Here is a 144,179-nt window from a genome sequence, read left to right on the forward strand (position 1 = left end):
CTTACACACACACACACACACACACACAAAAACAAAACAAAAAAACCACAATCATTTATTACTGCACAGTTCTGTAGGTCAGCAATTTGGCTGAACTCAGCTGGGCTGGGCTTTATCAAGACTCACTCTTGAAGCGGCACTCAGCTGGCAAGTCAGCCAGAGGCTGGTTATTTCAGAGTGGCTTCATTTACATCACTCACATGTCTGGCAGTTGGTTCTAGCTAGTGGTTAATTCTGTCTGTCAGCTGGAATGATGGGTTTGCTATGTCTCCAGTAAGCGAGGCTGCGCTTGGCTACATGGTGGTAGTCTCAGAGTTTCCAGATCAACAAGAGAAAGTGAAGCCCCACTGCATAAGTGCTTTCCAAGGCTCCACTTGCATGTTTGCTGATGGCCAAGTTCAGAGTCAACACTGGAGGGGATTACCCAAAGGCATGGATGGAGGATCCATGCATCATTAGGGGCCAATACTGCACAAATCTTTTACAATCACCATATATGCATCCTCAATATGTTCTTAAATCACTCCTTTCTTTTCTATTTTCACTGCCATTGGCCCAGTCCAAGCCTTTGTTTTATCGCCTGGTCTTCCTAACTTTGCTAACTTCCTAACTTTCCTACATTTCTTAGCTTGAACAAGACCCCTCAAGATCTGACCTCAACTCATGATCCTCCACGTTCCATGATGCTTCTTATCCTCCAACTACATCCAACTACTGACTCTTCCAACCAGCCATGTTCTTTCTTGCCTTTGTGCCTTTGCACCATCTGTTCTGTTTTCCACCTGTTAATGCATATCAATCCTTCAAGACTTATTCAAGTGTTACATTCTCTCTGAAGCCTTCTGCCTGTCCTCCTTGGACCAAAGCTGCCTTTGCCTGAGCTGCTCACTCTTGCCTTTGTGCTCCCAGAGCACTTTGTGCATATCACTATTGTAGATTTTATCATGTTGTATTCTAGCATATCTGCCTCCTCCACTTCACTGAGAGTACTGAAAGGAGAGAAATTATGTCTTATTTATTTTTGAATCCCCAGGTCATGACAAATTATTTTTAGTTGAATGAAGAAGAGGATGGAGGGCTGCCACCACTTTCCATTCATTTTTGTAACAAATATTTAGTAGGTATCTACTATGTACCAGCTGTGGTTTAACATATACATCTAATATTTAATTTGATTTGCAAGTTATATTTTTGCTACTTACTATATGTATTTATTAAAACACTGTATAAGAAGCAGTTCTCAAAAACACATAAAGCAGGACATTATTTACTTTTGTACAAAACCTAATCTACTTTCTTTCTTCACTATTGCAAACATACAATTAATTATATATTAATCTAAAAAAGACCATTAGACTGTCTTTTATTAGAAATGGAAAGAGAGGTAAGTGGTTATTTATATGGGAAGGACAAAGGTTACTAGAGACATTGAATGTTAAGGTTGAACAAAGTAACTTTCAATCAAAAGTAGACTGACTTTAATTTAACAAAAGAAGTGAATATTAAAATATTTTAAATGTACTATCGCTCCATTTTTAACAGTAACATAGTAATAAAAAATATATTCTCAAGCTTTAACATATTTTATGTGTACATATACATCCCTAGAATTAGGTAAATATCTTCTATTTACAAACCACCACAGGTCAACTTTTACTAAAGATAAATAACTTTGTTTTTTAAACAATTTTAATCTAGAGAAGAGTAAAGAGAGTAATGAGCATCCATGTACCCTTTATCCTGCAGGGCATTTCTAAACAACATATTGAATGAGAAATAAATATATTAGCATATCACCCAGTAGGGTTTATAGTATGGAGAGTTACAAGGCAAGAAGAGTGTCTCATCACAACCCTAAGGAAAATCTAATGAAATGTCTAGACATCTGAGAGGGTTTCAGCAGCACTCTCTCAATAGACATACTTCTGGTTCAGGGCTGAGTTATTAGCTCTGGACCCAATTCAAGCTTAACTCTGTCTATCTTTGGAATGATGGTGGTAGAAGAGGTAACTGTTGTTCATGAAATTGTCTGGTACCTGTGTTTAGAAACCACCATAAATGAGTTCTGGCACGGGGTCCAACAATGAGCTGAACAATTATTTTACATAGAAAGTACTTCTTATTTTCCTTGAGAGTTCCTAAAGAGTGAAATCTGGGAAATAACTTTTCTTTTCCATGCAACACCTGTCCTTTTGTCACCAGGCAATGCTGATTCTTCCTTTACATAACATTAGTACCTGGCACTCACCCCATTTCCAACAGCATACTCCCTTTCCTGGCCCTGATCACTGCCCAGAGGGAATCCCGCTATAGCTTCTTAGAAAACCCCTTTCCTGGATTTTCACTGAATTAATTGACCTTTTACACTGACTTGCAGTTATGAAAAAAAGAAAGGTTCTGCCCACATGGAGACTTGAGCTGTCAACTTGGTCTCTTAAGCTCTAACCAACTGGACACACTTTATCTTTCTCTCTTTTTTTTTATTATTGACTCCTTCAATCCTCTCAGCCATTTCTTAACTCTTCCTTTTCTTTATTTCTATCTTCTTTGTTCTCCGTTTCCCATTACTTCTCTCTCATCCTACATGCAATAAGGACCCAAAAAAGAAAGAAAAAGCTAACATGGCACAACCAAAATTGAAGGAGGAAGAAATTAGATTTGAAGAAGGAATGGAGACATAATTAGTTGAAATTTACACAACAATAGAAAAACTGATAATTCATATTTTAAGAATAAGTCTGGGAAGTTTGTCCAAACTTTGTAAATCTCCTTTACAGCAAAGTCTTGGACTAAGTGGTATGTCTTATCTGGTAAGAATGCAGCAGATTTTTAAGTCATTTCTTTATAACCTGACTTTGCCTGTTTAAAAATTTTTTTCTTTATTGAGATAAAAGTCACCATTTTAAAGTGTACAATTCAGTGGTTTTTAACATATTCACAATGTTGTGCAACCATCACCACTAATTCCAGAACACTTTCATTACCCAAAAAAGAAATCTCATATTCATTAAGTGGTCACTCTCTATACCCTCTACTTCCAGCCTCTGGCAATCACTAATCTACTTTCTGTCTGTATGGATTTGCTTTTTCTGGACATTTCATATAAATGAAATCATACAAGACATGGTCTTTTATATTTGGCTTCATTTGCTTAGCACAATGTTTTCAAAGTTCATCCATATTGTAGCATATATCAGTGCTTCATTATTTTTTATGGATGAATAATATTCCTTTTTATAGATATACCACATTGTATTTATCTATTCAACAGCTGATGGACATTTGGGTTATATCTACTTTAACTATTATGCATAATGCTGCTATAAACATTTGTGTACACGTTTTTGTGTGAACATATGTTTTCAGTTCCCTTGGGTATACACCTAGGAATGGAATTACCAGGTCATGTGGTAGCTCTATGTTTCACTTTTTCAGGAACTGCCAAACTGTTTTCCACAACGGCTGCATCATTTTGCATTCCCACCAGCAGTGTATGAGGCTTCTAATTTCTCCACATCTTATTTTCTTTTTCCTTTTTAAAAATTATAGCCATCCTAGTGGGAGTGAAGTACTATCTCATTGTGGTTTTGATTTACATTTCCCTAGTACAAATGATGTTGAGCACCTTTCATGTGCTTATTGGCCATTTGTTTATCTTTTTTGGAGAAATGTCTATTCAAATCTTTGGCCCATTGTCAAGTTGGACTATTGTCTTTTGACTGTTGAATTATAAGAATTCTTTATATATTCTGGGTACTAGACCCTTATCAGAAAGGTGATTTCAAATTTTCTACCATTCTGTGTGTGGTCTTTTCAGTTTCTTGATAGTGTCTTCTGATGCACATATTTTAATGGAGTTCAATTTATCCATTTTTTTTGTTTGTTGCTTGTGCTTTTAGTGTTGTATTTAAGAAATATTTGCCTAATCGAAGGTCATGAGGATTTACACCTAAGTTTCCTTCTAAGAGTTGCACAGCTTTAGCTCTTATATTCAGGTCTTTCTTTGATGCATTTTGAGTTAATTTTTGTATATAGTGTAAAGGAGAGTTTCAAATTCATGTGGAAAGTGGTCTATTTTGCATGTGGAAATACAATTGTTTCAGCAACATTTGTTGAAAAGGCTATTCTTTCTCCATTGATGGTCTTTTGTCAAAATCAGTGTTTGCTTCATGTATTTTGGGGTTCTGTTGTTAGGTTCATAACTGACCTTATTTTTAAGTGAAAGCAGCAACAACAACATAAAATTTCTTCCCTGAAGGCAGAATAAGAAGTACTTTCCACATTTAAAAAGTAATCTTGGGTCTGGCCCATTGATGTAGTGGTTAAGTTAGCGTGTTCCGCTTCAGCGGCCCGGGGTTCGCCTTTTCCGATCCTGGGCGCGGACCTACTCACTGCTCATCAAGCCATGCTGAGGCGGCATCCCATAGAAGAGCTACAACTCTACAACTATGATACAAAACTATGTGCTGAGGCTTTGGGGAGAAAAAAGAAAAAGAGCAAGATTGGCAACAGATGTTAGTGTGGGGCCAATCTCCCCCCCCCCCAAAAAAAGTAATCTTGGTGAACAAAAAAAAAACTAGGTGAAACATGAGCCTTCACACAAGAAAGTTTCATAGTATATGATCAATACAGGTCATACTAAACCCTTGTCCTAGTCTAGAGAAGGAGCAAGCTGTTTCTCAGAATCATTCTGCAATGAAAAAAGAGAAAATTTCTTTCCTTGCCTATGAGCACTAGAAGGGATCTAAAGTTTCAGAATAAAGATATTAGGTACCATTTATTGAGAACTTACTGTTCCAGGCACTCTATTAGGTTCTTTTTTAATCATGTTTCATTTAATTCTTACATCAACCCTACAATGTGTTGTCTTACATCAGTAGAACTTGAATCAAGCAGTAATCTATAAAAGTGATTTTTAAGGAAATGTTTCTAGGAGAAACAGGTAAGGGAGTAGGATTAGCAGGACAGAGAAGGGGAAGAAGCCAAACAATGATGAGGTTTCAGGAATTGTCCAGCAGAGGATGCCTCAGCCTGATCCCACAGAGGAGCTCTGGATTGTAAACTGCAACTCAGAGTTATCCATCATGAAGTCAATGAGCGAGGCTTCTGTTCTCCCTAAACATCAGTCATTGGCTAAGGGCTATGGGGTGGGGGTGGGGGGTGGACATATAAACACTGAGGCGCTTGGCTTTCTCTGACTATGGGCAATGGTGGTCTGGTAGCCAAGGGCAGTTCCCGCAAACGAGAGTCTCAGGTGGTGGTGGTGGAGCTGGTTACTGGAAACAAAAGGAGGCAGAAGCCAGGAAACGGTGCTCAGAAAATGTGAGAGGGATCCAGGGGGATCTGGGCAGAGCAGCCACGAAGTCTGACACAGATAGGTACTATCTGTTCCAATTTAGAGAGAAGGAAACAGAAAGGTTACGTGATCAGAATCACAAAGAGAATGAGTGCAAATGTTGCTGATTCCAGATTCCTTTTCCTTTCCCCTTTAATGTGATGCCTCTGGTCATGAAGACACTGTCATTTGCGAACTTCTAAGAATCTTCTCTGTCAGATATCACTGTGCTTTTTTCTTAAAACAGAATAAACTTTTTCAGATATTCTTTACTTGAGATCCGTCCAACTGCATGCAAAATTTTGTATGTATGTATGTGAGTATATTCACGTGCTTTTATCCCCTTGGGGAGTCAGTCTATGGCTTACATAAATTTCTTATAGTGAATATAAAAAACAAAATGTGAAGAATCACTATTTTTAAGATCACTGTCCATATTTACCCTTTTTCCTGCCAAGGATCTTATGACTTGTTTATCATGATTACGTCTCTAAAACAGTGATATCATGAGGTCAAATTAATTATAACAATCACAAAGGGCAGTTTAGGATGATGACAGTTTTTTCCTTCCTTTTGAACGCTGCTACCCAAAAGTTTGAGAAGGATTGGCATTAATTATTCTTTAAATATTTGGTATAATTCACCAGTGAAGCCTCTTGTGCTGGGCTTTTTTATGTTGGAAGTTTTTTTGATTACTGGTTCAATTTCTTTACTTGTTATAGGTCTATTTAATTTCTATTTGTGACCAGTAGCACAAAGAACTTACACGTTATTTTGTTAGGCAGACGGTTGACTTAAAATCAAGGCAAAAAGTTCACTTAGGGCCTTAAATGACCTTGGGTTGTGTTTCCATTGATCAATTCAACTGAATAATTGCCAGATATTCACTTAGTGTCTGTATGACTTACACACACACGCACGTGCGTGCACACACACAACATCAACCTGGATATCAAGTGATCACTATTTTAAAAATGCAAAAAGGATTCCCATTTTTTTTCCTTCTGATTATGTGATATAAACTGGCAGAGTCTTTTTGTATTCACATAGTTAATCACTAGAACTTCCTTTGCAGAATGAGTCTGAGGGTGTCTCTGTAAAGGGGAAGCATTCTAAATTTTAGCACTGCAGAGCTAAGCTCCATGTACTGAGACAGCTCAGAGGCTTTGGGGGTACAGGGTAGAGGAGATTGATATGCAAAGTTGTCCCTGGGCAGAGTATAGCCTCGGAGCTTTGGGTGCATGGATGGGTGTGTGGCCCCAGCCTGGACCCAGCTGCTAAGGTACCAGGTAAGGAGTAAACCTTTGACGGAGAGATGATGCCTTTCCCAACAACTGGTGCTAAAAAAATGGGAAAGGCTCAAAAACACTGGTAACCTTGGCTGCTTAGGCAAGGTAATGCTCTTAGGCTTATTACTCCTCCCCATAATTCACCCTTCAGCCATCCCCCACCTTGGGTTCCATTTTGTTTTTTCTCGGTTAAATTTTGATGTAATGTAGTTTAATATTAAATTCAAGTTCAGGGGTGATTTCTCTTTCTAATCCTCCCCAAGAAGATGACAAGTTGTAGGTCGTGGTGAGGCAATGCGAACCAAAGCAGGATCCTTGCTTTTTCTGCAGAGTGGTGGGCATATAGCAAGCACAGGACATTTGTGTCAAAAGAACAGAAGATGGAAGGAATGAAAGCTTATGTGGCAGTCGGGCAACACCGACCCAAGTGTCTCCTGACTTCTCCTTCTTATAGAGAGCACACGCTATCATTTCCCACCACACGCGGCACTCCTGCCATTTTGGATTGGAAATGAAATATGGCGATTTCCTTTTTTGTCCGTTGCATTACCCCTAGGTATAAGAAATGAATCATCAGGGACGCGTTTAAACCACAAAATACTGCAGGGAGCGAATGCATCTTTTCCTCCAAGCTCAGGGCCAGATCCTCGAAGGCAGCGAAGCCCAGGATTCTGAGCCCTGCCTGTGAGCGATGGCATCTGTCCCCAACTCACTGAGAAGAGCCCTCACCAACTCCTAGGATTACTCCGGGAATAAATAAACCTGACCCAGCTTGTACAAAAACTGAGCTGTGCTCTGGAGTCCTCCTCTCCCTGGCCCGGGAGTGCAGAGTCAAGGCTGCCCGCAGGCGCATGGTTTACGTCTGCTGAGAGAAAGGATGCGGCCAGTTGCAGCTGCTTTTCCCTGGGAGATGAGAGTGGAGCCTTCTCGGAAATTTCTGGGATCTTTGGGTGTGAAAAGTCCTGGGCCCCAGCGCAGGATGAGAGAAAGGGAGGAGAGAGACGGAAGATGTGGGGAATGGGACTCCATTGCTGGGCGCGAGATCGGCGCAGGTGAGTTCCGAGTTGAGTGTCTGCCGGGACAGCAGACAGGTGGAGAAAGGCAGGGCCGCCTCGGCCCACCCCGTTCCCAGGGCGGTCTGGGCTGTCCCTGCGCACGGCCTTCCTTCCGCGCGACGCCCCGGGGCTCCGGAGCCTGCGGCCCCCGCCCCCGCCCGCGCGGCCCCGGGTCCCCAGCCCCGCCCAGCGCCGCCCCGCCCCGGGCTTGGGGCTCCGCCGGGAGCCGGCCGAGCGGCGGGTGCCCACGTCTCCGCGGCCAGGAAGATGGCCAAGGTCCCGGAGCTGGAAGACGCCTTCTTGCACGCGCAGCCTTCTCCCCAAGTTTCCCCTGAGGTCCAGGAGGAGTGTTGTGTGCAGCTCCTGGGCAAGGGCTTGCTCGTTTACCCCGAGGAAAGGGTGTACCTGGAGGCTGAAGCGCAGCCCGGGGGCGCGCTGGGCAGCGAGGAGAAGGAGGAAGACCCGGAGCTGCCGGTGGGAGTTAAATCAGGTGAGTGCTCTGCCCGCTCCGGGGATGTGATTGGACGCGGATGAATTCTAAGAAGGGCATCCAATAATAATAAACACACCGCAAATATACATGTATGTGGCATATTCTGTCCAGATCTTTGTATTTCCCGCAGGAAAGTGTTTGTCAATTAGAAATTAACTCTAAGGGATTTTGGATAGCTCTCCTCCCGTACTCCCATAGGCCACCCCGTTTGACGCTCAGGTACATTTAGAGGCTACTTAATCGATTTTATGTTCTGATTTTCTTTACCATCTTTTCAACTTGCAAACAGAAATGCGTTTAAGCAATGGTAACTTTTCCTCTGAAGAAGAAGATGCGGACGCTCACGACAGGAAAACCAAAGCAGCAGATCCACACCTTTCTCAGAAGAAAACCATCACGCAGATAATGAAGGATAAAAAGAGGCAGACTCAGCTCACCCTGCAGTGGTAAGACTCGCCCCCAGGGGTACCCGTAAGCACCTGTTGAGTTTTAAAAGTCTGTATCTGCAGAATCTTTTGCTTTTCACAATTTGCTTCTTCCTCAGGCTTTTTTTTTTTTGCGGGAAAGTTTAAAAGACCAATTACAAGTTTATCCGATTTTTTTTTTTTACTGAAATTTATATAGAGGCATATTCTGGTACTGATGAAAAATGATCTGCAGTACAAATAAAAACCACATCACTGTTCATTATTGACTAAAACTATAATTTATTTCTTCAAATGTAAGCAATAATGAATGTTTTTATGGCTTATTTGCTTAACGTGCAATCAGTTCGGTCCTTATCTATTTGCTATTTGGTAGTTTTGTGTTTATAAAACATGATTCTTAAAAACAATTTAAAAGGAGGAAGGACTTTAATATTGCCTTTATCCTTAAGAGGGCAAATTAAAAGTCGTGTATTGGCCATAAGATGAAATGCGTTTGAACTAGCAGACGTAGAAATATCAGTTAAGATATAACTATTAGCTTAAATAAATGTTCAACTATTTTTATAGCACCTGTCATATATGATTTATTATTGTGATATCTCACGAATTGGATTTTGTGGAAAATCTTTTAAAACCAAGAGTTTATCAGTAGGCTCTCTACATATAGTAGGCTCTCAACATTTTATAATATTGATCTAAAGTAAAAATATAATATTAAACTTCCCCACATTGTATGAAGAAATAAGAATATAAATTTCCTCCCAAATTCCAAATAATAAGCAAATAAGTAAAAAGGTCTATCTATTTACTGATTACTTACATAATCTGTTTACGTGACAAGTATGATCTAAACCTTAGAAAAGTACAATAGAAAAAAATAGTATATAAGAAACCAATAAATTTTATTTTTATTTATTTAAACATTGAATTATAATTTCCATATACTAAATTTTTGATATTGTACACTTGAACCTTTTCACATGTTTGAAATATAAACCAAATAATCTTCTAAAGTTATGGCTTAGCTCTTGAAGTTGATGTCACATTTACTGGTGGTAAATAATTGAGCTAACTATCTGGAATATTTAGGATACATCTATTTTCATTAAGGTAGTTGGGGCCGAAGTGTTTTGATTTCAGATATTTTATGGAGGTCTTCTGAATGATCACTTTCATTTTTTTCAGTTCAAATTGAGTGAATGGAAACAAACTTGGGTTTTTATTTTATAAATATGAATGCATTACAATTAAAAAAAATTTCATACCCAAAATGGACATTCTACTTATGTCTAGGATTATTCTGTATTTTGAAGACAGAGACAATGCCCATAACAACATCAAAATAGCCAGGTAAAAAGTGGGCGTTATATGCATGTCATTAAAATACAATTTTTAAATGGTTGAATGTTTCTCAGTGATTTTCTTATTTTTTGAAACTATAAAACGCTGTCATTTTTATTTGAATTTTTCATACCCTCTCCTAAAAGAGAATGTTATATATATATATATATATTTTTTTTTAAACCTAAGTGAGTTTTATGTATTTTGAGAATTTTTCCTTAAGGTAATAGATTATGTTGGGGATGTTAAAAGTTAGAAATGAAAATGAAAGTGAAAAATCTGGCTAACTCCAATTTTTACTGTCAACTAGGTGTTTGTTTTGTGTATGCAAATCTTACTGGATTTTGGTTCTTTTTTTTCCTTCTTCATAGAAGAATGAATGTCTGGTGCTTTACCTGCTTAGGGAATGTCTTTAGCTTTTATCTCATGCACCTTGGGAATATGTTAAATCAGAGATCTTGAAGAGGTTCACCCAACTTTAATCTGAATGCATACTCTATATTGCATTGTTCCTGTATAGTAATAATAATGATTTTACTATACATAAAGTGGGTATAGATTTTAGCCAAAATCATCTACTGAATTGTTAGAAAAACCGAGAATAGAATCTACAAGTTCTGGTTTCTTGATTGCTGTTAGATATTTGTTAGATTTAATTATATATTATTACATTTATATAAATTGTGTTTGATTGCAGTTGCAGACATCCAAATTAAGTAGAATTATCTCTAAAATTTCAGTTTATATAACTATATAATATAGAGTTGAATTTATATATGTCATGTTTTGAGGCATCTGTAGAGAATTACATTATTGTATTAAGTGTACAGGATGTCTTAGGTAATTATAGTACTGATCAAAGCAAAAAGGTGTAAGGATAGAAATAGGTCAGTAACATTTTGGACTTAAATGAAGTGAGTTTACTCTTATGTATTTTGCAGATAAATGCATCACCACACTTCCCTGACTATTCAGGGTTCAGAACTAGTTTGTGAATGAAAGTAAGAGATTGTAGGCATTTGCCAACCTGAAGCCTGGAAGCCCTTTAGTGTTAAGAATGTTCTTTTAAAAAACCATCGTCTTCAATTTCACCATTAGTATTCATATATCACAGAGCAAACCATGATGAACCGTGAGGGTCTACATAGAACTAAGACCTATTCTTTGGGATTTGAACCAGGCAGGAGTGGTTCACATGGTATTTTAACTGCACTAGTAAGTGCTCATTGGGGTTCTTGCTCTTCTAACATTAATCTTTGTGATCTGATGTTTGATAATATCCAGAATAAAGCAAATCTACTCACGTCTGCTCACGAACTTGTTTGTATAGAGTCTCTATTCAAAACAGGCACTAAATCAATGTGAAAGGGGAAAGGAAAGGAGAAATAAAAGATTTGACCTAGTTTTTTGCCTTTTTTCTTAGGCTTGAAGAGAATTACATTGTATGTGAAGGAGTTTGCTTACCACGGTGCATCCTTTATGCTCATTATTTGGATTTCTGCAGGAAAGAGAAATTGGAGCCAGCCTGTGCGGCCACCTTTGGAAAGGTAAATGACACATATTGGCTATTTTACCTTATAACTAAAGTCGTGTCAGGCAGACAGTATGGAAACAAATTCACCTGAGAGAGTTTTCTCACAGAATATTAGGAAATTTGTTTCACAAGCATAAATGAAATCTCTTAAGGGTTATATTTGGAACTGCTATGTTTTACCTTGAACTGTTGTGTATTTTGAATATTAGAACCCGGGCTATCAGAAGATTTAATGTGACCTTCAAGGAAGCTTCATTTGAGCAGTGACATTTCCTTCACAGAGGACTACATTAAAGAGTGTTGTATGGCCTGTATCGAGAAGCAAAATTAAATGCAGATGACAAGTATCTGGTTAATGCAATTGGTGATTATGTTTATTATTTAGCTAGTCCAAGCATATGAGTTTTTAATGGATTTTTAGTCTATTACCTAAACAGTTCTCCTCATTCTCCATTTCACTCTGGGTATGTTTACATCCCAAATTCCAAGATGTTGTGATGGGATTGGTTAAATTTCTCTTATTGAAAAACATTCCTTTCTACCCAACCTGTATGGTTAGGATGGGAATCTGTAGAACTGACATTACTATACTTATATATGTTGATCTCATTTTGAGAATCAGGAAACAATACCAATCTCTTGGGAAAGCCTTGTTTTTTGAGGTTCTTGTCATGCTCTACTGTCTAAGAACCTGGGCTATCCCAGAAAAACTATAGGAAGCTTAGGTCTCAAATATTGCCTCTCACATAAACTGAAATCCAAATCCCAACCTGTAGAGGGACTCATTGTCCAGAAAATAATGAGTACCATGGTCCAGCTTCTCAGTCTTTTGAAATAAAATAATTTATTAATTTATTTTGAAAACCTGTCTGTTTATGGTAGACAGTGTGATATGGTGCATGGCAATCCAGTGATTTAGGTTCTAGCCTAGACTGTAACTGATCTGTTGTGAGACCTTCTGAAAAGCGCTTGACCTCTTCAAAACTCAGTTCACTCATGCTATAAAATGAGGAGGTTGGATAAGACAACTTCTAATGTCCATTTTAGCATTACTATTTTATAAGTCTACCTTATGGCAGTAATTCTTAACTATTTCAGGAGTCATGAAACACCTTGAGAATGTGAGAAAAACTACAGAACCAGTCCCCAAGAAATGAACACATACCTAAAGTTTGCCATGGAACCCTTGGGAAATCATGTATAAATATCCTATGATCCAGGTTAAAACCCCTGTTTTAAGTAGAAGACATTTTTGTTCTTTAATCAGATGCTAATTTTAGCAAATTTAGAGAAAGAAACATAGAAAAGTTTTAAAACACTGCTGTGGAGATCCAGTAAGGCAGAGGAAGTTTCATGTGTCCGTTCAGGGTTAGAGATGGATATTTAATTGTGGATAAATCTCTGGATAGAATTACTATAAAGAAACTCAAATTTTCCCACTAAGTACATAAAATAGAATTGCTTTGTTAGTAACATCAAGCAGAAGCAGATATTGGCATGATCTGCTTTGGAAATTGAAACAAGGACAGGGGAAGGATCTCATCAAAAAAGTACCTCTCTGCCTCTGCTGATGTATTATTGCTTATCACTATATGTCTGATATTAATATCAGACTAAATATTTACTCGAAGTTCAACATTTACTTTCTAGAGTTAATTAGTTATGAGTGGCTTGCAATAGAACCACACACTTTCTAAAGACTAAAGAATTGACTTTCTTTTTAGACAATTCGCCAGAAATTTCCCCTCTTAACGACACGGCGGCTTGGAACAAGAGGCCATTCAAAGTAAGACACCTCGATGAGCACATATCAGATCTGTACATATGACACCTTGTACATGAGGATTGATACAATGAAAAATAATTATTGTCTTTATCAGTGAAGAGAACCAGGCATTCTCTTCTTGATCAAGCAGGCTGTTACCAACTGTAAGAACTAAAAAGAAAAATAAGTGGATTTTAGAATAATGTTTAAAAAGCAAAATTTACACAGAAAAATCATAATATGTTATTTTTTCTGATGAAATGATTTAAAATAATCATTTTCATAGTCTTAAACTGAAGGCACCAGTTTCATGAAATGAAATGTACACGGCTAAATAAGTGACCACACGGAATCCACAACTTTCTCCCAAAGAGCAGAGCCAAAGCCAGGAGTTGAAGCCTGGTTCAGGTTCTTCCTCTGGTTTATTTCCCTGATAGTAATTTCTTAATATCCCCTTCTTTTCCCTTCAAGACAAATGACATACACAAATAACCTCTTCGGTCATTTTGTAATGTAAATATAAACATAAAATAAGCTGTCACATATTCCCTCTCTTGGTAACTTGAGCTTTTCTTTTCTCTTATGGCGATCTCTGTAGAATCCCCAGTTACAAGTTCTTGTTCATCCATTATTTCCTCTGTCCACTGTGTTTTCAGTTTTTCCTTTCCTTCTGCCTACAAACATATCGAGACCTCTTTTATGTTGATAAAAATAAAATAATCTCAAATCTGCTCTGCTCTTCACAATTGCTCTATCATTTTCCTTCTCCTTGCTATTTCTTGAAGAATTAGCTCTCTGTTCACTTCCCTTAACACTGATCACATCTCTGTCCTAGTCCATTTCTTTACCTGGGCAAAAACTCAATGGCTCATTTTTACAGTTACTCATCTTCCTTAGCACCTATTTAGCATTTGAACCTGCTGATAATGTCCTCTTAAAATAAATAAATCCATAAAACTTCCCCTATGGTTTCTCTGTCACAGCGCTGTCAATTCCTCTTCTCTCTTATATCACTCATTTTCTAGCTTATCCAGTGTCTTTTTCTGTCCTAACATTGAGTTCAGCACTGTCCAATGAAATATAATGCAGCCACATATTTAATTCAAAAATTTCTAGTAGCCACATTAGAAAAGTTAAAAGGAACAGATGAAATTGATTTTAATGTTTTATTTAACCCAACATATCCAATACCCAAAACATTATAATATGACATGTGATCAAAATAAAAATTATTGAGATATTTTAAGTTCTTTTTTTTCCTACTAACTTTCTGAGATCCAGTGTGTTTTACACTTACAGTACATCTCAACTCAGACTAGTCACATTTCAAGAGGTCAATACCCACATGTCACTAATGGCTACCCTATTGTCTAGCTCAGTCTTCGTTACTTGCCAAAAAATATGTTCTACTTTTGGAATTCTCTTGAATTTGTCTCTCTGCATTCTCACTTTCATAACCTGGCCTTGAGTCTGTCTTTCTAGTTTATTCAATACAATTCTTTCCAAATTGACCTTCTAAAGTTCAAATTCAATCATATCTCTCTCATGCTCAGAAACTTTCACTGGCTCATAATTTCTGCTATTAAAGATGAACTTTTTTCACCTCGGCATTCAAGGTCCATTATGATTTAGTCCCAACCCATTTTCCTATCTTATTATCTGCTTCTCACTTCTCAGCATGTAGCCTATGCTCTCACCAAGTTGTTGCCCAGTACCCATTGCTTCACCTTCAACTGTCGCTCTTGTTTATGCTGCCTTCCTCCATTGAAAATGATCTTTCCCTATAGGTCTGTTGAAATCTTATCCATTTAAAAGACTGTCCCATGAACTTCCTCTTCTTCTGAATCTTTTTTTAGCCTCCTGATTTATTGTAGGCTTTCCTTGCACCCTCATAGCAATTTGTTGAGTACCTATCTTAATGTGAAATTAACTTATCTCTTCCTCTCAACAGAGAGTGACTGTTTTGAGGATAGAGACTGTCTCATTCATACTCATATCCTTTCTGTTGTCTGATACATAATAGATTATCAATTAGTATTTATTTAATTGGTTCCAATTAATGTTAACAGTGTTGTGGCCTGAGGAGAAATGAAATGCCTGATTGGAAAGGACAAAATTGGCCCTTTCCTTTTAACCAAGTCAACTTTCCTTCAAAGTTGATTGAGTTTAACTGGCTGATTTCTACTGAATTTGATTCCTACTGAATTGTGTAGGGGGAGGAAAGATCAGATAGTGTTTGAAGTAGGTAGATAGTAGAAAAAGAGGCAAAGCAATGCAGAGAAATGCTCTTCACAGGATCTACAAGAGGGCCGGCAGACAGGCTGCAGAGAAAGTCAATTAATCCTAGAAGGAGCCTTTAGGATTAGGGATGAATCATTAACCCTGTGCTTTGTGACACAGTGAGGCTCCAGTGTTTAGGTTTATGTAGCAATATGTAGTGACTTCAGGCAATTTATTTGCTATCTAAGAGCGGGCATGCCCAAAAACAAAGCATTAACAATTGGAATTTTATTCTACCTTACTGATATACCATTTGCTTTTTCTAACTTGCCTATTATACTTTTGGAATTTTGATATTGTGAGGAAAAGCAGATTTTCCATATGTAAACTAAGAATGTTGACAGATATGGCAAGATGTAGGGTTTGTGTGTTTTGTAATTAGTAATATTTTGATGCAGTTATTCTTAGCCGGGTAGTTTTCCTGTCTTTATTTATTTCCAAGAAATATCCTTAAATTTTTATTTTGGAACATAGTATATCAAAAGGCAGCATTGCCTGGTGGTTAGGAGCATGAGGTTTAAAGTTGGACAATCTAAACTTTAATCCCATGCTTCCATATATAGCTGTATGACATTGGATGAATTATTCAGCTTTTCATCAGTGGAATGGTTATACAATATCTATCTCATAGGTTTGTTGTGAGAATTAAATGAAATAAAGTATAGGAATGGATGGATAAAATGAACATGCTTTCAATTTCACTATCCTTTACAATGTGAAATTAATCAATGCATCCAAAAGTCAGCAGTACAATTAAAAGTTATTATTTATTGAGCACCACACACACACACACACACACACACACACACACACTCACTCTCTCTCTCTCTCTTTCTCTAATCCTTACAATGACTATACAAGATTGGAATGACTGTTTTACAAATGAGGAAACTTCGGTTCAAAGATTATTGACTTGCCCAAGGCCACACAGATACTATAAAATAACAATGTTGGCATGTTATTCAAGTGTGCTTTGTCACCTAGTAAAGCCTACTTCTTTCAGTCATATCAAATAAACAATTGTTTAATTGAATTTTTGGTATTTTGAGGATAAATTTTATTTTTTTCTGATCTAACAGTTTAAAAAATTTATTAATATATTATATTCTTCTTCAAAGAGCTAACAACATTTTCTCAAGCCTCAATCATAAGGCATGTTAAATTACTTTATATTTATTTAGATATATTTGTTTTATCTAAAAGCAAATTTGTAGCACAAACACAATTTTGCTTTCTCCTTTTAATTTTTGTCCTAAACATTTCTCTATGTTGGTATATTATCTTCACAATCAGCATTTCTAATGGCTGTTTAATATTTCAAAAGTTTACATTTTATGAAAAATATTTTTATGTCTATATGTCTATAGAAATATGAGCAATTGATGTAACACAGAAATATAAATGAAGAAGTAAGCATATTTTGGAGAAAGAGGAATTTATAATTTCTCTCGATTTTACTAGAATTTTGCAAAACTTATTTTATTGTCACAGTATTTAGTATAGTGCCCTAAACGTACTATCACTAAATATTTATTGAATTATTTCAAAAATATAAATAAATTTGCTGTTAATTTATTTTAACTTCTGTGGATTGCATATTAAAATATATTAATATTATGAAACTAATGATGGTTAGTTAAAAAAATAAGTTCTCAACTTTTGCCAAATTCTCATAGAATGGCTAGAGTATTTCTAATCATTTCATTTGGGTCTTTCAGACAGAATTTATTTTATAATTTTTATAATTTTATTTATTTATTTTTTCCCCCAAAGCCCAGTAGATAGTTGTATGTCATAGCTGCACATCCTTCTAGTTGCTGTATGTGGGACGTGGCCTCAGCATGGCTGGAGAAGCGGTGCGTCGCTGCACGCCCGGGATCCGAACCCGGGCCGCCAGCAGTGGAGCACGCGCACTTAACCACTAAGCCACGGGGCCGGCCCCAGACAGAATTTATTTTAGATCATGATAACTCAAAAGATTCTTCTGCATTCTGGGCACAAGGTAGCACCACTGTTTCTAAAACTGTCCTTAGATGCCTTTGGGGTTCATGGGACAATGTCACTCTCCTAATTTTACTATTCCATATATGAAATCCAAAAGTTTGGGAAACACTGATCTATGTGACAAAGAGACGGTTAGTAGAGTCTAAAAAATAGGAGTGAATTCTGTGTCTATTTTCAATCTCTGTTTCTCTAAGTGCTGACATTACTGGGTATTAAAATGGGCAGTCCTCACAACTCACCTTTGTGCAGGTATTACTTCTTTCCCTCATCAAAAAGTGAAAGATGAAAAAAGTTTAACTTGCATAACAAAAATATAATAAAATGAGCCAAAAATTTATTCAACCAAAAGGAAGAGGTAAAATATGTAAAGCAAACAGATAGAGTACATTAAAAACAACACCACCAAAAAATCCAAACGGACAGAATCACTGTATAGGGCCAGATGTCACCCACTGTCAAAATTAGAAACAATTAAAAATTGAATAATTTGTTTCCAGTGGGAAGTCCGGTGTTCCACATAGGAAGCCACTGCCGTCCATGGTTATGGAAAAAGTTTTCTAAAGATTAACGCTTGGGATCAGAAAGCCTCACTAGAGCATCTAGCCTAAGTGTGATTTTGGGACAAAGCCAGTCAACTTGCAGGGGCGTTAGCAGCTCAGCTCCATCCCTTCCCTCACTCTTACCATCCCCCCCCTGCCACGAAAAACAGCAACCCCAATGGTAGATTCTGCACATTCTCAACACCAGCACAAAAACGGACTTTGCTTTTGTGTGTTTTTTTTTCCTTCTCTTTGATTTACCAACAATGCTAAAAGTATACACCTGACTTTTTTTGTGCAATATTTGTGTGTGTGTGTGTGAGGAGGACCATCCCTGAGCTAACATCCATTGCCAATCCTCCTCTTTTTTTGCTGAGGAAGATTGGCCCTGGGCTAATATCCGTGCCCATCTTCCTCTACTTTGTATGGGACGCCGCCACAGCATGGCTTGATAAGCGGGTGAATCGGTCTGCGCCCGAGATCCGAACCTGCGACCCCCGGGCCGCTGAAGCAGAGTGCGCAAACTTAACTGCTACGCCACCAGGCTGGCCCCAGAATAGTTTTAAATTTAGATTTTGAATAAAGAAAAATGAAACAAAATTCTGTAGGTACCAAGAGTATCTAATGAAAAGTAATTCTTGCATATTTTATGTTATGAATGTATTATATCAGGAATAATCAATCCACTCATATATATATTGATGTACAAAGCATGGTGCTAAAGAGTTTTTGAGATGCAAAGAGTAGCAAGAGTATGTGCTGTCAAAATATTTTCACTATTAATATTCATTTATTTAATGAGCATTTTACTGAGCGTCCTGGTGCTAAATATACCCTACAGATACACTGAGCAAAAAGAGCCTGTATCCCGCCATTGCTCGGAATAGCTCAGCAGAGTAAGGGAGAACACAGTTGAGCCCACCCAATAGATTTCATGCACATGGTAGACTGTTTAATTTGAAGTTACATTTTAATTTTTTGTAAACTTTGATCAGTTGAATCTTGGTTTTCAGACATGATGGACAAAAGCTATTATCTTATTTATTAGTAGTGATTTAGTGGGTTAATAAAACTGATATGGCAGCTGCTCTTATCATAGTAGGTTATTGCAAGTCCCTGAACAGCTTAATCCCATCATTTCCTTATCAGTTATCGTTCGTGTAGTGTAAACTAACATCAGGGCTACTAGCTCAGTGGGAACATATGTTTCAGGAATTCTATATAATGACTGAAATGGAAAAGAAGAAATATAGGTGCAGGGTTAAATTGATCAGCAAATGAAGAAAAGTATTAGACACAATATAAATATTTTAGTAGTAAAAAATAGAGGCAACAATTTCATTTGTCCTGTTAAAAATCTCTTGTATTTTATAACATGTTCACTTTAAAATGTGGACATAAAAATTAACTAATAATTCTTTTGATTCCAAAAATGTAAATGATATCTGTCACTTGATATAAGGCTAAGGACAGTCGATGCTAATGAATGAACACAATTGTGTTCAATAATCATGAAGACTGCTGTATTATGCAAACATTTTCTTAGAGAAATTAACTAACCATACTCAGAATTTTTAAGCATTTATCATATATCTTTTTAAATAAAAATCATAAAGGGAGAAAGAACTTTGAAATATCTGGGAATCTTTATTCGGAGTAACCCACAGGATAGGCATCAGGTAGTGGTATATAAGTTATAGCAGCTAGGTATCCCACAGTGAAGCAAACTTCCCTTTTTATGTAGCATGCACCAGCATATGTTCTTGTTATGCTAGAATATTTCTGGCAAATATTTCCTAGCAATATTTATTTTAGGGAAATACATTAACGACAAAATAATGCTATAAAATGTTGCAAGTGAGATGAAAAATCCATGTATACTTTGTATGAAATTACTCTCTCTAGTTTTATGAGGTTTATCTTTAGCTGTTAGGAAGACAGAGAGCTGTTCATTTCTTATCTCTTCTGTGTTCTCAAAGACACTAAATCATGACTCAGATGATAACATGTACCTGGTTAGACTAAAAAAAAATTAAAGGGGAAAGATTATTTTATCAGTTCTAGAAGAAACTGGATATGAAATGTGCTAAAGCATTACAATAGTCATTGCAAATTACTGAGAGATATATTCCTGGCAACAGTCTTTCTACCTAAATATACTGATTTCATGCCCTTTATGTACACTGTTTAGATATACAACTTTTGTTCAATCCCAATATTTTACTGGTAACCTGGAAATGCACAGTGCTAGGTGGCAGTTATTGAAAACTATTGACTTTAAGAGAATTTGTGTTTTATCGGTTTCCAAATTCCTAGCAGGACACATTGACTCTTCCAATAAGTGAGGATTTTTCTTTGCAGTAATTTCTAAGGGGGACGACAATGAAGGAAAAGATACAATTCCCTTCCTCTAAATCTTATAGTTTAGCAGAGGAGGTAAGCCATGCATACTCATACCAATGGTTCAAGATATAAAGATACGTGAGATAAGTAACTAAGAGAGTGGTTCAAAGGACAGAGAGATTACTTTTGCCTGAGAGACCAGGCAAAGCTTCATGCATTAAAGCTATGCTTTAAAGTATGGGTAAGAGATGAGGCCATGAAGGAAGAAGGGCAATCCCAATGGAGAGCTCAACAAAGTCAAGGCACCAAAATGGGAAAGCACAAGTTATTTATGGAGAGCAAGTAATTCTAATAGTAATGGATAAGTTTATGCAGTACTTGTGGTAGGGTTAAAGGAGTTAGTAGATTTGTTTATGCCATGTTAGACAAGAGATTCTTTACTTTATACCAAATTTAAAATTGTGCTGATATACTTAAGTATATGATGCTGTACACATGCTCTTTATTGACAAATTCCTCTTTGTAAAGTTTTCATTATGACACTGTTATTTTTAACTTTCTTCATGTTATTAGTTTATTTATTCAACAAATGTTTATTGATTTCCTAATATAGGGAGCTTACATTCTAGAAGGAGTCTTTGTTTATATATGGAATGTCAAATATGAAAAATCTAGATCAATGGTGTAGGTCTTAATGATTCTTGTTAGTTATCAATGCTTAACATGGTTCATGCTGACCTACTAAGAGGGAGTGTGTATGCTGAGTGTAAGCATATTTGAACCATATTTCATTTAAGAATTTCTAATTATAAATAAAATTGAGATATAAAATTATATATATATATCTTTTGCATTTTGAGTGTGGAGGCAACATGGGCTATTGAAGCAAAGAGTGCTCTGTAGAGCTATGGGTTTGAATTTTGTCTTCAAATCCATAACCTTTTCACACAACCTTTTCGAACAAATCACATAACCTTTTTGAATCTCTTCTTTTAAATGGGGATAATACTTTATGTGCAGCCTGCTGTGGAAATTTGAGAGGGAGCATACATAAAGTTCTTTGCATATAATAGGTGCTTAATAAATGGTAACTATTTCTATTATTACCTACTATCACCTCCTTTAATTTTAGCACATATTAATTTAGTATTGCAGTTCTTTCTTTGCATGCTTTTCTCTCTCACAAGACTGTCAACTCCTCCTCTTCTGCCTGTCTGAATCCTCAGCACCTAGCACATAGTAAGCACTGAGTACATGTTTGAAGAAAAGAGAGTTCCCTCTTTTACCAGTTCTCTAATAGCCCGCATGTTTACTAGATTGTATTGCTAGAACACGCTCAGCTATGTCAACATATCTCAATTATGAGCCATTGCTAATGAGAAAAGGACATGCTGTTTCTCATTTGTAGAGTGACCTGTAGCTGACCAAGTCACCTTCCTCAAGTGTCAGTGTGTGTGTGGGTTGACAGTGTCATTTACATTTGACCTCCGAATAAAATACCTACATTACTTTAAAAGGACTTTTTTTTTTTTGGTAGATATAAAATCTTGACTCTGAAGGTAGTTGGATGGATTAAATACTTCTATTTTTAAAAATATTCTGCCCTAATGATTGGAAGGGAAGGGGCAAAAAAATACAGTCATTTTATATAAGGAAGAATTGAATTGTGTAAGGAAAATGTCTTTTCCTTAAAAGTCCTAAGTAAGAAAAAAGTAACATATCTATATTAGTCAGCATTTATTGGGCCCTAAGGCATGTTGCAACTTTTTAAAATATGATCATCAGGTGATTTTATAAAATGGAAGTAAATTGTGCCTCAGTACGGGGCAATGGGGTCACTGTTCCATGACTGGCAGGTGGTCTGGCTCAGGAAGCCATGGACTAGGGTGGAATTCAGAATCACACATGGAGGCTGGCCCAGTGGTGTAGTGGTTAAGTTCGCATGCTCTGCTTCTCTAGCAGCCTGGGGTTTGCCGGTTTGGATCCTAGGCACAGACCTACACACGTCTTATCAAGCCATGCTGAGGCGGCGTCCCACATAGAGAAACTAGAAGGATGTACGACTATGACATACAACTATCGACTGGGGCTTTGTGAAGAAAAAGGGAAAAAAAGAAGGATGATTGGCAACAGATGTTAGCTCAGGGCCAATCTTCCTCAAAAAAGAAAAAAAAAGAAACCTTTAAAAAACAAAAGCAAATCACACATGTTCTTGCCCTGATTTTCCATATCTGTGTCTTCATCACTGTATTGATATCTAGCACAGTGGTCAGGACACAGTATGTCCTCCAATGTTTGTTGAATTCATAGTCATCCCTTTGACTTGTCTTTGGAATTTTGTCTACCACCTGTGAATGCAATGTATTTTCTTCTCAATCTGCATGGCAAACCACTTCACCATGGTATAATAATATTTACGTGTTGAAAAAAGGATTATAGATGAGAAACAAGAAGATCAAAGTTATAGTAAAAGAAAATTGTCAACTTTTTTTTTTTTTTGTGAGGAAGATCAGCCCTGAGCTAACATCCATGCTAATTCTCCTCTTTTTGCTGAGGAAGACTGGCTCTGAGCTAACATCTATTGCCAATCCTCCTCCTTTTTTTGCCCCAAAGCCCCAGTAGATAGTTGTATGTCATAGTTGCACATCCTTCTAGTTGCGATATGTGGGACGCGGCCTCAGCATGGCTGGAGAAGCGGTGTGTCAGTGTGCGCCGGGGATCCCAACCCGGGCCGCCAGCAGCGGAGCGCGCACTTAACCGCTAAGCCACGGGGCTGGCCCAGAAGATTGTCAACTTTTAAAGCAATGCTTAACATATATTGCTTCAGCGAGTGGCTAAAATACAGTTATTTAAACTATAGCATCTATAGAACAAACAGCAAGCTTTGCAAAAGAATATGAAATTACAGTATATTTCCATTGTAATAGATCTCTTTGTTCTCAGACATCACTTGCTTTCTTTCTTCTAATATAAAGACATTGCCTTTCTTATCTTTTTCTAAAATCTAATAAAGGAAATATTAACGCTTATTTCACACCCATAGGTTTATTAACTAATTCTAATTTGCTTGGCTGAATATCATCTAAATCTATTCATTTGTTCATGGTTTTTAGGTGTTTCCCATGTCTATTTCCATTAATATAGCTGCTTTTGGTAAGGTCTTTATGACTTAAGTAAGCTTCCTTCTTTTCATTTCTAATTGGAGACATAAATTAGTTCAATATTTTTAGTTTTCCTAAGTTTTATATTTCTTCATTTCTCCTTTTGTTCCAATATGCCTTAGAGGCCCTTTCATCCTCATCTACCACAGGGTTAATCTCTGTACTGTAGCAATGGAGCAGTTGCGAGCCTCCTCTGTTCAGGTTAACAGACAACTATTGTCCTTCTACCAAAACTGAGGACTTGAAAACTTGTTCCCAGTCTGACACAATCATAAAATATCTTCATTTACCTTGAACACTCCCTATTACTGTTTCTCAACTATAATAGCTCTTTCTGGAAACATTTCTTATATATGTTATATAATATGTGTAATGTTTTTTTCATATTTAAAAACTCTTTCCTCTGCATCTCAAATGGCCCAGGGTCATTAGAGGCAACTTCTCTCCCCTAGTACTGCCCTTAGAACCTAACAGGAGAGAACCCGTCTCTGTGCCTCATACTTTTGAGGGCTCTATTCTGGCCTTCCTCCAGCTGTTCCCCTCCCCAGGAGACCAGGACTCCATTGTCTGAGTGAATGTGTCCACCCAAAGACCACATCACCCCTCAGGACCACATTCTAGGTCTCTGGGGACCTGAAATTCCTTGTCCAAGTAGCCCCAGTCCTGCCTTCTGTGCCTATGTGGGGCTCCTCCGCCATTCATCCTCAGGAGGGTGCTCTGTTCCGCCAGTGTACATAGATTTGAGGGGTGGCCGGGGGCAGCTCTTTGGGAGAGGGGATGTGGATGGATCTTGGAAGTGGAGGCTGCATGTTCACTAGAGGCCCCTCACAGTAAACAAAGAAGAAGGGGCTGGGAAGAAAAGAGGTGGCTCTTCTCTTCACCATATTCCCACATGGAACTCCAAGATCTAACAATTCTAAATTCATACTTGCCTACCAGATCATTGTGGAGGTAAACTGACAAGACAAAATGATAGGGATATTTTATTTAGCAGTTTGCTGGCTTGATTTATGTATTTTAAATATTTAGATATATGGTATGTGGTTCTCCATTTGTACTCTCATCCTGAGCCTTGAAAACATTTAGGGGTGGAATTGCTCTGTCAAGTCCTTTGTTTATTGCTGAGGTCAGAAAAAGGGTCTTGAAACTTAGATCCTTCGTTGTCCTGTCCACTTTGGACTCAGATGATCAAGCTAAGTAATGAAATTTTAAATATGGCTACACTGGAGTCCACTGGAAAGCGCCTACTCTCTTTTATTTCGTTCCTTCCCTGATCTTAGATAAATGCAGATTGAAACTACAGCTAACCAAGTTGGTAGTGCTGCCTCATGGGAGAGGGATGGGGGCAAGGAGAGTGAAAGCAGAAGTTAGCAGGCTTTGGCCACCCTTGCTAAATACCCACTGTTTGACTAGCTTTTGTATAACATTTGTAGCAGTTGTACCTGGGTGTGTAATATATCAGGAGTCTGCAGCAAAGGAGAATGAGCTACAACTTGAGAATGGATGAGATGTTCTACTTGCCTCTGGCTCAGGATCCATAGACACATTTATAACAAATTATTTATAGCACTGTTTTATTCCATATGTCATATGTCTATTGATTCATAATATAAATAGTTTTCCCCCATTGTTGCACAAACGTTTGAACTGAAAAATGACAGTGAATTGGGCTTCTGAAAATACGTTTTAAAAGATCACATGCTTCATACGTATTTCTACACGTGACATTCATATCTTCACATAAAACGTCATACTCTTTTCTCCATCCAACAGAGGTACTACAAAGAAAACCTATCATTTTCTTTTTCAATTGATTAAATTTAAATTTAACAAGTAATTTGCAAATAGCTGCATTTGATATACTTAGAGCCAATGCCTATATTTACAAATTAAAATGCCTACATTTAAATGCCTACATTTATATATTTTTTTGGTTTTTGAAACTTAATATTTTAGAGGTTAGAAGGAGACTGGCAGTGGGTGATTCTCCTCTCTTTTTCAAGCCTAGAGCCAGAAATGCAACCGTAAGTAGGATTAGTGAGCATCCAAGACAGATTTAACACATTAAGATGTTACTTGAAAAAATCAGGAAAGAAAGGAAGATGATAAAGGCGTTGCAGTTCATAGCTGTGGTTAACTTCGATTAAACTTTAGTCTCTTTTTCTCCTTCAGAAAAGCCCTTCATTAACTCAGAGCTGGTTCCTGTCCTTGCTCTAGGTATCATTATTATGGGATTGGCATCAAAGAGAGCAGTGCATATTACCACTCTGTTTATTCTGGAAAAGGCCTGACAAGGTAGAGTTCTACTATCTTCAAGACAAGTGCTCTGCATTTCTTTAAATATGCATAATATCTGTTGAATAAAGTCACTTACTAATTTTGCTTATTGAAATGTCTTCTTTTAAGCATCACACCTTAATTTCAACTTTGTATGGACATTTACAATGATATGGTCTAGATTACTGGGCAGTTTATATGATTTGCCATCATTAATGAGAAATTAATGGTGAACCAGGTGTCCCAGAGAGATGAAAAGGAGAAATCAGGGAAGCAGAATTGCTTTGAAGTTAGTATTTACTCATAAGGCTGACTGAGTCTGTTTTCAGGCTGGATTTAATAAAATAAAGGCAGAAAATGTAAATTTTTTTCCTAAGAGATAATCTGTTTTAAAGATCTATGTGCTTGACCAGTACCTTACAAAGAAGAAAAGTTTATTATAATCACCTCTGATCACATATGCTTTGAATACCAGCTTACCTTAGTAAGATAAAGCTGCTGACCTGTTTGAGTCTCTGTGAAAGGAAAAACACGAAGGAATATAAAGAACACATTTCTCTAATCTGCCGTTACCTACCAGGAGGAGGTCATTGACAAGTGAGGTGGCATCCAATGAAACCAATGATAATATACAATTACTATTTTTTAAATATTGTAGCTCTGAATAATTGAATCTGCATCTGAGATCGCCTAATGGTATGATTTATTAAGAACTGCTCTTAGCTCTTAAAAGAATGAATTATTTTTAAAGGTAATGTGGAAAAAAATAATTTTAGTCACCTGAGTCATACTGAGATGAACTCAGATATTGTGAAGACGATAATGGCAGCTTACTAGCCACTACTCACTGTAAAGTGAAAATATAGGCCAGAACACACACAAATATTTAGTATCAAGTGTTCTTTGCTTGCCTCAAATCTTATCTGACTTCCCTAAATAGTCTTCATTTTATTTTCTCTTAAAGGACTTAGTTTTTTTTTAGTAAGTTGAGAAAGATGCTTGGGTTTCTTTGAAAAATCAAACAAATTTCTCGGGATTTATTTCACTAACCATGGTATGAAGTTACTAATTTTGTAGGTCCTCTGTCTTTCCTTGATTGCTCTTAGTGTAATTATAGATATTTTAAACTAATGAAAAATGTACTTATTTTTAAGGTTTTCTGGAAGCAAGCTGAAGAATGAGGTAAGAATTATTTTCATTTCTATTTTATGTCTTCTATAATATGTATTAAAAGCTGAACATTGTGTTAATCATCCTCACTGGCAAATATAGAAATATATGTTATTTATTAGGAGTCCTTCCTATGATTGAGGACTTCAAACAGAGCTAAGTTAGGTTTGGGGCAACTAATGATTCTTTACACGGACCTACTGAACAACTTCCAATTAACCCAGGAGGGGTAATTTTTCAATTATCCTTACCTAATATCAGATATTTAAGAGATTGCAAAAAAAGACCATTATTGATCCAAGAAATTTCCATTTAAGTATAAACAAAAAGCCTAAAGCTGAGGCTATGGAAAGAATTGGTATTTGGAAGATACCCTTAGACAAAACCTTTGATAGTTATCAAGAAGCTTATGGTTTGTTTTAACTACTGTGTGTGTGTGTGTGTGTGTATAGTAGTCAGTTTCCTGATCTGCAACAGGGGAGTGGGATGTTGGAGATGGGAGCTAAGGAGAAAGGGTACATCACACACACACACACACACTCTCACACACTTTCTCCAGAGACTCCCCTCCTCCTCCCCACCTCCAACCAAAGAACAGATCAGCAAACTGACTTTATCTAAATGAGTTAGACTACCATTAGGGACTGCATGGCTAATTAGGCAGATGATAAGGCCTTCATTATCCTCAAGTTAACTAATCATTAAAAAGAGGTGCCACAGAGCTAAGGGCACATAACAATGTGCAGTGTGGTAAATCTGGACCTGAGGTAAATTATAACTCCATTAGTTTGGTGAAATGATGCAAGCACATTATCTTAAGAAATAGTATAAAGCCCCCGACCCTCTGAAATGACCAATTTCTTCCCACGTGTGCTTTTAATACAGTTAATGGCTAATTACATAATAAAATCCACCAGATTGCTCTTTTTATCAATGAAATAATAGCTCTTTATTAGATAAACAATTGTGAAAGTGCAAAAATATTGACTTAGGAATACACTTCAGTTGACTGAAGTTTATGTCAATAGGGAATTTAAGTAATTTCTCTCAGGTATTCTTTCGACCACTTTGATGAGGCTGCTGGTACTAGGGATCCATCCACTGATACAGCATGTGTATGGCAAGCCTTGCTTTATAGAATAAAAGAAAGACATTTTTCAAGTCTACTGTTTCCTCCTTAGAAGTGTACACTACACTAAGGAAACTAAGGCTGAGAGATATATTTGCTTTTTTAAAAATTCTGAGTAAAGTTCTATTTTTTAAAACCCATGGTCAAGATATTAATCAAGGGGCCAACCTGGTGGCATAGTGGTTAAGTTCATGTGCTTCACTTGGGCAGCCCAGGGTTTGTGGGTTTGGATCCTGGGCGTGGACCTACACACCACTCATCAAGCCATGCTGTGGCAGTGTCCTACATACAAAAAATAGAGGAAGATTGTCACAGAGGTTAGCCCAGGGACAATCTTCCTCAAGCAAAATGAGGAAGATTGGCTATAGATGTTAGCTCAGGGCCAATCTTCCTCACCACCACCACCACCCCAAAGATATTAATCAATAGATATGTGGAGTTGCAGGTACTGGGGGACAAAATAATAAATGGATAGATTTGATCTTTTACAGTTTGATTTTTACAGTTTTACATTTGACCTTTTAGCAGAAAAATATATCTTAAACAAGTAATTATAAGTAATTATAAAGGGTATCATGGGGACTAACCTAGTTTAAGTGGTTAAGGACAGTTCCCACAGGAATAACATTTAAGGAAAGAACTGAGAATAAGTGGGAGTTTGGAGGAGGAGTAGGGGAAGAGAGAGGAAGAGTGGTCCAGACAGATGGAACAGCATAGGTTCGAGTTTCTCAAACTCGGTATTATTGACATTTTGGGCCAGATAATTCTATGTTGTGGGGGATGTCCTGAGCATTAAAGGAAGTTTAGCAACATCACAGTGTCTCTGGCTTCTACTCACTAGATTCCAGTAGCACTCCCCCACCCTTGTGACAACCAAAAATGTCTCTGACATTGCCAAGATGTCAACCACTGGCACATGCGAAGGCAAGCAAGAGGAGCATCATGTTATAGACATATGGATAGTCTGGATAAGAGAACATCTGGACTAGGATAATAGCCCTAGGGATGGAGAGAAGTGACTTACTTGAGCTAGGAAACATTGGAGAAACAGGTGGAAAGAGTAGAAAGATAATGGGTTCAGTTTGGGACTTGTCATATTTGATGTGCTTGTGAAACGTCCAGTGTAGACTTGAAGTGGGCAGTTGGATATATGTCACTGGACAAGAGCACTTAGTTTAGAAATTTAGTTTGATGATTGACGCCAGTAATGGATAAAAATGTCTAGAGAAAAAAATGAATGAGAAGAGAAGAGGTATAAGAAAAGAGTTGTAAAAAGTGGGGAAGAAGGAAAAGGTCAGCAAGGTAACTGAGGAGAATCCAGAGAAGAAGAGAAAGAGGAGAATATAGTGGCACAGAAGCCAAGAGAAAAGAATGCTTCCAACAGAAGGCAATGGTTACTACTATCAAATGGCTCTCAAGGTGATCAATGTAAGGACTGGAAAAGATCTATGAAATTAGTTAAGTGGAGATAACGAATGACTCAAGGAAAGCATTTTCAGTGGAGAGCTGAGGTTTGATTCGTTTGTGAAATGAATGAAAAGGGGCATTGACTGGGGAAAATTTAGTCAAGATGAGGGTGACAGTTGGAGGAGGACTTGAAATTTAGTTCTGAAGTATGATTAGACCATCCTTCTAATGCTGGTAAAACAGATCCGGTAAAGAGGAGAGACTGAAGATGTGAAGGAGAGGGGAAAGTTGAGAGCACAAGATCACTGAAGAGGTGGGCACGGAAGAGCTTCAGAGTGGGGAGGTGGCCCTAGAGAGAAGGACCACTTCTTTCATTAAAACTGGAAAGATGAAAGTGTAAATCCAGATGCAAGTAGATTTGTACATTTCATGGCAGGAAATTGAGGTAGTTCGGTGGTTTCGGATTTCTCTCCAAGGTATTAGTCAGTAGTCAGTTAGGTCATCTACTGTGACTGAAAATCATTGTTGGGGGGTGGAGTGGGGAACAGGAGTTTGAAGAGTTTAAAGAAAGTGCCAGCAGTTCTCAATCAGGATTCCCAGAGAAAGTGTAGCCCTGATGCCCTAAGACACCCATTGTAGGTAAGGAATGAACTCTTTTTTAGCATCTAGAAGGGTGCTAGCTAAGTGCCATCCTTGGGAAAACTGAGAAAATGGTCCCTCAAATCCTTTTCTGTAGGACTTAAATTTTCTCACAGATCCCCTGTTGAGAGAGGTGGGAACAGTCTCTGTGGAATACAAGCTAGGTAGGACATTATAAAATTTAAATTGCAGGAATCAGCAGGAATCCAGAATATTTAAGAGCAATTATAATAAGAGATGCATACTACCTGTTTGAAAACAAAATACAGGTATAAAAGAAAATTTTAAATGAAAAGACATATCACATGCCTAGCTAGGAATGCTAGATATTATAAATGTGCCAATTCTTCCTAATTTAGACTTTTAATATTCTAATAAAAATTTGAGTGGGTAATTAATTTTTGGAAATAATTAAAATGGCTATACACTTGATCTTTAAGAATAATCAGGAGGTAGTAATTAAGAGAAATGTAAGCAAGAAGAGTCAAAGGGGACTTGTCTGGCAGATATCAAAATATTCTGACACTATCATACTGACTCAACTGTAGGTACAACAAGTCTACAGCAGAGACTAGATACCTGGTAAAAGACCCCAATATATATAAGAATTTAGTGTATGATCAATGAGACATTACAACCAATGAAGGAAGAGAATATTTTTCAATGAATTTTCTTAAGTCCTTTCAGGAGGAAGATGGGGTAGCAAATAAATAAAATTCTTCAGGGCATACTGTTAGAAAAATGAACTATTTTGGAAAAAAAATTCTATACTTCATACCTTTATGAATTTCATATAAATTATTAAATATAAAAAGAATAATTAGAAGGAAACATATGTATCTACCTCATTTCTGGATGGGGAATGATTTTCTAAGCATGAAAACAATTTAAGGAATTTCAAAGGAAAAAGTAAAAATAGAAATTGAAAACATTTTTTGTATCAAAAGCATTGTATACAAAATTTGAAGTCGAAGGAAACACTGGGGAAAATGTTTTCAGCAAATACAACTATGAGATAATATCTCTACTAGATGGAGAAATCCTATCAATTTATAAGAAAAATATGAAGACCACCATAAATAGTCAAAAATATGAGTAGACAATACACGTAACAAAGAAAAGGCCAATAAATGCATGAAAAATGGGCTACCAAATAAATAAAAATTAAAATAACATTTTAGATTATAAAATTATCAAATATTAAGAAATTATGGTCAAGCTGGTGAAGGTATGGTGAGATAAGCTCTTTCATATCCTGCTAGTGAAGACAGAACAAACTTTCTGGAACATAGTTGCAAGATCTCTATCAAGTCTTGAAAGGGTTTGTACTCTTTCTCCTACTAATTTCACTTTTGTATGAATCACACATAAAGAATGATAGAATATGCAGACAAAATATTATGCACAAAATTATTGACTAGAGTGAAAAACTGTATGCAACCTAAATGGCTAATAAAGAAATGGTTATATAGTTTATAGGACTTTTATGAACTGAATATTATGTCATTTATTAAAAGACTCTTTTAATGACATGGAGAAATGTTAAATAGGAAGAAAAACAGGACACAAAAGTAAATGTATGTATAGATGGCTTTAAATATATAAAATATGTAAAATAAAACTGGATATTTATATATCATATATAAGTGACAGAGGATTAATATCTAAAACTATGCTGTGCAGTATGGTAGCCACCAGCCACATGTGGCTATTCATTACATAAAATAAAATGTTTAGTTTCTGTCACGTTAGCTATATTTCGAGTGAGTAATAGCCATACGTGGTGTTGGACAGTGCAGATAGAACATTTTCATCATCGCACAAAGTTCTACTGGACAGTACTGTTGTAGAATATGTAAAATATTCAACTCAATAATAAAAAAGACAACCCAATAGAAATATAGCATAGTATATGCACAGGCAACTCGTACAAGATGAAAAAGAATGACTAATAAATAGTATTGGTATTCATGGCACCCGTTCTGATTGACCAGCCTCCATAACATATGGTCAATAAATATTTCGAATACTATTTCTGCCAATAAACGTATAAAAAGTTCTAAATCTAATCAGCGAAATTTTAATTTTAATTGGCGAAATGCAAATTAAAACCATAGTAATTATTCACTATTATTGGAATAGAAGCAATTAACAAGTCTGAAAATATAGTGTTATTAGGAATGTGGAGCAAAGGAACTCACATAATCAGTCGGAGGGACAGTAACTAGTAAAGGTGAAGGTGCACATGCCTTATGACAGCATTTCTAGAGAAACCTTCACACTGCACACAAGGAGGCATGTGTGAGGATGTTCACTGCAGCTTTGTTTATAATCTCAGAATATGGGAAAATAAATGTCCACTGTGAAATAGTGAGAGAATATATTTTTATATATTTACACAAGGGAATACTATACTGCTTTGGAAATGAGTGAACTATAGCTGTAAGAATCACATTAGATTCATCTCAAAAACCTAAAGTTGAGTGGAAAAAGCTCATTGAATATAGAAGAATACATACTGTGTGGCACGAATTTTAAAACAATATTACATATTGCTTAAGAATATTTGCATATGAAGTAAATTTTTAGAGGCTTGAATAGAGATGATATAAACCAAATACAGAACATTAATTATTTCCTGTGGGGAAGATAGGGAATGAGATTAGGGAGGGCTACAGAGGCTGGTTTAATATTTCAAATGTCTGATGTCTTAATCAGGATGGTAAGTACATGAGTATTTATTACTTTTTATCGATACCTTTTTTTAATTTAAAATGGTTTATAATATAAAGCAAACAAAATCAACAGCAACAAAAGCAAAACAAATAGAAAGAGGATGGTAAGAGTGATTATCAGTCAGTGGTATGAATTTTGATTGTTTAAATTTTTTGTTCATAAATGTAGTGGTTCGAATTTCAGACATGTCTTAGAGAATGTCTCAGAATCTTTAATTGCCAGGAATAAAACAAACAAACAAAACCTAGTTTCAACACTTTGTCCTGATCAAAGAAAGCTTTCCTTTTCCCGTGAATCTAGTGCCGGCCTCCTTTTGTTTTAACTGGCTCTGGTAATGAAGTTGCCATTATTTCTTAGGGAGCGAGTCCCTTGATTTCATACATTTCAACCAGAGAGTTGCCCTGATAGCCTGAGTTTCCTCCTCCTTAACGTCAACCATTCATGGCAAGTTTAACAATCTTGTACCAAGATAAATAACAAATCCTCCCTCCTTGGTATATGCTTTTCAAATATTTGTAGACTGTTATCATGCTCTCTTTTAGTCATCACTTAGCCAAACTGTGCAGCTTAAATCCTTTAATCTTTCCTCATAAATCAGACCCTCTTGCCTTTTATATTGTTTCTTTTCTGTGGGTTCCTTCTTGTTTTCTTTTGGAAATAAGATTCTTAATAGTTCACCCAAGAATACTGAAGTCATCAGTTGAGAAAAAAAAAAACCAAACAAACCAGACTTCTGTCGTTGGCCTATGATCTGGCACCTCTCCAGTTAAAATAGTGAACATATTAGTGGAATTAAAATGGTCATATTTTACTTTTTTCCCGGCTTATCAGTTCTTCCTTTCTTTTTGTGTTACATGTTCTGCATAGCATATTATTAATTGATTTATGCCATCTTAGTACCCAATTGTTAACATATCCAAACAAATTTAATTTTAAAAATATTTCCTTGGGCACTCTTTTCTCCTGTTGATGCTCCACACATGTCGCTAGGTTCTATTACACAGAACTATTATTTATCAACATGAGAGTTTTAAATAAGTATTAAAATAAAAGACATATACTTTGTTCCTTAATATGTGTTTCCCTAGCACTCTTAACATTTTTTATTGGGAAACGTATTATTCGTAACACACACACAGAGTTTTCAAAATAACCATAAGATAAAACTCAAGACCTACCTCATAGCTTAAAAGAGAGACATCCTCTGTGTGCCCCACCCCAATCACTTCCCCCTCACTACCTACCCAAAGTTACTGCTATCCAGAATTTGGTGTTAATCACTCCTTTGTTTTTCCTTAAAGTTTATCACTTATGGGCGTATACCTAAGCAATGTGTGATGGTTGTACAATATGAATGTACTTAATACCACTGAACTGTATACTTAAAAATGATTGAGAGTAAATTTTATGTATTGTTTATTATCGCCCAGTTTATTATCACCAATGCATTGTTTATTTGCCCTACATAGAAATAGATTCATTTTTTTGTGACTTTCTAGTTTCATTCAACATTAGGTTTTGTGATTCATCAATGTTAATATATGTAGTTCTATTACCTTTATATGTATTGTTCTATAGTATTCCATTGTATGAAAATATCACAGTGCATTTATTCATTCCATTGTTGGTGGAATTTTTTTTTTTTTTTGCTTGAAAAACAGTATTGCTGTGAACATTCTCCAGGTGCCCAAGTGCAAGAGTGGAAATCTGGGTCCTAGGATGTTCTCATGTTTAACTTTACTAGTTAAGGTCAAGTTATTTTCCAAAATGGTTGTATCGTTATCTCTCTCCAGCTGTGTGTGAGCGTTCCCCTCGCTCCACATTCTCATGAACACTTGGCATTGAATGATATTTTAGTTTTTGCCAACCCAATGGGTATAAAATGTTATCTATTGCATTTATTTGAAAATTGCTTTTGACATCTATATCAAAAATATGACCTTGAATATCTTTTTGGATTTTTATTGGCCAGTTTTCTCCTGTGAAATATTTGTTTAGATCATGTAATTTTACTCTTTTAAAAATTTGGTTATTAGGAGTTCTTTACATATTCTGGATACTAATATCCTGTAGGTTATGTGTTGTAAATAACTTCTCCCTATTGGTGGCATGGCTCAACATTCTATAGTGTCTTTTGATGAAGATAATTTTTAATTTTATGGTTAGTGTTTTTTTGTATTTTGTTTTTTAAAATCTATGTGTATGTCAGATCATAAAAGTACTTTACTATGTATTCTAAAAGTATAAAATTACTCAACACTTAAGTCCTTACTGCATCTGTAATTGATTTTTTTCATTTTTTTATTGTGGTAAAATATATATAACAAAATTTACTATCTTAATAATTTTTAAGTTTACAGTTCAGTGGTATTACGTACATTCATATTGTTGTGCATCCTTCACCACCATCCATCTCCAAAACTCTTTTTATCTTGCAAAACTGAAACTCTATACTCATTAAATAATAACTCCCCATCTCCCCTTCCCATAGCCCATGGAAACTACCATTCTTCTTTCTGTCTCTAGGATTGTGACTACTCTAGGTACCTCATGTAAGTGGAATCATATGGTATTTGTCTTTTTGTGACTGGCTTATTTCACTTAGCATAATGTCCTCAAGGTTCATCCATATTGTAGCACATGCCAGAATTTGCTTCCTTTTTAAGGCTGAATAATATTCCATTATATTCCATTATTATGTACAATTCCATTATATTACATTTAATTATATATATACTACATTTTGCTTATCCATCATCTGTCAGTGGACACTTGGGTTGCTTCCACGCTTTGGCTATTGTGAATAATGCTGCAATGAACATGAGTGTACAAACATCTCTTTGAGACCCTGCTTTCGCTTCTTTGGGTATATACCCAGAAGAGGAATTACTGCATCATATGTTCTATTTTTAATTTTTTTAGGAAGTGCCATACTGTCTTACACAATGGCTGTACCATTTTACATTCCCACCAACAGTGCACTAGGGTTCCAATTTTTCCACATCCTCACCAACACTTGCTATTCTCTGTTGTTTTTTTTTTAATACTAGTCATCCTAATGGGTGTGAAGTGGTATCTCATTGTGGTTTTGATTTGCATTTTCCTGATGATTAGTAATGTTGAACATCTTTTCATGTGCTTGTTGACTATTGGTATATCATCTTTGAAGAAATGTCTATTCAAGTCCTTTGTCTTTGTTTATTGTTGTTGAGTTTTAGGTGTTCTCTACATGTTCTGGGTATTAATCCCCTATCAGAGATATGATTTGCAAATATTTTCTCCAATTCCATAATTATCTTTTTACTCTGTTGATAGTGTCCTTTGATGCATAGAAGTTTTTAATTTTTATGAAATCCAAATTGTCAATTTTTGCTTTTGTTGCCTGTGCCTTTGGTATCACATCCAATAAATCATTGCCAAATCCAATATTGTGAAGATTTTATCCTATGTTTTCGTCTAAGAGTTTTATAATTTTAGGTCTTATATTTAACCTTTGATCCATTTTGAGTTAATTTTTGTATGTGCTATTAGGTAATGGCCCATATTCATTCTTTTGCATGTGGATATACAGTTTTCCCAGCACCCTTTGTGGAAAAGACTGCTCTTTCCCCATTGAATGATCTTGGAACCCTAATCAAAAATCATTTGATCATTTATGCAAGGGTTTATTTCTGGGCTTTCTATTCTATTCCATTGATCTATATGTCTGTCTTTATGTCAGCAACATACCATTTTGATTACTGTAGATTTGTAGTAAGTTTTTAAATCAAGAAGTGTGACTCTTCCAACTTTGTTCTTCTTTTTCAAGATTGTTTTGACTCTTGGGGGTCCCCTGAGATTTCATATGAATTTTAGGATGGACTTTTCTATTTCTGCAATAAACATAATTGAGATTTTGCATTGAATCTGTAGATTGCTTTGAGTAGTATTGACATCTTAACAATATTAAGTTTTCCAATTCATGAATACAGGATTTCTTTCCATTTATGTTTTCTTTAATTTCTTTGAGCAATGTTTTGTAGTTTTTGTTATACAAGTCATTCACCTCCTTGGTTAAGTTAATTCCTATATATTTTATTCATTGCGATGCTATTGTAAGTGGAATTGTTTTCTTGGTTTACTTTTCAGATTGTTCATTGTTATATTTTAAAAATGCAACTGATTTTTGCATATTGACTTTGTATCCTGCTACTTTGCTGAATTCATTTATTAGTTCTAACAAGTTTTTTTTTGTGTGTGGAATCTTTAGGGCTTCCTACATATAAGATCATATCATCTGTGAACTGAGATAATTTTACTTCTTCCTTTCCAATTTGGATGCTTTTTCTTTCTTTTTCTTACCTAATTGTTCTGGCTAGGACTTCTAGTACTATGTTGAATAGAAGTGATGAAAGCCCACATCCTTGCCTTGTTCCTGATCTTAAAGGAAATGCTGTCAGTCTTTCACCATTGAGCATGATGTTTGCTGTGGGTTTTTCATATGACTTTTATTATGTTGAGGTAGTTTCCTATTATTCCTAGTTTGCTGAGTGTTTTTATTAAGAAAGGATGTTGAACTTTGTCAAATGCGTTTTTTTCCCCTTCATTCTGTTAATGTGATGTATTACATTGATTGATTTTCATGTGTAGAACCATCCTTGCATTCCAGGAATAAATCTCACTTGGACATTTTGTGTAATTCTTTTAATATGCTGCGAATTCATTTTGCTAGTATTTTGTTGAAAATTTTTGCATCAATGTTCATAAGGTATTTGGTCTGTAGTTTTCTTTTCTTGTAGTGTCTTTCTCTGACTTTGGTATCATGGCAATGCTGGCCTCACAGAATGAGTTAGAAAATGTTCCCTCCTCTGATTTTTTGGAAAACTTTGAGAAGGATTGGTGTTAGTTATTCTTTATATGTTTGGTACAATTCACCAGTGAAGCCATCCAGAACCAGGGCTTCTCTTTGCCAGGAGACTTTTGATTACTGATTCAATTTCCTTTCTAGTTATAGAATGATTCAGATAATTTATTTCTTTGTAATTCAGTCTGGGTGGGATTTATGTTTCTAGGAATTTATCCATTTCATCTAAGTTATCCAATTTGTAGGTGTATAATTGTTCATAGTACTCTCCTAAAATATTTTTTATTTTAGTAGACTCAGTAGTCTTTTATTTCTGATTTTAGTAATTTGAGTCTTCTCTCTTCTTTTTTAAGTCAATCTAGCAATGGGCTTGTCAATTTTGTTGATCTTTTTGAAGAACCAACCTTTGTTTTGTTGATTTTCCTTATTGTTTTTATATTCTCTATTTCATTTATCTCTGCTCTAATCTTTATTATTTCCTTCCTTCTGTTCACTTTGGGTTTAGTTTGTTCTTATTTTTCTAGTTCCTTAAGTTGTGAAGTTAGGTTATTGATTTGAGATCTTTCTCCTTTTTTAATGCAAGCATTGATAGCTATAAATTTCCCCCTTAGCACTACTTTTGCTGCGTTCTGTAAGTTTTGGTGTGTTGTGTTTCCATTTTTATTCATCTCTAAGTATTTTCTAATTTCTCTTATGGGAGCTCTTATAATCTATTGGTTGTTTGAGAGTATGTGGTTTAATTTTCACAAATTTTTGAATTTTTCCAGTTTTCCTTCTGCTACTGATTTCTAACTTCATCCCATTGTGGTCAAAGAAGATACTTTGTATTATATCTATCTTTTTAAATCTATTGACACTTAATTTGTGGCCTAACATATATGGTCTGTCTTGGAAAATGTTCTATACGCACTTATGAGGAATGTGTATTCTGTTCTTGTTGAGTAGAGTGTTCTGTATATGTCTGTTAGATCTAGTTGGTTTATTGTGCTGTTCAAGTCTTCTATTTCCTTACTTATCTTCTGTCTGTTTGTTCTATCCATTATTGAGAGTGAGATATTGACATCTCCAACTGTTATTGGAGAAATATTTCTCCCTTTAATTCTATCCATTTTTGCTTTATATATTTTGATGTTCTGTTATTAGGTGTGTAAATGTTTATAATTGTTATATATTCTTGCTTTATTGAACCTTTTATTTATGTATAATGACCTTCATCCTATAATATTTTGTGATTTAAAGTCTATTTTATTTGATATTAGTGTAGCCCCTCTGTTTTCTTTTGGTTACTGTTTGCATGGAATGTCTTTTTCCATTTGTTCACTTTCAACCTATTTGTGTCTTTGGATCTAAAGTGAGTCTTTTATAGATAACATATAATTGAATCATGTTTTTTAATCCATTCTGCCAATGTCTACTTTTTGATCAGATAATTTAATGCATTTACATTTAAAGTAACTACTGGTAAGGAGTGACTTCCTACTGTCATTTTGTTATTTGTTTTCTATATGCCTTATAGAATTTTTTCCCCTCATTTCCTGCATTACCATCTTCTTTTGTGTTTAGTTGATTTTTTATAGTGAAACATTTTAATTCCCTTTTCATTTGCTTTGGTGTATATTTTGTAAATATTTTCTTTTTGGTTACCATGAGGATTCCATTAAACATCCTAAAGTTATAACACTCTAATTTGAATTTATTTCAGTTTAACTTCAATAATATGTAAAACTATGCTCCTTTACAGCTTTCTCCTCACCCCTCTCAGTTATTGATGTCACAAAAGTACATCTTTATAAATTGTGGTACAAAAATATAGAGTAATTTGTTTTTTTATAATGCATTAGTCTTTTAAATTATGTAGAAAACAAAATGTGGAGTTACAAACCAAAATTACAATAATACTAGCTTTTAGACTAATAATTTAAAAAATATATATTTGTCTTTTAAATCGAAACAGAAGTGGAGTTACAACTGTCATTGCAATAATACTAGCTTTTATAATTGTCCATGTGTTTTCCTTTACTGAGATCTTTATTTCTTCATGTGACTTTGAGTTAGTGTTTTGTGTCCTTTCATTTTAATCTACAGGACTCCCTTTAACATTTCTTGCAGGACAGGTCGAGTTGTAACAAACTTGCCCAGCTTTTATTTATCTGTGAATGTCCTAATTTCTCCCTCACTTTCAAAAGACAGTTTTGCTAGATATAGGATTTTTGGTTGACAGTTTTTTCTCTTAGCACTTGGAATATATTAGCCTGGTCTCCAAAGTTCCTACTGAGAAATATGCTGATAACCTTATTGAGGATCCCTTGTATGTGACAAGTTGCTTCTCTTTTGCTGTTTTTGAGATTCTCTATTTGTCTTTGTCTTTTGAAAGTTTTATTATAACGTGCCTCAATGTGTGTCTCTTTGAGTTCATCCAACTTGGAGTTTGTTGAGCTTCTTGGATGTTTATATTCATGTCTTTCATCAAACTTGGGAAGTTTTCAGCCATTATTTCTTTAAATAATCTCTCTGCCCCGCTCTTGTCTTTCTCCTTCTGGGGCTCCCACAATGTGTATGTTGGTCTGCTTAATAATGTCTCACAGGTTCCTTAGATTCTGTTTACTTTTCTTTCTTTTTTTTTTCTTTCTATTCCTCAGACTTGATAGTTTCAATTGTTCTTTCTTAAAGTTCTCTGATTCTTTCTTCTATCTACTCAAATCTGCCTTTGAATCCCTCTAATAAATTTTTCATTTAAATTATTGTACTTTTCAGCTCTGGAATTTCTTTTTGGTTTCTTTTTAGGTTTTCTCTCTCTTTTATTGATATTTACATTTTGTTCATACATCATTTTCTTGACTTTGTCCATGTATTCTTTTAGTTCTTTGAACATCTTTAAGGCAGTTGTTTTAAAGTTTTTGTCTAGTAGGTCTACCATCTTGTCTTCGTCAGTGATAATTTCTATTGGTTTATTTTTTTCTTTGAATGGGCTGTACTTTCCTATTTGTATGCATTGTGACTTTTTTCTTGAAAACATTTGAATCTGATAATGTGGTAACTCTGGAAATCAGATACTCCCCCTTCCCCAGGGTCTGCCTTTTGTTTTGTTTTGTTTTGCTTTTGATTGTTGTAGGCTGTCTTCATGCCAAGATCAGCCTCAAGTATAAACTTAAGGTCTTCTCAGGTCTTTTCTGAGCCTGTGCCTTTCCCTGGGTATGCTTGGTGACATTCCAATTTCTCCCATACATGTGGTGGCTTTTATATGTTCTATTAATATCTAGTTCTCAAAAGAGGGAAAAAAATAAAAATGAAGAGAAAGAAAAGGTGCCAGTCCTTTAAATCCCCTAGAAGTCACTTCAACCAGAGATGGAGGGGCTTGCAATAGTTGGAGGTGGGATGCAAAAGTGGCTCCCTGTCTCTGTGTCTGTACCTCCATGATCATAATCATCAAGCAGTTATCAGAACATAGATTCCCCAATATTTGGAGTACAAGGTCCATTATCACCCACCCTGACTCCTACAAGCTGTGAGCAAACTGCTAGTTCAACTTGTGCAGTGCCTGCTATGGGCTGGGGGAGGGCTAGTAGCTGTTAGTGAGCTAAGAGCTGAAATTGACCAAAATTAACTGCAGTTTACCATGCAAGCTTTCCCCTGGAAGTCTTCAATAGACTCCAGAGTTCCAAAATAGTTACAACAGACAGGTTCTGCCAGTGCAATTGTTGTTTTAATGGAGAGACAGCTTCCTGGTAATTACTATTCCACCATCTTCCCAGAATCCTCCCCTATAATTGATTTTTGAGTGTGATATGAGATAGGAAGCCATTTTTATCTCTGGTAATCTGCAATCCCAATTTTATCATGTACACAAGGGCCATTTCTGGGCTATCTATTTCATTCCAGTGTTCTTTTAGCCTAACCCTATGCCAATATCACAATTTTATTTATTAAACCTTTAAAATACATCTTCATATCTGGTAGTACAGATCTTCTTGCCACATTCTTCTTTATCAGGAGCATTGTGTCTATTCTTGGTCTTTTGCACCTCCACTCACATTTTAGAATTAGCTTGTTAAATTTCACAAAGAAAACTCTGATGGGATTTGATTAGAATTGCATTGAAGAAATAGATCAATTTGTGTTGAGCTGACATTTTCACAATATTGAAACTTCCTATTCATAATTTCTTTAATACCTTTTGATAAAATTTAACCATTTTATTTTTAAATGTTTTGCAGTTCTTTTGTTAGACTTATTCTTAGGCATTTTCAAATATTTATTATTATTTTATGCAGTATCTTTTTAATTTCATGTTCCTAATGTTTGTTCCTTGATTTTAGATATTAAGTTGACTTTTACATTGATCTTGTATCCAGCAACTTTACTAAAAATCTTTTGTTAATTGTAGCAAATTTTGTGCAATTTCTTTTAGTTTTTCAATGTAATCAGCCACATCAGTTGCAAATAATGCTGGTTTTGTTTCCTCCTTTTCAATATTTAGTCTTTTATTACTTTTTCTTTTCTTACTGCTCTGGCTATTAACTCTAGTACAATGTCAGAAAAAAAAAGGCAAGAGTAGGAAACTTTGTCTTATTTGTGATTTGTAAGAGACTGTTTATAGTATTTTACCATTGAGTATGATTATTTGCTGTCAGTTTTTGAAAGATATTTTTTATTGAATGATTAATGGAGTTTTCCTCTGTTTCCAGCTTAGGGAACGAGAGAAGTGAATAGTAGTTGGATTTTAAACAAATGCTTTTTCTACATCAATTAAGATGATTATATAATATATAGTATTCTCCTTTTTTTCTGTTAATGTGGTGAATTTAAATGCAATTTGGCTGTGATCATTCTTATACACTGCTGGACTTAGTTTTCTAATATTTCATTTGGTACTGTTTCAAGTATTATAATAAGCAAGATTGGTGTATAATTTTTCTTTCTTTTTCTGTCCTTGTCCAGTTTTGGCATAAAAGTTTTCACATGAATTGAGAAGTAGTCCTTCTTTTCCATTGTCTGAAAAAATTCTTTTAAGTTTGAAACTATCTATTTCCTGAATGCTTGATAAAACTTACCTGTTAAATCTTCTGGGCTTGTTTTTCTTTTCCTTCATGGAAAGATTTTTCATTACTAATATTTGTTTAATGGAAATGAGGCTATTTTCATATTCCTAACTTAATTTAATACCACACTATGTATTGTCAATTTTTGGTTTATATTTCTCTATCTCTCTTTTCCCATCTCAACAAATTACATCTTGGGATGAATAAACATGATTTTCCACCCAAGAGAAAAAGTATAATAAAAAGTATCAATTTTCCTAAAATTAGAATTTAGGTGCATTCTTTTATGTTTACTATCAAATATTAGTTTCATATTTGCCAAACTGTTTCCTTCCTTTAAGATTAAATTCTTTATTTTCTTGCATTCTGTTATTTTTCCTTCTTATTGACAGTATCATTCTTTGACAGTGCAATGATAATTGTTGCTCATAAATGACAAACCCAAAGCATTGAAAGTCTTTGGAGCATATCTTGAATTATTTAGACTGATTAAATAGAGTAGACTGGGATCAACTGTGCTATTATATCAGTTTATGATAGTTAATCATTTATGTAGTAGTTCTTTATTAATTTCTTAAAAAACATTTAATCAGAATAATCCTTCTCTATCCACACTTGAGAATAAAGGTTAACAAGACTAAAAATTAAAACCAAATGGATTTCTACTGTACTTTTAATGTAAAAAGTTTTTGAAAGCTTATGTCAAATCGATAAATAAGAAATCAGTGTTTCTAAAGTATTTGGTGTTTAAGGACTCAAAAGTCCTCCAGATTTTCCCAGAAGTCCTCCCTTCTTCCCAATCTATCATGACAAGTCTACCAGAGTCTACAAAAGTTGGCAATGATAAGACAGAGTAGCAACCCAACCTATCTATGTCACTAATAAAGCTTTTGTCTAGTTAACATCTTCAATATGACAGAGACAAAGAAACACAAAAAGTCTAGAAACACATATGAGAAAACTATGGGAAAGAATGAAATTTGGTCCCTGCCAGGAACACTTTACTTCCTTTACCATATTCACAATTTCGTTCTTTGCCCAGACTTTTGACGTCAATCCAGTTTGTTAAAATTTTGTTTTGTGATGCAGGAACAATCAGTTATGACCTGAAAGACTGATTTGCTGAGGTTCTGGTTCTGTCATCAATATGCGCTCTCTCTTTCTGTGTGGGTTTCTTATAAGTGCATTTGCACTGCAGCATTATATATTATATGTTATTTGTCACTTTTTCTAATTTTCTGAAAACTATTAGAGGTGTGCTTTTCCCAAGGGATTCAAAAGAACAACAAATATCTGAACTTAGGGTGGGAGGAGGTCGAGGTGGGAAAGTCCAGAATACTAGTTTTGGAATCAGAAGGCTTTAATTCTAATCACAATTCTACCACTAATTATCTCTGAGACTGAATAAATTAATTAACTTCTTATCATCTCGTTTACTTAATCCATAAATGAGGAGGTTGGATTTGGCAATTCCTGATCCTCTCATGGTTAAAATAATTTCAGTGGTTTTAAAAGTAGATCTTTCAAACCTATGCCATTAACAAATGTGAACTAAAATTAAATCTCTAAAAGTTGTGAAAATGGACAAATGTTCAAAACTAAAATTCAACGTAGTAGGAAACGTATGCTGACTATGAAACTATTTATGGCTTGGAAACAATAATTTTGCTGACATGTCTAGTTTATTCAGTTACACCATCTAAACAATTTATCCAAATCTCTTAATTCCTCATGGTTTGCAAGATGAAGAAGAATGAAATTTTATGGGTTTCTGTTTTATCAGAATTGTATTTTGGAGACAAATGGTTGATAATGATTTGTTTCTTTTCATTTTTCTAAATTATAGGGTGGCTTCACTCGTAAATATTCGCTTAGCTCAAAAACTGGAACACTCCTTCCAGAATTCCCCAGTGCACAACACCTTGTGTACCAAGGATGCATTTCTAAAGACAAGGTATCAGTTAAAGATACTTCTGTATTGATTTTCTGATATGTGGGTTCCATATCTCAGTTTGCTGGAAATCTCGTGGTACTTGCAGGAAGCAGTTAGAAATCTGCATAATCAAACATAATTGACTGATTTATAGGAGGGACAAATGTTTACTAACATCGATTAAACACTTTCCAATTAATTATTTACCATCTTCATGATAGTACGTAATCAGAAGGTGGTCAAATAAACCTCAAAAGAAGACTGAAGATTATGTTTTACTTAAAACTCATTATCAAGGAAGAAAATACTAGAATGTGTCTCTCACATGCAGTTTCTTTGATTACCTGCTTTATGTTTTTGATTAACTCCATTTAATTTCAGTAACTAGTCATTAAGCACTTCTCTAGGACAAAATTTGTTCCCAGCACTGAGGGGGCGATACCTAGATGAATGCAAAGATTATACTAGATGAGCACAAAGCTTCCTTTCAATTCTAAAATTCTGTGCTCTCTTACATTTGCAATTTTTTTTTAAAGTTAAGGAGACAAAATTTTCATAGAATTCAGTTTATGAATAATTCTCAGTATGACTCTTCAATGCTTATGTAATAAAGTCTAGGGCTAAATCCTCCTCTATTTCTGAACTTCTAGAGTCGTTTGCTGGGTACCTACTGGCTGGCTAATAGCAGGATCCATTATTAAATCAGGGCATAATGATTTCTACATTCCTCTTTCAACTAAAGGTCGTTTTTCATTAGCATTTGAAGAAAACACCTTTCATGGTGTATTGTCAGTTCATATTTTTGAGATGCAAAGATAGAGGAATATGATTGACTAATGTTCAGCTGTATTACTCTAGTAATGGACTTTCTGTAAACTGGACATAGGGGCCGGCCTGGTGGCACAAGAGGTTAAGTGCACGCGGTCCGCTGCGGCGGCCTGGGGTTCGCCGGTTCGGATCCCAGGCGCGCACAGACGCACCGCTTGTCAAGCCATGCTGTGGTGGCGTCCCATATAAAGTAAAGGAAGATGGGCATGGATGTTAGCCCAGGGCCAGTCTTCCTCAGGAAAAAGAGGAGGATTGGCAGATGTTAGCTCAGGGCCGATCTTCCTCACACAAAAAATAAATGAATTAATTAATTTAAAACAAACAAACAAAAAACTGGACATAAAAATAACACATTGATAAATAGGTCTATTGATAGAAAAGTAGATATGCACAGTAACTTCTGGGGTTCATTCTGATGGCAGACATACTCTCCCAGTTAAGAATAGGCAGAGTATTGAAGATAATTCTCTGATGCCAATTCCAAGCAAGTCTCCTGAAGTATGTCCACTTCCTACTATTCTCCTCTTGCATCACATTTCTCAAGGTTATCACATCATTTTTTTTTACCTTATAAATGTAATGTCTGATATTATGACTTCAAATTTGAAGCACTTCTAGTAAATGTTAAAATGTGGGGCAGTTTGTGGGGAAACCCGTAGAAATCAGTGAGACTTCAGGAACACAGTTCTTCTGGGGAGGGTATTGTTGGATCACCTTTGTGGAGAGGATTGCTTGTATGCAAACATATCATGAAAATGTTTACTGTGTAAATGTACATGGTGAGAGAAGGGGAGATGTAGAGGGCAACGAAGAAAAAAAGAGAGGTGAGGAACATGTTCCAATAGTTTATTTCAGTTTCTCTGCTAGCCTCCAAGGAATTCCTTACCTGTGAACTTGAAAAACTGGTCTGTAAGTCATTTCTCATTCAGGAATCAAGATACTTAAACAACTCCAGGTTTCTAAGATTATTCTAGTGGTTCCCATTGTGAGCACCAGGACTAACGTTCCTCTTTGTCCCTTGAGGACAGCTGGGCCCTGCCTTTCACCTTCTTAGCCAGTAGCTAAGTTCCCCAGGTAATTTATCAGTTTCTAGAAAGAGGGGTGGGGCTGAAGCTAAGCACTATAAGCATCTGCTTTCTTGAGGTAGAAAAGATGGAGACTGCTCAGTGAGAAGTTGACCCCAGTGAGGGGTGTTGGCTGACGCTGAGGGGCCTGCTTTCTGCCTCATCATAGTGTGTCACCAGATGTCACTTCCCACCACATACTCACTGACTTTCCTGGAAATAAGCCTTGCCTCTGCTCCCGCCCTTTATAATGTGATGTCTTTTCTCAGAAAATTGAGAAAACTTGTGTTTATAAAGAATGCAAAGTGTACTACAATGAAAATATATTGTCCTAAGACTATGCAAATATTAAACAAATGAAGTACCAATGGAAGATTAAAAATCTTTGGTACTTTGTGTATAAATTTTGACACAAATAAATGGAAATACTTGTGAAGATAAAAGCTTACTTGTACTTTAGTAGGTTTCAGGGCTCAAAGGGTTGATTTTTGGTGACGGTTATGGATTCCTTTCTATCTTTCATGATGTCCTTATCTTCATTTAAAAAATATGTCTTGGCGGGGGCTGGCCCCGTGGCTTAGTGGTTAAGTGCACGCTCTGCTACTGGCAGCCCGGATTCGGATCCTGGGCATGCACCGACGCACCACTTGTCCTGCCATGCTGAGGCCGCGTCCCACATACAGCAACTAGAAGGATGTGGAACTATTACGTACAACTATCTGCTGGGGCTTTGGGAAGAAAAAGGAAAAAAAAAGGAGGAGGATTGGCAATAGATGTTAGCTCAGGGGCAGTCTTCCTCAGTAAAAAGAGGAGGATTGGCATGGATGTTAGCTCAGAGCTGATCTTCCTCACAAAAAAAAAAAAAAAAGAAAGAAAGAAAGAAAAAAAAATGTCTTGGCAACCCATCTAAAAATATAATATCGTTGCTTAAAGTATACAGCACGTCTAAATTACGTTAATGGTGACATATCCTGCTAGATATGTCCTATAGTCAGCACCTCCTTGGAGGTAGATTGGTAATTTGTGTGTTATCATTATAGAGCTTTGAGCTAAGCCACAAAGATGTGTGCTGTCACAGGGCTGCAGGGATACAGGTTGGAGAGCAAAAGGTTAGGGTAGAATGCCCCCATCACCATCACCACCTTAGATACTATTGGGGTAAAAATAGCCAACACCAGTCAATTTCTTAACATGTATTATGGATTACTCCAACCACTTTACAAGTGTTAATTCACTTAGTCCTCATAACACCCCTATTAGATATTTACTGTTATTATCATCTCCATTTTACAGATGAGGAAATTAAAACACACAAATGTTAAGTAACTTGCCCAGCATCTCATAGCTAGTAAGCGGAATTAGAGCTGGCATTCGAATCCAGGTAGTTTGAGGGCAAAGCTCACACCTTTAACCTGTAAGCCACGCTCCTATTCACATAGACCACACGACTAGTAACAGGTAGGGACATTTCTAGCTTGTGAACTGAGAAGTTTTGAATTTGAATATTGTTAATTTGCTAGAATATTATCTAGTTCTAATCCATTGCAAATTTTAGAATATATTTAAAATTTTTTAACTATGCAATCCAAACATCTCTGATAACATGGAAATAGAGATTTTTCATAATAGGTATTCAATGTTCAAATCTTTTTGGGGTAAATGAGTCATTTGATATTATTACTAATTTTAGGTGATAATTAGTAAGGTCTTACTGTGTCCCAGACACTGTTCTACATGCGTCACATTTTATTTTATTTAATCTTCTTAACACTATATGCATAATGTGTTATTACTACCCTACTTAGAGATAAAAAGCCTGGGGCTCAGAGACAAAGCAACCCGCGCAAAGCAGCACAGTGGAGCTGGGTGCTGGGTTTTGTTTGACTCCAGAACCAAAACTGAAAACCACTATGCCACACTGCCCAAGCACTCACTCAATAAAGCTGTGTGAAAAGTTGATATGTTCTACCATTTTACATTTATTCCTCTAATCAAAGGTGATTTTCTTATTGGGCAGAAAATTATATAGCTTTGGCCCATAGCTCCCTGTGCAGTCACCTTTTTCATTGTTCTTATTATATTATACTGTAATTGTTTATTTGCTTGCCTTTCTTCCTTCCCAAGGCAGTAAGCTCCTTGAAACGAGAATTGTGCCTTTATTTTTTATTCTTCAGCATTGAGCACAACCCCTTGTACATAACAGGAGCTTTAAAAATGTGTGTTGAATGAATGAACAAATGAAGGCAGTGTCGAAAGGATGCGTTGGTTAAGCTTTTTCTTCCTTGAAATAGGTTGATACCCTCATAATGATGTACAAAACTCACTGCCAGTGTATCCTGGACAATGCAATTAACGGAAACTTTGAAGAGGTAAGGATGACAAAGAATGCTTTGCTGACCATATTATATATGTTTTCTTGTCCTGTTCTTTATATGAGTTCTCGTTAAGGAAAAGTCTTAATGTACATACTCTTTGCTCTGCAACTAGATCCAGCATTTCTTATTACACTTTTGGCAAGGAATGCCTGATCATCTTCTTCCTCTGCTTGAAAATCCTGTTATCATTGACATTTTCTGTGTTTGTGACTCAATTCTTTATAAGGTAAGCTCTTTGGGATGTCTTAAGCATGAACCATATATTTCTTTAGGAGCATTCTATCTAAATTTTTGCAGTGTATTTTTGATAAATTTGTTATTTCTGCTGGAGATACACTACTAATTTTTTTATGAGAAAGCAAACAGTTTAATAATGTATGTCTTTTAATGTAAATTTACGTTAAGTAAAACAGAATCAATTTCTGTTTACAGCTAAGAATGATTCTAATGTGACGTACTAATATGTGAAAACAGTTAATTTTTGTTGACTGTTTTTAAGGTGTTTTCAGAGTAAGTAACGTAGTGGCTTTTTCACAGTATCAGCGTTTGGGGAAAAGCAGAATTAAACACTCTTACAGGATTAATAATTTGCAAATATTGGAAATCTCTAGCTTTAATGCATTAATGTTAATTCTGTTCTCGAACCAAGTAAGGGTCCTCAAGGGTCTACAGAAGGACCATGAAGAAATCCTGAACAAAGAAGAGCTGGTTAGCCTTCTAGCCAACCATTTAGCTGGGAAGGGAGAGAAGCAAATTCCCTGACATTCTGTTCCCTAGTTAGAGGAGCGACAAGGTCCAAGCTGAGGGAGAAAACTGTATTGCAAGCTGGGTATTTTAAAGTGAGTTCGTCTACATTTACCCGTTAAATTGTGATAAGGAGAAACAAAAGCTTTCCTTTTAAAACATAATCTGAATTAGCAAGAAAACCCAAGCTAGAGCCCTGTTAAGAGTTTAGGAAGTAAATCCTTCTACGTTGGTTACTGTGATTAGGTTCTTACTTGTGCAGAGGAGTGAAGCAGCAGCTAGATAGGCTCAGTCCAGAAGCAACTTTGCACACTAAGAACTGGTAGGTAGGCTTGAACCAGCATGCGGGGTGCCCATATTTTCATCCTCTGTTCAGTTCTCCCTCGTCACAGGATAAGAGAATGGAGGAGGAAGTGCAGAATATTCTTTACCTTTAGTTCAAGTTAAAGTTGAAGAAGGGCAAAGGAGAGCGAGGATTGTCTCATGATTCTAGGTTGAATAAAAATAGCATTATTGAGAGAGAAAAGGCTACTTTGCACTAACTGATGGTCTGCAATGTTTAAGGCTCAGGGAAGAAAGTGGCTCCAGGAGTGGGTATAAGAAAAGACCTCGGCACACACATCTACCACCGTCAGAGTAAAGCTGTTTGGACTGTCACTCAGCACCTCCAAGAAATATCCTTAAAGCATACTTTTTTTTTCTGCAAATGGTCTATTTCTTTGAGTCCAACAAAAAAATCCTGACTTTAAGTACCTTCAAATAAGTCAAGTTTTTTCTTCTCATGGTAGACCCAGGGAGGCACAGTGAGCACTGTAAATAGAGCAGTGTAAAATGAGCTTCTGCAAGATCTTCATCCCATCTCTAGAGTGGTCAACTTTTAGTCCATAAAATAGTACATGAGTCCCAAGGCCAGTTCATTGGTAACTAACACACTGGGCGTGTACAATAGTCTCATACACACGGAATACACGTGTGCTTTGCTGGTAGGCTCCACAGGCCTTTGTAGATTACTGTCTACCCACAGTTTGAAATATCTTCTCCTCTAGACCCCTGGGTCCTCTTCCCCAGGTTGGCCCACTCAGTTTATTAGCCATCCTAGTGGATCAGCACTGCTCCTCTCCTATCTGCTCCTCATCTCCTTCATTTATCATAGTTTTTCCTGAGCTGGGATCAGTCAGCACCATCTAATTTCATCTTTCTACTGGTTCTCATTAAGGTCCTACCCATCTCACCCATGTTTAGAGCTCAGTCTAGCCCTCTCTTTTCAATATTCTTTCTGTTCTGATCATTAACTCTCTGTATCCAGTACATTGGTGTCACCTGCTTACATTAATGTCACCATGCTTAGTATTACATGTTCCTAGATCTCCCTCTCCCATTGTCTTTTACACACACACAACTCACACATACATTCATTTTAGAGATAAGTATAACTTTAAGAAATGAGTTAACATGTTATTCTCTAGAAAGCTAGGAATAAAAAGTAATTGATAAATAATGTGTCTTTCTATAGAAATACTAAGTAAGGGTTTATGTTAACTCTCTTTTGCTGTGATTAAGGTTCTTACAGATGTGCTCATTCCTGCAACGATGCAAGAAATGCCTGAAAGGTAGGTTCAGTCCATAAAATATGATTGTCTCTTAGTAGAGGGTTTAACCTCATACATTATATTAAAGGAAAACAGTAAGTAGAAATTCATTCATTTACCAAGATATTTTCCTGCTCCTATCCCTTTGTATTAGCTGGAAAAGATGTGCCTCAATCCTTATATTCAAACCTCAGTGAACAAAATTGATGGAAAAATCCTGAAATCCCTTTAATTTGAGAGCTGCCAAAGTGAAAAATAAATATTTTAGTGTGGTTGACCTTCAAGATACTGAGAAAGTTCTTCAATGGAAACTGGCTAAAGGAAGATAAATGGGGATAATTGATAGAAAATAATCACAATAATAAAAACTATAAGGAAAATTATTTTATCTTTATTATTAACGTTGGTCTTAATTGCAAAATCAGAAAGTAGCATAATGGGATTACTACTTTCTTTTAACAAAGGAATAAGGTCTCAAGTTGAAATGATTCCTGAAGGTTTTTCACAAAGCCTTTTCTGATGGGAGAACAATAGAAACTTGGGGGAAAAAAGCTAGATTTTTTTTTTTTTAAAGATTTTATTTATTTTATTTTTCCCCCCAAAGCCCCAGTGGATAGTTGTATGTTGTAGCTGCACATCCTTCTAGTTGCTGTATGCGGGACTCGGCCTCAGGATGAACGGAGAAGTGGTGCCTCGATGCGCACCCGGGATCCGAACCCGGGCCACCAGCATCGCAGCGCGCGCACTTAACCACCAAGCCACAGGGCCGGCCCGTAGATTTTTTTTTTCTAAAACAAAGTCTAATGAAATAATGAAATTTATTTTAGTATCTTAGGGCACAAAGACATGTAGGGTGGACTTGGGGCACAAAGACATGTAGGGTGGACATAGGGTGCTCATTTATTGAGCATTTATTGGTGCTCAATAAATGCACGGTGATTGATAAAACAAATTTTATTTTTGATTTACTTTTTCCTCTAGGTTGTTGTATTTATTTATATAATATTGGTATTGGCCTGGTCAATATTTTCTTTAATTATCCATATGTAGTCTTGAAGCATCTAATCCATGCTCTGAATTAGGTACACTTCACATTTTTATGTCCCAGCAGAATGGTTGTGCTTACTTAGTGGCAGGCATCCAACCATGTGACTAATAGTAATAATAGCTGACCTTTATTAAACTCAATGTTGGCTTTGAGCCTTTATGGAAATTATTTCACTTAATTCCTACAACCAGCCTGAAAGTGACTATTTATGTACTTATCTCTTAAGTATACAAGTAGTTCATGTTCATTATAGAAAATGAAAAACATGCATAAGTGCATTTACAAAAGCACGCAGAATCTCACCACATTCTTAATGTCTTAGGTTATTTTCTCACAGACTTTTTGTAGGAATATCTATAAATATACACATTTCAAAAATGGAACTAGAGTATACATACTATGGCAGTATACTCGGAAAGTCTTTCCATGTCAACAATTATAAATCAACATTATCTTTTTAAATGCTAGCATAGATTTCCAGCATCTGAAAAATACTGTACTTTAACTAATTCCTTATCATTGAACAGCTGGATTTTTTTAAACACAGCTTGTCAGACTATTCCAAACTAGCTATTGGGATCCCAAATTCACACATGAGGAACCTGGGAGCAGAGAGAAGTTAATTTATCTGCCCAGAGTCAGCTAATTAGTCAGAAGCAGAGCCTAGATTTTAAGTGAGGTCTGTTTAACTCCAAACTCTGTCTATTCTTTTTCCTGTGCCACATCACTGTCCCCAACGTGTGCACCATTCCAATTATACTTAGGTCTGTGTTTGAGATATAATATGTATATTGTTGACTGATTTTTAAATTTTTCTATGCTTTCATAATATATGCACAACCAACATTTGTAATTTTCTAAATAGAGCCCTATAATTAGTAAACCTCTGATAATTTATCACACAGTTATATTTGGATTATAAGACTATGTTACTAGAAACTAATATTAAATGCCTGAAATGATGTTATGGTCCCAATGCGAAATCTCGCAAGAAGCCAAGATATGCAAAATCAGGTGCACACTTACATTTTTCCAGAAATATTTTATAGAAAATGATTGAATTACTAGTTTAATATTAATAATAAAGTATTATTTATTGAGCACTCTCTGCATGTCAGGCTTTAACCTGAGCACTTTCCAAGAATTATGTCATATAGTCCTCATAATAATCCTGTGACACAGATACTATTCTTATTCCCACTTAACAGATGAGGTAACTAGAGCTTGAAGAGATTGAATATTTTGATCAAGATGATAAACGGCAGACCTAGGCTGAGTCTATCTGACTTCAAAGTCATGTTCTTGGAATCATAGAATGATAGTATACCTCCACTAAACTACATTTATTTAATACATTTTGAACAACTTAGCATTTAATCTTAGTTGTTGTTGCTGGTTTTTCTTGTAGCTTACTAGCCGACATAAGAAATTTTGCTAAAAATTGGGAACAGTGGGTTGTTTCATCCTTGGAAAACTTGCCAGAAGCTCTAACTGACAAGAAAATACCTATTGTGCGAAGATTTGTGTCTTCTCTGAAACGACAAACATCTTTCTTACACCTTGCTCAGGTATGTTGGTAAGCCGAGCGTATCTGAGCCAACAGATGGAAAATGAATCATCTGATAGCAAAGACTGAGGAACTTTTAGAGACTGGAGACTAAGTAGACAACAATTAAATGGAATGTGAGATCCTAGAGTGAATGCTAGAACAGAAGAAGCATATTAGTGGAAAAACTGATGAAATTTGAATTATGTCTGTAGTTTAATTATTAGTACTGTACTAACGTTAGTTTCCTGATTTTGGTAAAATGTAATGCTTATGTAAGATGATAACATTAGGAGAAGCTGGATAGAGAGTATATGGAAATACTTCACACTATCTTTGCAATTTTGTTGTAAATTTAAAATTTTTTCAAAATAAAAAGTAAAAAAAAAAAACCTAAATGCAATGTAAAATGGAAAACTCTTATAGCATGAATCCAATTAATAAAAATTAAGGTTGTGAAAAACGGGCCTATGTGATATTTGATATTGTGAAACCCACAAACCCAACACGTTTTAAACTACCTACCCATTTGGTTCTCTTACATAGGGAGAAAAAAAGTAATTTTTAAATTAGGAATACATGTTTGTATATTGTTAAAATCTACTTCCCTTCCCCTCAAATGATTGCTTGCTTTATGAAGGTCTCTAGCCCCCTAAATTTTAAAGGACTTAGCTGGGGATAGTTTCAGATAAGAAATGTAATAATGTAAAATCCTTTTTTTATGACTGTGGGTAAAAAAAAAGTAATTTTCTAAGTCTAAATGTAGTTTGCAAACCTTTAACAGAAATGATCATGAGTCTTAGCTATTGCTTTAAAATAAGAAAACAGTTATTTATCATACTTTCCCCTCAAGGAACTATTTCTCTAGAAGCTAAAACTTTCCTTTAGATAGACCATCAATGATAGAGTTTAGTGTCTCTTTTACTTTCTTTATGTAGATTGCCAGACCGGCTCTCTTTGACCAGCATGTAGTGAATTCCATGGTGTCTGATATTGAAAAGGTTGACTTGAATAGTATTGGATCTCAGGCCCTTCTCACCATTTCGGGCAGCACAGACGCTGAATCTGATATCTACACAGAACGTGAGTCTTCTCTCTTTGTTTAGAGCAGGGTTTCCTAACCTTGGCGCTATTGACATTTTGGGCTGGATAACTCTTTGAAAGGGGGAGAGGCTGTCCTGTGCATTGTAGGATACTTAGTAGCATCCCTGGCCTCTACCCACTAGATTCCAGTAGCAGCCTCCTTCCAACAGGTCTCCAGACATCCCAAATGTCCCCTTGAACTACAAAATCATATCTATTTGAGAACCCCTGGATTATAGAAACATTTTTAATAAAAAAAAATTTGTTCTATACTTAAAAACAGTTGTACTTACTAATTGTGGAAAACCTAGAAAATATAGAAAATATTAAGAGGGAAATAAAAGCCATCCATAAACTCATTGCCTAGAAATAACTAAAATAGAAATAACATGGAAATAATCAAAATTATTTGGAATTTTGTGTTTTCTTTCAATTTTACATTACATGCATATAAATTTCCATATGCTTTACACTCTTGGCATCATATGGTGTATGATGCATATCAAAATGATGTCTCAACTCACTACTGCTTTTCAAAGCAGAGACCCCCCGCTTAGATTTGGACCATCTGACAGAACTTACCAAGCCAATATCTGTGACTAGCCAACCAGGCTCGATTTCCAAGGGATAACAACCCAGTATTTCTCCCTCACTTTCTCTCCCAAAAGACAAAAAAGAAAATGCGGCCACCTATAAGCCATAGCACAAATGATGGACTGCTCTTGGGGGACAGTCCAACCTCAGCCCTGCTTCCTATTTCCTAACATAAAATTATATTACCCTTTGAAATTCTGTAAATCTCAAACTCTTTAGTAAAATGGTAGTTCTATACTGCCCCTTTAAATTTTACATGATAAAAGATTATTCATGTAAGTGACTCAATTCTGCAGTGCAGAATTTAATTTTTGCTAAAGATAAAGAATATTTCAGAAAGCAGGAAATCAACAAGTTTAGTTCAGTTCATTCATTAGCTTTCAGCTAATCTGTTGCATTTCATGAAAGCATTGGATTCAAAATGAATAATCAACTATATCAGCAACCTACTCTTCCCTAGTATATCTATATTTCTATAGGATATAAACCTGTATTTCAATATGTACCAAGATACATGTTCTTATGATTAAAATTTTGAAGAGTAAAGTACTAAAGGTTTTTTGTTACTGTTCCCAGGATATGAAATTAATTCCTTTAACACATTTAACAGTCTACCTGTCTTTCCCTTTTATGCTATAAAATTATTAATAATTTCTAGTTTTAGATTTTCTCTTGGGTTCAAAGTAGAGTGAAATATTCTGCTTTCTTTTTTTTTTCTCTTTTACATGGTAGATGACTCTATCACAGTGTTCCAAGAACTGAAAGATCTGCTTAAGAAGAATGCCACCGTGGAGGCTTTTATTGAATGGTTGGATACTGTGGTAGAGCAGAGAGTTATTAAGGTACTTTTCAATGACAGATTCAAGAAATAAATAAATGCTAAACTGGCTGTAATTTCTTGAATCGTGGTGGTGGTGAGGGGTGTGACAGGCGTGTATAAAAATGCTTTGAAAAGTTTTTGAAGCAGTACAAAGAAGGCAGCCCAAATATCAAAACTAGGACTATGTCAGATTTGAGAGTGTTGAGCATGTATTCAACTCTGTTTATCTTTTCTTGATGAAGGACTACTAGACACGATATCTTCCCTATCAGTCAGTAAAGTTACAGCTGAGTAACCAGGAAAGATAAACTTGAAAACTGGAAAGATTCTGGTCCTTTTCTAAAAATCAAGTTATCATAAATGCTGACAGAAAATATGGTTTTAACTATTCAAATTTTTGAATTCCAGGAGCTCAGTATTTTATGGTTTCTATGTGGTTTCTTCAACTCTTTCAGTTAACCTTGAAGTCATCCATCATGAAACGAGGCAATAAGAACAAATATATCCATCACTAGTTGGTGTTAGCCATGCCATATCAAGGAAACTAGTTCTAGTGTAGGGACTTTTTTTTCTCCTGGAAGGAAAACAGATTATCATTCAAGACCAGGGGAGTCGGAGTTAATCATTCACAGAAATATATAACCCTTCCTTCACACTTCACCTTCTGTTCTTTTTAAAGTTCTGTCAAAGAAAAATTACCAGATAAAATATTTTGTGAATTATTTCATTTTGTTGTCCAATTCTATTGGGTAACAAAACCATACAGAATAAAGATCTACTAACCTTAACAATGACAGCAAAGACAGACTAAAATGAAAATCCATGGACAGATCACTTTATTTGATGAAATAAATGGCGTGCCAGCCATCTGTCTGTTTGTCGAACAGTTTATCTATCTTTTGATTTTATGTAGGATGCATGTAGTAATGAGATGACAGATTTGATAGTTTCATTCCGTTCCTTTACTTTTAGACCAGCAAACAAAGTGGAAGATCGTTAAAGAAGAGGGCTCAAGACTTTCTGCTGAAGTGGAGCTTTTTCGGTGCTCGAGTAATGCATAATCTCACCTTGAACAATGCATCCAGTTTTGGTATCCTAAGTGCTTTATAAACTCTTCTTAAATGAATTACATCATTCATTCCCCAGTCACATTTCCTATCAGTTTTTAAACATGTGGCCCCGTCACTTCTCAAACCATATCTGAATATTGAGCCAGTAGAGAATGGTAGTTATGAGCCTGGGGTTTTGGAGTTAGATCACATGCAGAGTTAAATCTTAACACTACTTTTCTCTGGCTGTGGGCTTTAGCCAAGCTAAATGCTCTTCATAGAAGGGAGAGAATATTCCTTTCATTGGGTTGTGTAGGCCTTTAGTGAGATGATATATATAAAATATATTGCCTAGCACCTGGTAAACACTTAATGAATAGCAGCTATTATCATTACATTCCATCATGCTTGGATAAATTTTCTTTGTTAAACAAGAAAATAAACAATAATTAATACATTATTTTCCAAAGGCTACTCATTGCAATATGGAAAATTTTTTCATCTTTTCAGGGAACCCACATAGCTACACTCCAAGAATCAAAGAGCAAAAGACATGCTCTTATATGTGTCTGAACCATCTTTGCTAATCTGTCTGACTTGTGAAAAAAATTGAGTCAGTAGCTTTTTCACAAACTGAATACCTTCTTTTTCCTAAAATTTCTGGGATTCTCAGTTTGTAGTTATAATGCTATTTCATGGACAGTACTTCTGCATTTAGTAGTTGCATTTTGAGAAATCTTGACATTATAAAATAGGTTACAATGAACTAAATTGTTTTTATGTAATTTTCAATGGAATTAGATAAAATCAGTGAGCCTTTATTGAGGACTGAACAAAATGTATTAAGTATATTATTTGAGGTATCTTGCTCATATTTAAGATTTCTTGAAATACACAACATTGAAGCCTGACTTTATTGTGAAAAAAAGACTTGTGCGGGAAAATGTTGAATAGTTAAAAGACATTAAAGATTTTCCAGGATGTCCTCAACATGAAAATTACTGTTTTGCTTTTTTCAAATCAAAGAGTATTTTGTTTCAGGTTAGAAAGACATCTTCTAACCCTATACTTTTTTCGGACTATATGTTGGCCATTGTCTAATTATTTAGTACAAAGTAAACAGAAATAGAGCAGAGTAGAGCTCATTCTCCCCAGGTTAAAGCTTATCACACTCCGGTGTGTGCCCTCTTAAAGCATAAAGCATGTCTCACTTTCATCCGTATTTTCCTTTGATGTAATTAGTGGCCAAAGAGCTGGCAGGACAGTACACACAGTGAGCTGGGCCTGTGGGACGCAGAAAGATTAGAGACCCAAGTTAAGCATGTTGGTCTTAGCAGGTCATTTAAAGTCCAACAAGTATTTGTTTATTTCAGTTGCTCCTTGTAAAGTGTTGCGAGATGGTCACAAAGATAACTTGACTTCTGTCTCTTTCTCTTTCCTTCTTTTTCTCTCCCTTATTTCATCTCACAATGCCCTCTCCCCATTCCCCGTCCATAAACAAGGTTCTTTCCATTTGATCCGAATGCTTCTTGATGAATACATTCTCCTGGCCATGGAGACCCAGTTTAATAATGACAAAGAGCAGGAGTTACAGAATTTATTGGACAAGTATATGAAGAATTCAGGTAATTTAAAATATATATCTTGTTTTGTGTATTGCTTTGTTTAAACCTGAGTTTAAGAATTTATAGGCACACATGGTAAGTGGGTTTATAACAGTCTCAGAGTTTTTCCCCAAACATGTCACTAACACAGTACACTAATACTATTGGAGTACTATTTTTACTTTCCTCCATTTATACACTGAATAGTCAAACTACTTTATTGGAAACTCTGAAGGATACAAATCTGTGTTCTGAAAATTTAGATAAAATTGGAGAGGTGACTATAATGCAAAAAACTATAATTCAAGACAACATTTGTCATATACCAAGTTATAAATGGTGTAGAAATAAGTTCTATGGGAGTTTAGAGAAGGAAGGAATGTGATGACTTACATTTGATGATCTATTTGGGATGTGATGACTTGCATTTTGAAGACTGTTCACTCCAGGATGGATTATTTAGTGCCCTTCAGAACACACCCATACCCACCAATATTCAGTTCACAAAAACCAGTACCACTGCCAAGACCAAAGACCTGCCAGCCTTGTTTCCCATGGAAAACGCTTATCAGGCATTTCCAGATTTATGATACAACTCTAAAACATTTCCAGTTTCTTTTACTTGGGCTTATCTACTAGGAATATGGGGAAGATGTTAACTTTCCCACTAAAAAAAATCTTTCCAGATGCAAGTAAAGCTACTTTCACTGCTTCTCCGAGTTCATGTTTTCTGGCCAACCGTAATAAAGGGAGCACTGTTTCCAGTGACACTGTGAAGAATGAAAGCCATGTGGAAACAACCTATCTTCCTCTGTCATCCAGTCAACCTGGAGGCTTACCCTCTGCTCTGCACCCATTCCCTGCTGGGAATACGGACAACCTGCCACTCACAGGTACGCTGTGAAACAACCAAGAAAGCCACTTTGGCTTCAGTACATCTCACAGGAGCTTATTTATTTGTTTTTTTAAAACTGGTAACCTCCAGGCATTCCAAGAATAAAAAAGGCTTATCTTAACCGACTTATCATAAAGCTTTATAATATTCTTGTGATTTTTCAGCATTTGTCATTCACATTTTTATCAATACTATTATTAACATAGGTATCACACTTTGACACACTCTCTTAGTTATATCAGAAGTACAAATAATCGTTATCTTCATTTAGTGGAAGAAAAAATTAGATTAGATGTACATAAATCCTTAAGATGCTTTGAGAGTCCAAAAAATGGGCTGCTCATTTATTTTTGGCTTTTGAGGAGACTTTATTTCTCCTCCATTAAAAAATGGATTTGGCCGTTTTAGGACATCCCTTACAATAATTTTCCTCTTTGGTCTGGGGTCCCCTTTATGTGAATCTGAATGTTTAGTGGCTTGAACTAGCTCCTAGATAATACTTTAAGTCTGTGTATTACCTTACATCTTTTTTTGAATCCTTTTATATATATTACTTCATTGGACACACAGAATTTTAAACTCGGAAGGGCCTTATAGTTCAGAAACCTAATTCCACCAATGGAAAATTGGAGGCCCAGGGAGTTCATGGCATTCGTTAACTCATTGCTCATCAATGGTATTTGCACAATATTTTGAACTGGCTCCTTTGAAGCTATGGTCATTGACATTATTGATTTTTTCTTTTACCCTAAAAATCAAACCGTTTAACATTCAGCTTGTTTTTTAATTATGGAGGAATGTGAACAAAGGCAGACCCCCCTTGCCTTTCTCAAGCTTGAGCTCTAACCGTCTTCATATCAGTGAAAGCATGAAGCCATCCCAGACTTTCTTCCATAGTCACTAACTCCAAACATCTCTAATATTGTGAAATATACATGTGTTGTGATGGTGTTTTCTAAACTTATATTCTTGGTGTTCCCAGTTCTGTTATTTTTGGAGGGTAGGAATGAACCAAGTTGGAAAAAGGTATATTAGTAAATCTTTTAAAATAATTTTTAAAGATGTGAGCCCATCTATTTTGATATGCCACTAGTGAATACTCTGATAATTTTTTTCCAGGTCAAATGGAGCTTTCCCAGAGCACTAGTCATCTGATGACACCACCCATTTCTCCAGCCATGGCAAACCGAGGAAGTGTCATTAACCAGGGGCCAATGGCAGGAAGACCCCCAAGTGTGGGTCCAGTACTGTCAGCCCCATCACACTGCTCAACATACCCAGAGCCCATTTATCCTACTCTCCCTCAAGCCAACCATGACTTTTATGGGACCAACTCTAACTATCAGACTGTGTTTAGGGCACAGCCTCACCCTCCATCAGGACTCTATCCTCATCGCCCCGAGCATGGTCGATGCATGACCTGGAGTGAACAGCAGCTTTCTAGAGACTTCTTCAGTGGCAGCTGTGCAGGGTCTCCGTATAATTCTCGGCCACCTTCCAGCTATGGACCATCCCCACACGGCCAAGATTCACACAGTATGCAGTTTTTAAATACAGGAAGCTTCAATTTCCTGAGCAACACAGGGGCTGCCAGCTGCCAAGGAGCAACATTGCCTCCTAATTCACCTAATGGTATTGAAAGTTTTAAAGATTTTTTCCTGGGTTTTGAAATGGCAATAAGGCAATATCAGGCATTGAGTTCCACCTATGCTGAATAGCACGTCATCTCATGTAAAACGTCTAAAGATCATGGACTCTTAGACATTTGGAGCTAATTTCTGCCACATACAAACATATCCCTAATTCTTGTGGCTTTCTTAAAGTTGCCTTCTAAATGCCAGACATGATGAAAAATAAAGTTTCTTAAAGTTGCCTTCTAAATGCCAGACATGATGAAAAATAATATGTCAAACCATATGTATGAGACCAACCTTAATAGCCCAAAAGAAGAATGTTCTGTCCTTTGAAAATATTAGTGAATAATGTTTCTTCCGGAGAGCTAGCAGCAGATCTTAACGATTAGGACGAAAACAGTGCCCCTTGTTAAGCTGATAAAACACTTGAAGTTAGGGAGTTGGGAAAATCTGTGGACTTTTTTAGCCACCAAAATAGGCTCTGTGTATAGGCTGCACTGATTGCCTTTCTCCTAAGTGTAAGCCAGTCCTTCTCCCAGAAACAAGAATCTATAAATAAAACTGGTATTTGACAAGTAGTGTAATCTTGTGAGAGGCCAAAAGTGCTTTCTCTTCTTCATAGGCAGATCTTGTTAATTTAGATAAGGGAAATATGAGAGAGGTGTAGGCTTATATCTCAAAATTAGTAATAGAATAACTCATATGTATTTTTTAAAAAACAAAAACAGCATAGTGAACCATATCCAGATATAAGCACAAATCCAACTCTATAGTAACTGTAGATGTGAATGTAATATTTACAATGTGATATCTTTAGGGTCCTACCCTATCTTGTCCCTTTTTTTCCTTCTTGGACAATTCTGTGTAATAAGTTAACAGTACATTCTCGACATTTTCTGTTATAGGCTACTATGGGAGCAACATAAACTACCCAGAGTCTCATCGGCTTGGATCCATGGTGAATCAACACGTTTCTGTCATCAGCAGTGTTCGCTCATTGCCTCCCTACAGTGACCTCCACGATCCACTTAACATTTTAGATGACAGCAGTAGAAAGCAGGGCAGCTCATTTTATGCAGACACATCACCCTCCGTTGCATGTCGAACTCCTGTAGTAGGTAAATTATTTTAGTAGTTCTTGAAAACATTTTAAAAATGGTTAACCTCAGGTATGCAGTATTACTTTGGAGGGTGACCGCTGAGGTAAACTGGGCTTCCATGTTCCCGTAGATGATTTATCATTTTGGATCTGAAGTTATATTTTTGTATCTGTTAGTAACAGTCTTGCTATTTCTCAGCATATGTGTCATTGTGCAACCTACTGCTAGATCTGTTATTCTTTCCAAAAAGAATATCTGGCATCTGTTATGTATGCAAAAAATTTATATAACCTGTCAAATGCAGTCTAAAAGATGATAAGTTTTATAAAGACAGTAATGATGTCTTTTTCTCACTCTCTCTTGTTCACTGTCGGACCCAGGGGCAGTGCCAAGAGGTGTCTTTGGACCCCATAATCTCCATCAGTACCCTAAAACCACTCCAAGTTAAAAAAATAGTGACTTGTGATAGAGGTTACTATCATTTTCTCTTTTGTCTATAAAATGTGGTTAGACATCTCTGTAGAAATGTTGCTACTTTATTGTTCTACAACATACAGTTTAAGTAAAAGTGAGCAAAACAGTGTGTTTGCCATGAAGTCCCCTAGCATCTTCTTCCAACCAGCTTGCTGTCCCTAAAAAAACCCTGCAGTTTATACTAGATACATCACCAGCACCCAGCCAAGTGTCTGCCACATAGTAGGAATTCAATAAATCAGTGAGTTGAAAAAAGGGGCAAAAATGTATTTTAGAACTGTTTGTTTCTAAAATTACTAGTAAGGTATCACAGGGCAAGAATATATCCACGCAAGTATCAAGCAGAGTGTTAATGTTTATATGAGGTGGTTGGAATCTTCCAATGGAATTGATTTCAGACTAGCATATGCTAAGGGCATTGATACCAACCAGAGCATAAGGGAAAATGAGATAAATTCCATCTCTCCCCACTCAGTGTGCTTTTCCAATAATTCAACAGGAAGCACTTCTTCTCTTCCTGTGACCATCACAGATGCTCCCTGAGTGGAGTCCAGCAGCTCATCTTATGCTATCTGCAGATGGTCATTGCTTCTAGGTTACTCTAATGAAGCAGAAAATTCCACTTCAGGAAGTTTCCTTTCCGTGAGACTAAAATGTACTGTGTTGCTATTGTTACTATTAGTTCTGTTTACTTGTAGAGATAGTGGAAGCTATGATGGAACATAGCTTGGCTGTAGGGTGGATTCTAAGCTTTAGTTGTCAGAGCTGGCTTACCAGTAAATTGCAAAGATGGCGTCAGGGTGAAAGAGAGGACAGAGTGAAGGGTAAGGAGTGTAAGGGAAGTTAGGACCCGCTATGTGTTTCCTTAGTTATAAAGCCTGGTTTTTGGTGACAGAGGAGACGGTAGTTAGAAATGAACAATGAGAACACAGCAACCATAAATGCCAAAAATGTAGTGTTAGTGAGCCAGTTAGTCAAATTTTTTGAGAACCTACTATGTGCCAAACTTCATTCTAGGTGTGAGGTTATGGTGGTGATCAAGACAGAGTTCCTGCTTGTAAGAAGTTTACATCCTAGTAGGGAGAGTTAAGGCAGTGAATATATAAACAAATGCATTAAAAAGATAATTTCAGGGGCCGGCCTGCTGGTGTAGTGGTTAAGTGCACGCGCTCTGCTGCGGCAGCCCAGGGTTCACAGGTTCAGATCCCGGGCGTGCACCAATGCACTGCTTGTCAGGCCATGCTGTGGCAGCGTCCCATATAAAGTGGAGGAAGATGGGCACGGATGTTAGCCCAGGGCCAGTCTTCCTCAGCAAAAAAGAGGAGAATTGGCAACAGATGTTAGCTCAGGGCTGATCTTCCTCACAAAAAATAAAATTAAATTAAATTTAAAAAAAAAGATAATTTCAGATACTCTGAAGTCAAATAGGGGAAAACAACAAATAGTAATGGAGGAGCTACTTTAGGTGAGGTAGTTGGGAAAGGAATCCTAAGGCAGAAACATTGGAGTTGAAAGCTGAGTAATAAGAAGGAGGCACCGATGTGAGGGTCTGATAGTCGAGCTCTACGCAGAAGAAATAGCAAGTGCATGGTCTCTGAAATGGGAACAAGTTTGGAAAATTCAGTGGGCAGAAAGAAGGCCAGTGTATTTTGAGCATGGTGAATGAAGAGGGTGGAGTAAAATAAATCAGAAGGCAGAGACCAATTCACATAGGGTGTTATGAGGAGCTTGGATTCTGTTCTAAAAGTAATGAGAAATTGTAGCATTTGAGAAGAAGAGTGACAATTTGACATGCGTTTCAACAAGATTATCCTGGCTCCTCTCTGCAGGGTAAGAGGGTGGAGCAAACGTGAGGGTCATGAGACTAGTTAGGAGGCTGCTGTGTTGGTCCAGGTAAGAGAAGATGGTCGTTTGGACTACAATTGTGGAGATGCAGATGGAAAGAGAAGGTAGATTGGGGATGTATTTTGGTGATAAAGTTATCTGAATTAAAGTTTGAAATTGAGCTTTCTTTGTGAAATGTGTAGAATAAAGAATTTCTGGGAGAATAGTAAGGGGGAAAATGGAAGAAAAGATAAGGATTGCTCTAAGAAACCATACACACCCAAATTTAGTACAGATGTGTGTGTTCTAAACACAAAAACAAATACAGAAGCTTAAAGTGAGTGGCACTTGGAGAGAAAAGAAAATGTAAAATTTCAATTGCTGATTATATTTTCCCTTACAGCATCCAGCTTGCAAAACCCAATTCCTTCCTCCTCGTCCCAGTGTATGTATGGAACTTCCAGTCAATATCCAGCTCAAGAAACCCTGGACTCCCATGGGGCAAATGGTAGAGAAATGGTGTCCTCTTTGCCACCCATCAACACTGTGTTCATGGGGACAGCAGCTGGAGGCACTTAAATCAACAATGTTGGGTGGGGGTTGAAACTTTTAAAATCTCTACTGCTCAAATATTATTCACTCAGGCTGCCATCAGAGTAAAGAAAATGGAATATGCAGTGGTAGGACATTGTTTTTCAAGTTACTGGTACAAAGCTGTGGACGACTCCAGAGTGAATGAAGAGACTTGCAGAGTTTGCCTTGCACACAAATTGTTTAGAATGCGATCTCATTATTAATCATAGTTTCAAACATTGTCACGTGGAATCAGTGGAGCTTTGAAGATGCAAACATTTCAACTCTGAAGATCTAATATTTCACTTCCTAAGTTATTGAAAATCTGTATGCTGTTTCCTCTTTGGTTTCTAAAAAAAGAGAAAAGTTTATTTAATGTCTCTGAAATACTTTTAATTTATTAGGATCTCAGAATCATTGTTTACTATCCCTTATTTGACAGAAAGTCAAAAGTGTGTGTTCTACCTCCTATGGAAATGTTTACAAGGTCGAGACTTAATTCAATTTAGCCTAGACCAGAGTTGCTTGACTTTCAATTCCTGTGCATTAGTGTGATGATTTCTGTTACATAGCGGTATTCCAATTCTATGTAACTGAATGGAGATTATACATGCTTTCTCTCTTTATTTAAAAAAGATAAGAGAAATAAAAGAAATAAAGTATGGAAATATTTTTAAAGGCTTGGTTGCTCTCCGGGCTGGTACTGTTTCTGAAGAATGCTGAGGATTTGCAGGAAACGCTCCTTTGAATATCAAATTCAAGAGTAAAGCTGGTTGGTCAAAACGCCATAATTCAAGCACATTTGCATATCAGATATATGCATATAAATATAAAGAAATTGTGCCTTGTAGGCTGTTTGAACTTCTACAGATTGGGAAGCAGTCTTTAATTGAGCACTTTGCTTAGACACTGAGAGTGAATGAGTGTTCTGGGATTGTCTGGATACAAACACAAATTCAGAAGTGAAGGATTCATTACATATAAATTAGTACAATTTGCTATGCCATCTGTCTAGCTCCATTGCTCTTTCTTTCACATATGTCTTAGCTGAAAGGTTTGTTATAAGACTCATGGCCTATAATGGGAAACTTCCATTTACTTTGTAGGCTTCTCCTCTAGCCTCACGGAAGGCCTTCTATGATTTGTATTAAGGATTGAGTTATTCTGTAAGCCCCAAATACCCATTATGCATCCTGATGTCATTTGGTAAAGACAAGCTGTGGAGTTGTTTTCAGCAAGCAATAAACAATCATTGTGGACTTGGAGTGTTGCTCCCATTTGCTCAGTAGTGTGCTCTTTAGTATGCAGTTTATGAGCTAATTAATTGAGCAGAAAAATTTTGCAACAGTACTAAATCATGAGACTTAGCAAACTGAATGTTCTGTTCTTTGCTGTGGCAATCTTGCAAGAGTACAAGAAGAGTGAAATTAATAAGGGCCTGGCCTGAAGTAGAAAACAAAACAGATTTAATAAGCGTTTGGGCATAAGTCTTGAAAATTAAGAACCAAATTTCCATTGCATAGTAATTAAATATACATTCAACATCTATTTTGTGTCAGACACCTTGGAAAATGCAAAGATGAAAATGAAAATACAAAGCTGAAACAGACACCACCAATACCTTTAATAAGTTTTGATGTAACCATGAAGGGGTGATGCGATAGGGAGTAGAAGCTCACTGAAGAATGTTGAGTAAAAAGCAATGTGAGGAAAGTGATGTTCAGGGAACATTTAGTGGCAGTTGGAGGGAAGAGGTGGACTGGATAGGAGAGGAATTAGCCCAAGAGTGGGCCATTTGGGAGGCTGGTTCTCTCATCCAGATGTCCAGCGGCTAAGTGCAGAGACTACGTGGAAGCAGCGTGACTGAGGAAGGGGAGAGAGGAAGAATCTCAAGCATCATTTTAAAGAAACATGAGCATCATTTCAGAGAATACATTGGAGGGTTGGTAACTGACTAGATATGGGGACTAAAAAAAGGAATATGTCAACAGTGGCTCTAAAGTTTTCCTTAACCCTATGTGCAAGGGATTTCAGTGTAAATAGTTGACCCAATATTGATACTCACTTTGTAGATGAGGGAAAATGATTCGGAGCAGGGAGAAGTTCAGGAGACAAGTGAGCAGTGTCTCTGGGTTTCATGTGCATCTGGCTGATAACAAGGTGCTAAATTTTGACATCAAGAAGACTAACTTGGTCTTTTCCCCAGGCAGTGGGACTTGAGTTTATCTCAATTAGACGTATAACAGCGTTTCTCAGTGCAGGCACTATTGGCTCTCTGGCAGGACAGTTCTTTGTTTTGCAGGACTATTCTGCATATTGCACAAGATTTAGTGTCCCTGGCCCTCAAACACTAAATGTCAACGCACCCACCCCCAGCCTTGTGACAACCCAAAACATCTCCCATGTTTACAAATGCCCATGGAGAGGCAGTACCACTCCTGCATGAATTAAAAGTGACGGCATCTCTAATTTTACCTAGAAGGAGCATGACACATTTAATACCTCTCCCCCCTTCAGCTACACTCATCTTTTAAGAATTGTTTCCTTCATGGATCTAAAGCTTGGATACTCAAGGCATTTTCTACTATTCTTTAGGTTAATTTCAATATGGTTAAAGGATCTTGCTTAGCTTTTTTAGTGTTTCTGTTTTTGAAAGTAAATAAATTATTTTTCAAGTAATTTTTAGAAGTTGTGGAGTATCATTGTAAAGAAGTGACCTGTTCAAGTTAATGCTTATGTGAAATGCAAAATTAAGGATAGAAGTAAAAAATGGTAGATTTGACTTGTAAGAAAAATGTTCTAACAAGTTAATTGCAAACTTCATTCAGCACAGAGGTATTTCAGTGAATGCACATGATTCCCATTCTGTAATGCATGTGGTGAAATGTTTAGGAACAGTTTTAACAAAGATATTTCTATGAACATAAAAAATACTAGGTTTATAACTCAATTCTTAGGGTACTATCTTTCAAACATTATGTTGGTTACTATAGATAAAAGACATAATGAAAAATGAATGTTTCAATTAATTCAGTGGATTCTTAACACAACTCAGAGACCAAGAGACTATTTTGTAACAACTTGAAGAAAAACTAAAATCCAGCTATGTCATTAGCATAGAATCACAGATCAAAAGAGATCTTGTTTATTTTCCTCTCTCTAGGTCTTGTTGTACTAAGAAAAGTGAGAGCTCTCCTCAGTTGTACGTTCCTAAGTACACTTTCATGTCACAAAGGATTTTTGAAAATTATTTAAGCTAAATTCCAATTACAGTTGTGATGTAAAATCTTTCTTTTTGTTTCTGCTTTGAGAGAGAAGATTCCATGAGACTCTCAAGGTCACCCAATGTCAAGATCCCATTTTGGTAATGGGAGGGGGGACATTTTTCATTGCCATGATGCCTAAAGGGGGCCGGTGCACCGGCATTTAGTGTCAGGACCAGGGATGTGAATATCCCACAATATGTGGGACATATTTGCACAATGAAGCCCACTTCAAAAGCCAATAACACTTCTATGGAGAAATGGAAGCAGAGAGTAGGCTGTGAGGTATTGCCCCAACACTTTGCCGAACAATAGCATTCTATATTAGATGGTATCTAACTAATCCAATCAGATAATCTCTTCAGGAACTGTGACTGTGAAACTCACACACACAGCCTAGAGAAACAAACAAGCAGAGGAGTGGGGCTAGAAGCAGAGAGAAAGAGAGGGAAGGAGAGCTAGAGAGAAGCTGAGTTGTGAGAGCGGTCTAATTGGCAGCAATGGATGGGCCCTTCTAATGGGACACTGAGACAACAGGTCCCCAGACCTGTTGTAGAACACCAGAGCTGTGGCTGTGCCGTCCTGGCCAGTGAGGAACAATGCCCAATTCTCTGCCCGCTTGAATTTGTCCTTGGAGCCCTCAATGGATGCAGTCTCCATTTAGCCGCTCAGAGTATGGCTGCTTTGACTACACCACCAAGTCCACAAGTGTTTTCCTCTTCTTTAGAAAAACTTGATAAACAGCAGGGGCTCAGTGATTATGTTCTTGAACTACTGAATCTATGCTCATACAAATGCAGTCCATAAATATAGGACAAAGAATTTTGCCAATTATTGAAAATCAGCCCAGGTGGTGTATTGCCTTCTTTCTCCCAAAAAAAGGGAAGAAAAAACCTTTGAGATACACGAATTCTGAAACTCAAACAGAAAGTTCCAACTTTTTAAAAAAGCAGGAGACAAACGAGTCATATGTCTGAACTCCCTGGCAAGGGATATTACAGGTACTCAGATTTCTGTATAACAGGGAGTGAAGTTAACGGTCATACAAGTCTCACAACAGCAGCCATGAGCTCTTATAAGGCCTGAAGTACTAAACTGTTCATACCATATTTTGAAGGCAGATTTACAATCCAGAGTTAGTTATAGAAATTTAAACAAAAACCTTCCAGAAAAGTAAACAATAGTGATTATGGCAAACAGGACATTTTGTCCTTTGGGAAAGATAAGAAATGATGAATTTATGTAAAAGGTTATTGTACTATCACATTCAATTATTAAATTCTAAATTAAATCCTCCAGTTTGTAAATGGCCAGGAACACAACCTGTCTGTTCCAAAAGCACACTGGTTAAATGAAAAGAAAATAAATTTCAGTTACTTCTTGATTACAGGCATTAGCAATGGCTGGAAAAAAATTGATAGTTGTAAGTGAACTCCAATGAATAATCTATTCACTAATTTTGAGATATTTGATTACAAAATGAGGTCTTAACTGTGTTCTGATTGGTAAAAAGTTTTTCCATTCGTTTTCTAATATCAAAATCCTACAAAATAGTGCTTAATTTTTTATTGACCTTGGCTACATAATACTATGGTAGAAATGTGTCCTATCATAAAAATAATCTATTTTCTAGAATGACCAAAATAATTTATTTAGTTTTTTTGTAGAATCTAATCCAACTGGAAAGATATCTCATTTTTTCCTCAGATTTCTCTTCTACTGTCTATATTTTCAATTATATTCAGATCTTTATGAGATAAAATTGACCACTTATTAATTTGACTCTTTTGCTTGTCATATCAGAAAGTTCTAATTAAAGCCTCTGTGTCCGTTCAATAGCATGGAAGCCTTAGGCATATCTGTACATATAGAATACCTTTGGAATCCTGTTCCTATTAAAAACTTTATCTCACTATTTACAAATATTTCATTTAATCTCAAGACTCAAAATTTATTAATTGCTTGAGTGTTCTTAATGAAATGTCTTGGCAGTTAGTATTTGTAGGCTTGGTAGGTTTTGCTAAGGAGTTAATATGTTGAAGGTTCCAAGAGATATTCCTTTTTATCCCACATTTTAACAAATATGTCTGTGCACACTGATGTTAACAAGAACAGACAAGCTCCCTCCCCTCAGGGAGCTTACAGTTTATGAGGTAGGGCAGACATGCTAAACATTTACACGATTGGTTACGATTAAGAAATAATGACTTGAAATTCTGAAAAGAAGTGAAGGCTACTTAAAGAAATTATAACAAGAGTTGAGCTCATGGAGATGCATATAAGGCAGGATGGGGTGGGGACAGCTGGTTGGGGAAACTTCTTGGAAGAGGTGACATAGTGAGACAGGAAGAAGAAGTGAGAAGTAGGTTATGTTGGGGAAGGAAGTTATGGGGAGGGGTGAGCAGGCGGAACAAGAGTTCAGGACAGGAATCCAGCATGTAAGGAACGTATTACCAGAAGTAAAAGATGAAAAGTTGTGGTGGAGTATGGAGAGCTTGGAGGAGTGGCCAGAATGAGTCTAGAAAGATACTCCTGAAGCTTTCCAACTTTAATGGTGATTGTAGTGATTTATTGATAAAACATGAGAAACTTAGATCATTGTGAAGATCTATAAAATATTAGAAGAGGCTGATAAGAATGTCAAGCTGAGATTTTTATAAACAAATATTTTTATGATGAGAACAGCATTGCTTTCCTAGAATCTACTGTTAAAAATAGCCTTGAAGCCTCTTTTATATGTTCTATGTCAACACTTAAGGAAATTAATCTTGTGGTTTTCTTCATGAGAGTCTTATTTTGGGTCTCTTTAAAAAAACGATGATTTCAGCCAATAAAACATATTTTAATAGAATTCTCTATTCTTTTCCCACAAATTCAATCCCAGACTTCCTCACTTGAAAAACTCATTTAAATATCGGGGAAATGAAAAACACATTAATGCTTTTAAGTGGCATTTTTCTATATTGCTGAGGTGATTAATTTTAACCTAAAGTTGAGGGGAACTAAAGGTGAAGAGAAGGTCAAAACCAAGATTTCTCAGTGCAATGTAGTGACCTTACCTCTTTTCTTAAGATAGATGTCTTAGAATCTCCAAATAAGAATTGGGTGAGGAACACATTTACAAAAGTGAAAAATTAACTACTCAATATGATACCTGCTCTAAAGTAAAGAGAAACCATTGTTTTTATTAGTTAAAAACAAGGGTAGGGTTCTTACCAATCAATAGTTAGAATGAGGGTCAGAGATTTACAGCCTTCAAGCATCTCTAAACATACAGAGGCAAATATGAGCTTCGTGGGCAGTTTGTTAATCAAGATTTGTCATTTAACTTTGTGTACTTTAGCTTATTGATGCTTTACACATGACCTCTATGGAAGATAAAACTGTTTCCATATTTTATATTACAAAGTGGCAAGGTTTCTTGCCTTGAATTTTTGGGGTAATATACTTGTACTATTTGCCATCCCTTCTCTTCACACATATACTGTTTTTCACTCATTACTCAATGTCTAGATACCTCTACAATTTATAATATTCGTTTCAAGTTTCTGTTCCTCACATAAACTTCACCTAGAAAATGTGCCTGAAGATGGTATCTGACACGTTTTCACAGGAAGCTGAATATTCAATGGTCTGGAGGGTTAGAGGCACTCGGACATGAAAGTAGCAGAGAAAACCCTCTGAGAATACATTGATCCTTTCATGAACGATAACCCCTTGGCATATTACTGGTTCTTTCATGTCCTGATGCTCCCCAAGGAGTGTAAGGAAAAAGTGCCCAAGAACTGACTAATGAATTCTGGAAACCAAAAAGAAAAGCTTGTCTTTGACACATGCTCCAGTGCTGAGTGGCTTGCCCTAAGGGAAACTCTTGTGTAGCTTTTCCTGGGCTCCCTGCATTTGGGAACATGAGACCACCAAAGATTCAGATAGGGTACAGCAGGGACTAAGAAATATCAGGATGAGGTGGGCTAGTCTTGAGTTCTCCTAGGAAAGGTACTGCCCCCAGAACCACAGACTCACTTTATATAACGGCATTGAAGTTGTTCTTCAAGTTTCTGTTAAAATATGAAGACAGGCTTAACATAAAATATGATTTCAAAGCAGAGGCAAATATATAGCAATTTAAAATGTTTACTACAGTCAGACAAATATGTGTTTGAAACCACATTAGCTGTGTGATAAGCTAAATAACTTCTCCAAGACTCATTTTTCTCATCTGTAAAATGGGCTTAACAATAGTATCTATCACAAAAGGTTTTTGTGAGGATTAGTTGAGCCAATGCTTATAAAATATTTAGCATGATGGTTTCTGGCACATTGCACAGGTTCAATAAATGGTAACTGTTATTAATTATCATTATTATTCAAATCCCATGGAATCACTAGTATTATTGAAAGCAATGCAAATTGTTCTTGTGTGCCTTTATGTGTAATGTAGACTGCTCTATTGCTAGCGTGGTCTAGCCAAATAACTTAAGCTGGTGTAATTAAATAAGAATTTATTATGTAAAAGTAAAGGAAAAAAGCAAAATGTAGTCAATCATTAACTACTCCAATATGGTTTCATAGACGTGACGCTCGCAGGATACAATATGGTCTGATTGTTAGATATGAAAACATGATTACAAGCAATACTTAAAAATAATTTGTGTTTATACGTATTTTACTGGTTTCATACAATGATTCAAATTCTTCATCTATTAGTTAATAATTCTGGGAGGGAACTGTCATTGTTTATTTCAGTCTGATTATCTTTGTTTTCACAGACCTGTAGTCAGTAGCCATAAAAATCTGAAGTTTTCTATGAAAAATTTTATTAGGAATAAAATATTTTTCATCAATTAATTTTATTCCCACTTAAAAGTCAGTTAAACTAGTATTTTTAAAAATATAAATGGTTACATTTATAATCAGAAATTATTCATGTTTTGGACGTTTCTACTGCCTTCGTAACTGCAGGGTTAGGAACAACGTGCTTTCTCTTTTCCTTATTATTATTGTAAGGAGAACATTTACCCCAAGCACTCTCCCGAGCTACTAAGCTGAACATCCAACTGTTGCTTATTGAACATCTCCTCCAAGATGTTCTGCAGGTACCTGAAGCTCAGCACGTGCAGACCCGGAGCCATCTGCTCTATCCTCAGATTGTGTCCTTACTATGGTTTCCTTCTTGTCGTTATAGTCCTATGGAAGCCAGAAATCTGGAAGTCATCAAACTCTCCCTCACTGCTCCCTCTCCCAGTCACTCTATTCCTTCTATTTCTCTTTCTGAGCTCCTATCTCATCCTCCTCATCCTCATCTACAATGTCCCAGTGCAATTTCATCTCTTATCAGGGTTATGGTATTAGCCCCAATTCAGTCAGCTTCCCCATCACTTCCAGAGGAATCCTTAAACACAAACTATACCTCTGCTCAGGATCCTTCTCTGGCTCCTCTTTGACCTTAGAACAAGGCCCAAACTCGTCAGCATGGATCTAAGTCTTTTTCACTTTTCCTGCTTGGACCTAATGTTAATCAATATAATGGATATGCTCTTTGGAACTTTGTCTGCTATTGGAAGGTTCATAGGATTTTTAGACGTCAAAAGTAATCACTCTGTGGGTACTGGTATTTCCTTTATATTCTGTGGTCAGAGTAGAAAGTGTAGGAATATGAATGATAAATGGTCAATAGAGATGAAACGCTTATAAAAATCAATAACTTTAATGGCTTTAAAACGTTTCAAGACATTAGCATTTGACACAAACAATATTGAAAGAAACCTTGTTTAATGGAAATTTTGGGCTCTATTCTCAGGCTTGTTAATATGTGAAAAAATGATATTGAAAGACTGAGGAAAAAGACCTTGATAGACCTCGATGACATATAGGCAGATCGAGGCTTAACTGAGGCTAAGGTTGAGATTTTAAAAAGTCAATACACAAGAATTCAGGAAACTCTCTTCCTCTTCCTTCTGCCTCTCCTGTGCTTGGCTGATTCTTACTCAACCTTCCAGTATAGATGTTGAATTCCCTAAGAAGTCTCTCCTGAAACCTGAAATTCCAGGTTAGTGGACCCTTCGGGTCCTATGCTTCCCCACCATGACACTTATCATGTTATTTTTCTGTTTCCCGAACTAGACTATAAGCTCTGGGATGGTTCAGGTGATTTTTAGGTTTTAGGTTTATTGATGTATTCCCACAATAAGAACATGTTTAATTAAAATTGCATGTAAGGAACACCTTTAAACTCAGAATGAATAATCACCCTTGGGCCCATTGATCAAGATTCTGTGTACTAAATAACATAATGAGGCCAGAACCAACAATCACTGTCACCTAACAGGGGCCCAGAATTGCACAAAGTATGAAAATTTACTGAGGCTGGGCTTGCCCTGGCAGAGTCACCAGTCTGAAGCATTCCTTGGAGAAGAAAGTTGTGCTACTTTTGTCTTTAGATTTGATTATATTTTGAATCATAGATATAATTGAAACCCAAGGGGCTTCTAAGAACTAAGATCCAGTTATTTATTTTAGTTGACTAGATTCTCAGCAAATATTGATTAATGCACTGATTGGTTGATTGGGAAGGCCTAGAAGATGCTTTTATAAGCCATAGGATCCAGGTATACATCCTAAATAAATGCTTGCACTTTTCCTCAAGGAGATGGATGGTAGGATGTTCATTACAGCATTATTTGTGAGAGAAAAAAATTAGAATCAACTTAAATGACCATCAATAGATGGAAAGATAAGAAAAAAAGAATTCATGCAATGGAATACTATACTTCAGGCAAAATTAATGAACTAAATCTATACATGGTAACCGGAATAAATCATGAAAAGAGCATATTGAGTGAAAAAGCAAGTTCAAAAGAGTAAGGAAAGTCTAATATTTATGTAAATTTAAAAACCATAAAGCAAAACTATTTATGGATATACATATGTGGTAAAAGTGTAAGTATGTGGTTGGGAGGTGTATATATCATCTTCAGTATAATGATTCCCTTTGTGGGGAGAGGCAGGAGAATAAGACTGGATACAGTTTCAATTATATCTTAAACACTTTGTCTCTTAAAAAAAGTTGTGAAACGAATGTGGCGAAATATGATTTCTTAGTTAAGGTGTAGTGATGGATATCTTGATGTCTATTACATTATCCTGTGTGCTTTAGGGTAAATTTAAATATTTCATAATCATATCTTAAATTACAACAGAGAAAAATAAGTCATAAGAGGGGAGATCCCACTCAGTTTTAAAAATTAAAACTTTGCCTGTAGATGTTAGTTCAACAATGCAACAGTGAGTGGAATAAAATATATGTTATTGAGAGTTAAAGGATTATTTAAGTCTTATGAGCAAATGTTCATATCTCTAAGGAGGTCATTTAGGCAGTAATAAATGGTTTTGTTAGATAAGATGGAGAAGAATGACTTTCCTTTGAAAAAATTTAAATATTTTTCCTAATTACAAAAGCAAAAGATGCTCAGAAATACAAAATCAGGGGTGAGAGTCACATGTAATCCTGCAACTCATAAATAAAATCTATAAACATAATTTTTACACACACACACACGTGACTACATGCCTATGTGATTTAAGGACATCTCTCTGTGCATACTGGTTCACACTTAGTATTATATGATGAACATTTTTTTATGTTAGTTTCCTTGGAAACAAGATTTTCAGTAGCTGTGTAGAATTTCTTCACATGGATATGCTATAACTTATTTAACCAATTCCGTACTATTGGATATTTGAGTGACTTCTAGATTTAAAAAAAAAAAAAAGAAAAAGATAATGATTTCCTGGTTAGCTGGAAATAATATGGCCTAGAATATTTTCCAATCCCAGCATTGTTTTTATTGAACTCCAACATGTAAACACACACACTTGATTTTTTTTTAACATAAGGAATCATGCAGGTGATGGACTAAATTTCCCAGGTACTTTCAGCATGTCTGACATCCGGGAGACAAAACCACTGCAAGGTGCTAGTCAGCTATTAGCCTGCCCAGGAGTTGGCATGCCTAGGCTATGAATATAGCCCCACAATAATTTTTACGTGCCTGCTTTGGAGGTGGGGAAAAGGGATGTCACACTAAAAATGTTCAAAATAAAATTCTTTGGGGATGACTAAACTGTTTAAATATTCTTAAATGGGAATTCTTTCCAAAATATTAATAGTACTGATCACTGGATGTGTTCTTTTAATCCTCACAACAATCCTATGTAATATATTACATTATTATTTTATGCTGAAGATTAGGAGAAACTGCTTTATGATTCCTTTAGGACAGACTACCACAAAATAGCCTTATTGACCTAAAGGCCAAAAAGAGACCTTCTGAAACATGAACATCCATGTTCATATATCCATGAAAGTATGACAATAGTCTATGTAAGAGGGGATGAACACAATGGACAATGGCGAATACAAGCAAGTAGAATTGAAGTGAGGCTAAATACCATTAAGCAACCATGCACAGGGAAATTCAGGCACCATGGAGGTCATGATTTGATCTACTATCAATGTCAGTGTCATAATTCATTATTTCAAGTTCAGTTAATATTGATGAGGTTATAAACACATGGCTTCCTCCCTTGAAAGTATTTCTCCATGCAAACACACCTCTCAATAGCCTAGCAACTCATCTGCCTTCTGCTTTCAAGGCTAGGTGTACCACACATTCCCTTAGATAAAAGGAGTGATTCAGACACATCTTCCACACATCCCTGTGAAGGAATAAAAAAAATCCAGTTTTCCACCCAAGGTCAATGCAAGCAACAAGGTCCAACAATCAAAGATTTTTCTAAATTGTATTAAGGAGACCACCTCCTGGTTGGACTGGTTTTTTTGCGCAGGTCTGTATTTTCGTGCTTTTGCTGAACTACAAGTAACTCAAGGGAAGAAGCCCCATATGTCATATAAAAGCTGTGCCTGGAATTCCTTGAGTTACTACTATCTGTATAATCAGTGAGGAAGATAGTACAATATTCCAGGTAAAAAGTGTTTAAGGCCTTAACTCTTCTGATGAATTTGACAGGTTAAAAACAAGACTTGATTAATTGGATGTGGGGAATAGAAATGGTGGTAAGAGATGGGAGAGAAAAAGGGCTGGTCTGGAAGACTGGGTATGTGGTGATGCCAATAACTGATTAAAAAATATAGGAGGAGGTGTAGTGTTTCTGTGAGGGATATATGGGTTAAGAATCACAAGAAACATAATCATTTTATGCAAATTAATTTTGAGGTGCTTTTGGAGTATGCCTGGATTGGTCTATTTCTGATCTAAAACTCAGGGGGACTATAAAGGCTGGAAATATGCACTTGATAGTCTTTAAGATCAAGTGTTAGCTAAAACTGTAAGTATCAACGTTATTGCTCAGGGAGAGTTCATAGACTGCACAAAGCAGAAGCCCAAAAGAAAATCCCGAAGAAAATCCTATATTTAAGGAGAAGACACAGAGAAGGCAGTCATGAAGGGGACTGGTGGTCAGAGCTGGGAGCGGAAAAAGGGGGAAGTTGCAACAACTTCAAGGAAGTGGAGAGTTTCAAGAATACATGATGGTCAATAGTGGCAGACATAGCATAGATGCTGCATAAGAAAAGGTCTGGAAAATACCTATCGAGTCTGGCAATATGCAGATTGATGGGCTTTGTGAGTGCAGTTTGAATGGAGTATTCTGAGCAAAAGCCAGCTTGCGTGGGTTTGGACTGAGCTGTAAATGGGAAATGAGAAAAGAAAGACAATGAGTAGGGAACACTCTTTAAAAACCTTTCCTGGACTCCTTGCATTTGGGAACAGGGGCTACAAAGTTAAAAGGTGGCTGTTTGTTTTTCTTCTTCTTTTTGAATGGGAAAAATTTAAGCATGCTTATGGACATAGAGAAACAATTGGCAAAGAGAAAGGCATTTAAGGTATAGGAGAAATGGAGATAACGGATGGACAGACATCCCGGAAGTGGTGTCCTAATCCTCCCAGCTGCTCAGTGGGACCTGTTATGGTTTTCCTTCTCATTGCTCTACCATGACATTCTCTATTCATATGCCATTCATTATCCAGTCACATACTTTGGTAGGATCTGCAACACAACCCTTCCATTTATGAGCCTTGTTCTTCCAAGCTCTCCAGCAAAATCCTGGCAGAAGAAAACTGGGCTGGACCTGGTGATTGGTGAGTGAAAGCAGAATCCAACCAGAAAGATTTCTCTATTTGGTTGTATACTTCTATCTTAATTGCTACATCAGCAAGAAAGTGACCTCATGATTCAGTTATCCTCATTCAAAAGACAAGCTCCGTTATTAAGGCAACACAGCCACAAAATCTTCGTGATAAGGTGGAGATTTGTTCAAAATCCAAGCTACTGGGCACATCTCATGGAATTCCCCGATTGCTTGAATTGAATTAGGGTCGGTTTTAAGGCACCGCATTACACACACATATACAGAGAACACACAAAAATAGATTATTCTCCGGGTCCTTAGGTGAAGCAGGAAGTTCTGATATAGCAATAACAAGCCATATACATATTTAGGCTAGTTTAAAGGTAGATATTAAACTTTCAGCTTTTTAATTCCTAGTAAAATGCACAGGAGACACACTTACTCCATTCCGGATCCCAGCTCACCTCTCACATTCACTCCTTCATCCCCATGTGTGATCTGGATGACAGGACGAGGGTTAGAAATGTGAAGGTGCGGGCCGGCCCTGTGGCTTGGTGGTTAAGTGCGCGCGCTGCGATGCTGGCGGCCCGGGTTCGGATCCCGGGTGCGCATCGAGGCACCACTTCTCCGTTCATCCTGAGGCCGAGTCCCACATGCAGCAACTAGAAGGATGTGCAGCTACGACACACAACTATCCACTGGGGCTTTGGGGGGAAAAAAATAAAATAAATAAAAATCTTTAAAAAAAAAAAAAAAAAAAGAAATGTGAAGGTGTCCTGCCACGCTTATTATTTAGTAGGTTTTACAAGCTGAAAATTTAATGCCTTGTCTTTTTAGTTTCATAAGCGTATGTAAAATTTAAAATGGTCACAATGTAAAAATAGCACCATCAAAACAGCCATGTCAGAATGACATATGACTTCCTTAGATTCCTTTGTTCTATCTTCTCCTCATTCCTAATAATCTCACTTTCTATCAATGACCATCTCCTGTTTCTCTTTCTTCATCTTTCCCTTCTGAAGTTCACAGCTCATATGACAACTCTTTATCTACTGCCCTTACCCCACAGCCAACTAGCACTGTCTTCCAAGAGCAGTTCTAGAAGCCTTTTCTGAAATAATCATCAATATATCAACTAACAAATATTGTTAAGCACCAAGCACTACTATCTTGAGTGGTAGTAACATAGGGTTTCCAGAGCCAACAGCCATTGGCAGATATACTTCATTGTATTTTCTGGTGCATGTTTGTACAGAGATCACTACTGATAATTAAAATCTGAGTCCTAAGCAGCACAAAGAATCAGACATGGGCAAGAAAGGTGCTTGTAGCATCAGAATGGCCTGGGAGCCCAATGGTGTTTATTAAGTTATTACATCAGAAACTTGAGAAATCTGACATATTAATGTCATTTGAATGACTTGTATCTGAAGAAGAGTCAGGATTCACAGAAACTCCGAGATACTGTATGAATATTCCTCAAGTGCTGGAAGAAACATTTAGTGTAGCAAACACCTAGGGAACCCTGGAATGAATTCCCCCTCTTCGTCATTCTTCACAAACGAAGACCATTTGTTCTGGAAACTATGATTAGCAAGAGTATGTATGCATGTTTTGGTGTTTCTTGGTATAATCCTGAGAATTGTTTCCTCTGCGTAAAATCTAAAAAAGATAAATACGAAGACAATAATGATGAAGCAGGAGAATAAAATAAAAATGAAAATAAGCAAACAAACAACAAAAGCAGCCAATGTATGGCTCTTTTCATTCACAGAAATGAGAAAAGGATGTATTTGCACTCAGAGAGTGGCAGTCCCCATATCTGCATATTCAAATCAACTTTAAATATTCAGTTCCTATTGTGTTCAGCCCCTTTAGTTCTATAGATTTTTCCTTCTTAATGGTGGCACAGATGGACTCACAATTGGAGAGGACGTAAAAAGATTCTATTTCACAGGTGAACTAGGAAAGCTGACCTACCTTCCTCTGGGCTTAGTTGATCATTACCTTTGATCAAATAAAAGGCCACATGTTCCAGCTGCCCTTATGCCCTGGTTACCACAGTGAGAGAAAGAAAGGAGAGAAAGAGAGAGAAACAGAAAGAAGACTTAAGACAAGATATTCTTATATAAATTTGTGTATCACCTGAATACAAGCATGTTCCATGCATTTAAATTCATCATTTTTTAAAAAGAACATTTAAATAGGATGAAAATAGCTCTCAATAAGTCATTTACCCTTGCTGTATTGGAAATAATAATCTCCTGCTACAATTCAAACTTTTAAAATTAGAAATGTCATGTAATATGTACACAGAAAAAAAATCTAGATGCTGGATTAGAAGTGAAGAAAAAGGTGAGAGATGACAAGAAGGGATATGGAAAAAAACAGAGAGCAATTACTCCTCATGACTTTATACTGAATCCTTGTGGGATACAAATATGCAAGGATCCATACAACCACCTCTGCAGTCTGCCTATTTGTATGATGAGAGAATTCACGGTTTTCTCCGTATTCTTTGAGCCTTTGGAGATGCTGTCATTTAAAGAAGATTAGATATTTACTGAAAAAAATATCTTCTTGTTTTCCATTTGAGCTTGCCACATTTGGTAGCTATTTGGATTTATATTAGATATTTCTGAAAGCAAACACTCTATAAAATGAGTTTCTTTTACACCAAAATGAGTTTTAATACCTAGTGCTCTTCTGAAACACATGGAAACTTTTCCATGAAGTGGAGGGTAGGTAAGCAGATTACAAACTAGTATCCATGATACCACATTTTTTTTGGAAAACATACATTTTTGGGTATAAATATAAATACGAAAATATTGGGGAGGGTTTCAGGCCTCAAATTGTTGATAGTGATTTTCCAAGGTGGGGAAAATTACAGGGGACTTTCTGTTTAATGATTTTCTATAATAATTAAATTTTGTTGATTACTATTGTAATTAGAAAAAAAAATAAAACATCTTGTATTATAATGTACATCTTATTAAGATTTAGGAATTGGTAATTAAAGCATTGAATATTTTTGCTAGTGACCAGGGGCTAATATATGTTTTCTTGAGAATTCTGCCACCGAGCAGGCCTTGTTTGAACTTGATGAACCAGATTTGTGGACAGATCCAACTCTGAATACTTGCCTTGTGGTTAAGGACCATCTTTGCATTATCCCGTGTTATTGGTCCAAATCAAGGGTAAATGATAGGCTGATGACAGATATGCACACAGTAAATTTTAGAAACACTGTTGCAATTGCCCAAGGCAAGGTAAACCCCAAATCTAGCAGACCATTTGTACCTTTCCAACTAAAACCACAATGAAAACAATGACTATTTAATTTGGACAAGAAAAAGTTTTTTGGAGAATGTGTCTAGTGGAGGTAAATAAATAAACTAAGAATGTGAGAAGCGCTCAAATTTGAATGACAAGAGGAGTGGCTGGAAGGATGAGAGGGGATGAGAAGCATCAAGCCAGCCCCAGAGTGACGTGACTCTGAGCATGAGATTGTGTCTCTTAAAGATAAGTATATCTTCTTTCAATTTTTAAAGGGAAGTGAAGCTGAGAAAGGGCTTAAGTTTTATTCATTAACGTTAAAAGGTTAAAGACAGATTTTCAAGTCTAGCACAAAAGAAATGTGATTGAAAAGCAATGTCATTTTATTTGATGTTTCTAGGGCTGCTGAGACAGGGAGAACTTGACCACTGTGCAATGCACCAACCCAAACATGAGGATAAAACTCAAAGTCCATTCTTTTGACATCAAGAAAGTCATTTGCTCAATTCTGATGGTATAATTTCAAATTACAAAGAAAAGTGCTTTGCACTTTATGGCAACTTGAAGCCACATATTTGTAGCCAAGCTTGTAGTAAAGATTACTTTGAACTAAGTTGTTAAAATGGCATTTTTCCTTCCATAGTTATTGGCCAAAGAGAAATCAGAATCTCCTTCCTAAGTCATGGGGATGGCAAAGGTCAAAATGGGTTTTTAAGATTTGTATCACCTGCTTGCGAGTTAACTCTCAATCATGTGATTCTGTTATTGTGCTCACTTTCAACAGCTGAAGGTGGACGTGTCTGGGAAAACGTGGAGCATATTTAACTGCCTGAGTGCGCAATCAGTCTTTCCAGCTACTCCTTGAAAATGAGTCTATATGATTTTACGGCATATACAATTGTTCCTTAGTTGTTGCTGCTGAATTTGGTCTTTCTTGGAGAGATTTTTAAATTCAGATAAATAGATGCCTTCCATTCCACAGTTGCCTCATTTCTGGAACTCCTTGGAATGAGCATATCCCAGAATAAAGAGATAGCTTTTAGTGTATCCATGGCTAGAAGATAGCATTTCTTTAGCGTGGTATTGTCTGTAATCTGCTGTCTCCATGAAACGCATCTGCAACTGGCTTTGTCAAATAGAGTCAGATCGAGATCAAAGTGGAGGCCTTTGTGACTGGTTGACTGGCAAGTTGAGCACAGCCACAGAAGAACAATCGGGTGGCTGATGCACAGCTGATGGGTTCCCGTGCTTTCTCTCACATCTGGTTTACCTCATTTAATCTATGCTGATAAGAACAAGAAAAGTATCTGAACTGGACAAAGGCTAATGATAGCATATTTTTAATATATTCACATAAAAATCCAAAGGAATACTTGTAACTCCCAAGCACTATTGATCTTTTAGCTGTAATTTGTGTTGGCCACACAGTTTTCCCTCCAGGGGGATTTTAAGGCTTTCCATTTACCTCTCCCCACCTCCCATGCTCAAAGAGAGAGAGTTTGTCCACAGCTCAAGGAGGCACCATTGATCTGTTGCTAAGCTATGGTAGGAGGCTAGACGCTGGTTCATAAAACCACCTATGTCTCGACCAAGAGAAATTTACTACCCCATGAGGACGGTAAGCCAGATTAAGTTTTAAGAGAGATAGAAATGTCTCTGTAATATTCTGGGTTCTAGAAAGTATTGCTTCCTGAACTGATTATGGAATGTGAAATAGGATTTTTTTATTCTGCAGAATGTCCAAGCAGTTAGAAATCCCTGTAGCTGTCAAATAGTTTCCATTTCTTTGAAATTCTTTTCCTAATGTTAACTTTAGTTCCTTTTCAAGGCTACACACTTTTACATTTTTTCATAGATTTTCTATACGTGTTCTACCAATTAGAACAGTTACACATCCTAAAGTGGCCCTGGGTTACGAAGTTACACCATACTTTTTTATAGGTATCAGAACTTTTTGGAATTATTATCATAAATACTTATTATAGGCTCATCATAGCAAATTAAAAATAAAATCGTACATATCTTGTTTTTCTAAACATAAATAGGACTAAATTTTATGAAGGTCTTGCTTGTCTTTTATTATAATTTTTAACCAGAACCACTGTCTAAACATTCTAGCACATCCATGGCTTCAAGGATCAATTCCATCATTGATATAACTCAACTGAATGCACACTCCTTAAGTAACTTTTATATGCCTAGTACAGCATGCTGCTAAATGTAAATTACTCTTTATCTACCATTTCAGGATAAAAAGGATCATCTACCTATTGGTTACCTGGCATAAGCATGGTTTTGATAACAGCTCCTATTAATATGGTCTCAATAACATCATAAAAGAAAAATAATCCTTGAGTTTGGCAGAGGATGAATAAACTTGTAAGAGAAACTGGATGCTCTTAACTATGTCTGAATCTTCATGATGTCAGTGGCAACTCTCTTGAATTTCAATGTTCAACAGGCAACCATCATATAATTATGGTGCTCTTGCAATAAAAAATAAATCTACTGAGTGTCTGCTATGTGCCAGGCACTGTACTAAGCGGGTTACATGCGTTACCTTGGTAAATCTTCATGTCAGCCCTGTGAGGTAGGTACTACTGTTATCTCCATTTTACAGATGAGTAAACTGTATACTGGAGATGTCTAGGTGGGTTCGCCAAAGTTACACATCTAGTAAGCAGCAGACCTGAGAGTTAAAGCTGGGCACCATGAGGTTAAAGCTTGCATTCTGAGTATTACAATTCTGCCTAGCATTGACCCGGGGCCCTGTCCCACCCACCCTCCCTTCTCCTCACCCCATCTCACCCCTGTCCCCTATTACAGTCAGCTGTTCTTGGCTTGCCGTGAGCTGTTTGGAGGAATCTCTGAAATGATCCTAAAAAGTCTCCAAATTATTTGCAAAAAGCTCTCAATTAATAGTGACTTTTACGATAGTTGACAGTTATTTCCCTGTTTTATTTCTCTCCCCAAATGAGCATATAAAATAGATGTCAGCCAGAGGGAAATATGAACTTGCTTTACAAGTCTATTCTTGAACCACATATCCAGTTATTTTTATTGATGAAGTACACTGAAACTTCCAGGTGAAATGCCTCAAGAACTTGTTTTCAGGTAGATCAGTTGACGGAGATAGAGATACAATTTTCTTTATGTTTCCTACATGTCAGGCATGGTACCAGGTGCTTCACCACATTAGCTTATAAAGACCCACAACAACCTTATGACAGAAGGACTTTTATTTTCACTATTTTACAGATGAGAGGACCTCGGTTTAGGGAAGTTAAGCGACTTCCCCAAGCCCACGAGCTAAAAAGTGACAGGGCCATGACTTGGGCCCTGGTCTGACTCCAAAGTTCATATTTTCAAACTCTTTTTGCTGCATCTCCCAAATGCAAGAAATGTGATTCATGGTAGTTCCCTATTTACGTCCACTATGTGGGGTGAGGGATGAGATTGAGTTCATGCCCTTTAAAATGGTTTAACAGAGGTGCAAATTAGGCCATTCTTTTGCCTATCTTTTTCTGGGCACAGAAAGGCAGGGCCTATGGATTCTACATCACTACAAAACCAATACATTTCATAAGCCATTCATTATAAGTTATTTTAAAAACATTTTCCCCTTCCCTGAATAGTCTGCCTGTGTTCATGAGCCCTTCTTACCCACTGTAATAAGCACCACGTTACCCGTGGAAAATGCACAGGCCTAGAGTCCTGACAATATCATGGCAAGTTAGCGAGAAAGGTTTCCAATACTATGAAACAAATCAAAGCCTGTATTTAATATCACCCCATTCACCCTCTAAGAAATTAATAACTCCGTATGCACCAGAGGAAACAACATACTTTCAAAAAAGAGCAGCAGGTAAGAAGGTACGTTCATCTGCATTTATTTTGAATTCTATGACAGGCTTCCTTTTCCATCACTCAGAGAGAATTTCCTCCTTTTTTTCTTGATTTGATATGTTAGCAAATCAAGGCCCTAAAATGAGAACTCTGAAAGTAACAAATTAAAAAAAGGCCACTGTAGATTTTCTTCTTTACCTTGAAAGGAAAAAGAGTTTACCCTCTCACCACAACAGATGGTTTTAAATGCAGTGATTACAAAATTCTGAAGGTAAAATGGTTTAATTACAAAGTCAATACTGCCTCCAACCTGGGCTGAGTCTTGAGCGTAAAAACAACAGACGGAGCAGTGCAAACGCTGGGACAATGTTTAACCAGAACTTTGCATAGCTACTGCAGCAGGGTTTTCCGTGGGCTTTAGTAAACTACAGAGCACATGATTCTGGGTTTCTATTCACTGAATGTCCTCAGAGGAGGAAGAGTTGTAGATGTGAGTATCTATTTCACTGTGCAATGTATGTACATACACAAACACGCCTGATGAGGTCTACTGGAGCCCAGTATTACGAGACAGGGCTCAACTTCAGCACAAATGAGCAGTTAGGAAAAGTTAAGGACACAGAAAGGAGTTTATCCAAGAATGAGTTTGCGGTTCATTAAAAAATGACATCACTCTGAAATTATATGTTAGTAAGTCATGTTTCCAAACATTAAATTGTCAGTTTTGGCTTCAAACCAAAAGGAAAAGCAATAACATAGTAAGAAATGATTCAATTGCTAGGTATTTGTAAAGTTTTTTAAATCACACAACAGGGCAAAATTTAAGCTGAATTTCCTTTTTTTTTTTTTTTTTGTGAGGAAGATCAGCCCTGAGCTAACATCCATGCCAATCCTCCTCTTTTTTGCTGAGGAAGACTGGCCCTGGGCTAACATCTGTGCCCATCTGCCTCCACTTTATATGGGATGCTGCCACAGCATGGCTTGACAAGCGGTGCATCGGTGCACACCCAGGACCTGAACCCGGGACGCCAGCAGCGGAGCGTGCGCACTTAACTGCTATACCATGGGGCCAGCCCCTAAGCTGGCTTTCTTTGTAAAAATTATCACCTTTTTCTGAAACTGAAAGGATTGGAAGATACAAAAAATTATTTGTGGATTAAATCCTGATTCTAATTAAACTTACAATACTGAAAAATAAAATTAGAGTATCTGGTGAAAGCTTTCTTATATGCTTAGCAATACACTCATATAAGAAAAAGCCTCAATTAGTGAAACTCTTTTCACTTTATCCATTAAACAGAATTAGAACCATCCATGAAAACTGATGTAAAAGAAAACCACATACAGTTTCCTTAAGCTGCTGTATTCTAGCTTCATATCCACTAAACATTTAATACAGGCAATTACAGGATAGTTAGGGTCACTGAGCTAAGCAGGTGTGGGAGGGTCTAAACAGTTAAGTAAAATAAACATTTCTGATGGTCTTATCTCTGCACCTTCTGATCTTAATAAATGTCACCAGGATAACCTAAAACAACTCTTCTAACAACTCTTGCAGGAAATTAAAATCAGAAGCATTTTGTGATTTCTAGTCTATTTAGGTTACTCTGGAAGGAAAAATGTCTAATTCCAGCAGGAAGTGGCTGGGATTGCATTCAACAATATTTGGAAACATTGGTGCTGAGGTTAAAATCTGGAAAAAAGAAAAAGTAAAGTGAATAAATACTATGTTCTAAAAATAAAAATGGCTGAAAAAGTGCAATTTTTAAAACGATACATTAAGACAAAGTAAGTACTTTCTGAATCGTAATTACCACACATTAATTTCACTTTTGGAGAAGTATCAAAATTTAATTATCTAAATTCTTAGTAACAAGATTTATGTGTCGTTGCTTAGCTAATTTCATTCTCTGCCACAAGTTTCCTAAAGGCCCTGAAGCAAAAGATGAACATCTTACTCTTCTGAAACTCATTATAAAGTTAAGAAATTCTTTGGTATTGCTCAGTGATAAGTTCTTGAAAACCATTCATTTGAAATTCATTCACTCACTCTCTTTCATTTCCACCTTGATAGGCAACTATTCTGATGTATTTAATATATAGCTTTAAAAAAAACACCTCACTGCAATATAATAGAGATATGGACAATTTCACTTATCCTAAGTGTACAGCTTGGTGAACTTTCACAAATTGAACACTTCTGTGCAATAGCCCCAAGATTAAGAAGCGAACTTTGCTAGCACCCCACAAGCCTTTCTTGTGCCCCCTTCCAGTCACTATCAGCTCAGGGGAACTACCATCCTGACTGTTAGCAGAAGAGATCAATTTTGTTCATTTTGTATATTATATAAACAGAACCATACCATTTGCACTCATATGTGTCTGGCTTCAGTAGCTCAACATTGTATTTTTAAGATTCATCTATGTTTTTGTGTGCACTTGAAGATTGTTCATTCTTACTGCTGTATAATATCCCATTTTGTGACTATACCATTATTCATTTCCATTCTAATGTTGAGGGGTATTTGGGTAAGTTCCAATTTTGCTCTTGCTATTAGAGTTGCTAAGAATTTTCTGGTTCATCTTTTGGTGAACACATCTCCATATTTCTGTCAGGTCTGCCTGGGAGTGGAATTGTAAGTCACAGTATGTACAATATGTTCATCTTTAGACGATATGGCCAAAGCTACCTTACAAAGTGAGTGCTTGCGCTGAGTATTCTTGTACAGCGTGAATCATTTTGCATGCACACATTTTTATTTGTATGAATGGCTTTATGTCATATGTCTCATTCTGTACCCTACTTTTTTCCCACTCAGGATTATGGATTCAAGATCCATCCATGCTGCTATTTGAACGTCGAGTCTGTTGCTTCTAACTGCACATTACCGCATGATGAATAGTGACATATTTATAACAACAGGGGAATTGTTTCATCCAGACAACAAATACTATAGGCCCACCTAAAACCAAGTTTTTAAGTACTATTTGATTCTGTGGGAAAATATTCAAAAAAATCAATATGAGAAAAAAAGGAAATAAAACTGTTTATAAAATATGATCCAAACTTTATTTTTAAATGTGTATATCTGAAAGGAAATATACCATATATAAATAGTGTTTACTGTGGAATAGGATTTAGGGTGCTTTTTTCTCTATATTTTCTAAAGATATTATAACCAGGAAAAGGTAAGTTAAAAAAAGAAAATATATAACCCATGAGTTCCGCCTTTACGTGAGTTAATAAGGGTTAAAAAACATTCTTACTTTTTATATCTCGATCATTTGTTTTCCCATTATATTTCACATCATTGATTTCATAACCATTATTTACAGTTTGTGCTATGTCATTATTGTCATCTCCTCAAATATTACCTTGTCTTAATATCTTTGTCTTTCCTCTCGATTTAGTGTCTTCTATTCTGCACCTTTCTTCATCAGAAAAGCCCACGAGAAGGCATTACATCCTTCTCTTCTCAAGGGAGCAGCCCTCTGCCTCTCAAAGCTAATGGTTGTTATTTTTCATATTGTAAAATATTATTATGGAAAATCTACATCCTGTAGTTTTGTTTTAAGATGTCTCTTCTCAAGTTTGTTTCTTAATTAGCTCAATCATTATATCTAACTCATGTTGAGAATATTGTAAATTATAATTGTTAATGTTACTAAATAGAAATAAGATCTCATGTAAGACAGAGCCCTTCTACAATTTTAATCCACATTAGAGCAAGGATTGATGGTACTCAATTCTGCTTCTACTTAATCTGTCTTTTGTTCTTGGCTACAAACAAAAATGTCAGTGGGCATTCTCTTAAGCAGGAACAAAACCCACTGCTTAGGGTCAGAGAACTTTGAACAGTTTAGAAAGGACAGTAGCAATCGTCTAATTCCAGTGATGATCACATAGGATGCATGACCTTGCCAACCTTTCGTAACCGGCTAAGGCCTCACTGGGAATAAACTGGAGACGGCATCTTGACTTCCCTTCCAAAGCTCTTTCAACCACCGTATGGTGCTTCCATTTTAGTCTAATTTTAGAGATGATGTTTTTCTATCATCATTGTTGATATCCAACTTAAAACAAGTGTTACAGAAAATCCACATCCTAAAATTTTCTTTTAAGATGGCTTCCTCTTCTTATTTTCATTTATCAATTGACCAAATTATTATATCTAACCAACATTGAGAATACTTTAAATTATAGAACAGATTAAAATTTGTTGAATGGGAATGCATAAGCAGGGCTGCATCATGACTGTCATGAGCCTAAGACACTTTTCTTGGTCCCCTTCCTCTATATAAAAATATCAAAAATTGAAAAGCTTGACAATTTGATAGGATGGGGAAAGAGATAAAGGAGTTGAAGTGGGGAAACAAGGATGAGGGACATGACAAGAATGATCTGTCCGCGTGGCTGGCTGGGTAAGATGCTCCTCCGTGGGCTGGGCCACATTTATTCATTCCCTCCCTTGCCACATCCCCTTGGAATCACTCTAGCGAGCTCTTAGAAGGCCACCACCACCACGTTCCCAAACTATCCTGCCTGCTTACCTTTCTCTCTCACAGAGACTTTTCTGTCCTGCAGTTTATCTACTCAGGCCCCTGTCCTCTGTTTCTAGCCACCTGGAGGCTGAATAATCATATAAATAAATCTCCCAACACAGGTTCACTGAAGGTGCTGCACCAGGTAGGAGTCACCTCTTCATCCTTTTTTCCCACCATTGTAAAAAAACATGCTCCGATGTTGGCTTGTGACTCTCTAAAATTGTCTAATTCATCTTGGTTGCCTGACTTGATAGACTGAAATTGAAAACTCTGGACACACAGTGAGGCAGCTGGCCAGCCTTGCCTGCACCCAAGGCTGAAACATTGCTGTACGGCACCTCTGTATTTTTGATCCATTGAAAAATAACTTCAAAGCAGTGTGCAATCCATGGGTAAATAAAGGAGAAGATCTATACATTTTTAAGCCTTCTCTTGGTTAACAACTTTTACTAATGATAGCAACAAAATTATTGGAGCCTGCAATAAGCCATCCAGTGGTCAAATAGGTCACCTTATGACCAGTATTAAGATTTAACTATCCTTTAAAATTAAACACTTCGGGGTTATTAATGTTTCCTTTCCTCTCAAAATTTTTGTGTTGAGAGGAGGTATGGGAGGAAATGTATTAGCAACAGTAGGATGTGGAGAATAACTCTAGGTACATTAAACATCTGTTGGTGGAGCTATTAGCACAGTTTGTAGATACCGCCACCTGGCCCTTATTCCATTTTGCTTGAACTTTAGTACCTGAAAATATACTGTAGCAATCGTGTTCCACTTCTATTAAATCTTTTACTACTGCATTAGGTGGAACATAAGTGTCAACCAATTCTCATTGAGAGAAAAAAGACCTACTTATGGCAAAAATCAAATGCCAATTAGAAAATGCCAAGGGTTAAACATCACTTAGCATCTCAAGATGGCTGTGTTACTGTCTGTGAGAGGAAGTCCTTAAAACAGCAAATGGCGGTGAAGGCAGCTAGAGTTTGTATAATCATGTTATTCAAGTAAGAGAATTTCAGTTCCTTCCTCTGGCACTTCTACAGGTTATTTTCAAGTGCAACATCAGATTTATCACGCACAAGGAGCTAAATAAAATAAGATCTCAAAAGAAAAGTCTCCATCTTCCCTGAATGTTAAGCCTAAACTGATTGGGTTTTTTTGGAAAAAGCATGCAACCAAGTGTTTGTTCTGAAGTCTCATCAGATTTAGAGCCCAAATAAGGGCATAAAAAATTCTCCACTGAAATGATTGACTTTCCTAATTTATAGCCCACTCAGCCCTGGTCTTCTACAAAATGTGGTCTACTAGCTACAAAAGCATTCTTCCTGACTCTGAGACTGAACATGCCGGCTTCCGTGTTTGCTGGCATCTTGGCCCCTCCTATATTACCATTTTCTTTGAATACAAACAAACTCTACTAAAGAGATTTGCCATGTTTGCAGAGGTGCTTCAAGGGCCCTAAGGGATTAGAATTTCATTTTCCAGCTCCTCTACAAAGTGTCCCTGCTTCTAGCTTGGCCATTTGAGATTTGAAGCCTCAGTCTATTAACATTTATGGAATGAATGGACTCCATGATGCATTTGAGTTGTAAGAGACCACGCTGGGTCATCTTCACCTATGCTAAATTGTTCTGTGCAACTACTTCTGTAACTCTACTTACTCTAGTGTGTAACATTCCTTGAAATTATCCTTGTCAGCGCCAAAAAGAAATATCCTTTATCTGTTCCCTATGTAGGTCTTCTGCATTGTCCATTAGATACTGTAGAACTCCACAGTCAGACATCTTCTCCAATATTATGACTCAAAGATGTGGCTTGGACCTAGGTTTGATGTAGTTGGACTGGTTTTACCAGTTGTAATCATATCAAAGGCATTTACTTTCAATTCTTACTGTGAATTGATGGTGTTGTGATGATGGTTAAGTCTTCGGCATTTTTTGACAATTCAATCTAGTTGTTGCATTAATTTCCATACTGTTTTTATTAAATAATTTTTGCTTTAGTTTCCTTCTCCGTAAAATGAGGAAAATGGTGCCTGGGTTATATGTTTTATGAAATACAGAAGTAAAATGAAAAACATGTATCGTGAAGCATGGATATAAACAACAGCTATTGATAGCACCCTCACTCACTTTTTCCACTCCTTCCCATTTCCAACGTCACTACTCCAGTGTAGAAAATTTTTATGCCTAACCTGCATTATCTCTATTTTGTCATTTTGAAAAAATAAAAACCTCTCTCCTTTCTCCCTGCTGGCTGAAATACTACTGATTCTTCAAGCCTCAACTGCACTACATTTTTTCTCCTTAGACACTTCCCAGTTCTCCCCGTTCCTCTCTTTCAGAATTAATTGCTAACTGGTTTACTATATTTTATATTATACTGTTAGCTTCTGATAAGTCTGTCTCTTCAATTAAGCTGTAAGTTCTTCAACGGAAGAAGTCCTGTTGTGGTCACCTTTTCATCCCCTGCAGTACGGAGCACAGTATCTTGAAAAACTAAAGTCTCTTGAATTGAATTAATTGAATGAGGCCAGTGAAGAGACCTGGCTAAGAACATTATTATATTAAGACCAAAATATAATTATTGATCCCTTGCCAAATTCTGTGGCCAATTATTTTCATCTTAGTATTTAGGACCTCTTGACAGCATATGATACAGCTGATCACTTTCCTTTGTGAAGCATTTTTCTCTGTAGGTTTTTGGGACACCACACTCTCATTTTCCTTCCACTTTACTGACTATTTCTCCATTTTCTTTTCTGTCTCCCCTCCCTGTGTTCACTTTTAAATGCTAGAATATCCCAGACCTCAATACTTAACCCTTTACCCTCTCTACTAACTCTCTCTAGATGATATCATCCTATCTGATGGCATTAGTACCATTGATATGCTGCCAATCCCACGTTTATATCTCCAGCTCAAAGTGCTTCCCTGAATTCCAGACTAATATATCCATTTGTCTTTGAGATTTCTGGACTAATATATCTATTGTGTTTGACCAATTGTCATCTCAAATTTAATACATCCAGTGCAAAATTTTTGATCTCTTCCATTCCTTCCCAAATCTGGTTAGTACCTCAGTTCTCGCCACCTCCAAGCTGATTAGGCCAAAAATCTAGGAGTCATAATTCATTGCTCTCAACCCTTCATATCCTACATGTAACCCATCAGCAAGGCCGGTCACTTCTACCTGCAAAACATATCTCACGTCTGACCCCTCCCTTCACCCCTACTGCTACAGTGCTATTTCAAGCCTCCATCACCTTTCACTTGGACAGAATGGTGTTCTAGCTTCCAACTTTTCCCCACAGGCTCTTCACACTGGTGTCAAAGTAAACTGTTAAAAAGCATAAGTCCGATCATGTAAATTAAACTTCTCCAAAGGCATTCCATTGGATTAGAATATAACCTAAACTTTTCCTTCATAGTCTGCAAGGCTCTGAACTCTACCTAAGTCTCCTGGCTCATCTCCTGTGCTTTCTTCCTCAAACACTCTGCTCCTGCAGGGCGCTCTCACCATCAGCGGCCTGGGACACTCTCCCCTCAGATCATCACGTGGTGCTCCTCCTTACTCAACGCCCCCCTCAGAGAGACTTTCTCTGACCATTCTAGCTAAGGCGATCTTGTCACTCATCCTATAATCCTCTATCCCGTTATTTTATTTTATATTCTTATTAGAAATGATCACTGTCAGAATTATTCATTTATTTATTTTCACATTTAGTGGTTGCTTCCTCCAACCCCTCTTTGAATCAAGGACTTTTTCGTGTTCTCTGTTGTAACTCCAGCATTTAGAACAATGCCTGGCCCATTGTAGATGCTCAACAAATATTTGTGGAATGAACTGAACATCTACTTTATTTATTCATTTAGCAAACAATCATTGAGCACTATCTATGCACAGGCTCTGTATATGTGCTGATGATAAACATCTGATAAAATATGGCTCCTGCTTTGAGACCACTCAAAATGTAGTGGAGGAGACAACCAAGTAAACACAAAAATACAGGATAGTGGGCTAAATCCTTGACGAGGAACACACAGGAGCCATAGCACCTTCTAGGTGAGACATGTAACATAGACTGGAGGTGGCTGTAAGAGGTTTGGGAAAAGACTTTCTGGAAGAGGGTATAATAGGTTTTTATTGCTGCCATAACAAATTACCACAAATTTAGCATCTTAAACAACATCTACTTATTTGACAGTTCTATAGGTCAATAGTCCCACGGGGTTTAGCTGGTTCTCAGCTTAGAGTTTCACAGGTCAAAATCAAGGTGTCAGCAGGGCAGTTTTCTTTTCTGGAGGCTCTGGGGTAAATGACTTTTAAGTTCATTCAGATTGTTGGCTAAATTCAGATTCCTGTGTTGTAGGACTGAGGTCTGCATTTCTTTGTTGGCTATCAGCCAGGGACTGGTCTTTGTTTGTAGAAACTACTCACATTTCTTTTCAAGTTTTCCAAGTAGCCTGCATCCAGTAATGATAGGTCAAGCAAGTCTCTCTCATACTTCAAGTTTCTGCAACTTTCCCTTCTGCTGCATCTCTCCTCTGCCCCCAGAGAAAGTTCTTTGCTTTTAAGAGTCCATGTGATGACAGTGGGCTCATCTGGATAATCCAGGATAATCTCCTTATTTTACAGTCTTTAATGTAAATTATATCTGTAAAGTCACTTTTGGCAAGTAACTTAACTTATACACATGTTCCAGGGATTAGGGTATGGACATCTTTGAGAGGGCGTTATTCTGCCTACCATAGAGGAGATGCCTAATCTAAGTCTTTCAGATTAATTAGGAGTTCTCTAGGCAAGAAAAGTTAGAACATTCCAGGCAATAGGAAAAAGCAGTCATAGAGTCACAAAATCCTTGCCAGTCATTCCATATGGCTGGAATACTGGGACATCTGTATGTGAAGGATGGGTGCAGGAAGGTAAGCCAGAAGGTAAGCAGAGGCTAGATGTTGAAGGGCCTTGTGTACCACATGGAGGAGTTGGGACTTCATCACAAAGCCAGTCAAGAGCCACCAAGGAATTCTGAACTGGGAGCTTATGATGGAATTTGTGAAGAATAGCAATCCAGACAAGGCTGGGTTTGCTGCAAGAACAGAGGAACTTGCACATAAAACCATGTGAACACTTCCGTGATCCAACACGTGAAGAATAAGAAGTGGCTGATTGTGTAGAAAACTGAGAGAAATGCTCCAGGTAGCCTGGGAAAACTCAGGTGCTATGATTTCCTACTTCTTGGTAAGAACAATGAAAAGACCCTTGATCCCAAATTATCTCACTCACTTATATCTGAAGAGCTTCATTTAGTTTTAATATCCAAAATTCCCCCAGATAGAGATCCACATTGATTAAAATGCATCCTTCTTTTTTCAAACAATCTCTCCCTCCCATCATGGTTCAGTCCAATAAATTGGTAACTTATTTAATAAAAATACATTGAAAACCTACTCTGTCAAGCACTAGGTTAAGTAGTATGGAGTGGCCATTCACACCTGTGAACTAGTACTACCACATAACCTTCTTAATACAATCCTTGACTTAGATGACCTACACTAAGGAAATCACCAGAATTAAAAAGATTAAGCACATTTCAGAAAGCAGCCAGGAAGATTGTCCCTAGGTGGAAGGAAGGTGGGGGGAAGCAATGAGGTGTTCAGATGGGGAACTTGAGAGTCCTTGAACTTGGGCCAGAAGGTGGGAGTGCCAGTACCATCACAGAATAACCATATAGATCCAGGACTTGTCAAGGTGAGATTCGATGACCAATTTTTACCAAATTTTTTCTGCTTATTTAAAAACGTCTAGTCTAGATCTGGAGAATTGACCGTTTTTACCAGTCCTTGGAATGATTTTTATGTGTGCTGAAGTAGGAGAACCTCTGACCTAGCCCTGTGCTAGTTCTCCTCATTTAACAGATAAGAATGGGGCCAAGGAAGGTCCCCTTGTCAGGATCACCAGGCCGGTGAGTGACAGAACTGGGTCTACAACTTTGGACTCAGGGCTTCCCACTAGATGTATTTTTCATCGCCCCACACTATCTGTTCAACAGATAGAGCCAAGGTGTCTACAGGAAAACCTGGTCCCAGCCCAGAGGACCTAATTAGAAGCCACAACGTAAGCTGAGCTGGAAGCAGGAACTCAGGATTGTCCTTGAAACATAAACCAGAGATAACGTTGATAAAAGTAACTAAACAGTCCAAGTTAGAGCGGAAGGCTGTGTCAAAACAGATCAGAGGACCTAGCTCCTCTCTGAAACCTCAAGAGAGTTGGGCAGAGGCTTGGCCTGGCTAGGAATAATGTCCCTATGTATTAGGGAATTACAACAGCATTGATAGGAATGGTAGTTTCAATTGCTAAGGAGTGGAAGAGAGAATCATCATGCTACACAAAGAAGAGAAAGTCTTCATGTGGAGGGGCACAGGCCTGGCTGGGACAGCGAAGGAAACGGGTCAGACAGAGAATCAGAAAGTCACTGGGAGGAAAGAGCAAGGCTCTCCATGTCCATCTCCAAAATCTAGATCACGTGTTCTTACTGCTGTCTTCTGTTTCACTGAATCCAAGACCAGAGATGATGAGTAAAGGAAATTGTGACCATAGTACTTCTCCATTCTCGGTAGTATTCTCAGGAGTACAGCCTGTCCTGTAGTGTTCTACAGGATGGCTGTATTCCCGGCTTTCTCACTCCACCATTGATCCTAGAGCAAGTATAACCCACAGTGCTGTTATGAAACCTGCTCCCATCTTGAGAAAATAGACTTGCAAACACTTTGCCATTCTGTGGGGGAAAACTGAAAGAAAGTGAAAATAGCCTCTTGTTTATGCTGGTATCAGTAGGTTGACCTTGTCTCAAGTTTGAAGTAAAAGAATTCTGGATGGAACATTTGTCTCAGTGGCATTTCTCCTGCAGAGACTGACCAGCGGTGGAGAGGAGGGCCGCCCCAACTCTGAGTGGCTGCTCTGTGCTGAGAGATTAATAGACTCACTCTCACTGAATCCTACAGCAGTCTGAGGAGGGAGAAAACAGCGCCTCCACTTTACCGTAAGGACACTGAGTCCCAGGGAGAGGAAGTAATTTAGGCGTGGCGGCACCAGCATCAGGATTCAGTGCTATATCTGGCACCAAATCCTGTGGATTGTCCGTGTTATTTAACCTCAACAAGGAGAGACTGAATTATAAGGCTGCTCTGGAACGAGTCAGAGTGGGCTTAAAACTCTTTGAAGCAGTGATAATGCTTCGTTAAAGCAACCGCGCTGTACTCCCGTCTTACAACTGAGAGGGCATGTCAATGCCAAAAACGTTAGGAAGCAAATGATTTCAGAATAAAGGGCCTTCCCTGCCAAGAAAGGATAGCGAATCGTTTCAACAGAAATCTATCTTCACAGTCTGTGTTTTTCTAACTTCTCCAACGACAAATAAAATTTGTAAGTTTGATCTAACTCTTCAGATTACCTTTTATGAATTATCGACTAACATCTTCCATTGCTTTCTATTGCTGCTTTTTTTCAAATTGGCAATTTTAGACACGGTTTCAAGTATCAGTAAGTTCTCTATTTTATATATGTATAAATACAAAATTTATGTATGTATTTACATATTTATATTTATGTATATAAAATCATACATATAATAATATATACATATATACATAAATATAATTATACATCTAATTATTATATATACTCTGTATATGCATATATAATAATATATTATATATGTATAATATATGTATAAAATTATATATGTATTATGTATAATTATAATGTATGTATTTACGTACATAAAATCATACATCTAATTATATATACATAAACTATACATATACATAAATATAATTATATATACAAAAATTATAAATCATACATATAATTGCACATACATATATGTAATTATACATATATAAAACTTTTTATATATGTATTATAATTATATATTACATATAATTAAAATTATATGATTTTATATATATCTTTCGGATATAATAGAAAATTATTCTGAATCATCTGGATGTTCACTTTCTAATCAAGATTTTCTAATTTAATTGTCATTGGATTTTGGTGCCTATGGCTGAGTTTACCTATATGATTCCACGGTTTATGTCTTAATGAGAAAAGAGCAAAAGCAGACTTAAATGATTCATTCACGCCAGGTGAAGGCTGAATGATATTGTGCGTGCCATACAAATGACAGTATCATAATAGATCAAAACACAAAAGGTGATGGGAAATTGTTTTCGCGTTGCACTCAGCAGTAAGGCTCGCCCAGCACAAGAAGCCACCCCCCAGCAGTCAGCGTCGTGTCATGTTTCAAACAGACACTAGGTTTCAGCAAAACAAAACCATCTGTCACATTAAATTAAATGTTAATATGAATAGTGTTGGTTTTAGAGGTTTGTTTATACATAATTTGGAATTTCACTTTGTTTAATAAGATTTATATCTAATTTTGTGGCTTTACATATGTAAGTAACATTATTATATATAAAATTGATTTTAAGTTAACACTGGGGATGGAGTCCATAAGAACAATTTTTATTCGTAATTCGAGTTTCAGAAATGCAACTCTATTGTTTGAGTTATTTGACAGCCACCCTTCACAGGACAGTGATTATATTCCAGTCATGTAATTGAGGGGACTGTGGGGGAAAGTGGGGTTACTTAGAGAATTGTAGTATCAAAACATTCTGAACTTGAAGGAGAGATTATTTAGTTTCATAGTGGCTTTTATCAATTCTGAAGACTTCTGTACTACAAGCATGCATATTTGTCTTTATTATACGTTCATTGAATTTTATATATGAATGAAAAACATTATAAAGTTTGTGTGTGTGTGTGTGAGGAAGATCAGCCCTGAACTAACAACCGATACCAATCCTCCTCTTTTTTGCTGAGGAAGATTGGCTCTGGGCTAACATCTGTGCCCATCTTCCTCTACTTTATATGGGACGCCGCCACAGCATGGTGTGACAAGTGGTGTGTCAGTGCGCGCCCGAGATCCGAACCTGCGAACCCCGGGCCGCCAAAGCAGAGTGCCTGCACTTATCTGCTGTGCCACGGGGCTGGTTCCTATAATTTTTCTTTATGATGAAAAATCTATATCTATTCTTGTGCTAAAGCTGTTCTATAGCTTATTAGAACTTTAAGAGTTAAAAGGACTGTTAAATTCAAGTTCATCACACATACTCATACACACGCACACACACACACACACGTGTTTTTACAGATTAAAAAAACAAACAAGGCCTAGAGGAATTGAATGACTTGCCACACAACTTTCTGGTAGCTTAATCAGGAGCTATCTTTTCTATATCTTAGACCCAAACTAAGCAGGCCTGCTTATGACTTGTGCCTATAGTGGCTTACACTTCTTCATCCAACTCAGAGCAACTGAAATGACCAATGTCTGCCTCCCCACTAGACTCAGAGCTCTGCAAAGACAGGGATCTCTTATGCCTGATTCCTGCTGTGTCCACAATGCTGGGCACATATTTAATGAGAAAGAGAGGAGGGGTAAGGGAAGGGCAGAGGAATGAGATAGATGGAAGGAAGGGGGAGGAGAGAAAGAAGAAAGGAAGGAAGGAAGGAAGAGAGGAAGGCAGGAAGGAAGAAGGAAGGCAGGAGAGAAGGAGGGAAAAGGAAAGAAAAGAGAGATTGGTCACAGGGCCGGCCCTGTGGCATAGTGGTTAAGTTCACGTGTTCTGCTTTGGTGGCCCAGGGTTTGCTGGCTCGGATCCCAGGCGTGGACATACACATCGCTCATCAAGCCATGCTGTGGTGGCGCCCCACATACAAAATAGAGGAAGATTGGCACAGACGTTAGCTCAGTGACAATCTTCCTCAAGCAAAAAAAGAGGGAGATTGGCACAGATGTTAGCTCAGGGACAATCTTCCTCACCAAAAAAAAAAAAAAAAAAGAGTGATTGGTCAGGACTCTAAACTCCCAATCTACTTTTTTTACTATACCCTACTCCATCTAAAACTTAAAATCTACTGTTTTCTTTGGGCTTTCCACTTGAGATTATAATTCTGCTGTCATACAGAAAAGCCCACAGAATTGAAGCCAGCTTACCACAATAGAATAATGGAATAAAGCTCCAGGTATATTTCACTAAAACTATATTCTCGGGCCTAGCACAATGTCTGGCATATAGTGTATGCTCAAAAAATATTTACTGGATAAATGTATGTAGGCTTTTGAGGGGAAAAGGAGTGAAAAGTGATGCAGCTACCCCATAAGAATCTTTAAGTATTCTGTCAAGCGATTTCATCTGTCTATTTTTACAAGAAAATCAAAACACCTCCTCAGCAAGTGGCTTACAGGAAAACTGTCTTGAATCTGATATTGCAAGCTGAAAATTTCCCTTTATAAAGGAGAATACACATAGAGGGAATTGGTCAGAGTGTGAAGAAAATCAAATTAAATGCTTTAGCAAAACATTAGAGAAAGAAACTTGTTTCCTCTAAAATAATGATTAGACAGTTGGAAAACTCCTCAAGAGGACACAATCATCTTTCCCAACCAAGCCAAGTACGGAGAAACTGCTCCAAGAACGAATGCCCACTCTTACCAGTTGTGTTGCACAAGGTCACAGACACTGCCTGTGCAGATGTTTGTCCACAGACGTTGCAGACAAAGCAAGGTGTAATGAAAAAAAATAATCAGTGGGAAGAGCAAACAATGGGTGAGGCAGGCCAAGCAGTCAGGGAATCTCATAAGGGGTCAGTGGTGGGATGAGGGATCTCAGTTATTGTAGTGTGGAGGGGCCAAGAGGGCCCAGCCTGTGGAATTGGTAGACTTGGTTGGGCTCTTACCAGGTCTGTGACTTTGGACAAGTTACTTATCTTGTGTGAGCTGCAGTCTTTTATGAGTAAAATAAGGAGAAGGCTATTTGCATTAGAGTTAATATGTATATAGTTGCTAGCATGCAATATGCATTCAATGAGTGGTATTTTTAAATCATCATCGTCATCATCATCATCATCATCATCATCATCATCGTCATCCTAGCATTAGGGATCTTTGACTATACAGGGGAAAAAAATGGTAGTGCTACTCCACTTTTGCATTTCCAACAAGCTCCTAGTTGACGCCAATGGAGCCGGTCCATGGACCACACTTCGAGAACCTAGCTTGGACCCTTTCAAAATCCCTGGTCCTCCTCCAGAACCACCATTCAACAAGATCTCCAACTGATTCCTATGTTTACCAAAGTCTGAGAAGTGCTAATCTAGAATATAGATTTTCTGATGCAGGAGGGAAGGTTCTTTTTACAAGAGAAACGATGAGGACTAATTTACGTTGCTCGGAGTAACAAAAAAAATGATTTTAATGAGGCACATTTTCTGGAGTTTTCCCTGGGCTCTGTGGGAAGAACGGCCAATGGAGGAGGCAGCTGAGGCCCAGGAGGGACTAACCCGCATTCATTCTCACCCAGGCAGCTAAGCTGGTGCCGGCTGGTCTCCCTTGCTTTTTATAGAATGAGGATTTGATAGAGCTGGGCTGGTGTGTTCTTAGAGTGTTACCAGTCAAGCCAAAGTGGATCAGCTGTTACTGAGGTCCCTTTAAGCTTTTCTTCCTGTGGCTTGGTTCATTTTCAAAGGCATTGAATTGAAAAGACACCTAGTGCCTCAGCCTGTCCTGTGGAGCTAATGGCCCCTCAGATTTGCACAAAAAGCACCCACTATGGCCTTGTCTTTGCTGAGCAAAGGAACATGAAGGAGCAACTGCCCCGCTTATGCAGTCTTTTCTACCCCCAGTCTTTATCATGGGGCATGTAAAGGGCCACCTGGTTGGAAACAGCAGAGGCTGTTTTCAATTCTGAGACTCTATCCTTAACCTGAGGTTGGCAGCACAAAAATATAGAATGGTTCCTACCTCACGATTGACCAGGCTTTGAGGAAATGCGGACAGGGAAGAGGAAAGGATGTGGGAGAATTAAATATGGGGAGAGAATTACAAGGAAGTCTAGCTCTGAAGAAGAATTAGAATCACAAAAAAAGGAGAGTCTTGGGATCATGTCCCTTGGCTCCACATTATCACGAGAATCTTTGCATGGCTGTGGGGTAAGGACTAAATCGGCCCTGCTTATGGATACTCACTTATCAACCTGGAGCTCCAGGGTCCCTATGATAGAGTTAAGTAGGAAACAGATGCTTAAAGGAACAGGGTGTCTAAATAGGATCTATCTGATTGAAGTAGCCTCATCCTCTCTGGGGTCTGCAAATTCATGCTCACTGCTCCCTCTGCTGGATCTAGCAGGGTAGATTACCTGATTTATAAACTAAATCAGCCATTCATTCAATCTTTCCTCTATGAAACAAGCACCGCCTCTGAAGTACAAAATAACATTTTGATGGGATGGGGAGAGCAAAGCCAACTTAAATTTTCCTAACAGTTTATGTTACTGGATGAAAAAAAAAAAACAGCATAACATTTTCCACAGGAAAGAAAAATATAAGCAATGGGACCCAGGTGGAGACACCTTCTAAATAGCAATGATATAAAAATAATCATAGAAAGAATGAATAAATATTCTCCATGTCCTAGAGAAGCAATACTTATGCAATTTCCTCTCCTCTTTTTCTTTCCCACAAACCCCACAGCAAGGATAGCAAGTGCTCCCTTCTTCCTCATTGCAAATGGAAACGCTCTTGGCATGCTGGCTTCAATGGTAATATTGCATTATTTGAAAGGACTTTCAGAGAAAAACAGTAAGAACAAAAATCTTACTGTAGACACAACATAATCTATTAAAAACATTTCCCTCTTTCTACCTTCTTCCTTTGTTCTCTATTTCTAAAATAGTTTGTGATGAACATCCCACCCCAGGAAGCACTTTTCTTCATAAGATAATTTTAAAATCATTTATTATGGATAACTTCAAACCTATATGAAAGCAAAAAAAATAGTACCCGCCTCCATATACACACCATCCACCTTCAACAATTACCACCAGAGGGCCAACCTGAAGTGTCTACACCCCCATTAACTTCCCTCTGTTGTGTTATTTTCAAATAAATTTCACACATATTATTTCATCCATAAATATTTCAGTATTTATTCTAAAAGATAACCGCTATTTTTTAACGTATCTATAATGTCATTATTACACCTAAAAATTAACAAGTCCTTAATATTGAGTATTCAGTAGGTGTTCAAATTCCAATTGCCCATAAATGTCATTAATTTTTTATAGTTTGCTTGAATTAAGTTGCAAAAAAGGTGCACACACTGTGCTTGGTTGATATGTCTTTTAAGACATTCAATCTATAGATTCTTCCTCTGACTCTTTTTTCTTGCAACTTATTTTTGATGAAACTAGGTTGTTTGTCCTAGAGAATTTCCTCCATTCTGGATTTGCTGATTGCATCTCCGTGGTATAGTTTAGTAAGTTTGGGGGTATTTTTTGTCCTCTGTATTCCTGTATACTGGTATTTTAGCCTAGAGACTTGCTAGATTTAGGTTCAAATTTTAGCAAGAGTGCTTCATAGGTGGTGGTACGTTCTTCCATCCAGAGGCATCTAGTGCCTGATTGTCACTCCTTTTGTCCTGTTAGCAGCTGTTGATGCTCAATGCCTAAAATTCAGGCTCAATGCCTGAATTAATTCATGGTGGGTTGAAAAATAAAGATGTTCTAATTCTATAATTTTTTATTCATTTAATAACTGGAATAATTCTATAGAAGTATACTAGTATTTGGTTACCCAATAATATAGTTTGGATAGGAAAGGCAACATAAATGATTATTTCTCTTTATTTCCCACTTATCAAAATAACGAGCTGGTTCCCAAGAATCCTCCAGAAGTGACCAATTAGTTTTGTTCTAGTCCTGTGTTCTTAAATAACCTCTAAGGCCAGTCTTAGAATGGTTGGATTTTGACATAATTTACAGATTTCCACAAATTAATTATAGATTTGCTTTTTTCATTGTTCTCGTTCTATCATTTTCTTAACAGTGATATATATTTTCAATCATGCAGTTGGATAGGTCTCTTCTTTGATTCGGCTTGTGTTTACCAGTTCTTTCTTGCACGGCCTTGAACATTTATTTATAATCAGACTCTCTCTCATCCAGTCTCACACATAAGCCTACTCATTCATGCATTCGTTCATTGATTTGTTTTTCTATTAAACAATGTCTACTGAGTGCCAGCTACGTGCCAAGCATTGTCCTAAAAATAGATAAAAACCCCTTTCTTCTTAGAATTACATTCAAATGGGGAAGACAGGAAACACAGACATACACACAAACACACACAGGCACACACACACAGAAACACTCACATCTCGAGATAAAAAACCTCCTACCCCATTGAAATTTCAATTTCAATGCCATCTTCCCATTTTTGCTCCCCTTTCTTCCCAACAGAGTTGGCATCAATTTTAGAGCCTTCTGAGTTATGGTAATGAAGCTGTATTTTGGTTGGCAGCTGGCAGGACGCTGAGGTGCAGAGGAAGCAGCAGGAACAGCTGGCTTCTGCAATTGTGAATCTGTATGCATTCCTGCATGCATGTTTTTATGTACTACTGTGTATATGTGGTGACCTGGCTGGTGGTTAATCAGGGAAATGTTAGGACCAGAAAGTGTGCCTCCGAAAATGGCAGTGCAGAATAGATGACAGAAACTAGTGATCACTGGCATGCTAAATGCTCTAGGGACAAGGGTATAACTTTTAGTTACTGTGAATACTTTATTTCTGTGCCAAACTAGTATTTCTTAACATGATGCATATTCGAATCTCCTTGGGAGCTTATAAAAACGATTGATGTTGGACCATAGGTGAATAAATCAGAATCTTTACTGGGGTTTGGAAATGCGGATTGTTTTAAAAGTTCCCGAGGTGATTCTATGATGCAACCAGGATTGAGAATATGAGCCTAAATTAACAGGCTTTGTGCTAGGTGATAAGAATAATGATCAAATAAAGCAAGTTCTCCAATACTATCAGTAGGGGGCAGCACTGCCCCAGTAATTAATCATTCAGACTCATTGATGTACTAGCCCGATAGACCTTTTTTGGCATTTTAAATTAAATATTCTACTTCCATAAAACTGTGATTTTGATTCCAGAACCATGTAAGCTTTAACTCTATTTTATAATTCTATGAAGTTTAAATTAATTAAAAATTCAAACTTCTAATATAAATTCTGAATTTAATCCAATAATTTCAACAATACCAAGAGGTCATTTTAAACTACATTATTTTAAGCCACAGATGAACAACTCAAAAATGTTATCATAATAAATAACATTTAGGTTTTGATGAAAGTTAGGGAAAATATTTCTGGATTTGGTAAACTATACAAACAACTTTTAAATAACATGAGTTGTCAGCACGATTGATTTTTAATCCTAGAGGCTTGAAGTACAAAATCCGGCAAAAAGATCTGGCAAGAATTTCCATTAATGTATTTCAAAAAACTGCATCAGTGTCTTAGAATAATTAATAAATGTTTGCTGTATTATTTAGATTCAGCAGATGGGAGAATTCTCGAGCCAATACCCCAATCCTATTTTACACAAAGATTCTCATTTATTTAAAACACATGAAAATACATAATATTTTTAAAATGCCTCTACCTCCACATTGTATTTAATATAAGTGGGCACCAATAACAGTGTGATAGAGGATGTAGTCAATCTGATAAAGATTAGGTTGAAAGTAATTATTCCCTAAATCTTCTTAGGGAGGAGGGCTGTGGACATCAACTTGGTGGGGTACTGTTTGAGAAGTAGTTTTAGGCTTACTTATACAGATTTTATGGCACCACAGAGGGAAGGATCTTCCTTTCCTCTTACCTTCACTCATTGTGAATATATAATTTAAAAAGCAGGATCACTTCTAAGAACTGAAAAGTCTCACAAGAGAAATTTGAAAATCAAGGGCATCATTTCACAGAGGGACCTGTTACCTACTTCATTGTTCTACTTTGTCATATTTTGGTACCTTTTCAGGTGAGTACTGAGTAAATCTAGTTGTCTAAAGAATTAATATAGCTAAATCCAGCAACATTAACACTTTCTCATGTTCATTTATGTATATATAGTCATTTGCATATATGGTTTCCATCCTTATACACACACATACCCACCCAACACACCCTTTAACCGTTGACACTGGACTTCAGTAAAATGGTGTTTCTATTAAAATTTCGGTTCCATCCATAGACTATTCTGGAAAACTTTCGTTAATGTAAAAATTAATATTCAACAACATAGCCTCAAAATTCACGTAAATCGCAGTTTTTTACTCTAGAGGTCCTGACACACACAAGAAAAACTTGAGATGTTTTGCTACATCCTTAGAGCACTTGAACAAGACAGATAGAAGATTATAAACTAGTCATACCCACATTTATTTGGTGGAAAGTTGTTTAAACCACAATAAGAAAAGCAGCAGCCATCAAAGGCAGCTCCCCACTAATAAATAATATCTCTCTTCTTGAGCAACGTAGTTGTGTACCCCATCCCTCTAGTGGAAATACTTCTCATCTCTAGAGATGCCAAATTGCCTGTCTGCGTACATTTGGCACTCGTGTTTTAGCTTGAATAAATGAAAACAAGATAAAGTACGGTGCTAACAGACAGCAGAAGGGACTTCCACATAAGGGTACAAGGACACTGAGAATTCATAATGCTCTGGAACTCTCCGCCCTTCCCAAGTCTGCTGGTTTCCTTTCCTACAGTCATGGGAGCTATTTGGTCATCTTGCTTTAACGTATAAGAGTCAACTGATTCCCCACTCCCTTTGCCACAGGCCCGCAAGCTTAGGATAGAAAACAATTTCGACATTCGCCACTTGGACTCCCGCCCGTAGCAAGCACATTTGTTGTTCATACATGGTCTTTTGGCTGCCTCCTCTCCCAGCCATCTGTTAAGGGAGGCATTGTGCCTGCTCAGATGGGATGGTGCCACTATTTCTAAGATCCTCTCAAAGTATATGTATCTTAGCTTCCTCGACTTCACAGATTTCAAAGTAGATTTACCAACTGGAACTGCGTGTTAAAACCCAGCAGAGCTGAGTAGGTAAGAACTGAATTCTGTGTCCAGATAACTTGTGAGTGTCCCAAAAGAATTATTCCAGACTTAACTTTGAATGGGTGGACAATGAAACTGAATGCTGCATTTTCCATGATCGAATACAGGATATAAATACAGCTGTACACATCATTGTTTTCTCCTTTCATGTGACCAGCTCTGAGAAAACAGCGACAATACACCTGTTATCCCCTCATCCTCAGGGCCACACATGTCTCCTAGATTCACAGACATTGTTTATACACTTGGAATATTTGATTTGTGTGTAATTGATTATGGCTCCGTTCGTGTGAGCCCTGATTGTCTTCAGCAAGGCCATGGTAGTAATAATAGATTTACTCTCTGAAATCCTCGAGGACAGAGATTGTTTTTCCAAAGAAGGTTGGATTGAACCTTTTGCACCTTTCATTAGCACATTTTCAAGTTCACCGTTTCCTCTCAAGGTTTAAATGTGCTTCTTACCAGATTCTTAAGCATTCCAGGGTTGAGTTTGAGTCCATCTCCAAGTCTCTGCCAAGTTTCATCCTTCCACTAGATAGGTCATCACGTTTTGCAGCCAACTTATATATCCTTCTGCATTTGGCTGACGACCGTTTCACATATCTACATCTGGATCGGAAAGCAAAGCTAATTGGGGAAGCGAGCCTAACAAAGCCCGCCAAACACTTGAATGCACTCTAGCTCTGAATCATACAATAAACGTTGTTGTGTTTGAACACCGCCGGATTTCATCATTTATAAGTCATTTTCCTCCAAAATTCCAGTCAGGAAGGTAATGATTTCTTAACTGAAAGCTAACATTAAAAGAATTACCTTAAAACTGTGTATTTGGGGGAAAAAAAGGATTAACAAATTCATAGTATCATGCTCTTGCTCTGGACTAATGAATATTAGTAATTTGATTTTATGTAGACAATAGAATTTCCTTTTTTTTCCTCAAAGGATGTGGTAAGTGATGAAGATAAAGTCTCTCACTTGATCCAGGGAAGATTTGGGGCAGGTGATATGCAGCTTTGAGAGAAGCGGTTACACTGTGTGTGAGGAGCACTCTGCACAGAGTGAGGTAATTCTGCAGGTGAGGTAATGAAGGTCTAGAAGAGGGAGAACTGGATAAAAGGAGAAACAGCAGAAGGTAGTTCTCACGAGCTGAACAGGGGTAATGGCATACGGAACACAATGAAATAAGTTCACTGAATTGTTCAGCAGAGTGTAATAGGGTCCTTGTAACTGAGGATAAGGAACCTGACCCTAAAGCCGGATGTGACGGGAAGCCACGCTGGTTCTGTAAACAGGGCTGTGGTATGGTGATCCAGGCCAATGCTTAGGCTGATTGTAGCCTAAAGAATTAGTCACAGTGGGACAGAGCCTAGGAAGGCCAACAGCTTATTGCAAACGTGAGGTGTTCTAGCTAGAGATGGGTAGATATTGCCATTGACTCTAAGCTCAATGAGGGGAAGCACCATGTATATCTTATACATCATTGCATCTCCAGGGCTGAACATAGTAGGTGCTCAGGAAATATGGTTGACCAAATGAGGGAATAAGAGAAAAGAGTTTATGTGATGGTTTGAAGAAAAGAGTACTAACATTCAGCAATAGAATGGCTTTATGTGTGAGTGACAGTTATTATTGCAAAGCTTCTTGAGTTAGGACCAGAGGTGGATTTACACCGAGCTACATAAGCTTAAATTCCAATGCCCCTCCATTGCACAGGCTCCCTTCAAGATCCTGGGAGTGACCTTAGCTCTGTGTATATGTGTCATTACTACCGTTTTCCACTCTGACTTTCCCTCAGTCACTCTTATCTTCATGAATGGAGTGGCATTGTAGTATAGCTGTGGCTCCTTTTGGAATCTGGGTAACAGGAAGTTGAATTGAAGATATAGTTAGCTTTGGTTTAGTGAGACACAGCTATGTGGTTGGCAGTCATTTTTGAGTGTAGCTAAGTCCTAGGAATACTCCTTCTGCCTGCTGTGACAATTCACTTTTGTGACACAAATGGCCAGGGAGAGAGGAAATATCAAACAAAGTAGCCTGCTGTCGGGGACAGTTCTCTGACTGTATCCTACGACACCAGTACCCAAGGAATGTGTAGCAGAGGAAGTGCAAGGTTCGAATTGTTTGGAGGTAGAAGCTAGTTTATGGAAAACTTTTCCTCTTATCTGATGTGTAAAGTTATAAGCCAAGTTTTCAAATTTCGTTAATATCTAATCAAAAAAGAAGTTATTCCCCTGGAGAATGTGCTCAGTAATGCAGTGCAAAGTATTACAAATTCACCATGTATTTTTTTCCTTTTCGATGGGGATCTCATGAAATGGAATTTATCAGAATTATTATATTGGTAGAGCATAAGCTTTTGTCAAAATGACAAATAGTGAGTATGTCTGTATGTGAATTCACATATTTTATGTTTCCCAAGTATCAGTAATAAAAAACAAATTTCTGTCATTCGTGTTAGAAGAAAGACTGAATTACCTTTCTATTTCGTCTATAGGACATATTTAAAAATTGCTTATTATATAATTAGGTGATCAAAAAGTAGGCAGGCAAAAAAGTAGGAGAAAGTATTATAGAGGTACATCGAGAAAAGTAATAGAAAATAATATGTTGTTTTTCTTGATTTTTGTAGAGTTTGTGGTATTTGTCAGCTTTTTACGATTTGCAATTTGTTGTGATTGCTTTTCTCATTCTGAATATTTGCCTAATTTATATTCATAAGTTTGCATTCTCTCACTTAAAGAGCCCCTCCCCCCACATTATATAAACTTCAAGAACCATAAAACCTGATTAAATTAGAGGTGGTGAATCTGATAAGGAGAGTTTGAAAGAAAGACAAAGAAATGTTTCTGTATCTTAGAATAGAAAAAGTCAGTTCAAGATATCTGATGGGAATATTTGAGAGTGCATTGTAGGAGAGAATTGAGGATCAGACCATGTAAAATTGTTTCTCATTTGATACAGAAAGACCAAGACATTGAGGGATTTAAAAAATTGAGTTATGGAGTATAGAGACATCAATAGAAATGAACACTAGTAGAAAAAGGCACAGGTGTGAACCTGAAAGACTTCTATTTTCAGTGGAAAGTAGGAGGATATAATCCTAAAGATGAGATTTTAAAGAAAGAAAGTAAAAGTAAATTCCTGGAAGCTAGGATAAGAAAAAACAATAAGGAAAAGCACTATATAATATAAAAATGAGTTATATATATATATATATCCACTAATAAAGGTGATTTAAGGTGAAAGTAATTTTTTCTTCAACATTTTGTTAATATTAATACTAATAGCCTCTATAATAATAATAAAAATAATTTAAAAAATAATAATAATGTCTATTCAGAGGATTTTTGTGAGGATTAAAAAGTACATTCAAAGTGCTCAGCATAGTGTCTGGCATAAAGTAAGCACAAAAATTATATATTTGACCTATATAATTTATTATTAGAGTAAGAAAAATGAAATCAGTTGAAGTCTGCAAGAAATAAAGGAAAAATACTCATGATAGAGCAGGCTTAATGAACGTTTACAATCTCATTGGTCATAAATCACCATGCAAAGTAAATATGTGAACATATATTTAATATTTTACGGCTCTATGAAAATGTTCATCCTTGAGGGAAGTTTGAAGAGACTAAAAGGAGTGAAAGGTTAATGAAAGAGTTGATTTAACAGTGTTAGCTGTTTGAAACAGCAAGCCTTTATTTCCACTAAGATACCACTTAGTGTCATATGATAAAGCTCAAGGAAATTTCACAAAGCTTAGATTCATCTCATTGGTCCTTTCCACTCCTAGACAAAATCTTAATTATATCAAGGACAAATCTTGATACACAAACCGTAAAAAGGCCATAAAGAATTTTGCACGCACAGACGACTTTCAAAAGCTTCCCACCATGTATCTTTTCAATATGCTAAAGCCCAAAGTTAACAGTGTCTGCAGAGAGGTAGTTTCTAGTTTTTCTTCATCCTGATTTTTCGTATCAGAATATCCAAGAAACAAGAGAGTTCCAAGACAATCCCTAATATCTCAAGAATTAGATAACCAAACAGGGTGACAAATGTTTTACGACTTAATTATAACCGTTTCGCATAAACTTTATTTCCAGCCCTTAGTTCAACTGAAGGAGTTCCATATTTATTCTTTATCATGTAGCTTTAAATTGCCTGCTGAAATAGTTTATTTAGAGATGCAATATATGAAGACAGACCCATGGATTCAAAGAAAACGCCAACTGAAATTGCAACGAGATGCTCCTGCATACCTACTAAAATATCTAATATTAAAAAGACTGATCATAAAAAGTGTCAGTAGGATGTGGAAGGACTAGAAACCTCATACACTGCTGGTAGGAATGGAAAATGATGCAATCAGTTTGAAATGTTTGTCAGTTTCTTTAAAAGTTGAACAATCGTCTACCATAGAACTCAACGATTCCACTCCTAGCTATTTATCCAAGAGAAATGAAAACTTATGACCATATAAAGACTTATATGACACAAATGTCTATAGCAGCTTTATTTGTCAAAAATTGCAAATTTATTTGCCAAAAATTGGAAACTACTCACATGTCCATCAACAGGTGAATGGATAATCAAATTATGGTATATCCATGCAAGGAATACTTCTCCACAATAAAAAATATATAAACCTTTGATACACACGACAACATGGATAAATCTCAAACTAAGTGAAAGTAGCAAGACAATAAACAGCAACTATTGTATTATTTCATTTACATAAAATTCTATAAAATGCAGACTCACCTGTTGTAACAGAAATCAGATCAGTTGTTATGGGGGGATGAGAAGACAGGGAGCACCAGGAGGAAGGAATAAAGAAAGTAGGAAGAAACTGTTGGGGATGATGGATATGTTTATTATCTTGATATTTGTGATGGTTTCATGGATGTATACAAATAGAAACCTATCAAATGATACATTTTAAATATGTGTGATTTATTGATTGTCAGTTATTACTCAACAAATCTGTTTTAAAAAATAATTAAATAAATATGTTCTGTTAAGAATCAACCAAAAACGAGCAAGACTAGTTTTCTATTAAAAGCACCCAAAAAATAACCAGCTAAAAGAGAAATTTCTAAATAACATTTCTAAATTTCAAAATAGAACCTAAAAGCCTTATTAAAAATGTTTTGAGAGGGACCGGCCTGGTGGCACAAGCGGTTAAGTGTGCACGCTCCGCTGCGGCGGCCCGGGGTTCACCTGTTCGGATCCCAGGCGTGCACTGACACACCACTTGGCAAGCCATGCTGTGGTGATGTCCCATATAAACTGGAGGAAGATGGGCATGGGTGTTAGCTCAGGGCCAGTCTTCCTCAGCAAAAAGAGGAGGATTTGTAGATATTAGGTCAGGGCTGTTATTCCTTACAAAAACAAAATATGTTTTGAGAAAATCAATAATCTAAAATCACATGAGACAGAAGTGATATTGTTATAAAACGGAATCACAACATGGTCTTTGGCAAATAGAAATAATAGAAATAAAAACCACGGAATACTGTGTCATGTTTTTGAGTATGGAAATTAAAATATTTTGGTTCTTGAGTAAAAAAAAAGGGAAGATTTTTTCAAAGTCACGTAAAATTAGCTTGGTGATAGTAATGTGATACAGAGCATTTCAGGAGTATGGAAGGAAAAAAAAACTAATTTGCTTATCTAGGGTTTCATTCGCTCTTCTTTGCCTTGTTTCTTAAGATAAAAGCTGAAGCCATTTAAGTTAAATCTTTTTTATTTGCTAATATAGGTTTTCAGTGCTTTAGGTTTTCTTTTAAGTACTGTTTTACCTGCATCCCACAAATTTTGATATACTATTTTGTTATTTCCATTCAATTCAAAATACTTTTAAATTTCTATTTTAGTTTCCTTTGAATAAAATTTGGGTTATTTAGAAGTGTGGTTAGTGTCCAAATATTTGGGGATTTTCCAGATATCATTCTGTTACTGATTTTTAACTCATTTTCATTATGATCAGAGAATTTACTTTGTAAGACTTGAATTCTATTAGGTTTATTGAGGCTGGTTTTATGGCCCAGAATGTGGTCTATCTTGGTAAATTTTGTGTATACATTTAAAAAAAAAAATATGTACCCTGCTCTCTTTATGTGAATTGTTCTATAAATGTCTTTTAGGTCAAGTTGATTGAAAGTGTTGGTCAAGTTTTATATCCTCTACAATTATATCAATTATTGAAAGAAGATTGTTTAAATCTCCAACTATAATTGTGGGTTTATCTATTTCTCCTTGCAGTTATGTCAGTATTTGCTTTATGTGTTTTGAAGCTTTGTTAGTAGGTGCATAAGTGTTCAGGATTGTTAAGTTCTCTTGATGTGTCTTTATGAAATGATCTCCTTTATCCCTGGTAACATTCTTTGCTCTAAAATTTACTTTATCTGATATTAATATAGCTACTCCAGCTTTCTTTTCTTCTTTTTTCTTTCTTTTTTTTTGGTGAGGAAGATCAGCCCTGAGCTAACATCCGATGCCAATCCTCCTCTTTTTGCTGAGGAAGATTGGCCCTGGGCTAATATCCATGCTCATCTTCCTCTACTGTATGTGGGACACCGCCACAGCATGGCTTGACAAGCGGTGCATTGGTGCACACCCAGGATCTGAACCTGTGAACCCTGGGCCACCTAAGAGGAACGCGAGCGCTTAACCGCTACGCCACCAGGCTGGCCCTGTCCAGCTTTCTTTTCTTGATGTTAGGATGGTATATCTTTTTCTATCCTTTTACTTTAACCTATTTGTGCCTTAATTTTTAAAGTATATTTCCTATAGGCAGCATATAGTTGGAACTTACTTTTTTACCTAATATGAAAATTTCTGCCATTTAACTGGAATGTTTAAACTATTTACATTTAATGTGATTATTGTTATAGTGGGTTTTAAATCTATAATCTTGATAGCTATTTTCGATTTGTACTATATGATCTTTGTTTCCTTCTCCTTCTCCTTATGCTTTCTTTGAATTAATCAAGTATATTTTATGATTCTATTTTATCTTATTTTTTGGCTCATTAGCTCTAAGCGTTGTTCTACTTTACTGGTTGTTTTAGGGTTTATAGTATACATGTTTAACTTACCTCAGTCTTCCTTCAAGTGATATTAATGCCTCTTCACATATGGTATAAGAATTATACATACAAGAGTGTACTTTCATTTCTCCTCTCAGCCTTTGTGGTACTGTTGCCATAAATTTTACTTCTACATACATGATAATACATACATAATACACTGTTATTTATTTTTACTGTAAACATTCATCATCATTTAAAGAAATTTAAATAAGAAAAAAGTCTATTTCTAGCCACAGTTACCTTTTTTTCATGTTGTTTGTTCATTTGCAAAGATCTAGAATTTTGTCTAGTATGATTTTCCTTTTTATTAAAAGACTTTAACATTTCTCAAAAAGCAGATTTACTGATGATTTCTCTCAGCTTTTGTAGGTTTGACAAAATTTTATTTCACCTTCTCTTTTGAAAGATATTTTCACTGGGTAAACAATTCTAGACCGACAAGTTCTTTTCTTTTAGTTCTTCAGAAAATGTTGGTCTGGAAGAGCACTTCCAGAACAGCAACAACAACAAACCACAAGTAAGAGAGGAGGAGGATCTGATATCCAGAGTTGCCATATATTATTCAAAATGTGCAGTTTCTAACAAAATTATGAGATAAGCAAAGAAACAATAAACTATGGCCCATACACAGGAGAAAAGCAGTCAATGAAAACTCTCCCTGAGGAAGCCCAGATGTTAGACTCACTAGAAAAAGACTATAAATCAGCTATTTTAAATATGTTCAAAAAGCTGAAGGAAACTTTGTCTTAAAAAGTAGAGGAAAGTATGAGAATGATGTCTCACCAAATAGATGACAGCAATAAAGATATTGAAATTATATATATAAAACTAAGTAGAAATTCTGGAATTGAAAAATACAATAACTGAAATAAAAATTTGCTAGAGGGACTCAGCAGCATATTTGAGCAGGCAGAAGAACAGGTGAACTTGAATATAGATTAATTGAGATAACCCAGTCTGAGAAACAAAAGAAAAAAGAATGAAGGAAAATGAACAGAGCCTCAGAGATCTCCAGGTCATCATCAAGTGTACAATATATGTGTAATGGGAGTCCTAGAAGGAGAGAAGAGAGAAAAGAACAGAAATAGTATTTGAAGAAATAATAGCTGAAAAATTTCCAAATTTGATGAAAAACATCAATACATCCTTGAAGGTAAATGCACTCCAAGTAGAATAAACTCAAATAGATCCACATCTAAACACATCATCAACAAACTTTTGCTAGCTAAAAACAAAGAGAGAATCTTAAAAGTAGTAAGAGAGAAGTGACTCATGTACAAGTGATACTCAATAAGAGTAACAAATGATTCCTTGTCAGAAACCACAGAGTCCAGAAAGCAATGGGATGATATATTCAAAGTGCTGAAAGAAAAAGAATGTCAATCAAGAATTTTATATCCTGGAAAATTACCCTCCAAAAATGAAGGAGAAATTAAGACATTCCCAAACTGAAATTGAAAAAAAAAAAAAAAACACTGAAATAGTTTATCATTAGCCCTACAAGAAGAACTAAATGAAGTTCTTCAGACTGAAACAAAAAGATGCTAAACCTTAACTCAAATCAAAACAATGGAATAACAAGCACCAGTAAAGATAACTACATAGGCAAATATAGGCAGGATGACAGCATACATCCATGTTTTGTCTCTAAGTCCTTTTTTCTCCTTTCTGATTTAAAAAACAAATGCATAAAACAATAATTATACAAATGTATTTATAGTTATACAATTTATAAATATGTAATTTGCATGAAAATACCCACAGGAAGACATTAGCTCTTTTTCTGACTTGAGACTAGTGGTTCCCAACTGGGAACAATTTTGTACCCCAGGGGACATTTGGAAATATCTGAATGCTACTGGTATCTAGTGGGTACAGGCCAGAGATACTACTAAACATCCTACAATGCATAGGACAGTCCCAGTAGCAAAGAATTGTCCAACTCCATATGTCAATATTACAAAAGTTGAGAAACTCTGCATTAGACATTGTTAGGTCTAAATGTGATGGCTACAACTGCTATGGCCATCTTGTAACCAGGATAATTAGCTAATGTCCTAAAGATGAAAAAGTGAGAAAATGGAAAGATCCTAGGGATGTAATGATATCTTTGAGCTGCTAAATCAATCAACTTGCTACTTATAACCACTTTAACTTAGAACGTCTTGCTATATGAAGTATTATATTTGTCTATAGTTTAGGCTATTTTGAGCTAGGCAGTTGCATATGAGAGTCTGGAGTCCAGAGGAGAGATGACATAGATTTGAGAGTCATCAATAAATAAATGAGGGGCCGGCCCCATGGCTTAGCGGTTAAGTGCGCACGATCCGCTATTGGGGGCCGGCGTTCGGATCCCGGGCGTGCACCGACGCACCACTTGTTCAGCCATGCTGAGGTTGCGTCCCACATAGAGCAACTAGAAGGATGTGCAACTATGACATACAACTATCCACTGGGCTTTGGGGAGAAAAAGGGAAAAAAAGGAGGAGGATTGGTAACAGATGTTAGCTCAGTGCCGGCCTTCCTCAGCAAAAAGAGGAGGATTGGCACGGGTGTTAGCTCAGGGCTGATCTTCCCCACAAAAAAAAAATTAAATAAATAAATAAATAAATGAAATTTGAAACTATGCAGCTGGAAGAAGGCATAGGTGGAGACCCAGGATCAGCGAATGTCAACATTTATAGGCTAAGCTGAGTCAGCAAAGAAGACTAAGGAGCAGTCACCAACAGCTAATAATAATAATAAATATTTTTATAGTGCTTTCTATATGCCACGCACTTTTCTAAATGCTTTATAAATATTCATTTATTTAACCCTTATGAAAACTTTATCCAATAGATACTATTATTATCCCATTTTGCATACAAGGAATATGAGTTATAGACAAATTAAAACTAATTTGTTCAGGGTCGTGGAGCCCGTAAGTGTATGAGCTGAGATTCAAACCCAGGCAGTCTGGCACCAGAGTCTAAATTGCCTTGTCATACAATCTCTCTAGAACCAGAAACACATGGTTTCATAGAAGTTAAGGGAATAAAGTGAGAAAAGAAGGAATAGTCTACTATGTTGAATGCTGTTAATAAATCAAGCAAGATGAGAACAGGGAGATGTCAACTGGATTTGGCAACACAGACAACACTGGTGATATTGACACCAGCAGTTTCTGTTCCTCATGTGGGAAAACAAGCTCATTTGTAAGGACTGCAGAGTGAATAGGAGGTGAGAATTTGAGACTAAAGTCTAGACTTTTATTCATTTAATTTGTATATGTATATATGTATGTAGTAATTAAATAAAATTCTAGACATTACGTAATTAAGGCCCAAATGAGTAATATAGACAATTATAGTCAAATTAATCAGATATCCACTAGGATACTTAAATTGCAACTTGGAATAATTATAGAACTGGTATGTGATTGGTTTTGCTACCCAACAAACATTATTCAACAAACATTATCAATTATTTTTTATTTGATTCTTTCCTACATCTTTTTTCCTTTCTCATTTTTGCATTCTTTGAAATAGAGACCTGTGCCTCTGGCAGGAACACAGTCATGTCTGTCAAATTATGGCCTTGACCATCACTGAGGCATTGAATTCCACAAGTACGTGTCTCTCAACCTGTAATGAGCTACAGGTTACTGCAATTCCGTGTGGGAATTTCTGGGATAGACATTACAGGCATTTCTCTCATTGGTGATAAATATCTAGGAAATCTCACTGCAATCTTGGCACAGTAAATCTTAAACCCAAGTATCCTAGAGTCAAATTATGATGTATTACACAAGTGTTAAACAAATTAGAGAAAGTTTTGTTCATATCCACCAGTTTTAAGTAGGTATCTTATGTGTACCAATGTATTCTTTAGACAATTAGCTAGTCCTATAACATTCTGCTACGTATCTATTATTAAAGTGGCCTGTGGTTCAAATTCCTAAACGAGACTTTAAGCACGATGGATATGAAACTCCACTTTCAGTAAAAATGAAGTCATTTTTAGAGATTAAAAAGAATGTTCTGAGTGAGGATACACAAAAGATAAATAATTTAAGCATATTATATTTTATTATTATTTCATCTGAATAATATATTAGCTATGGATAAGGTCACAGCCATGATTCCACAGAAGGGGCATTATAATGTGATGTCAACTGTGTATTAAGTCCTATACTCACAAAAGTAGAATTGTTACATTTCTACATTAATAAAATGTCATTCTTAAAATGCAAGGTGCTCACTTTTTTTATTGTTGTGCTAGATTTTCATTTTAATAATCACAGAGGAAAAGAACACTAAGCTGTAGGTCTAGAGCCCAGAGAGAATGTTTGCAACTAACTTAGTGGCGTGACTTGAGTTAGTTATTTAACCCTACTGAGTCTCAACTTTCTCGTCTGCAAATTGGGACTACTAATACCTACCTTGCATGTAGTAAGTACTCAGAAAATGTTTCCTAATCTTGACTTTAGTAGGCTGGTCGCATCATATTTATCTACAAAAATCAGCACATGGTCAGCGTAATGCTCCCCACTATTCTGACAGAATATGACAATGGGGGTAATTCTAACCTAGAAATCTTTAAGCACACAGAAGATATTCATTCATTTAGATACGTCAATCTAGGCCTAAGTTAAAAGAGGACAAATTAGATGATTTATGAGACCTAGTCCTTTTTTCAACTGAAATAAAAAGATAAACATCTAGGTCTTGCCTAAATAAATATCAATCCAAGTAGGATGCACGTTGGGATAAAACTGTAGAACTTGCCTGACCATTTAGTTCTGTAGTGTCCCTCACAACAGACAATATGGCATGAGTCTTTGGCTTTGATTTTTGGCACTAATGGTGATCTCTTTAAAAAAAACCCATAAATTCATTTGAATGAGTGTCCATGGCACAGATCAGGTTTTGACTGGTAGAGCCAAGTCATGCTCTTTCCCTCTGCTTTTCCTTGGCTCACTCTCCAATGTTCCTGTTGCTCTCCCACAAAGGACAGTGACTTGCTTGGCTTCCAACTCACATGGAGTAAAAGGCTTGTTAAAGTCTAGATGTGGGTTTATTTCTAACACCACCAATGCTGGAAAATGAAGCATTCAGTCCATCAGTCCCTTTGGTGACAAAAAACGACTGGTCTGACTAATATTTTCACTAAATTTACAGGTGTTTAAAGTCCTGAGTATCATATATGTTGTGGTTTAATAGGAAGAATATAAGCTCAGGAATCAGACAGGCTGGACCTAAAGTCTGGTTCTACTCCTTATAAATGCCTTAACCTCTCTGGTCTTCAGGTTCTTTGTGTATAAAATGGGTATAATGCCGATGCCAGAATGTTTTTATGAGGATTTAAATTAGGTACTATACGTAAAGTGTTTAGATTTTAAAGAAAGATAACCAAAGATAGTATGAAAGAGGAGAAGAGAATGGGAAAGAGGTCCCATTTAGGGGACTATAGTTATGCAAGGGTAAGAAATTGGACACATATAACAATAGCAGTGGTGAGAGACTAAAAAAAAAAAAACCACAATATTTCTGGGCTGTAACTCAGTTGAAGGAGTAATAGAGCAGTCAGGAGAAAATGGAGCAAAAAGCATAAGGACTATGGGAGGAGCAGAACAGAAGAGGACCAAGAAGGCTTTGGTTCTGAACATGTTAAGTGTAAGATGCCCAGTAGACATCCAAGGGGAGTTCAGGGAGGGGGTACAGGTTGGAAATACAATCTTGAAATCATCAGCATATAGATATTATTTAAAGCTGTGAGGATGAATGAGATCACCAAAGAAGTACATGTAGAAAGAAAAGAGCAGAAGACCAAGGGTGAAGCCTTCAGACTCAGCCTTGGGAGCAAGAATATACGGAGGTCAGACTGATGAGGATGACCCAGAAAAGGAGATGAACTAAAACTAACTCCTTTTCTGAATCCATTTATATTTTCAATGTCTTTGAACATTGTGGTGCTATTGCAGAGTAAAGAGGGATTGCCATAACATTCTTCCAGAAAAATCTAGAAAAGAAATAGCTGTTACAAAATATGGCATTATTAATTAAAGGCATAAAGAATAAACCTGTGCATGTGTTTTCATAGTAACCCAATTTCTGCTTCCTTTTGTGAAAAGGTTTAATTTATACTAAAGTTCAAAGGTAGAAAGAATAAATCGTCAATATGTGTTTTCTTATCTCAGTTTCTGTACCCTTTTATTTACAGCAAAAGGTACAAGAAGGCAGTAAGTTCACCTCAGAGTTTGTCCTCCGTGGTAGCTTAAAAACACAAAGGTTCTAACTTGTTCTATTTCAACAATTTCCATTTTTCTAAGGACAGTCATTAAAAAAATCATATGGTATGCAAGGAAGACTTTATGTAAGGCAGTATTCTGTGGCAGGGTGTTCGGCTTTCTCTCGTTTGATTCCCTTATTGGCAACTATTCATAACACAAATGCTTTTGTCCTTTTCTCCCTCTTCCTGCCACAATAGACCAAGTAATTAACCAAGTGAAGAGGCTGTCAATTAAACACTGATACTAATCTAGGCATAAAAGCTTCTTTAGGGAACATTGGTTTTGAACATATTTTCAGCATTATCAGCATTGATTTTATTCAATCCAATTCTCAAACAATCGACTGCTCCAAATGTTTACATGCCATCCAGGCAACGCTTGCAACATGGATGACCCACACGGTAGAAACAGCGTTCACAAAGAATGTTCAGAGAATAAGCTCTCTATTGTGACTCCAAGGCCTATTTTTCCAGGAATAGATGTTCCATCATTAATTAATGTCCCACATCTTTAATGATAAGATTGTCAAGGACAATTAAGGAAATGATTACAAGTGTCCTTGGCAACTGGAATGCCCCACTGATTTTTAGCTTACTTTCTCTAAGTGTGGCTTAAAGGTCATTTCTTTGAAGTGTGAAGACTTAAGCATGCCTTGCATTGGTGTCATTATGTACAAATGTTATACAAAAAGAAGGCATCTTTTTTTCTTCAGCACGAATAAGAAGATATTTAAAAATAGTTAAATTTTTGAGCCATTGCTTCAGCAATTAACTAGTATCTAATAGTAAATGATCTTTGGGGCTTGCTAGGGCTTGTTATTCCCTGTCTTGTTAATCTATTTGATTAATTCATATACTGTTCACTGTAATTAGTTTCCTTTAAACAAATCCATTTTTGACTATCACTAGCTATCAATGATTTCCTCTTTTCTCTTACTTTCATTTCAGTCTGTTGATGCGTTCATTCAAAGACACAGCCTTGCCCAAGCTTGTAAACTCTGATGGCTCCCAGAAACGTCCCCTCTTCCAAACCATTGTCAAAAACTGTGAAGAGTCTGCAGTTTTACCCTATTTTTAAGCTAATACGTTAGCCTGCCACTGTTCCGTGGATGGTAACTGAAGACACGAGTCCTAGGTCAGCACTCAAGAACTGAATTACTCATGGCACTGCAGCAACAGAAGCATCTTGTTTGCCACGCTTCACTTGCCTCCCAAGTCCCACAGGGGTGATGCAAGGGGCTCAGGGGGATGCTACACATACAGTGAATTTGAATCACAGCTGAAGAACCCCAAGTTGAAGGACCTTGATCTTTTATCCTGAGCAGAAAGCAAACCTGTGTGACTTTTGATCCAGAGGGAGAAATTCTTTAACACATGGGATAAGAAGCAAATCTGCCCTCTACTCTGGAGGGAGACACTATCTCTATCTTCCAAGGCTGTTTGCTACACAAACATCTCTGTAAAGATAAAGGTAATCAATGTCTCCAGTCAGAAGATATGCAGAAATGTGAGAGATCCATAAAGAGTTTTCTCCCAACAGCTACTTCCAGAGGTCAGACATTAATTATGAGAGAATGTCTGGCAGAGAAGCATTAACCACAATCACCTTCGGAAGGAGGACTTCAAATTACACATGCTCCGTTCCCCAAACATTCTAATAAGCTTTTCCCCACCCACTCCTAGCCCTTTCCCCAAGCAAGCCATTTCCTTCCTGATAATAAGACCTATCACATGTTCACCGGTTTTTCTTGTGTCCTAGCCACAACATAGGAGTCAAGTCTAACGCTCAATCACATAATTTATGGCAATCCCTATCAATAGCTTATTTGCGTCTTCCTTTTCTTTCCTAGCCTTGATTTTCCATTTACTTTTTATAAGTTATTGCACATATTCTGTATTGTAAACCGCCTTACATTAGTTTAGGAAAGAAGCTGCTATATGTTTTTAAAATAAATACCAAATAATGGAAAGATTGCAAAGGACAAAATGGTATGACTACTTAAAAAGTTTCAAAAACTGATAAATCATCGATGATCTCTCCAAAGACATTTCAAAGCACTTCTTCATATTCATCCATTTCTTAGTTATTACCCAAACTATTCTAAAATATTGGAAAAGGTAAGAATAAAGAACATCACAACAATGAATAAAACAGGTGAAGTAATTCTAAAATTCATAGTATTTACTGATAATAATAGTAAGATGTGTTTATTGTATTAAAAATTATAAGAAATATAAAGAAGAAAAATTAAATTATTCACAGAACACCACCATCTGATATAAATGATGCTAACTTTTATAAATGTAGTTTCATGTCAAACTATAGATGTAGTGTATCTATCTATATTACATAATAAAAATTGGATATGTAGATTACTGATTTTTTAATTTAACATTTTATTATGACTATATTCAAACTATGTCATTGGTGTTAGTTAAAGATATGTTTTGTGTGTGTGTGTGTGTGTGTGTGTGTGTGTGTGTGTGTGTGTGTGAGGGAGATCGGCCCTGTGCTAACATCTGCCAATCTTCCTCTTTTTGCTGAGGAAGACTGGCCCTAGGCTAACATCTGTGCCCAACTTCCTCCACTTTATATGGGATGTCGCCACAGCATCGCTTGGCAAGCAGTGCTTCGGTGCATGCCCGGGATCCGAACCTGGGCCGCCAGCAGGGGAGCGTGTGCACTTAACCGCTATACCATGGGGCTGGCCCCTAAAGATGTAAGTTTTTAAAAGTTTTTAATAGCCTCATATATTTTTCTATCACGTGGCCAGACTACAATTTTTTTTTTTTTTTTTTTTTTTGCTGAGGAAGATTCACCCTGAGCTAACATCCATGCCAATCTTCCTCTATTTTTTAGTATGTGTGCTGCCAGCACAGCATGGCTGCTAACAGAGCAGTGTAGGTCCATGCCCAGGAACTGAACCCTGGCCACCGAAGCAGAGCACACTGAACTTAGCCTCTAGGCCACCAGGGCTGGCCCCAGACTATAATTTATTAACTAATTTTCCTCTGGTTTACTATTTGAGTTGTTTACAATTTCCCCAGTAAAAATTCTGCAGTGGATAACCTTGTACTCAAATATTTGTCCATGTTTATAATTATGTCCTTGGGGTTGATTCCTAGAAATAATATAAGTAGGTCAAATAACTAGGTTTAAGGCTCTTGAAGCACATTGACTAGCTGCTTTCCAGAAAAATTAAACCAATTTACACTTCTGCCAACCACAAAAAACAGTGTCTGTTTCACCACAACCTGGCCAGCATTGAGAATTATTTTACATCGTCTTTTTTTTGTTGCTGAGGAAGATTTTCCCTGAGCTAATATCTGCTACCAATCTTCCTCCTTTTACTTGCTTGAGGAAGATTAGCCTGAGCTAACGTCTGTGCCAGTCTTCCTCTATTTTGTATATGGGTCACCGCCACAGCATGGCTGACGAGAGGTGTAGGTTCGCACCTGGGATCCGAACCTGCAAACCCGGGCTGTCGAAGCAGAACATGCTGAACTTAACCACTATGCCACAGGGAGGCCCTGAGAATTATTTTACATCTTGAATTAATAAATTAAAAATAGAGTCTCAATGTTTTAATCACATTTCTTTTCTTATGAGTGAGATTAAAATACATGTATTGGTCATGCAACTATCTTCTTGTGGTGAAATATTTAGTTGTTGATTTAGTTCCCTTTTTTCCCTATAAAGAACCATGATTTTTCAGGGGCTGGCCCAGTGGTGTAGCAGTTAAGTTCATGTGCTCCGTTTTGGCAGCCCAGGCTTAGCAGTTTCACGGGTTCAGATCCCAGGTGCGGACCTACACGCCGCTCATCAGGCCATGCTGTGGTGGTGTCCCATATACAAAATAGAGGAAGATTGGCACAGATGTTAGCTCAGGGAAAATCTTCCTCAAGCAAAAAGAGAAAGATGGGCAACAGATATTAGCTCAGGGCCAATCCTCCTCACCAAAAAAAAAAAACCTCCGTGATTTTTCTTACTATATATGATCATTATTATTATTAAGGACATTGCCCTATTTGCAATTAATATATTTTACAAGTTTTCCATTTTCTTTTGAAGTTTGTTTTTGATGTTTAGAAATATGAAACATGTATGCAGTCAAATATGTCTTTTATTGTTTCTTGCATTTCTTTTATGATTTTAAATTCCTTGTCAATTCTGAGATCAGTTAAATACTTCCTGGTGTATTCTTCTAGTTTTTTGAGTGGTGGAAGTGTCATGTTTCAGATTTAAATCTTTAATCCATTCTAGAACTGGACTCCCAAATGTTAAAACAGCAAGAAATTATTCAGCCAAACTACAGGAACAGTAGAGTTGTATCCAGCACCAGAAGGAGCGCAGGAAGCTAATCCTGAGCTCTAGTTCCTTTCTCTCCAGAGCTGACTTCTACAGGTATGAGCCCCACTTCTCCAGCCATACCCTCACCTAACTTTGACTTTTAAGCATGATGTGTTCTAGAATCCAAAAACTGTATCTTGTGCAAAGTCAGCAGCATGTGGCCAAATGTTCTCCAGTTCGTGCATCTGAACACACTCTCTGTAACCACATTTTCAGCCCCACTCCTGTATTCAACTTATTCGTAGCTAGAGGAGCGTCTCCGCACCCCCTTTCTGAGACAGCTCCTCCTCACCATGCCCTTCACTGAGGAATCTGCGTCATGAACGGTAGACTTCTCTACTACATCTCTTGCAGGTAGGTTTTGAGCGTGCTTGGCATTAGCATGCCTAATGTTGACTCTGGAGCCAAACTGCCTAGGTTTCAATACCATTTCCCTCCTGCAGGAGCTGTGTGAACCGGGGCAAGTATATTGACCTTGCACCTGATTATTGAGAGACTCCTCTGCAGTGTGGGTCCACACGGAAGACAGCTATTGTCATGTTCTGGATCTATCCAAAAAGATCCATCCACAAACCTTTTCACTTGACCTCCTTGTCACCAGTCCTCCAACCATGCCCTTTCTGATCCCCTGATAATGTGTCTAAATCATTAGCTATCGTTCATGAATTGGTATAGATTTGTACCTCAGACCAATTCTCCTTCCCGAAAAGTGAATACTCGGATATGGTCTAGGGCAGTGCTTCTAAAACTTTAACGTGCATACAGATCACTTGAGAATCTTGCTAAAATGAAGGTTCTGATTCAGTAGGTCTGGGATGAGGCCTGAAATTCTACAATTCTGCATTTCTAAAAAGTTCCCGGATGCTGCTGCTGTTGATCTGAGCACCACATTTTGAGCAGGATCAAAGATACCTTCTATTTCTTGCTTGTCAGGTTCTATCATCATGATGTCCTATGGGATGGCAAAATTTTCACAGTCCTTCAGTCTAGACTAATTTATGGAGCCCCAGTGTTGCCATAGACCTGAAGAAATATGGTGAAATTATGCAGCCATCCTTGTCATGTGAAACAAGCCACTTTTAGGATGTTTTGGGAATTATTATTAGGGTTATTTTAGGTTTATTGGTATCGGGAAGCTACAGTCAATACATAATACATGATACATGATAAACAGCTACATATCAATAGCTGTTTATCATGTACTAGTCTCCAGTGCAACACCAGCTACGATTAAACTCACATCTGATTAAACTTATGATAATGCATAGCTATTCTCTAAGATCTGTCATTCAAATATTTGACAAGGAAATCACCTGATTTCCTCAGGGATAAGTATTGCTTTGGTTTACTATTTTGTTAATTAATGGGAACTCCAGGGACTTCCACTTCACACTTGCTATCAGGTACTAACATGTTACTCCCCATGTTAGAGAGACAAATAACGGAAATTGTGGATTCTGCCAGATGCTAAAAAAAAGTACATCCAAACTATATATTAAGGAAGTGATGAAACAAACACTGAATATCTTCATGGACTCTCTTAGCCCACTATGAGATACACTCAGACCAAAACTCTACTTATCACCTGAATTCCATAATCTTCTACTCTAAAGGGTACAGCACAGGTAGCATTCTGAATTCCCAGGAAGTAGCTCCAAACCAGTGTTCCATAATCCTCCAAATCTCTGAATAGTTCCTCCTCTCATCCTTACCCTAATCCTCAATACATTCTGATCCTGGAAATGGTTTCATATTCCTTTAGGGAAGACTAACAGAAAGATTTACTGAAGTCTCTGAGTCTGTCAATTGACTCAAGTCATGACTCAAGTCATGATAATCCAAGTCAGGCCTTAGTTCATCAGACCTGGAGTTCTTCTGGTTATGCAAACTAATTTATACCTTGGAGGGTTATCCATCTATTTCAGTCCTAGTGGCCAATTAGCCACCATAAAAATCATAGACCTGCTGCCTGTTAGGGTAATCATATCCATCTTGATCCTTGAGGTTAAGTGTTGATGCCTGGCTTCTGCTACCCCAGGATCTCATTATTCCCACTGAAATCAGGGAATGTATTTCAATGGCAGTATCTCCCTTCATTCCAGCATCAGAGGGCAACATTATAGCACTTTTCTAGGGAACTGGCAGTCCCCTCATCTAATGTATGTTTCCTTGTCTTGATGAAGGGTGTGTCTTCCAAGTCCTCTCAGGGGACAAGGTTGCAGGGAGAACTGGTTATACATGATAAATTTACCTTATATCCCTAATCATTTGTATTTTTGTGTTCTGCATTAAGGCAAATAATGTCTGGTATTTTAAGTTTATTCAGCTTAAGCCACTGTTGAGTCCAGTTTTGGTTTACCAACTGAGCAAACAATTAAGATAATTCCAAGCTCCTCGAGCTAGAACATTAAATCTAAAATCTCTGGTAAGTGCAACTATATCAATAAACTCTCAAGTTATGCTCTAACCTATCTGGTCTAGAATCCTCAGAATCCTCAGAAGCCATTAGTACATATTCCCCAGGTCTTATCCAGAATAAGTTAGAAAAATATTACAGTTCTCTTGGAATGTAAGCCTTTTGCCCTGGGTTGGTTTATAATTGACCCCTTGGAGTATGCTGCTATCTAGCCCTCACTATTGATCTGAAGATACTGATAGTCAAGTTGGATCATGTAGAAACTTGGCATCCTCTTCCAAACTAACTACCTTGGGTGAAGTTACAATTGAGTCCCCACGCAGGGCAAGACCAGCCTCTCAACAGAGACTACTTCTATTGGTATAGGACGCTCGGAGAGATTTGGGGGTCTGAGGCACTCCGAGCTATCCAAATCCTCCAAAATTTAGCCATTTTGAATCTCAGTGTTTCATTCTTTCCCATCAAAGCCTTTATTTTTACATGAGACCTGACAAAGCTGTGACATCAGTCAACCAGCTAACTCATTAACTGCAGGATCAAACTCTGATTTACAGCAACATCAGCAGTGCGGCTACAAGAAGGAAGAGTCTTACTGAGGGCCAATGTAGAAACCTCCCAGTTTTTTTACTTTGTCTTCAGCTCAGAATTTAAAGTCCTCACACAGTCATTTTTTCCATGCAGCTCTCCAGTGCAATTTTAAGTATTTTAACTGAATTTGAAACATTGTTGTAATTTTTTCTCCAAATTATGCTCCTCCACCAAAGCTTCGGTATGGTGTTTCTATTCCTTTGTTCTATAGCATTTTTTTTTTTCCTATTGGTCCAAGTGGTTTCTTTCCTTGATTTTCTTTTTTCTCTACTCTTTAATGAAGTTTGAATGAGGAGAAGTCTATTTGGACCTGGAATTTTCCAACAGACAGAGTACATGGATTGTCCTTAGTTCTTATTCTCCATGTGGGAGCTGATAAACCCGCTTCTCAGACCTAGAGTTAAAAGGCAGGTTGAAAAGCGCAGCTTTCCCTTCACTCCCCATTGAATAGCCGTGTTTTAGGAAGCACAGCTCTTAGCCTATCACCTTATCTGGTCCTCTAACATGCTGCAGTGATGCTACAAATGAAAAACTGCCATTTTCAACATATTCATTGAGATCAAGACTCTTTTCTTGTCAGCCCTTTCCACAAACTTCCTGATGTAATAAACCATCAATAGTTAATCACCATTCCCACTCCACCCCCAATTGCTGCCTTGTTTTCTGAGACCAAGTCACTACGGGGCTATAAGGATAGGGAGTGGAGAAGAAAAGTGCTCTAACCACTTGAAACAGAAGCTCCACCAAGTGAAAATATGGCTGTCCAGTTTTATAATTAGTACAGACCATGGCTATCTGAGCCACGATCTAGACCCACACTGTCTATATACAATGAGAGCCACAAATGCAAGCCACATATGTAGTTTTAGATTTTCTAGTAGCCCCATTAAAAAAGTGCTCAATAGTTGCATGTGGCCAGTGGCTACAGGATTGGATAGTGCAGGTCCCAACAGTCAGAGAGTGTTATGAAAGTCCCCACGCCTATGTTCATTGGCAGGTGACTCTTTTTAATGGGTGAGGACTGGGTGAGCTGCCAATTGTTTTTCCTAATTCTATGTCTTCTCCCCTACAGAAGGAAGTAAAATTTCTGACCATCTTCTGGAAATGGGTTGACTATCAACTTTAATTTTCACTGTTGATATGATTTTTTATCTTTCTTTGTATATTCATAAGTGTTTCGTTGAAAAATTAGGAGATTGCTACCCAGACATCATCTTAAACTGTAAATCAGAAAATTAATTTTAAACTTAAAATTTTTTTGTTAGTACATCAAACAAGCTCTAAAACAGCTGAGAAAAATCTACCCTTTAAAATAAATTCAAAGTCTATTGAGTGATAATAATTCATAGTAGCAAGAGTTCTTCTCCATGTTTCTAACAAATGTATGTGTTTGGACAGATTTTAAGTTGTTGCTCTCATTTGTATTTCCTCTTTGGAGAGATGATGTGCAGTCATGCATCTAAAAGTTTTGCAGGAAGCTGAAAAATGTTCCTATTCTCTCCATTTGTTTACCAAACATGCTGCTTCACAGAAAACCAAACAATCCTGATGTTTCTGTTTCCAAAAGTGACTATTTTACAAGAATGTGAATAGCTAGAAAGATAATCCTGTTCTTTTAAAAGTTCAAGACTAAATATCCCTTCTCTACATTAAGTGCACAAAATTCGTTCTCAAAGTTTCCATCTTACTTGAAGTTAACATCTTTCTTTTTAATGGACAATTTTTCTTCTGTTATAAGAATTTCTATTAAAATGACAAAAACTCAAAATGCAGGAAAGTCAAGAATAAAATTAGAATAGAAATGTCAAGACTTGAGATGCTTGCAATGTAAAAATCTACTATTAATTCCTAATAGTGTAATTATTGTAAAATATCCAAGCTACAGAATTCCAAGAGTTTACATAAGTTTTACTATGAATCAGATGAAAGTTACTAACAACAACCAAATGCATATTTAACATTTTTGATAACTAAGTTTAGTGTTCTTTTGAAAAATAAATTTAATTGATTAAACAAAGTTAGCCATATTTGACTACATTGTTGGTAGCACACATAAATTGGCATAAGATCTTATACATACAAAAAACTAACAGTTACTTTTAAAATGATAATAGTTACTTTTAAAATGAAAATACCATTAGTGCTTTAAAAATGCAGTAATAATATATACTTGCTTCATCCATGATGTAAAGCCTAAAGGATCCTGAAAATTTGGAAGAGGAAAAAGTTTTGGAAAAGCCTACTTATTCTCCAAGTTTTTAATAACATCACTCTAAATCTTCAAATGGGACAGTGATAACAGAATTCAGTCAGTATCTTCCGTTAATTCAGTGATACTTGACTTTAATTTTATAGGCAAGTAGACTTGTAAATAAACCAGATGTTAGTTGTAATTTTAAATCTGCTAGAAGTAGCCAGCATTTATAGAGCATGTGCCATCTACAGGGAAGTGTTCTAATGGTTCACATGTATTAATTTCTCAATAGGCCTATGCTAGGCACACCTATGATTCCCATTTTACAGGGGAGGAAACTGAGGCATAGAGAATGTTGCAATAAAAGAACATTGAATGAAAATATCCTCCCTGTTAAATAACCTTTAATCGGAAAATAATTGTAAATGATCAGTAGCTAGGAATAAAGACAAAAAAACTTATGATCTCATAGAGTAGATGTGTTTATATCTAGAGAGTTTTCAAATTAAGCAATTACTTCTGATGAGTTCAGTCAGCAATGGTAGACCAAGGGAATCTTATAAACATCCTAGGAAGAGGTTTGCAGGGAAGCAGACAACATTTTTTTTCTTTAACTCAGGAAAGTCAAAAGTCAGTGGTGGGAAATAGCTAAAACCAAACAAAAAGACCTAACTCCTGTGGAGGCAAGTGCCTTAAGTTTTTCACGTAGAAAGATCCATTGTGGATAAAGGCAGCTCAGGAAGAACCTGAGATCTTGTTATTGGCACAAGAGCCGCCGTCCTGAAGAGTCCATGGCTCTCTTTCATTCTCTTTCCCTTATATCTACCCTTCTCAAGTAGCTGGAGAAATAAACTTAAGTTATAGCTATTGATGCACTTGTTATCGCTATTAATATACTCTTCTGTATGTCACTACACTAAAAATTATAAATTGTTTTTCCTTAGTATGTGCATAGTGCCCTTTGAATGAACGAGTAAATTAACTGAATGATGTAATAAAAATAAAGACACATAAAAGAACAATCGTTATTTTTCGGCTTTGAAAGCTATCTTAGGATGAGAAAAAGGAGAAGATTTCAACACCTTTCATAAGCGTTCCTTCAGCACTTGACTTTGTTCAGAATGTGAGCATGTCTAGAATATTGTTTGTTTTAAATTGCTTCAATTGTTGTATTCTGTTTACTTTGAACTTCTTGGAATTCCAAATCTGTAAATTGCATTCCAACCAAACAGCAATATACCGTTCACAGAGTAAAATCCTCCAAGAAGAATGAGATTAGTTCATTTTAGTGAGAGATAAGTTCATTAGGACACTTTGAAGGTTGGTGGAATGTCTGGCGTTAGAGTTCTTTTCAAGTACCTTGAGTTTAACAATTTAACTGAAATTAATTTAACTCAATGCACATTTATTGAACACCTCCTATGAGCAAGACACTGTAGGGATACATACAAGTATCGATTGCTGCCATTAAGAAATTCATGATCCTAAAAAGTAGATATGTCCACTATAAAATATAACAGAAGGAAGAATGCACTTAGTTCTCTGACCACAGAGAAGGGATAAGCCAAATTGGAATCAGGGGACTGGGCAGAATTCATGCTTGGTACTGCAGCAGCCATTTTGTGACTACTAGGGAGATATTACTGACACACTGAGAATGGCAGAGCACAAAGATAACAAGAGCCTGTGGGTCCTTGATGACATCATTGAGCTGCTAGCCAATCCAGCAACTGCCTACCTCTGAATTTCTTTCTCGATTATGAAGATAAAAATTTAATTAAGAGAATGCCATTTTCAGTCCATCATGAAGTTCTTGCAGATTAAATCACTCTCCCTTTTGCGTTAGGGCCTAGAAACCCAGCTGGACTGTGACAAGTGCTTGAACGAAGCCTGAGGGTTACAATGAAAATGGAAAGGTGGGACCAAATGCAAAAAATGTAGGCTAGAGAGGAATCTGCATTTTGGAATGTGGAGGGTTGGAGAGAAGGAGGAGCCAAAGATGTCTGAGCTTTAAGATCTGATTAATTGCAAGACTGCTATCAACATCAATAGGGTAAGAGAGAAGGGATATGCTGAGGGCAGAAAGCACTGAGTATAATTTTGGTGTTGAGTGAAAAAATGCAGAAAAAATCTAACATTAAGTTTGCTAAATACTCTTGAACCAAATTGTACCATCACTTATGAGGAAATCAGCATGGCAGTATGCCCATAGGTTAAGTGAGCCTTGTTCACTCCACAGTGTGAACATTTATCCAAAGTTGAGTGTAGTGTTGCAAATACAGTATCACTGATCTGCTTCTTCCTGGTTGAGCAAAACAGATTGAATAAACACATTAATCTCTCCTTCTGAAACCTGACTAAACTGAGAGCAAAAGAATAAGAAGTGTTTAAATCTACAAGAGCTAAGAGAATGGGCACCCATCCTCAGGAGGTTACTGGAGCGTGTTAACAAGCAAAATGAGGGAAAGACTCAAGAGGACAACGTGGGATCCTGGAATCAGGGCATCCAGCAGAGGAAAGAGGAAAAGGAAATTCCTAGGTTGATGAGGAAGGAAGCCCTAAGGTGACAGCAACAAGCCTAGAGAGCTGCAGCCAGCACCGCCGGGAACAAAAGGGTGACAAGCAGGAGGAATGTGTCTGCGGAAAAAAAGATTTTAAAAGTATAGATTTATCTGCTCTGTCAGATAAAGTTTTCTGCTCATGTGAATAGATTTTTCTTGGCCCTAATGTAACCTACGGGGAGACTGAGAGTCGTCCCATGTACTCAGGAAGAAGAGAAGAACTAGTGTGGTTAGCACCAGCAACCTTTACGCATGTCCAGAGCTGAAGAATCAAGTCCAGCCATAAAAGCTTAGATGCAAATATGAAGGTAGATGGCAGGAGAATAAGCAAAGAGATGAAGGCAATTGGCCTGGGCACTTGGAATCAGCAGTAGGAGAAGGGAGACCAGAAACTGCTGTATGATTTATTGCAATAAGCCTTCCAGAGCAATTTGATCTTTTAAACCAATGATATAAATAACTTGGATGAAAATAAAAATTTAAAAGAAAATGAAAAGCTAAAGAACCCATCCAGAGAACTGGCTCAGATAAAAAGATAACAGTCACTCCCCATTGAACCCTTTGTTCAACACACTGCCCCTCCACTTTGCGCCTGGCTAGCCTAGTGATCTAGCTGAAATGCTGATCTCCTCTCCCTTTAAATCTTACTAGAGCAGACCGAACAATGGAGAACTCCTTGCAGGGATGCAGGAAGGATTTGCTTCCCCAAAACAGCTCAGTCACAGTCTCTTATGGTGTGGGTGACAAAAACGCACTTTAAATCTCTATTCAAAACTATCATTTACATTTTTGATCCAAGTATTCTGGCCAGTGTAAATAATTCTGAAAGTCAAATCAAAGCTAGTTTGAGCTAGAGGCGACTTTGCTAAGTCACTGCTAAATTCTTGGGAATACATGAAGGCCACGTTGTACGGAATTAAAATGTTAATTACATGTGAACAGAATCTGTTTGACGCTTTAAAAAAATAAAATAACACATGGAAAGTTATCTTCTTCCGTGAAGGCATGTAAAAAGGCTGCCAAAAGGAAAAAGGGAGGATTTCAAATATAAATACTGCCTACTGATACTATCTTGCCATGTAGAAATCTAAAATTACAGAGAAGGAATGCACCTTAAAAGTCAACCAGTTCAACACCCTTGATTTACAGAGATAGATGCAGAGGTCCAGGGAGGAGAAGTGACTTGCTTGGGACAAAATCTATTTATGGAAAGGCAGGGAGTAGAATCAAGACTACCTGACTACCAACCTTTTGTCAATCCACATTAAGTGCCGGCTTCAATTTCCCCTATCAACATGCTGTTGCCAGGCTGGACAATGGGCCTCCTGGCATAAAGGGCTTGAAAAGATGGACATTTCGACCAGGCAGCAGGTGAAGTGCAGAACAAGCGCTGAGTTAATGCACAGCACACAATGTGACTCAGACGTGTGTCAGGAGGAAACTCCACAGGGTTTTCAAGAGACAGTAAAGTGCTTGGGAGCTTGTTTTAAAGGATCAGAATGCTCCCACTTCTTTGCTCTTCCTTTCATGTGCACAGTAAAAGAACAGAGGTATTCCATTTCCACTGTAGGTTTTTGAGTGTGAGACCAAGAAAGCTATTGATGCGAAACTACTCTTTAGTGACATAGCCCTTCAACAAGGCATCCCCAGCACAATCCGGGATGATGGCCATTTGAGCCTCCTTTTCAGGCATCTGACGTTAGCTTCAAGACAGCCTCTCCCCAATGCAAGTTTCAAATGTTGCCTGTAGACACGCTTCAATGAAGGAAGTGAGCAGTTGCAATTTGTGTATATCCTCCACACTCCTTTTCCAATGTACTCTCTTCAACCATAACTAGATTCTGGCTTTCCTCTCCTTCTGTGTCTCAAAGTGTAGAAAAAATAATTCCTTTTTGTTACGTATTGGTGCTGGCTCATTACCCCTTTATCTACCCATTTCCCTTTCACTCAATAAGTGTAATAAATATGTGTTCTGATATTTGCTTTAAATTCCCTGGTTCTTTGGAATGTTTCATTGAGAAGGGTTTTTCTTCACCTCTAAGGTAAATGAGCTTACCATAGTCCATTAAAATTGTCATTTTGTCTGAGGACCATGGACAAACTGTCAGGTAGTGTTTCACTCTTATCTCTCTCTCTGATCAGAGCGGAAGTCTTGCTAGTCCCTCTTTGGCTTGAAGCTGATTATTGGCCTTGCAATTACACAAAAGGAGATGCAGTTCTTTCCACACCTGAAGGCTTTTGAGGTGCAATTTGTGTGGTACTTACAAGCCCTGTTAAAAGGAATGGCTGCCTGTTTTCCTAATCTGTCTGTTTGCCTTTGTGGGCACTGAGAATGCAAGGTAAATAAACTAAAGTGAAGATGCTTTCACAGGTTTGTGCTGGACGATAACTACTGGTAACAGAAGAGAAAAAGCTCTTTGCAAATCCATACCTCATCAATGTTTGAGGATATTCTTGGGTAAACCTTCTAAAACGGTCAGAATTTGCCATTTCCACAGATGTGGACTATCATTAATATATCTGAAAAAAGATTTTTTATCTTCTAACTTCACATATTCTGTCCTCATTTGAAAACATGTAATGTATAACATACAAATATAAGATGTTAATCTTTAAGTGGGAGATAGACAACAAGATACACTGTAAATAGAAATTGGTTAATGGATTTCTAATAGGATTTATAAAAGCGAAAGAGTTTTACCTCTCTCTGATGGCTCAGTTGTTGTTCTGCTTGAAAATTGAGATGAATTAGAGTTGAGTAAAGTCCTCTTCAGCACTCTGATTTTATTATTTTATAAATCTCTGTCTTAGATAAGTGCTTTAAATATATAAAAATTTGTGGAATTCTTAATCAGAATCTCAGCAGATGAAGTTTGAGAATCTATATCAATATAATGCTGCAAAGGTGATTGTGACACCCAGCTTCTGATCACTCCTAACATCCATCAATAGTGTCTGCCATGCCCTTGACAGTTTGAGATGGTTAAGTGCTTACAGGAAAGGTGTTCTGCTATTCACTGAACAGATGTCTATAGATTTTAGATTCCAGATGAATAAGAGGAGGAGTTGAAATTTTGTTATGAAAATAAACTAGTTTTATTTATATTTGTTACAGAAGCAGTTAAAGAATGGATCAAGAATTTTCTAAGGAATATTTCTTTAGGGATCTCCTCAAATGTTTCAGCAAACGTTCTATTGAAATTCCAAAGTTATGTACCAGAAAGCATAGCACAGTTGACCATGGCCTGGAAAACTTTGATGGCTGGAGTAACCAACCAACTAACTCTACTATAAAAACTTTGGTGATGTTCCTGAAAACAGCTTAATTTTGAACAGGAATATGATTAGAAGAGGAAATAGCATGTTAAATAAAGCTGTTTGGAATTGTCTATAAAAATCCTAAATTTTATCTGCTTAAAACAATGATTTGGATTTTTGTATACTTTATATTAAAATCTTGTTTCTGAAAGTAATTATCTATCACATTCAGTTGCCTCTTCAGGGCTCTTGATAATCCCATAATGCTGACAGGTTACAGCAAGATTCTTATCTCCACCGTGTTAATGACTAGAAGACTTGTGTCCAATACTTGATCATTGATTTATTTGTTAATTCATATTTCTTTGTTAAAGCATATTGTGAATTTACTATGTGCCAACCTCTATGAAAAGTTCTGGGAATTCAATAGTGAATACAACAGATATAATTTTTACTCTCCTTTAGGCACTAGAAGAATTGACTATATCTGGCTTGGACTTTCAGGTTCTAGGATCAGAAGTTGTTCCTCAAGTGTATATTTGTACTAATTTCTTCCAAAAATAGTAGGAAAAGGGCTTTGAAGGAGCCCTAAAATAAGTGAATCCATTAAACTCAGCTGACACATGGCTCCTATATAAGGAGGCAGTGACCCATGAGAAACAAATTCTGCAAAAAATTTTAAGTTGTTCCCAATAATCTTACTAATTAGGTGAAATAGGCCACAATAATTATCAAGAGCAAAAGAGTTGTGTATGAAGCCTCCTGTTTCTCATATAGATGCTAGATTTAAGGGTCCAGACTTGTAGTTTTTTAGAAGAAAAATGCCTTTGAATTTTGATAGGTTATTTAGGTTAACTATATTGAGTAGAATTAGCAAATCTAGTTAAGGAGCGTTCTGAGTCTACATGTCATCAGGTGACTAACATAGAGCTATAAAATTCAGTAGAAACAACTTAGTGAGTTGGAATAGAAATATCAATGGAAATTTGTTCATTTATCCAATGAATATTTATTGACCTTCCATTATAAGCCATGAAATATACTAAGGTACTGGGGATATAAAGATGAAGATAGTTTTTTCCTCAAGGACTTTGCAGATTAGTAAACTCCCTATATCTACATCTATATCTGTCTATCTATCTATCTATCTATCTATCTATGTATCTGAATTGTTATAAAAGAAATAAGTACTGGGTATAAGGACAGTTCAAAGAGGGTAACAGTCTGGGGTTGGATTCTCAGAGAAGATACCAGTTACTCTTCTTAAAAGACAAGTACTACACAGGGGCCAGCCCAGTGGCGTAGTGGTTGAGTTCACGCACTCAGCTTCAGTGGCCCAGGGTTCGCAGGTTTGGATCCTGGGCACAGACCTATGCACTGCTTATCAAGCCATGCTATGGCAGGTGTCCCACATATAAAGTAGAGGAAGATGAGCATGGATGTTAGCCAGGGCCAATCTTCCTCAGCAAAAAGAGGAGGATTGGCAACAGATGTTATCTCAGGGCTAATCTTCCTCACCTAAAAAAAAAGAAAAACAAGACAAGTACTACATATTTAACCATCAGGCTAACATATTGGCATAGGAGTTGGCTCAGCAGGGGGAGACGTGAGTGAAATAAAAGAGATGTGAGGAGCATGTTTAGGAATGGGAAGGAGTGTGTTTGTCTGGAAAGTAAGATTCAAAGGGAATCATTAGGGGAATAATGGATCTGGAGAGAATGCAAGATACAAGAGAGAAGGGGAGAAGAGACAAGTAAGCCAAATAGTCTGAGCCTCTTTATCCATTGAAGCATTCATTGAAATCAAAAGCAACGCACACTGAGGGTTTGAGAAGAAAAGCATAAAACAACTCTCAGGAGGCTGAAAACCTGAACAGAGCTACCAGAAATATCACAGTGTTGGTGAGATAAAAACTGGACTTCAGGGGCTATCAAGGAAGGGGACCCTTGGCAAACACCCAAAGCTTTCAGTTGGGAGCCCTAAAGTACTACTCTCTAGCAGTAACAGCAAACATAGACAAGAGCTTACCAAGACTGAAAGCCAGTCTTGAATTGGCTCAATCTTTGATTAGATTACCTACACTAACCACCTTCCAGAAATTTTAAAAATCCATTATGGAGGAAAATAATACCATTTAGATATTCTAGGCTTTTTCATACACAATGTCTGAGGTTTAGTTTAAAAAATTATCAGGCAAACCAGGAGACAAGAGCAAGAGAGGGGGAAAAAGACGATACAAACATATTCACAAGTGATCCAAGTATTAGCAATGTTTATATCTATTATTAATATGCTCAAGAAAATAGGTAGGGAGAAGGACAATTTCATCAAAGAACTGATGTCTACAAGAAAACATCAAATGGAAATTCTAAATTGAATAAGTCCAAAACTGAATTAAGAAAGCAAAAGGTAAGTAAAACAGCAGATTGGACACACCTGAAGAATATTCATGATCTCGAAAATAGATCAAAAGAAAATATCCAGACTAAATAATGGAAAGATAAAAGGATGGAAAATACAGAAAAGATCTTAAGAGAGATGTGGGATATAATGAAAAGGAAAAACATACATGCAATTGAGGTTCCAGAAGAGGAGAAGATAGAGAATAGCACAGACACAATATTTGAAGAGATTATGGCCAAGAATTTTCCAAAACTTAAAAAAGTCAAAAATTCAAGAAAACATAAACCTCAAGCAGGAAAAGTACAAAGAAAGTCACAGCTAGACATTTTATAATACAATCTCTAAAAAATAAAAGCACAAGAGACTATCTTAAAAAGTAATTAGAGAAAATTACTTCCAAAAAAACAAAAGAAAACCAACCACAATTAACTTTTTTCCTAAAGCAACAGAAATCAGAAGAAAAGGAATAATGTTCTCAATTTGTTGTTAAAAAAAAAAAAAAACCTGCCATCATAAAACAAAATTGTCCTTAAAAAAGTGAAGGTGGAATAAAGACATTTTGGACAAACAAAAACAGAGAATTTATTACCAACAGAGCCTCTCTAAAAGAATACTAAAAAGAATTATTCAAGTGAAGGTAATGACAGAAGATGTAAAACGCAGAAAAGAAAGAAGCCTGCAGGTAGACCAAATTTGATGTTCTGTGAGTAGCTAAAACTCTGAGAGAAAATCCATAGTCTTTTTTTTTGGTGAGCAAGATTGGCCCTGAGCTAACATCTGTTGCCAATCGTCCTCTACTTTTTTATATGGGACCCTGCCACAGCATGGCTTGATGAACGGTGTTTATGTCCATACCTGGAGTCCAAACCCATGAACCCCAGGCCGCCAAAGTGGAGTGCATGAACTTAAACATTATGCCACCAGGCTGGCCCAAATCCATAGTGTTTTTAGTCTGAGGAACCAGAGGACAAAGTTCAGGGCAATCACAACCACTGGAAAATGAGAGACAAATCCCATAAAGGAGAGATCCAGAGAGAGGGAGCCCCAAATTCTGCTTATAAACTGCCCAGTTCTCTAGCTGACCCTTGAACCATACATGCATGGGACAGACTCTAGAGAAGAATAAAAGAACTGATCTGAGATTTGATTTGTCATTCAAATGAGAATATGATATTTGAATCCAATCGAGTTAATTGTTTGATAAAACACTCTTGAAAGTTAAATAAAACAAGATCCAGATTCTCCACAAGATAATATTCACATTGCCCTAGATACAATAAAATGTATCTCAAAATATGAACAACTAGGACAGTATGACCTGGTCATATTTAATCAATGGAGGTAATCAATGAAGACCAACCCTGAGATGACTTACATGTTAGAATTAGAAAGCAAGTGTTTTAAAGCAACTGTTGTAACTATGCTTAAGGACATAAAGGAAAATATGCTCATAATCAATGAAAACATAAGAAATATCAGTAGAAAAATTGAAACAATTAACAAAAAAAGCGAGTAAGTGAAAATTATAAAATTCAAAAATACAATATGGGAACTAAAAAAAAAAAAGAAACACTGGATTTGCTCAATAGCAGAGTGAAGATGACAAGGGAAATAAAGAGTGAATCTGAAGACAGATCAATAGAAATTGTCCAATCTGAAGAACAGAGGGAAAAAGATTGGAAAAAATGAACAGCATTCCAAGGGAGTCATGGGACAATTTCAAAAGATCTAACAGATGAATAATTGAAATCTCAAAAGAATAGGAGAGATTACGGCAGAAAAAAAAGTGGATCAAAAACTTTCCAAATGTGGTTAAAGTCATAAATTCAGGAAGGTCAGTGAACTCCAAGCAGGATAAATGGAAAGAAAACTACATCTAGGCCAGTTATAGTCAAACTGTCAAACATAAAAACAAACTCTTACAAGCAGCCAAAGAAGAACAGCACATTACAAATGGGCAACAACAATTTGAATTAGCACTATCTTCTCTTCAGAAACTAGGGAGAACAGAAGACAGTAAAAGAATATCTTTAAAGTGCAGAAAGACAGAAACTGTCAATCAGAATTTTATATGCAGCAAAAATATCCTTTGGGAATGAAGGCAAAATAATTACATTTTCAGATATAAGAAAACCAGTAAAATGTATTACCAGAAGACTTGCCATATAAGATATAGTAAAGGAAGTTTTTTGGCTGAAGAAACTACTAGATCATATCATCAGGAAGGAATGAAGAACATTGGAAATGGTAAATATCTGGGAAAATACAAAATATCAGTTTTCTCTTAATTTCTTTATAGAACACAAGATTGTTTAAAACAAAAATTATAATATTGTCTTGTGGATTTATAATGTATGTAGACATGTATTATGATAACTATAGCATAAAGGTCAAGGAGGGGATAAATTGACCTATATTGTTGCAATTTCTACACTTTAAATGAAGTAGTATAATATTAACTCTAAGTAGACTGGGAAAAGTTAAGAATGTATATTCAATCCCTAGAGCAAACAATAAAATAGTGCAAAGAGATTAAAAGTCAACACATAAATTGAAATAAAATTCTAAAAATAATTCAAAAAAAAGGAAAGAAAGGAGGAACGTAAGTACGAAAGACAGAGGGGGTGAACAGAAAACAAATAATGAAATAGTAGACCTAAATCCAACCATTGCAATTACAATAAATGAAAATGGACTAAATACTTCAATTAAAAGGCAGAGATGATCAGAATAGACTAAAAAAAAAAGAATCACTATATACTTTTTATATGAGACATACTTTAAATATAATGACATAGGTTGAAAGTTAATAGAAAAATATGTCTTGCAAATAGATATCAGACAGCTGAAGTGACTATATTAATATCAGATAAAATAGACTTCAAGACAGAGTGTTACCAACAATAAAAAAGGAAATTTTATAATGATTAAATGTTCAGCTCATCAAGTAGATACATTCATAATAAATGTATACACACAATAACACATTAAAAGTTCAAAATACATGAATCAAAAAATAACAGAATTAAAGGAAGAAATAAATAATTCCATAGCCATAGTTGGATATTTTAATATTCTTTTATTGGCAATTGGTAAGTACCTAGACAAAATATCAGTAAGGTCATAAATAATCTGAACTACAGTATTAACCAACTTGACCTGAGTAGTATTCATAGGTTACTATACCCAGTGATCTTCTAAAATGTAACAGTTTATTTCCTGATCTGAACAGTGGTTTCATGAATATATTCACTTCATTAAAATTCATTGAGTTGTATAATTATCATCTGTGCACTTGTATATATGTTATAATTTGATTTTTTTAAAGTTTACTTTAAAACTCTCCATACTGGCAGTAGTACAATTATGAATTGGTAGAAAATAACACTGGAGGCAGAAAGTCCAGTGAGAATGTTATTCCAGTAGGTCATGAGAGAGACAAAATCAGATCTGTGAAGATACTGAAGGAAGTAGAACTGACACGTTTTAATCTATTAGATGTGAGAGCTGCCAGCAAGTGGGGAGCCAAAGATGATCTCGGAGTTTCACTTGGGAGCTGTGTGAGATTTGCACTGCTCCCTGATCCAGAGGATGCAGGAGCAAGAGGCCTTTCACGACCCGGCCAAACTCTAGCCTCATGGCCTCCAACACGCTCTGAAATACCTGCATTTCCTGGACCTGACAATTGACAAGCTCTTTCCCACCTCTGACTATTGTCACTGATGTTCTCTCTGCCTTTTCTTTAATCTCCTCCTAATCTTTGTGAGTCACTCAGGAGTTCCTTTTGTGGAAGACTTCATTATCTCCTGAAGACAGAGTTAGGCTGCTATCACAACATTTATCGTTATGTTTTATTCTCTAGCTTGCTTTGTCTCACATCCTGAATGACCTTGAGGGTAGTATTTTGTCTTATCTTGTATTCTAATACAGGGTACTTGGCTACATACACAGGAGGAGCTCAATTTTAATGGAATTGAATTGAGTTACTATTTGTATCTAGAAGGATAAATTAGGGGCTTTATTAAATTAGATTCAAGGAAGTGCCCAAGACTATGCCATATATGGAATACAGATGGGTATGGGGGGAAAAGGAACACAAGTCAGGACCCTGGCCCTAGCACAGTTTTGTATTTAGTTAACAATTTAGGGCTTTAACGATCTCCAAGCTTTTCTGAATAATGTTAAGTGTATTGTTAATTTGTTTAATTTTATCAACAATAGTACAGTGAATTTTTAGGACATCCAGGTAAACTCAATATAATGTACTTATATTGTACAGCACTTGAAATGATACATATTTTCTTTAGTTCTTTCAGTATTTTTTCGTAAAAGATTATTTTCGTATTATGCTATGTTGAACTATGCTTACAGGATATGGATCCCTTAACAAAAGTCACTCAATTCGATTCACTCCTTAGTTTGGCTCTTGCCAGGACTTTTCTGCTATTTATAACACTTTTTGTTCTGTTTTCAGACACTGAACACAGAATGTAAGATTAAAATATATCTCACAGTTGAGTGATTGACGTATCAAAAATTTTTATTACTTTGTTCTTACTATCATTTATCAATAATTGCCCATATCTTTCTTAAGGTAATGTTTATACTGTTTTATCTACCAGCCATGCAACAATTAAAGATTCAGTTCAGAGCAATACTGGATCTAAAGAAAGTGAGAAGAAAATGTAAATGCAAAGAAAGAGTACTTGATATCTTTAGCTGCCTTCTTAAGTCATAGAACCAAAAATACAACCAAAAAACTATTTCATGGAAATGACCAGACTAGTGAATAATTTACCTTTTTTAAACATAAGCTAAAAAAAATAACAAAAAAAGTACCTTGCAAAAATAAATTTACAATTTTTAAATGACTTTCTTGGTCTTAAGTATCCATCTTATTAATGGGAAGATTTATGGAAAAAGCATCGTCTCAAGCATAAATCATATAAAGCATTTAAAGTAATAAGTAAGTAGAAACTATAAAGATGATGGAAGCCTTGAATTTGGGCTTGTTCTCCCTTCTATAAAATAGTGGTTTATTTTAAGACTCTTTTCTCCAAGAATGAGTACCATTTTGGTTTGAATGAAATGATTTTAATAAATTATTGGTAATCTATTTTTCAGGACACTTTTCATCCTATTCTGAGAATATGATTTCTTAAATTATGAAAACTGCAATTAACAATTCACAGAAACATAGACCCCCAGGGACAAAGTATGAAAATATATTAGGAAAGAAACACAAGGACATCCCCAGCAGATAGAGCTTTTGAATAGAGAAATAGCAGCCCCCCTCACAAAGAACTGAGGGGATCTATTTGTGGTTTCACA

At 36.7% G+C, this 144,179-nt stretch overlaps 1 protein-coding gene across 2 annotated transcripts; it reads left to right on the forward strand.

The window, feature by feature from the left end:
• The first annotated feature begins 7,919 nt into the window (after positions 1-7,919).
• On the forward strand, positions 7,920-66,375 carry RFX6 (regulatory factor X6). 2 transcript variants are annotated; one of them, XM_004422254.2, is made up of 19 exons: positions 7,920-8,169; positions 8,462-8,618; positions 11,365-11,488; positions 13,200-13,261; positions 25,785-25,862; positions 26,999-27,026; positions 44,654-44,761; positions 48,924-49,001; positions 49,120-49,233; positions 51,312-51,361; positions 53,797-53,956; positions 54,873-55,017; positions 56,344-56,453; positions 57,404-57,521; positions 58,983-59,105; positions 59,771-59,977; positions 61,099-61,611; positions 62,519-62,731; positions 65,415-66,375. In XM_004422254.2, exons 1-19 carry the CDS (start codon positions 7,947-7,949, stop codon positions 65,588-65,590), a joined length of 2,787 nt encoding a protein of 928 aa, XP_004422311.1. In that variant the 5' UTR covers positions 7,920-7,946; the 3' UTR covers positions 65,591-66,375. The 2 variants fall into 2 exon arrangements, with proteins under 2 accessions (XP_004422311.1, XP_087300156.1); XM_087444030.1 differs by lacking the exons at positions 7,920-8,169; positions 8,462-8,618; positions 11,365-11,488 and adding an exon at positions 11,726-11,839.
• The last annotated feature ends 77,804 nt before the right edge of the window (positions 66,376-144,179 follow it).

Source organism: Ceratotherium simum, chromosome 19 (assembly GCF_057802395.1).
Source record: "Ceratotherium simum simum isolate JZ-2026a chromosome 19, ASM5780239v1, whole genome shotgun sequence".
Lineage (NCBI taxonomy): Eukaryota > Metazoa > Chordata > Mammalia > Perissodactyla > Rhinocerotidae > Ceratotherium > Ceratotherium simum.

Excerpts from the sequence above, each read along its gene's own strand:
- RFX6 (XM_004422254.2), top strand. The coding sequence starts at position 7,947 with ATGGCCAAGGTCCCGGAGCTGGAAGACGCCTTCTTGCACGCGCAGCCT. Across the intron at positions 8,170-8,461 it reads GCCGGTGGGAGTTAAATCAG|AAATGCGTTTAAGCAATGGT; the intron begins GTGAGTGCTCTG and ends ACTTGCAAACAG. Across the intron at positions 62,732-65,414 it reads ATGTCGAACTCCTGTAGTAG|CATCCAGCTTGCAAAACCCA; the intron begins GTAAATTATTTT and ends TTTCCCTTACAG.